Raw genomic sequence first — 139907 nt, forward strand, 5'->3', positions numbered from 1 at the left:
AAAAAGAAGGAAAAAGAAAAGTCCCTTATGGTTTTCCCTACTCACAAAGCATTCGACACTGGTGAATAGGTCCCCAACCTCAAAATTTACCTTGTATTAAAATTTCTACTGCTTGATTCCTCAAAGGCGGAGTCTTCACGATTTCTTCTTGACATCCTTAGTTTCTAGAAAGAGGAGGGTAGGTGTGCTGAGATAGTCAGTGCCTCTCTCTAAAGAGGAAATATTAATGAAATCTAGCCCCGTGAAAAATCCCAAAGCTTTCTGGAGAAGATGACTATTGACTGTCATTCTGACGGGTGCTTGGGAGTTCAGCTTTAGAATCCTTCCCCTGGTGTGGTTGTCCAGAGTTACTACAGCAATCGATCAACTCATCAGTGGAATTTACTGAGCGCTGTGTGCAGAGCATTATACTAAGCACTTGGGAGAGGACAATATTACAGAATTGGTAGATGTGTTCCCCACCCTCAGCGAGTTTACAGTCGAATAAAGGAAAGCTCCCTCCTAATAAGAATAATAATTATGGTATTTGTTAAGCGCTTACTATGTGCCAAGCACTGTTCTAAGCACTGGGGTAGATTCAAGGTAATCAGGTTGTCCCACGTGAGGCTTACAGTCTCAGTCCTCATTTTATAGATGGGGCAACCGAGACTCAGAGAAGTTAAGCAACCTGCAGACAGACAGCAGACAAGTGGCAGAGGCAGGATTGGAACCCACAACCTCTGACTCCCAAGTCTGTGCCCTTGCCACTGGCTGAGCTGCTTCTCTGCTGCTCCTACTTAAACTATGAGCCCCATGTGGGACAGGGACTGTACCCAAACTGATTATCCTGTGTCTACCTCCCTGCTCGGCACACTGTAAACTTTTAACAAGTACCATAAAATACAAAACCAAAATCCTTTTAAGAGTACTTTCCTACAGATCTGTAATTTATTTATTTCTATTAATGTCTGTCTCCCCCTCTGGAGTCTCAGCTTGTTGTGGGCAGGGAATGTGTCTGTTTACCACTTAGTATACAGTAATGTACACAGGAAGCGCTCAATAAATGATTGACTGAAGGAATGAAAGGGGAGGGCGTCTCACAAGAACATCCCTGCACTGGTCCGAATAGATGTAAAGTCTCAAGGTGAAAAAAGAACTTGGCTTATTTTTTTCTCGCTCTCTAATGTCTCAGTTCTGGGGCTCCATGGGAATGGGCTGGGAGGGAATACCAATTACATATTGACCTAGTACCCTCATATCACTTATGCTTGATTGACTGGGGACAGCCAGAAGCCTTACAGTGCCATGAGCCAAAGAAAAGGAGCCCTAGTGAGCTCTACAGGGTCATAGCTCTGCATCTATTTTGAATTCTCTAACAGCTTTGAGACCACTTCGAGGTCATTTACAATCTACTTTGTTTCTCTGGATCATTAATTATTGTCAAGTGTTTCCACGCCGGTACCTGATGTTGAGGTTTCATTTCTTCTGCAAACTCCTCTTTATTTCTGTGGTATGTAACATTTTCTATTTACGAGTTTGGCTTCTTCCTAGCCTGAACCTTGGTATGGGGAGCTCCACTTTTAATTATTTTAGCTTGCCTAATTATGTTTAGTGAGCAAAATGCAAAATAACCCAAATGCGGCTGATGAGGCTAAGTTGTTCAAATGAAAAAGAGAAAAACGGAAATGGCATTTCAAACTTAGCCAGGTTTCTCTGTGTTTACTGCTGGGGGATGGAGTGGGGGGGTTGGGAGAAAATTCTTTTTGCCTCCAGGTATTTCAAAACCAAAAATGCACTTACAGCAGCTGTGTACTTCTAGGCTGAGTGGGAGGGGAAGAGCGGCATTGGCATAAACCATAACTAATCAATAGCCTCAGGCTCATTTACATCTTTCCCACAGATGGAAGCTCACCAATGGAAGACCAAAGAAATGATTGCCAACCCAGGATTCCCCACAGTCCTCTGCACCTTTTATTTCGAAGACCAAAGCAATTCCAAACATCAGATTTGCTTTCGGTATTCCATGCAGATCATTCATACTAAATACATTGCATTAAAAGATGGGTAAGGTTCCTCTGGTCCCAAAAGTCTTCCAATTGTGCCATAAATTCAAGTATATGGAAAGCAGGCCTTTATTAAGAGAACGATAGCGTTTTGTTTCGTGTTTTTTCCTTTAATAATAAAACCCTGTTGCATATTCTCACAGCTGCTGAACCAGCAGGCAGATGCTGGAGACATTTTACGTCGTCGTTCTGTTTCAGTACAAATGAGACTCTTCTCCCTACCCAAACTCCATCAATGGCCATCGTGAAATGGCCAAGGCCCTGTCCTTTAAAGTCAGAGCAGCAGGTAGCCGATATTTCCATATTCCCATTTATCCACCCGAGCCCTGGACCGAGCACAGCTGACAGCCCTGGGCCATGTTTATGGCTATAAAATATACAGGTCTATCTACATATGTACATTAGATAGGATGTCCCCTTTGAAAAATTCCCCCTCTTAAAGCATTAAGTGGGAGCTGTTTTCAATGGGGCACGCAGATAAGGTGCCTCCAAAAAGCCCGAAGAACAGGCTCAAGTCTAGATTGTGATTTGAGGATATGGCTACCAAAATCACCACTGCCTTGACAGGTAGCAGAGGGGATGTCTCAGTACCACAAAAACACTACGCCTTGGGCTTCTGTAGTTGCCGGCAACCTCGCCAGTGATCTGGCCTCAGAGATCACTGGCTCCGCAAGGGAGAGAAGGGTCTTTCTGGTAGGTAAAAACTGATCCTCACACTCCAGGCCCCTCGCCCCCTTTGACCTGCAGAAAGGAACGGTTCCTCTCAGATTGGTCTGGAAAATGCCTTTCATTTTCCCCTGTTCCTCCTTCTTCCCTTCCCTGGAATGAATAGCAGCCCTGGGAGCTCATCTCTGTACACATGACAGCTTGGTCCTGCCATTCCAAAGTTGTCCCTTAGTGGAGATGGGTTGGAGAGCTCATCCGCTCACCCAAACCATTTAATGTGTGGCGAGTGGTGAAATAGCCATTCAACCAGGAATCCCCAAGAAAATTGTCTTCAGATGCTTACTATCTCCCCCTTCAAAGCTTTACTGAAGACACATCTCCTCCAAGAGGCTTTCCCTGACCAAGCCCTCTTTTCCTTTTCTTCCACTCCCTTCTGCCTCACCCTGACTTGCTCTCTTTATTCACCACCCCCCCCAATTCCCACAGCACTTATGTACTTATCCATAATTTATTTCTGTTAATATCTCCCTCCCTCTCTGTGTGGCGGGGAATGTGTCTGTTATATTGTTCTCTCCCAAGTGCTTAGTACAGAGCTCTGCATACAGTAAGCACTCAATAAATAAGATAGATTGTTGATACATGTCCTGTTTCTCCAACTGGTTCTCACCAGCCCACCAGGCCCGATGAGGGATGGAACGAGCGCTTAGTACTGTGTTTGGTACAGTGCTTGGCACATAGTAAGCACTTAGAAAATGCCATTATTATTATTATTACTGTCCGTGTGCTCTCCGCACACAGTAAGAGCTCAATAAATACCACTGATTGGTGGATTAGTCACCCTAACCGTTATTTCCTTTGGTCCATACTTGCGTCTGCCATCTTGCCAGTCTCACTCGGAGAAGCAAAGGAATGGTTTCTACAATGTCTCGAGGACACAAAGGGGTTTGAGCAAGAGCTTTCTACTGGTCAAACTAGGCCATGGCCCAGTGTTCCAAGAGTTAATTGCAAGTCCGGCAATTTTTTTTGATGGTATTTGTTAAGCAGTTACTATATGTCAAATACTATTCTAACCGTGAGGGTAGATAAAAAATAATACCTGTGGTATTTGTTAAGAACTTACTACATGCCAGACACTGTACTAAGCACTGGGGAGGGAATACAAGCAAATTGGGTTGGACACAGTCCTTATCGGGCTCACAATCTTAATACTCATTTTACAGAGAAGGTAACTGAGGCACAGAGAATAATAATAATGATTGTAGTATTTGTTAAGCGCTTACTATGTGCCAAGTTCTGTACTAAGTGCTGGGGTAGATACAAGTTAATTGGGTTAGATACAATCCCTGTTCCACATAGGGGTCCCGGTCTTAATCCCCATTTTACAGAAGAGGTAACTGAGGCACAGAGAAGTGAAGAGACTTAGCCAGGGTCACACAGCAGATGAGTGGAGGAGCCTGGATTAAAACCCAGGTCCCTCTGACTCCCAGACCTGTACTGTATCCCCTAGGCTATGCTGCAAAGTGACTTGCCCAAGATCACACAGAAGACAAGTGGTGGAGCCGGGATTAGAGCCCATGGACTTTCTGACCCCCAGGACCGTGTTCTATCGATTAGATCATGCTGTTTCTCTAAGTTAATTACGGTGGGCACAGTTCCTGTCCCACATGGGACTCACAATCTAACAAGGAGGGAGAACAGGAGAACTGTTGCTCAGAGAAGTCAAGCGACTTGCCCAAGGTCACACAGCAAACGTTTGGGCAGAGCCAGGATTAATAATAATGTTGGCATTTGTTAAGCGCTTACTATGTGCAGAGCACTGCTCTAAGCGCTGGGGTAGATACAGGGTAATAAGGTTGTCCCACGTGAGGCTCAGAGTTAATCTCCATTTGACAGATGAGGTAACTGAGGCACAGAGAAGTGAAGTGACTTCCCCACAGTCACACAGCTGACAAGTGGCAGAGCTGGGATTCAAACTCACGACCTCTGACTCCCAAGCCCGTGCTCTTTCCACTGAGTCACGCTGCTTCTCTAGAACCCAGACCCTCCGACTCCCAGGCCCCTGCTCTTTCCGCTATCCTTATCGAGGTTTTCCCACTCGAGTCATTCACCGTAGCTAAGGTGAGGTTCTCTCCCACAGATGCTGAGTGGATGGGAGAGGACCAGAGGGACTCTCTGGCTAGTGGGGGATGGAGAGGGGATGGTGAGAGGTGTCAACCTGGAGCACTGCTCATGGGTTCCCTCTGACCTCAGGATCAGTTTCTTCCTTGCTGCGGCCTGAAAACCGCACCCCTCCAAGCTCAGCACGGTGCAGACTTGGTTTATGAAGTTTTTAATGGAACAGCCCAAAAGTCCTCCTCCTTTGGGGAGGCATTATGGCAGGGTACACTTAGGAAAAAGCCTCATGGAATCATGGAAGGAGTGGAATGGTGATGGCATTGAATTTGGTCATTATTCTCAATGGTATATTAATAATAATAATAATAATAATGGCATTTGTTAAGTGCTTATTATGTGCCAGGTAGTGTATTAAGCACTGGGGTGAATACAAGTAATTCGGGTTGAACACAGTTTCAGTCCTATGTGGGGCTCACTGTCTCAATCCCCATTTTACACGAGGAAACTGAGGCACAGAGGAAGTTAAGTGATTTGCCCAAGGTAGCACAGCAGACAAGTGGTGGATCTGGGATTAGAACCCATGACCTTCTGACTTCCAGCACCGTGCCTTATGGACTACCCCAGGCTTCTCATAATTGAGCACTTACTATGTACAGAGCACTGTATTAAGCGCACGGGAGAGTACAGTATAACCGAGTTAGCGGACAGTGTTGCCTGCCTACAAGGAATTTACAGTCTAGAGGATTGTTATAGTTGACACTGGATCCACCCTTTGAGTCCGTGGACTCAAGAGCTGAATTCTTGCTAATCAGGGAGTTAGCTATAATCACAGTCAAAATAGAAGATATCTGTGATCCAAACAATTTCAGTGCCCCAGAACTCCTTTCTCCTTTCCTAATCAGAGACCAGTCATATATTTTTCCTTCCTCTCACGAAGCTTGATGATAACCCAGGATTTTCTTACTCTTTCTAGTCAAATAAGGATTTTCTCCCCCCTACCACCCCCCCACCCCTAACCATCCTCTCCCTAATCTGCTTTATCAAGTACAATCTCCGTTCTCAGCTCCTTCTCCGACTCTCATTAACTTCCTTCCTGACCAAAAGCCAGGCAGTGATGGCTGAAGAGACCTCAAAAAGGGTTTGGGGATCATTTTCTTTTTTCAGCTAAATCCAGGCCCCCACTATTTTTCTCAACAGACCTCAGTGTGGTGAAAATCCACAGCAGGAGGGAGCAGACAGCTATGATTTTTCTTATGTGCTACTGAGTTTTTTTTTTCTTAGACAAGAGAAATAGACAGCTAACTTGTGAAGCTAATGAAAAAACATTCCTAACCAGATTGGAGCCATCAGGTCCACTGCAGATCCTTGATTCTTTGTCAGCATCTCTTCAGAGTTATTTTAAGTGGGAAATGAAATCAACTTTCCAGGTCAAAGTCTTGTTTGGAAAAAAAACTCCACCCCCAGAGGCCATAATTTACCGCTGACTGCACGTGGGGAGAAAACGGCCAGGGGACTGGTTTTATGAACCTGCAGAGGCCGGCTTGTCGGCCGGGCCTCTCTGGCGTCTTCATTTCGGAGCAGAATTCAGCTGCGGTTCCCCCGCGGGGACGTTCGAAGAAGCATACGCTGGTGTCGGCATACCATCCGGCAACCATACTGATCCTTAATTGCTGTATAAATCCTGCTCATAAGAGGAAAATATTAATTAGAAGGAACCTGCCTTCGGCAGGAATTGCTGGCAATGTCAGGTGAAGCAGTGATGGATAAAATATGCACCACACCTGACGCTAGACTAGATAGCCCTACACTAGAAAAGAATTCCACCAGTTCTTCAGGGGTTGCCCAAAGCCTTCTGCCAGGTGGGCTAGTTGGTTTGTCAGTTGGGGGAGACAAGAGCAGACCGGGTTTTCCAATCTAATTTTCAGAAGGGCCCCAATTCCGGCTGGAAAGGGAATGGAAAGCCTTTGAGAAAATATTACTTTTCCCAAGATGGATTTTTCCTCTCCTCTCATTTCACTTTAATTTGGTGACTAGAACACAATGTTCTTGATGGACTCCAGAAGGGGAGGTGGGGGAATAGGGAATTTCTCTCCCAGCCCCTGGGGCTGAGGAAGCTGAGTAACATCTCCTGGAGGTGACTTAATTGGTTTCAAAGGGCAAGGCAAAGCAGGGAAGCAGCATGTCCAAGTGGATAGAGCACGGGCCTGGGAGTCAGAAGGTCCTGAGTTCTACTCCGGGCTCCACCCTTTGTCTGCTATGTGACCTTGGGCAAGTCACTTCATTTCTCTGCACCTCATCTGTAAAATGGGGATTACTCCAACGAGCTCCACCTAGGACATGGACTGGGTCCAACCTGATTAGCTTGTATCTACCCCAGTGCTTAAAACAGTGCCTGGCATATAGTAAGCATTTAACAAATACCATAAAAAAAGAGAGAGAGAGTATTGTCTGCAACAAAAAGGGCCCAGTCCTTGTGGATCAGCCCTTGAAGTAGCATGGACAGGGGTGAATTCCCTATTATGAAAACACCGGCTTTGGATTCTAGGTAGCCTCCACCCCTGCCCCTTGGCTTAATATCTAGGTTAGAAACAGGGTTTTCATGGTTGGGTGGAGAATACTGGAGTCCCTATTTCAGAGTTTTCTGTACTGTCTAAATCATCCTTGGGCATCCATAAGGAACTCCTGAAGAAAACTACTACGGCCCCAAAACAAGGGCAGCATGAGCTGCTATCCAAATCACAGACAATCAAACAAATTACATCTCTTTCTTGCTCTGATAGCTGGCAATTGTGGGGAGCCAAACTGCGGACCCCGATTCTGTGATTCATCAGTCTTCACGTGCCAGGGTAAAGGAGTCACGTCTCCGACGAGCTCCGACCAGTTCTCTCCAGGACCCCACCGGATCTTCTTTTATTTTAGCCAGTTTCTTTCCCCATCGTCAACAGGGAGTTTGTCGCAGAACAAGAGAAAGAATCCAGCCCCGAGACACAGGAGTTGGGGAGGAGGTGAAGTTCTGAGTCCGCTCTCAACAATGCTCCGCTTCCATGAAGCCCTCCTTCTCGTGGCCCGAGGGCTCCACCTCCGTGTACGTGGTGTGGTTGGTGTGATTGCGGAATTTCATGGCCGGCCAGTGGTGAGGTCTGCGCTGTAGGTCAAGACGCAGGGACAGAAGAGGCTACTTTATTATTATTATTACATTATAATTATTATTATTAGAGAAGCAGCATGGCGTGGTGGATAGAGCTCGAGCCTGGGGTTCTAATCCCGGCTCAGCCACTTGTCTGCTGTGGGACGTTGGACAAGTCACTTCACTTCTCTGTGCCTCAGTTACCTCATCTTCAGAATGGGGATTGAAACTGTGAGCCCCACGTGGGACAGGGACTAAGTCTAACACGATTTGCTTGTATCCACCCCACCATTTAGTACGATACTTGACACAAAGTAAGCACTTAATAAATACCACAACTATTATTATTATGATGTAAGAGTGATATTTGTTAAGTGCTTACTTCTTTTCAAGCATTGTACTAAACGGTGGGGTGAATAGAAGATAATCAAGTTCCACATGGATCTCAAAAATTTAAATAGGAAGGAGAACAGGTATTGAATCCCATTGTGCAGATGAGGGAACTGGCATAGAGAAGTGAAGTGATTTGCCCATGTTCACATAGCAGGTAAGTGGAGGATCCAGGATTAGGGCACTGGATCCCAGGCCCGTGCTCTTTCGACTAGGCCACATTGCTGCTCGTGAAAATCATTTCCATCTGTCTGAGTCCCCCCCATGAGAACGTAAGATTCTTGATGTTGGGGCAGTTGGGAAGCAGTGTGGTCTAGTGAGTAGAGCACAGCCCTGGGAGTCAGAAGACCTGTGCTGTAATCCCTGCTCCACCACTCATCTGCTGTGTGATCATGGGCAAGTCACTTCGCTGCGCTATGCCTCAGTTCCTTCATCTGTAAAATGGGGATTAAGACTGTGAACCTGATGTGGGACATGGACCGTGCCCAACCTGATTAGCCTGTGGCTACCCAGCGCTTAGTACAGTGCCTGGCACAAAGTAAGCGCTAACAAATACCATTAAAAAACAAATAAAAAGAGGAATGAACGTCTTGCTTCCACTGTACTCCTCCACGCACTTAGTTCCACTGTCAGTGAACCGCACTGACTGAGTTGAAAGAAAAAGAGTTAACTTAGGAAGCCAGAAAGCAATAACAAGATTCGTATCCAAATGTACTCACAACATCGCTTCTGCTGGCTGAAATGAATGTCAGGCACTAACAGAGTTCCTTAACCCTCTCCCTCAGGGGATCTGGATCAATCAGTCAGTCGGTCAATCGATCGCACTTATTGAGCGCTTACTATGTGCAGCACACCGTACTAAGCGCTTGGAGAGTACGATGCAACAATAAACAGATATTCCCTGCCCACAATGAGCTGAGTGTCTAAAGGGGGAGACAGATGGATCCTGATTTGAGTTGGAGCACGGAGGTTTAAGCTCACTGTGAGAGAGTAATGATCAGAGATCCCCTGGTGGGCTCTGTCTATCCTCTAGATGGTAAGCTCATTATAGGCAGGGAATGTGTCTGCTAATTCTGATGCACTGTACTCTCCCAAGTGCTTAGTACAGTGCTCTTCACATAGTAAGTGCATGGCCTAGTGAATAGAGCCCGGGCCTGAAAGTCACAAGGACTTGGCTCCTCCACTTGTCTGCTGTGTGACCTTGGATGAGTCACTTCACTTCTCAGTGACCTTATCTGTAAAACGGGGATTAAGATTTTGAGCTCCATGTTGGGCAGGGACTGTGTCCAACCTGATCATCTTGTATCTACCAAATTACCTTGTATCTACCCCAGCACTTAGAATAGTGCTTGTAACATAGTAAATACTTAATGAGTATCATCATTATTAATAAATACCATTGATTGACTGATTATCAGCCTAGACTGATCCTCACTGGGAGCTGGGAAGAATTTAAGGGAGGAAATTTAATCCTTCTGGGTGAATATCTCCGGTCTTGGGGAAGACCGAATGCAGGGAAGGGGTAGGAATTTTGGAAAGAAAGACCGATGGCAACCAGAAAAGTCAAGGAAGGCTTATATGACTGTCATTATAAGGACTCCTCAATCAATCGATCGATCAGTAATTTTAATTGAGTGCTTACTCTGTGCAGAGCACTGAACTATGAGCTTGTGAGACTATGATACAGTTGGTTAACACCATCTCTGCCCACAAGGAGCTTACACTCTAGAGAGGGAGACACGTAAGGGAATTACAGGTAGGGAAAGCAATCAAGTATAAGGATATATACATAACTGCTGTGGAGATGGGGCTTGTGCAGGGGTAATACCTAAGTGCATAGAGGTGGGAATAAGTGCATGGATGAAGGGAAACACCTAAGGAGGGAGTTAAAAGCTTAGCCAAGGAAGGGCCATGGATAGAGCCCGGGCCTGGAAGTCAGAAGGACCTGAGTTCCAATCCCACCTCCACCACTTGTCTGCTGTGTGACCTTCAGCAAGTCACTTCACTTCTCTGTGCCTCAGTTACCTCATCTGGAAAATAGGGATTAAGACTGTGAGGCCCATGTGAGACGTGGACTGTGTCCAACCTGATTAACTTGTGATCAGTGCTTAGCACACTGCCTGGCACTTAGAAAAGGGGAAGCAGCGTGGCTCAGTGGAAAGAGCATGGGTTTTGGAGTCAGGGCTCATGAGTTCGAATCCCAGCTCTGCCACTTGTCGGCTGTGTGACTGTGGGCAAGTCACTTAACTTCTCTGTGCCTCAGTTCCCTCATCTGTAAAATGGGGACTAAGACTGTGAGCCCCACGTGGGACAACCTGATTCCCCTATGTCTACCCCAGCGCTTAGAACAGTGCTCGGCACATAGTAAGCGCTTAACAAATACCAACATTATTATTATTATTATTAAAACGCTTAACAAATGCCATGGGAAAAAAAAAGGGGGCTTCTGCAGGAGTTATGATTTCAATAGGACTTCCAGTAGGACTCCTCTGAGCCTTGTAAAAATAAAGGACCATTTAATAAAAGAATGGCTTTGGGAGTCATGTGACTATAGTTAAATGGCCAGAGGCGTGTGTGTGTGTATGTGTGTGTGCTTTCACACACAAACCCTGGGTCAGTGCTAAACAGGAATGGAAAAGGGCCCCAGCGGGGGAATAAAGAAGGTTAAGTGGGGAGGAAGAGAGCCCTGAAGAACCAATTTCTCTAGCTCAAAATGAAGCTTCTTGACGTTGCAATTCGTACTCTGCTCTGATTCCTCAGAATGACCAAATTTGCATTTAAAATATTAGTCCCATCAACGGTCCCTCACGGACCAGAGAGCATCTGGCATTAAAGCCTGCCAATCTTAATATTCAAGTCCCGAAGGGGCAGGCAAAAAGGCTTCATTCTGGCTTTAAATGAGCTCAGCGCCTGGGAAGAGTGTGGGAGACTCGATACCTCGACGCCAGATGCCCCGGATGACTCACTTAGAAATGGAAGCAGCTTGGCCAAATGGATAGAGTCCTGGGTTTTCATCCTGGCTCCACCACTTACCTGTTGTGTGACCTTGGGCAAATCACTTCTCTGTGCCTCAGTTTCCTCATGCAAAATGGGGATTCAATAGCCATCTTCCCTTCCTAGTTAGAATGTGAGTCCAATGTGGGACAAGGACTGCGTCCACCTGATTAACTTGTATCTCCCTCAGCGTTTAGAACAGTGCTTGACCTATAGAACAAATACCAAACTCCCTAACCTGACCAAAGCAAAAAAACCCAAAAACCCGGCAGCCCAAGCGGTAAAATCTGGGCTCCCACCTTTTTTATTTAATGGTCTATGTTAAGCACTCTCTATGTGCCAGGCACTGTACTAAGCACTGGGGTAGATTCAAGCTAATCAGGTTGGACACTGTCCCTGTCCCACATGGGGCTCACGGTCTTAATCTCCATTTTACAGATGAGGTAACTGAAGCACAGAGAAGTGAAGTGACTTGCGCAAAGTCACACAGGAGACCAGTGGCAGAACCAGTATTAGAACCGAGGACCTCCTGACTCCATGGCCCATGATCTATCCACTCTGCCTCGAATCCTTCCCCACGCCCCTAACCGGGCTTGGGGGCGGGTGTTCCATCAGTAGGTTCTACTACTGATGGATCTGAGGTAAAGTCTGGCCAATGTGGCTTCCCAAAATGCCTGCTGTTAAAGGGGGTTAGGGGCACCTCCACCCAGAAGGATGGGAGAGTGGAGGCCGACCTCAGAGCCGGAGGTTGGACTCACCTCGATGAAAAACAAGGCGGCGTTGGAGGTGGGGTGGCCGTTGATGTAAATCCCCGCTAGGATGATGCCTGCGGTGAGGAGGACAGCCAGCACAATGCCGACGATTGTCCCCGCGGGCACCGGAGATCTCTTTGTCCTGGGAGGAAGGCTGTTCTGCAGTTCTATGGAGAAGGGGTGAAATATTCAAATCAATCGTATTTACTGAGTGCTTACTCTGTGCAAAGCACTGTACCACACGCTTCGTGAAATAGCTGAGCGGTCTCCTTTATCTCACCGCCATCCTACCTCTGGCCTGGAATGCCCTCCCTCCTCAAATCTGACTGATAATGACTCTTCCCACCTTCAAAGCCTTATTGAAGGCCCATCTCCTCCAAGAGGCCTTCCCTGACTTAGCCTTCTTTCCTCTTCTCCCACTCCTTTCTGCTTTGCCCTGACTTGCTCTCTTTATTCATCCCCCCTCCCAACCCCACAGCACTTACGTCCATATCTGTAATTTTATTTACTTATATTAATGCCTGTCTCCCCCTCTAGGCTATAAGCTCATTGTGGGTAGGGAATGTGTCTATTACATTGTTATATTCCACTCTCCCAAATATTTAGTACAGTGCTTTGCACACAGCAAGTGCTTAATAAATACAACTGACTGATTAGAGCCAGTCTGTGGTGACCAGGGCAAGATTCAGAGGGGGGCCAAGGTGCCCGGAGAGATGTAGGGGATAATAATAGTAACAATAGTAATTGTAAGTGCTTACTATGTGCCAATCACTGTTCTGAGCACTGGGGGAGATATGAGGTAATTAGGTTGGACGCAGTCCCTGTCTCTCAGGAAGTTCACTGCCTTAATCCTCATTTTACAGATGAGGTAACTGGGGCACTGAGACCTTAAGTGACTTACGCAAGGTCACAGAGCGGGCACGTGGAGGAGCCAGGATAAGAACCCAGGTCCTGCTGACTCCCAAGCCCAGCTCTTTCAACTATGCCATGCTGCTTCTGGTACTACTTGAATGCTTACTGTGTGCAGGGCACTGTACTAAGCATTTGGGAGAGTATGACAGGACTTGGGAGAGGATGGAAGTAGGGGAACGGAGAAGTCAAGAGTCATGTTTGGACTTGCATCTTCCTGAGAAATAAACGTATGTCCCCTAGGCAGGCACTAAATAAATCCCACTGGTTGATTCTAAGCACCCAGCAGAATGCCCTGCTCACCACATGTACCCGGGTCCAATCAATCAGTCAATAAGTGATATTGGGTGCTTACGGTGTGCCGAGCACCGTACTAAACACTTGAGAGACAGGGGAGAAGCAACATGGCCTATTGGATAGAGCACGAAGTTGGGAGTCAGAGAACGTGGGTTCTAATCCCAGCTCTGCCGCTCGTCTGTTGTCTGATCTTGGGCAAATCACTTCACTTCTCTGTGTCTCAGTTACCGCATCTGTAAACTGGGGATTAATATTGTGAGCCCCATGTGGGACAGGGACTGGGTCTGATTAGTTTGTGTCTACCCCAGAATTTAGTACAGTGCTGGGCATATAGTAAGCACTTAAAAAAATATCATAAAAAAGAGAATGTAATGCAATCCCCTCCAAGAGGTTTTCTCTAAATTCTCATTTCTTCTTCACCACTCCCTTCTGTCTTGCACTTGAACTTGGAATCACATCCTTTATTCACCCCTCCCTTTGCCCCGGAGCACTTATGTACATATCTGTAATTTCTTTTTATTAATGTCTGTCTCCCCCTCTGGACTGTAAATTTGTTGTGGACAGGCAACTCTGTTGCATTGTTCTCTCCCAAGCGCATAGCAGTGTTCATTCATTTATCTGATGACATTTATTAAGCACTTACTGTGTGCAGAGCACTGAACTAAGCGCTTGGAAAGTACAATTCGGCATCAGATAGAGACAATCCCTACCCAACTATGGGCTCCGCTGACCTGATTAATTATTTTCTAAAATGTCATTCTGCCCACATTGTGGGCAGGAATATATCTGTTGTTATATTGCACTCTCCCAAGCTTTTAGTACAGTGCTCTGCACACAGTAAGTGCTCAATAAATAAGACTGACTGAATGAATGAATCTCCCCAATCCTCTAAAACCTTCCACTGGATACCCATTCCTCACCACATCAATGCAGAAACTCCTAACATTTCGGTCAGCTTTAAGATACATAGAAGAAGCAGTGTGGCTCAGTGGAAAAGAGCACAGGCTTTGGAGTCAGAGGTCATGGGTTCAAACCCCGGCTCTGCCACTTGTCAGCTGTGTGACTTTGGGCAAGTCACTTCACTTCTCGGTGCCTCAGTTACCTCATCTGTAAAATGGGGATTAAGACTGTGAGCCCCACGTGGGACAACCTGATTCCCCTGTGTCTACCCCAGCGCTTAGAACAGTGCTTGGCACGTAGTAAGCGCTTAACAAATACCAACATTATACATAATCAACTCTTTCCCTCTTACTTATTCACTCTCTGCTCCCACTATACTGCAGCTTGCACTCTTCGCTCCTCTCAAGCTCACCTACTCACTGGGCTTTATTCTCTTCTCTCCCTCCATCAACTGCAAGTTTTTCACCCTGTCTGGAACTCCCTCCCCCTTCATTTTTAGCAGGTCACAGTCTCCTCCATCTTCAAAGCCCCATTGAAATCTCCTCATCTCCAGGAGGCCTTTTGTAATGATAATGGCATTATTTATTAAGTGCTTACTATGATCCAGGCCCTCTCTTCTGCTCAACAATACTTCTTCCTAATTCACGCCCATAACCACTGTCCCCACCAGCTGTTCCAGACATTTAATACCTTCCTACAACCTCCTGTTCCTTCACCCCTACCATCTCTTTCCCCTAATGATCTGGCTACATACTTCATCGACAAAACTGAAACCATCTGGGGTGATGTCCTTAAATTTTCCCCTGCTCCTCTCCTATCTCCCTCCCCTCCCACCCCACCCCCAACCCCCGCCACCTCTACCTCCCTCTTTGACTCTTCCTATATTCCTTTCAGTAACTCAAGAAGACAGCTCTTGCCTCCTCTTTAAATATATTCCATCTGTGCTTCTGACCCCATCCTTTCATACTTTTTTAAAACACTCACCCCTTTCCTTCTCTCCTCCTTAACTGCCATCTTCAACTGTTCACTTTGCCTTAGCTTCCTCCTGGCTGATTTCAAAAAATCCTCTTGACCCCACAGCTCCATCTAGTATCACCCCTTCACCCTCCTACCATTCCTCTCCAAACCTCTTGAGAGAATTGTTTACACTCAAAGTCTCCACTTCCTCTCCTCCAATTCTCTCCTTGATCTCCTCCAGTCTGGCTTCCGCCCCCTCACTCCACAGAAACAACTCTCTCTTAGGCAACCGGTGACCTTTTTCTCACCAAATCTGACGGCCTCTACTCTATTCTAATCCTCCTAGACCTCTCAGCTGCCTTTGACACTGAAGACCACCCCATTCTCCTTGAAATTTTATCTAACCTTGGCTTTAATAACATTGTCCTCCCCTGGTTTTCCTCTTGACTCTCTAATGGTTTCTCAGTTTATTTTGCTGGCTCCTCCTCTGCCTCCCACCCTCTGACAGTGAGAGGTCTCTCAAGGCTCAGTTCTGGGTCCCCTCCTATTCTTTATCTACAAACTCCTAAGGAGAACTCATTCACATTCAGGGCTTCAGCTACCATCTCTATGCAGCTAATAATAACAATAATGGTATTTGTTAAGCACTTACTATGTGTCAAGCACTATTCTTAAGCACTGGAGTAGATACAAGGTAATCAAGTTGTCCCACAAGGGGCTCACAGTCTTAATTCCCATTTTCCAGATGAAGTAAGGAGGCACAGAGAAGAAAAGTGACTTGCCCAAAGTCACACAGCAGACAAGTGGTGGAGCCGGGATTAGAACCCACACCCTCTGACTCCCAAGCCCGCTCTCTTGCCACTAGGCCATGCTGCTTCACATGATTCACAAATCTACATCTTCAGCCCTGACCTTTCTCCATCCCTGCAATCTCACATTTTCTCTTGCCTTCAGGACATCTCTACCTGGATGTTCCAATGACACCTCAAACTAGATGTGTCCAAAAAACTTCTCGTCTTCCCACCCAAACCTTGCCCTTCCCTTGTCTTTCCCAAAACCATAGACAATATACCACTCAATCAATCAGCAGTATTTACTGAGCACTTACTGCTTGCAGAGCACTGTACTAAGCACTTGGGAGAGTACAATATAATAATGTACTTTCCCTGTCTCACAAGCCCATAACCTTTGCTTCGTCCTCAACTCCTCTCTCTCATTTCACCCGGATATTCAACCTGTCACCAAATCCTGTCAGTTCTACCTTCACGACTGCTATAATCCATCCTTTCCTCTCCACCCAAACTGCTCCCACACTGAACCACACGCTTATCTTAGCTCACCTTTGACTACTGCATCTGCCTCCCTGCTGACTTCCCTGCCTCCCATCTCTCCCTACTCCAGTCTATACTTCACTCTGCTGCACGGATCATTTTTCTAAAAAAAACATTCCATCCACATCTCCCCACTCCTCAAGAATCTCCAGTAGCTGCCCATCCACCTCCACATCAAACATAAACTCCATACCATCGGCTTTAAAGCTCACCCCATCCTACCTCACCTCACTGCCCTCTTACTATAGCCCAGCACGCACACTTTGCTCCCCTAGCACCAGCTTACTCACCGTGCCCCGACTTCATCTATCTTGTTCCCGACCCCTTTCTCACATCCGCGCTCTGGCCTGGAACTCCTTCCCCCTCCATATATACCAGACCACCACTCTCCCCACCCTTATTAAGGTCACATCTCCTCCCAGAGGCCTTCTCTGATTAAGCCCTCTTTTCCCCGGCTCGTTCTCCCTTCTTCATCATCTAGAACTTAGGTCTGTGACCTGTGGATATTTGATATTTGCCCCACCCTCAACCCCACAGAGCTTCTGCAGAATATCTATAGCATATCTATCTTATGTACATATTTCTTTATATTAATGTGTGTCTTCCCCTCTAGACTCTAAGCTTATTATGGGCACGGAATGTGTCTGTTTACTGCTATTTTGTACTCTCTCAAGCACTTAGTACAGTGCTCTGTACACTGATTGTGCTCAATAAATACCATTGATTGATTGGTTGCTGGTTCAAGTGCACAACCAAGCAGGGGGGTCCTGGATTTCTTCCCGCTCTTCCCTTCAAATATTTTTATGGACAGCAACTTGGTTGGAAGAGGAGGGTTCCCCTCCCCTTCCAAAGAACCCAACGTACATCCTTCATTGATTTAAACACTAATGCTGATGAAAATCCATTAGCCATATGCCCAAGCCCCATGAGGTAACCTTAGCTCTCCTTACCTATAATCCCTCTACGGTCCTTTTAATTTCAGAGCTATGAATATTCAGTCATACGCAGGGGGCCAGGAGATGGAGCTTCTGATGAAGTTTATGGCAGAGATTAGCGACTAGACTAGGCCCCCTGTCAGGTCAGGGCCCTCAGGTCAGGCCGGATGGTTGTGAATGGTTATGTCAGATGACTTTTGTCTCAGTTTCAACAGTTCCAGTGCTTCACGCCAGCCCCACCTCACTAAGACTGCATCTCCATTGATCGAAGCTGGAGGTGCTTAGGGATGCATCTGGGAATTCAGAATCAGTATGGCCTAGTGGAAAGAGCACAGGCCTGGGACTCAGAGGACAGGACTTACGTACATATCCGTAATTTATTTATTTATATTGTCTGTCTCCCCCTCTAGACTGTAAGCTTGTTGTGGGCAGGGAATGTGTCTCCACAAGCGCTTAGTACAGTGCTCTGCACACAGTAAGTGCTCAATAAATACAATTGACTGACTAATCTCAGCTCTGCCACTTAATGATAATAATAATAATTATGGTATTTGTTAAGCGCTATGTGCCAAGCACTGCTCTAAGCACTGGGTTAGATGCAAGGTAATCAGATTGTCCCACCTGGGGCTGACAGTCTTAATCCCCATTTTACAGATGAGGTAACTGAGGCACAGAAAAATTATGTGACTTGTCCAAAGTCACACAGCTGACAAGTGGCAGAACCAGGATTACAACCCACGACTTCTGACTCCCAAGCTCAGGCTCTTTCCAGTAAATCATGCTGCTTCTCTTGCCTGCTGTATGACCTTGGGTGGTTACTTCACTTCTCTGTACCTCAGTACCTCATCTGAAAAATGGGGATTAAGCCTGTGAACCCCATGTGAGACTCTGTTTCCAACCTGATTATCTCCAGCATTTAGTGCCCGGCAGATAGTAAGCACTTGAAAAATATCAATTAAAAAAAATTAACCATCATTCCCTTTTGAGCTTCATGTTGACCCAAGTCGTCAAGTTGGGTTGTGCAGATACCAGCTAGCCTGAAATTTGCCAATGGGGCTTTTTCTAAGGAAGAAATCTGGAGGAAAGCCATGTGGCATGTCGTACTTACCATCTCCTCCTGTGTGCTGAGTCAACTTTGTGTCATCTTAAAGGAGATGAGAGAAGGAAGAGAGGGAGAGTTAGAGGGGTACCATTCCGTCAACGGCGGCATGGCCTGGGGAAAGGGTACAGGCCCAAAGGGAGACAAGAGACCCAAGTTCTAATTCCGGCTTCGCCACTTGCCTGCTGTGTGATCTTGGGCAAGTCATAACTTCTCCAACCCTCAGTTTCCTCATCGGTAAAATGGAGATTCAGTGTCTGTTTTTTTCCCCCTAAGACTGTGAGCCCCATGTGGGACAAGCACTTTGTCTGACCTGATTATCTTGTTTCTAGTGCATATTAAGTTTTAGGGGCAGGGAACATGTCTGTTAACTAGGTTGCATTGTACTCTCTAGACTGTGAGCTCGTTGTGAGCAGGGATGTGTTTGTTGTTGTACCGTACTCACCTAAGTGCTTAGAATAGTGCTTTGCACACAGTAAGCGCTCAGTAAATAAATTGAACAAATGAATATTCTCCCAAGGGCTTAGTACAGTGCTGTGCACAGAGTAAGCACTCAGTAAACACCACTGATTGATTGCTATTACATAAGAAGTGTTTAACAAATCCCACACATTGGAAGTGCCGATTTTCTTTGCCGCAGGGCCCTTTCTTCAGAACAATTTAAACTCCTAATGCTTCAAGGCACTCATCCAAGGCTTAATTCTGTCCAAATGACAAAAGAATGCCAAAAGAGGTGAGGAAAAAAATCCATTGGAAGTTCACATTGGCAGCTACTTATCTTCCCTGGTCCAGCTGAGAGGGACCTTTTTAATGCACCTTTCCATGTTCTCGAATGAATGCCTTGAGGCGATAGACAGTGAAATGAATTCTAGAAGGAACTCTGCTGTGAAAGAAAAGTCTGTCTCCAAAAACGCCCTCAAGCCATACATCCCTCAGTCCCAGCTTCACTGCAATAACCATCATCATTATGGTAAGCAGAAACCCCTTACCTTCTGCTTTAGAGCACTCAATCGCCTTGCTCCCTCCTATCTTACTTTCCTGATTTCCTACTACGATCCAGCCCACACAGTTCGCTCCTCTCATGCCAGCTTACTCACTGAAACTTGATTTTGTCTATCTTGCCGCCGACCTCTTGCCCACCTCCTACCTCCGGCCTGGAACGCCCTCCCTCTTCATATCCGACAGACGGTCCTTCTCCCCATCTTCAAAGCCGTATTAAAAGTACATCTCCTCCAAGAGGCCTTCCCTGACTAACCCTCCGTGGTGAGGCTATCGATGAAGAGGGATGATGCCGAAGTGGTGAGCTCTCCGTCGGAGGGGGTGGCGGAGCCATCGAGGGACGAGGCGTCGTGGTCTTCCCCGTGGAAATCCTCGCAGGTCCGGCCCTCCGACTGAAAACCAGGAAGCCAAATCCTTACATTTCTTCCGCCGGGCTTTAGAACGCTCTCCTTCTCCGGCCTGCATCCAAACCTTCCTGACTGCAATCTCCTTGTGGGCAGGGAATATGTCTGTTTATGGTTCTAGTGTACTCTCCCAAGTGCTTAGTACAGTGCTCTGCATAGAGTAAGTGCTCAATAACTGTGATTGATTGGATGAATAAATGAATGAATGACCAGTACCACATAATAATAGAGCTAGCGTGGCCTGGTGAGTAGAATACAGGCCTGGAGTCAGAAGGACCTAGGTTCTAATCCTAGCTCTGCCACTTGTCAGCTGTGTGACTTTGGGCAAGTCATTTAACTTCTCTGGGCCTCAGTTCCCTCATCTGTAAAAGGGGAATGAAGACTATGAGCCCACGTGGGACAACCTGATAACCTCATATCTACCCCAGTGCTTAGAACAGTGCTTGGCACATAGTAAGCACTTAACAAACAAATATCATCATCATCATTGTCTGCTGTGTGACCTTGGACAAGGGACTTCCCTTCTCTGGCCCTCAGTTCCCTCATCTGTAAAAAATGGGGATGAAAACTGTGAGCTCCTTGTGCGACATTGATTGTGTCCAACTGGATTAGTTTGTATCTACCCCAGGGCTTAGAACTGTGACTGGCACAAATACCGTAAAATAATAATGACAACAATATGAATACAGCTCAATAACAGCCCCTCCCAAGATGGGCCCTCAGACCAGGGGGATAGAAGAAGTAACCTCTAGACTGTGAGCTCAATATGGGCAGGGAATGTGTCTGTTTATTGTTATATTGTACTCTTCCCAGTGCTTTGTACAGTGCTCTGCACACGATAAGCGCTCAAAAAATACGATTGACTGACTGACTCTTCTTATCCAATTGAATCTAGTGGACTGAGGCCGGGGTAAGGTTCCAGCCTCGAGAGGTTAAGTAAACTCTTCCTGATTGCCACTTTTTGTTTGGTCAAGGACATGAAAATGACAAACCCGTCCATGTGTCATTCTAGATTTCCAAATACTCCTCCTCCTTCCGCATCAACCTACTTGGATTTTCTCCCTTCATTCACCCCATCCTCAGCCCCACAGTACTTACGTACACATCCATAATGTCTTTTCCCCCTCTTGACTGAGTTCACTGTGGGCAGGGAATATGTCTACCAACTTTATTATACTGTACTCTCCCAAGTGCTTAGTACAGTGCTCTGCGTAAAGTTGGCGCTCCACTTCCACATCAAACAGAAACTCCTTATCATCGGTTTTAAAGCCCTTGATCACCTTGCCCCCTCCTACCTCACCTTCCTGCTATCCTACAACAACCCAGCCTGCACACTTCACTTCTCTCATGTCAACCTACTCACTCTATCGTGATCTCATCTATTTCGCCGCTGACCTCTTGCCTCTGATCTGGAACGCCTTCCCTTTTCATATCTGACAGACAACTACTCTCCCCACCTTCAAAGCCTTATTGAAGGCACGTCTCCTCCAAGAGGCCTTCCCTGACCAAGCCCTCATTTCCTCTTTTCCCACTCCCTTCTTTGTCATCCAGCCCCACAGCATTTATGTACATATCCATAATTTACTGACTTAGATTAATGTCTATCTTAGATTAATGTCTAAGCTGGATGGGGGCAGGGAATGTACTCTCCCAAGCACTTAGTAGGGTGCCCTGCACACAGTAAGCACTCAGTAAATGATTGATTGATTGAATAAATACTGTTGATTGATGTGTCATTCTGAGATTTCCAAATGAGGGTACCTGACCAAATCCCAGACCAGTTTGGGAGGGAAGACAGGGGAGGGGAGAATTTCCACCTTGAAGAGGGAAATTTCCCTCCCGTCAAACCTCTTTTCCAACTATATCGTAACTCACATGGCCAGGGGAAATAATTTTTCATTCATTCATTCAATCAATCACATTTATTGAGAGGTTACTGTGTGCAGAGCTCTGTACTAAGTGCTTGGGAGAGTACAATAGAAGAGTAAACACATGCCCTGCCCACAATAAGCTTACAGTCTCTCTCTCACCTCTTGGGCACAGCCGTAGGTCAGCCACTCCTCACGATACCGGTCAAACCCACTGGAACATCTGTGGGACAGAAAACAAAGAAAAGAGAGGTTATCTGGGAGCGGATGAGTTCCCCGTTCATTACAACCGACGGGGTCGTAGACCAGTGTAAACCACAGTTCCGAATTCGGGGCTGCTTGAGGGTGGGGTGGCATGTGTTTTGGTCTAAGGGAAAGAAAAATCCAGAGTGGATTCAGCATTCAGCAACATCATTGAAAACTGAAGAGTTTCTCTATTTTGTTATGGTATCTGTTAATCAGTCAATCAATCAATCGAATTATCGAGTGCTTACTACATGTACAACATAGGAGTGTGGTGGTTGGGGTTTTTTTTTTTTGCAAACTTTAAAATTATAGGGCCACAGAGTTCCCGTTAAGCTGTCTTGTACTTGGGCAGAATTTCCTTCACTGGAAATTAAGCTCACATGAGGCTCAAAGTCTTTATCCCCACTTTAAAGTTGAGGGAACTGAGGAACAAAGAAATTACGTGACTTGCTCCAGGTCACATAGCAGACAAGTGGAGGAGCCGAGATTAGAACCCAGGTCCTTCTGACTCCCAAGTCCATGCTCTATCCACTAAACCTCACTGCTTCTCGAAGTGGAGACTTACAAAAAGATGTGTCATTAACAAATTTGTTCAAACTCCTCGACAGTTTGGGTTTTTTGTTTTTTTTAAGTGACCGGAAATTCAAAGATTGTAGGGTTTGGGGAAAAGCTCCATGGGGAGAGTCCTCTTAGAGAGGGTTTGGATTCTGCACAGCTGTGTTGGAAGAAGCCAGCCTCCGCTTCCTGTCGTGGGGGCGAGGGAAAGGGTAGGTTCTGCCCTCCTCCATGGAAACGCGGGAGGCGGGGCAGGCGAGAAAGAAAATGCTTTCAAAGGAATCATGTTCGAATTTCCGCCTTTGAGCCTCAGTGCCAGAGGAGCCCACGAAATCCATGTTTTTGTCCAACAACATCTGTGCGGGAACAGAAACCTAAAAGAATAAACAATAGGCCGAGAAAGTATCAGCCAGCTAACTCCGAGCCGCCGGCAGCAATAATAACAACCCAGATTTCTCTGATACAGCTGAAGCCACTGAGGAAATATTTCTTTTTAAGAAGCCTCTGCGGGCTGAAGGTCATCTTCTGCTCAGAGATGGCCCCTCGGATCTGACTTTGGGGGTGCGGAGATGGATCGCTTGGGGAAATCCCTCGCCCTGTCAACCGTAAGAACTGAAGGCGGACAGCAGAGTGGGGTGGCTCTCAGAGTCAGGAGGGCGGTTCGGATGCTGAGGGGGGTAGGCAGAGGAGGAGAAAAAGGGCCAAAGAAAAAGAGGGAGTCTGAAACGCGTTATATAAACCAGATGGTGGAAGGAGACAGTCTCTGAGAGAGCTTCCCACCACTCCAGTACTGTCTAATTCTGCCCTTGCACACCCCATCCCTCCTCAGGTAGAAAGACGGGATCCCTTTAAACACTGTTCTGAGGGCAGGGGGGACCTGAATTGTACTTTCCAAGAGTTTAGTACAGTGCTCTGCACACAGTAAGTGTTCAATAAATAATAATAATGTAATAATGTTGGTATTTGTTAAGCGCTTACTATGTGCCGAGCACTGTTCTAAGCACTGGGGTAGACACAGGGGAATCAGGTTGTCCCATGTGGGGCTCACAGTCTTCATCCCCGTTTTACAGATGAGGTAACTGAGGCACTGAGAAGTTAAGTGACTTGCCCAAGGTCACAGCTGACAAGCGGCAGAGCCGGGGTTCGAACCCATGACCTCTGACTCCAAAGCCCGTGCTCTTTCCAGTGAGCCACGATACGACAATGAATGAAGGAAGGAAAAGAAGAGGGGAACATAGGGTTTTGAGTGGGGCCTACTGGATCTAATAAAAATAACTGTGGCACTGTTAAGACTTATTGTGTGCCAAGAACATAGTACATGAGAAGCAGTGTAGCCTAGAGGATAGAGCAGGGGCCTGGGAGTGAGAAGGACCAGAATTGTAATCCTGGCTCCACCACTTGTCTGCTGTGTGACCTTGGGCAAGTCACTTCACTTTTCTGTGCCAGTTATCTCATCTGTAAAATGGGGTGAGGGACACGGACTGTAATTTGCTTGGATGTAGCCCACCACTTAGTACAGGACCTGGCATATAGTAAGAGCTTAACAAATGCCAATTTAAAAAAAAAAAGCACACCGTACTAAGCAATGGGGTTGATACAAGATAATCAGGTGGGACACGGTTCCTGTTGTACATGGGGCTCACAGCCTAAGTAGCAGTGAGAACAGATATTTAGTCCCCATTTTACACAGGAGTATACTGAGGGGCAGAGAAATGCATTGACTTGAACAAGATCATGCACGAGGCTGGTTGCAGAGAGGGGATTATTATCCAGGTCTCCTGACTCCCAAGCCCATGCCCTTTCCCCTAGGCCAGGAAAAAGTTATATTCGGGCACCTCCTCTAATTAAATTTCCCTGTAATTTCACTGTGCCGGACGCCAGCTGAAATACAGCCTGGACCTCGACAGGCCCCAGCCTGAATGGACTGGCCAATTTTACTCCAGATTGCGTTTGTCCCCCACAGCCTCACTAAACTTCCAGTTCTCTACCTGTCCCTTTCCTCCCTGTCGTTTCCGACCGAGACCGGGGATTAGGTAGGTCACTGACCTGGTGTCAAGGGAGAGCTGTGCTTTTATAAATCATCTCCTGCCACTTTGGTCAGAGATGCCATGAATCAACATCTGTTGACACTCCACTCCCTGCTGGAGAGTTCTCAAAGAACATCTAGTCTCTGCTTCTGCCTCCAGGCATGAGGAGAGCGCCTCGGGATAGAACAGGATCCCTTTGGCCCTGTGCTTTTCCTCCTAAATGTCTCATTTTCTTTGTTTAAACCTTTTCAATTCCCAAGAAAAGCAGAAATACCTGTAGTTTTCCTCCTTAACATTTCACTTTCTTTGTTAAAAACTTCTTGATTCCCAAGAGAAACGCAAACACCCGAATATCCTCCCATTTCCCAGGTCGACTGAGGACCATCAAGGCAATCACTCAAGGGGGATGAAAACAAAGGAATTCTGTCCTTTCACCCCTAGATGGACCGGGCCTTGTTAGCTGAGGAGACTGATGGTTACACGAGACAGTTTCTGTTTATGCACAAATGACTTGGAAAGGAGAAAGGAAATTCTACCCAAGTACATGATAGCTTAATGGGAACTCTGTTGCCCTATAATTTTAAAGTTTGTGAAAGAAAAAAACCAAAAACACTCCTAAAGTTTATATCACTTTCCAGTCTTGGGAATTTCGCTGTCTCAAGAGTAAATTTTTGTACTGCCCTTTATTTATCTCATTAAATTATTCGTCATGAGATCAGGGTTTGAGAGTCCCAGAACATGCAGTGAAAGATGGTGGTTTCTGTTCTAGGAATGAGTGCCGATGAAAAACTTTGACTCAAAATTTGAATCCCATCCAGGCGGCACTGTGGTTCAAAACATTTTGCAGCTTCTCTCAAGGGTTCCATTTGTCACTCGGAATTTCTCCTTTCCCCTCATGGAAAACCGAAGAAAAGCTAGTCAGAGATCACCCTGCAGTCAGTGGATTTAAGCAACTGGCTTGGTGGAAAGAGCAGGGATGAGGGTCCCCTAGCTCACTGTGTAACTCAGCCAAGTCTAGCACCTCTGGGCCTCAGTTTTCCCATCTGTAGATTGGGGAGAATGATCTTCCCTCCTCAAATCCGACAGATAATTACTCCCTCCTCTTCAAGCCATTTTGAAGGCACATCTCCTCCAAGAGGCCTTCCCTGACTGAACCCCCTTTCCTTTTCTCCTACTCCCTTCTGCGTCGCCCTGAACTGCTCCCTTTATTCATCTCCCAGCCCCATAGCACTTATACCCATATCTGTAATTTACATATTTATATTAATGTCTGTCTCCTCCCGCCCCCAGACTGTAAACTCACTGTGGGCAGGGAATCTGTCTGTTCATTGTTATATTGGACTCTCCCAAGTGCTTGGTATGGTGCTCTGCATACAATGAGCATTCAATAAATATCACTGAATGAATGAATGAGTGAGTCCTGTCTTTCCTTCCCTCACAGGGGAGTTGTGAGATGAGAGAGTCCAGCCCTGAGAGCTGGGATTATTCAATCAAGGGATTCTTGTTCTATAACAAGCATTGTTATAGTCTGCAGGAATGCTGGGGAGGTGGGGCTCTGAATTCTGTGCATTTTGAGAAGAGACTGTTTTTTGAAGCGGAATGAACGGTTGGTGTCTATTAAGAACTCTAAACTCGTTGTGGGCAGGAAATGTCACCGTTCGTTGTTGTGTTATACTTTCCCAAGTGCTTACTACAGTGCTCTGCACAGAGTAAGTGCTCAATAAATATGATTGAATGAATGAACGAAAAAAGAATTTCTGACCTCCAGAGATGCTTAGAGGGGCCCTTCCTCCTGCAGCGTTACCAAGCTGACCTCCTTCCTAACGCTTCTCCACAGGACAGCTGAGGCCCGGAAAGGACAGTGAGAAGCTGCTCCCAGCCAGATGGGAGAGGGAGTGTTAGGGGGACAGGGGGTGGAGGAGACCCAAAACAGAACTCACTTAATTTCCCACCCATCCCTCTCCTACCCACCAGTCGGTCAATTGTATTTATTGAGCGCTTACTGTGTGCAGAGAACTGTACTAAGCACTTGGGAGAGCAAGGTATAACAAAAGTCATATTCCGGGCCCAAAACAAGCTTACAGTCTACTACAATCTAAAGTGCAGACAATGCTGCAGACAATACCATCCTCGGCTCTGTCTCGCAAGCCCGCAACCAAGTCATCCTCGATTCATCTCATCCAATCTGCATATTCAGTCTATCACCAAATCCCATGGGTCCTACCTTCACCACATCGCTAAAATCTTTCCTTTCCTTCCAAACTGCTACCACATTGATCCGAGCACTTATCATATCCCTCCCTGACTACTGCCTCAGCCTCCCTGCTGACCTTCCAGCCTCCAGCCTCTCCTCACTCCAGTCCAAAATTTACTCTGCTGCCCGGATCATTCTTCTATAAAAACCATTCAGTCCACATCTCCCCGCTTCTCAAAAACCTCTGGTGGTTGCCCATCCGTCTCCGCATCAAATCGAAACTCCTTGTCATCGGCTTTAAGGCATTCAATCAACTCTCCCCCTCCTATTTAGCTCATTCGTCTCGCACAGCAACCCAGCCCGCACACTTCGCTCTCCTATCGCCATCTTAGGTACCGTACCTCCATCTTGTCTATCTCGGTGTCGACCCCTTGCCCGTGTCCTCCCTCTGGCCTGGAACTCCCTCCCCCTTAATATCCAACAGTCCACCATTCTCCCCATCTTCAAAGCCCTACTAAAATCACTTCTCCAAGAGGTCTTCTCTAACAAATCCTTAATTACCCCACCCCATCCATCCCCTCTTCTTTGTTGCCTATGGACTTGGGCCAAACCCCTCAAGTGCCTTAATACTCACTTCCCCACTGCAGTTATGTCCGTAACTTTGCATTCTGCCACTTCCTCGCTCTGTAATTTATTTTCCTGTCCCTCTCCCTCACTAGACTGAAAGCTCCTTAAGCAGAGGAATCGTGTCTACAAAACTCTATTGTTTTGTACTCTCCCAAGCACTTAATACAGTGCTCTTCATAGGAAGCAGCATGGCCTAGTGGATAGATCACGGGCCTGGGAGTCAGAAGGATGTGGGTTCTAATCCCGGCTCCGCCACTTGTCTGCTGGGTGACCTTGGGCAAGTCACTTTAACTTCTCTATGCCTCAGTTATTCAATCAAGGGATTCTTGTTCTACAACAAGCACTGTTATAGCCTGCAGGTATGCTGGGGAGGTGGGGCTCTGAATTCTGTGCACTTTGAGAAGAGACTGTTTCTTGAGGGGAATGAATGGTTGGTGTCTATTAAAAACTCTAAGCTTGTTGTGGGCAGGAAATGTCACCGTTCATTGTTGTGTTATACTTTCTGTAAAATGTAAAATGTGTAAAATGCAAATCACTTGTAAAATGGGGACTGTGAGCTCCACGTGGGTCAGGGACTGTGTCCAACCTGATGATCTTGTTTCTACACCAGTGCTTAGAACAGCGCTTAACAAATACCATCATTATTATTAGTATCCCAGTGCTTAGAACAGTGCTTGACACATAATAAGCGCTTAACAAATACCATCATTATTATAAACACTATTGTTTGTTTGATTGATTGACCCATGTGGACCCATTATTATAAACACTAATTTGACTGATAGACCCATGTGGACCGCCTCCCAGGAATGCCCCAGGCCCAGGGGAGGACGGGAGGACCTCCCACCCCCCACCCTGTGTCACCCATCCACACTACCTCTGAAGGACGTTACACCAGCTGCAGTTGAAGGTCAAGTCTGAGGAGACACAAACTTCGCAGCTCTGATGCTGAAGGCAGGCTGGAAGGCAAAAGACAGATACAGCAGCCTCCCGTGAGAGACGAGGGGTGTCTCTCACAACCAGATGCTTTTCCAGCAGCTGATCTCCCACATGTCCCCTCCTCTTTCCTGAAGAGACAGTCACTGAAACTTTTGATTGAGAAACAGCATAGCCTCGTGGAAAGAACCCAGGCCTGGGAGTCAGAGTCCCTGGGGTTCTAATCCCGGCCCTGCCGCTTGCCTGCTGCATGACCTTGAGCAAGTCACTTATCTTCTCGGTGCCTCAGTTTCTGCGTCAGTAAAACAGAGATTAGAAAAACTGTTTTCCCTCCTATTTAGTCTGTGAGCCCCATGTGGGGCACGGACCGTGACCCAAAGATGATTCTGTATCTACCCCAGGGCTCAAGCACAGTGTTTGACATGTAGTAAGTGCTTAACAAATGCCGCTATTATTATTAGTGAGTGCCGGGTGACAGGTTGCGTTGTGTCCGCAGACCCAGAGGGACCCATTAGGCTCGGGCTAGGAGAGCATGGGATTCAAGGTCAGAAGCCATGCCCAGCTTGATCCTCGAGATCAGAAGTCCCTCGTGGGCAGGAACGTCTACACCCACTCCACTCTATCGTCCTCTCCCAAACGTTGAGTACAGTGCTCTGCACACAGTAGGCACTCAATAAATACCATTGATGGATTGATTGACGATCATTATTACTTCACACTTAATTTTTACTGCACGTTATAAGATAAGAAGGTTGAGGTCTAAGGGCAAGGAGCCATACAATGGGATTCTCTTCCTAAAGGCATCACCTATAACATCAGTGTCACCATCATCAGCCACCACCATCCTTTAGACTGTAGTCTCTAGTCCCGCTCCAGACTGTAAACTCACTGTGGGCAGGGAATGTGTCGGTTTATTGTTACATTGTACTCTCCCAAGTGCTCAGTACAGTACTCTGCACACAGTAAGCACTCAATAAATACGATCGACTGACTGACTTTGTTTTGTGGTTCAGGGTCAGGCTCGGAGGGGCCATTTGGAGAGTTGTCAAGAGGGTACTGCACTCGAGGAGCTTTTGGTTCAAAACAGGCCAGAAAGATGGCGTGGCTCAGTGGAAAGAGCACGGGCTTGGGAGTCAGAGGTCATGGGTTCTACCCCGGCTCTGCCACTTGTCAGCTGTGTAACTGTGGGCAAGTCACTTAACTTCTCTGTGCCTCAGTTACCTCATCTGTAAAATGGGGATTACAACTGCGAGCCTCATGTGGGACAACCTGATTTCCCTGTATCTACCCCAGCGCTTAGAACAGTGCTCTGCACACAGTAAGTGCTTAACAAATATCAACATTATTTGATCTTTTTGAAGTAGAAAAAGAATGGATGGGCTTGTCTGCTGCTCCGTGTCACCCCTTCCTCAACCTCAGTTCAGTCAGAACTCTTAGCAACCAGAAACCTAAATATCTAACCAAGAGTCCCACCTTGACTCACTCTCCACTCCTTGGTCGGACAGTGCCTTAAGAAGGAACAAGAAGAACCTTTGGATGTCAGGTACCTTACCTTTATTTATGATGCACATTTTTCAGCGGCCCCTGCTGCCGTTTAAAAATACTCCTACAATTCCCCGAGGAGGAGGTTTAAGCATCCAGTTGCAGTGTCCCAGAAATGGAGTTTCAACGCAGTTTTATTTCTTCCTGTGCTTTTTATGTTTGAGGGGAGTTTGCTTGGCACTTGAATGTCCTTGAGATTAAATGAATATTTTTTTCTAAAGAGGTGTCTTCATTACCACAGCCAAGGAATAGGGGCAGAAATGCCTCTTTGAAGGGGCAGAATTTTTTTTTAAATGGTATTGGTTAAGTGCTTACTATGTGCCAGGCGCTGTACTAAGTACTGGGGTAGATAATAATAATAATAATGTTGGTATTTGTTAAGCGCTTACTATGTGCCGAGCACTGTTCTAAGCGCTGGGGTAGACACAGGGGAATCAGGTTGCCCCACGTGGGGCTCACAATCTTAATCCCCATTTTACAGATGAGGGAACTGAGGCACCGAGAAGTTAAGTGACTTGCCCAAAGTCACACAGCTGACAAGTGGCAGAGCCGGGGTTCAAACCCATGACCTCTGACTCCAAAGCCCGTGCTCTTTCCACTGAGCCACGCTGCTTCTCTAGATCCAAACTAACCAGGGTGGAAACAGTCCATGTCCCACATGGGGCTCACAGTGTTAATACCCAGTTTACAGATGAGGAAACTGAGGCTCAGAGAGGTTAAGTGACTTGCCTAAGGTCATTCAGAAGACAAGTAGTGGAGTCAGAATTAGAACCCAGGTCCTTCTGACTCCCAGGCCCTAGCTCTATCGATTAGGCCACGCTGCTTCTTCCATCAGGGCTTGGGAATGCTACTGGGTAGTGGTCACTGGACACGGCTAACCTTTCCTTCTAGAGAACTAAGAGCAGTTGTGGATTTTAGGTCATCGATTCATTGAGTGTGATGGTGGAATGCCCAGTGGGAATGTCCACTGGATTTCCAGGAGCTGGTGGGCCCTGGGCTACCTACTGCTTGTGCTGAGATGGATAGCCATAATTCAGTCAGGGACCTGCTGTGACGAAGGCCGGGGAGGGTGGATAACGAACTCGTTGTGGGCAGGGAATGTGTCTTGTTCATTGTTATACTGTACTCTCCCAAATGCTCTGCACAGAGTATGTGCTCAATAAATACGATTGAATTAATGAATAACGAGGGGATTCACACCCTGCTTGATTCACCTGCTGATCATATCCTTCCAGGAATCTAGAGGCCTATTTCTTGTAGGCTCAAGTGGCCACCCCACATCACCAGATTGGTGCCTTCCTTGTATGCTCTGCTCAGCTCCAGATGAAGCTTCAGGAGCTGCTTGGGGAACACACGGGGTAGGGGGTGCCCCAAGTCTGGAGAGCCACGGGCATCCGGCCTACTCACTTGGCAATGGTGTGAACTCCACGGCCGAAGTGCTCGTCACCTTGCTGGTGTCCAGCTCCACTCGATGGTACTCGTATATCGTCCTTCTGCGAGACTCTGAAACAGAAACGGGGTCCGTCAGACACCGCCTCCCTTAGCCCTGCTGAAAAACAATATCCCAGTTAGACAATATTGTTGGAGTCGGGCCTGGGAGTCAGAAGGACCTGGGTTCTAATCCTGGTTCTGCCACGTCTCTTTTGTGACCTTGGGCAAGTTACTTCACTTCTCTGGGCCTTAGTTACCTCAACAGTAAATTAGGGATTAAGATGGTGAGCCCGTGCTCTATACACTTCGCCATGCTGCTTCTCCGACACTGATGGGGACCAAAGGGCGGAACGGCCGTGGCCCTGTCACTCCATCTCAAAAGGATGCTGTCAGGGACTCCCGGCACTGTCTGTTGCTGTCCCAGGGTTTACCACAGTGTGCTGGGCGCTGTACAGGAGATGAAACAAGGATGGAACCATGGGAGCAGAGTGGCCTGGTGGAAAGCAAACAGGCCTGGGAACCAGGGGACCTGGATTCTAATCCCAACTCGGCTACTACGTCATTTTGGGCAAGTCATTTATCTTTTCAGTGCCTCAGTTTCCTCATCTGAGAATTAAACACTTGCTCTCCCCACCACTTAGTCTGAAAACCCCATGTGGAACAGGGACTGTATTAGAGAAGCAGTGTGGCCTAGTGGAAAGAACATGGGCCTGAGAGTCAGAGGTCCTGGGATCTAATCCTGGTTCTGCCAATTGTGTGACCGAGGGCAAGTCACTCAACTTCTCTGTGCCTCAGTTTCCTCAACTGTAAAATGGGATTCAATACCTGTCCACATGTCAATAGAAGGACCTGGGTTCTAATCTCAGCTCTGCCACTTCTCTGCTGTGCAACCTTGGGCAAGTCACTTCACTTCTCTGTGCCTCTGTTACCTCATCTATAAAATAGGGGCTAGGACAGTGATCCCTGTAATAATAATAATGATAGTATTAAGCGCTTACTACGTGCCAAGCACTGTTCTAAGCACTGGGGTAGATACAAGTAAATCAGGTTGTCCCACATGGGGCTCACAATCTTAATCCCTATTTTACAGATGAGGTTACTGAGGCACAGAGAAGTTAAGTGACTTGCCCAAAGCACACAGCTAAATGGCAGAGCCAGGATTAGAACCCACAACCTCTGATTCCCAAGCCTGGGCTTTTTCCACTAAGGCACCCTGCTTCCCCTTAGGACTAGGTAGGACTGGGACCAACCTGATTAATTTATATCTACCCCAGAGTTTAGTACAGTCCCTGGCATATAGTAAGTGCTTAACAAATAAAAAAATGTACATAAGTATTGTGGGGCAGGGATGAATATCAAAATCCTTAAGGGACATTCACTCATTCAATCGTATTTATTGAGCAGTTATTCTGTGCAGAGCACTGTACTAAACACTTGGAAAGTACAATTCAGCAACAGATAGAGACAATCCCGGGCTCACAGTCTCACAGCCAAATGCACAGTCAATGCCTAGGGGATTGATTGATTGATTGATAATCCTGCAGGGTCCCTCCTGTGCCCCTATGACTGTGAGAAAAGCTGCCCCATTTCTAAGCCTCAGTTTCCCCACCTACAAAAACAGGTCCATCCCCACCCATTTGCTCCTTAGAGTCCTGCAATAGCTAAAGGCCACTAAAGGGCAGCTCAGTGATCAAAAAAGAGACAAGGCTGAGAGCAGGAAATGGAGGCTGGGAATGAGAGTAGGAGGGAGGAGCGGAGTGATGGCCGGTTGGGGCTGGGGAGGGGAGGCGGGGAGAGAGAGATAGATAGAGAGAGATCTCCTCTTTTCCAACCCAGCACCTGCCATTCCTCTCCTCCTCTCACCTGCCTCAGGATCCTAACCACGGCTCTTAGGGAGAAGCCTCTGGCCAAGCAGGCCTTGTGAAGGGAGAGCTGGATTTCCATTTGTTTGGGCCCAGTAGATCCAATCCCATTCAGAAAAGCCAGTGGGAGAGGGAGGGGAGGAAGAGGGTGAGAGAGGGAGAAAGAAGGAGAAAAAGCAGAGAAGGAGAAAGAGGAGAGTGAGAGAGAGAGTGCAGTTTTGGGGGTGGGGGAGAGCAAGGAAGGAGGTGCTTCAGACCCCCTCCCTCCAACCCCCTACCTCAAAACCCCCAGGTGAGCAATGACAGCAGGTGGGAGGGGTTTGGAGATGCCAACAGGGTCACAGCTATAGCCTAGATTTGTCTTGGTAAACAACTGTAAATCAGTAATAAATTAAGCCCAGATGGCAAACTCCATAAATAACACATGGCAACAACCACTCCAGGCAGCCTCAGTGCTGACAGTTGGATTGCTCAATGGCAGCGCAAACATACACATGCACACACAGCATACACACCATACACCTGGCACTGACAAACACACACACACATACACACAGATCACTAGGAGATTTCCTAGACCTTCGAATGTGGGCCAGGGGCTTCCTCAGCTAGGGGAGAGGTTTTCCTCTCACCCAGCCCCTCCCCTGAAAATGCTTCCTTTTTGTTTAATGGTATTTGTTTAGGGCTTACTATGTGCCAGACAGTGTACTAAACTCTGGGGTAGATACAAGTTAATCCAGCTGGACATACTCCATTTCACAGTCTTAATCCCCATTTTACAGATGAGGAACTGAGGGACAGATAATGTTAGTGACTTGCCCAAGATCTCACACAGCAGACAAGGGACGGATCTGGGATTCGAAACCAGGTCCTTCTGACTCCCAGGCCCGTGCTCTATCCGCTAGACCACGCTGCTTCTCCTCTTGGCACTCTCTTTCATTTCCAAAAGTTTCCTGGTTCCCCACTGATGGAGCACTTTAACCTCAACCCACCACTCAACAGTTCCTCTTGTCTCTGTTCCTTAATCCAGCCCCTAACAGGTCATGCATTCATTCATTCAATCAATCATATTTATCGAGTGTTTACTGTGTGCAAGGCACTATACTAAGCTCTTGGGCGAGTGCACTGTAAGAGCAAACAGACACATTCCATGCCCGTTACAATAGCAAGAAGCAGTCAGTCTCCGGAAGACAAAGGAACAGTGTCTGGGAGTCAGAGGATAATTTGGAAATGTTTTCTTATGTCTGTTTTTTTGTTCGAATGTTTGCTTTTTATGGTATTTGTTCAGTACTTACTCTGTGGTTAATTAGGTCAGACACAGTCCCCATCTGAGTAGGAGGGAGAAGAGTTATTTCATCCCCATTTTACAGTTGAGGAAACTGACATATAGAGAACTTAAGTGACTTGCCCAAGGTCATACAGCAAGCAATCGGCAGAGACTGGATTAGAACCTAGATCCTCTAGACACAGTAAACTGCTGCTGCTATGGATGATAATGATCTGTAAGAGTATAGGACTCTTTCTGTTTGGGGAACTCAAGGAGTCAAAATGACTGGCTACCATTGGGGTCTTGTCTTACAACTCACAAATAATAATAATAATGCCAGTGGTTTTTAAGCAGTAACTATGATCCAAGCACTGTGCTAAGCGCTAGAGTGGATATAAGATCACCAGGTCCCACGTGGGACTCACAATCAAAGTAGGAGGGAGAACAGGGATCGAATCCCCTTTCTGCGGTTGAGGGAACAGTGGCACAGAGATGTTAAGTGACTTTCCCAGGGTCACGCAGAGGACGAGTGGTGGACCCGAGATTAATAATAAAAATAATAATTATGGTATTTGTTAAGCGCTTAACAAATGCCATCATTATTATTATTATTACAGTGTTTGGCACATGATAAATGCTTAACAAATCCCATAATTATTATTATCGTTACAGGGGGAGGTGAAGCCTGCGGTTGGAGGGGGATGGGGGAGACGCTCACCTGGCACCTCAGGAGACGGGTTGAGAATCATGAAGGCGTCGGAGAGGCCGGCTTTGACCGGGTGCTGGGTGGTGCTGATCTCCAGGACGGATATTGGGATCTGAAAGGGGAGCAGATAGGGAGGGAGGCCCCGCAGCAGAGAGTCTCACGGGCTGTGCACCCCGCACTGGTAATCTGGGGGGGCAGGGGAGGAGGGGAGGTGGCAGGTTAAGGCCCCGAAGGGCATGGTTCCCTGACGAGCCCGTGTTTTCTGCTCTCTGTCCTGCATCCACAGGGTTTAGTTTGCAATCAGAGAAAGCTCCGGGTCACCCCATCTCCAGGCCATCAGCTCCCCTACTTGACCCATCCAGTCCCTCCTAATGATAATACTAGAGAGAACCATGGTATTTATTCAGTGCTTCAGTGAGAAGCAGCATGGTGTAATGAGAAGTAGCATGCTGTAGTGGATAGGGCCCGATCCTAGGAGTCAGAAGGTCTTGGGTTCTAATCCCGGCTCCGCAACTAGTCTGCTGAGTAACTTTGGGCAAGTCGCTTTACTTCTCTGGACCTCAGTTACCTCATCTGTAAAAATTGGGGATTAAGAGTGTGAGGCCCAATCTGGGACAGGGACTGTGTCCAACCTGATTAATTTGTATCTACCCAAGTGCTTAAAATAGTGCTTGGCACATAATAAGAGCTTAATAAGTACTATAATGTTTATTATTACTATGTGCCAAGAACATTGCTGAGCACTGGGATAGACACAATATAATCAGTTCAGACAGAGCCCTCTACCTGGCCCACATGGGGTTCACGGACTAAGGGGGAGGAATGACAGATATTTTACAGAGGAGAAAACTGAGGTACAGAGAAGTTGAGTGACTTGCCCGAGCTCACCCAGGAGGCACGGGGTGTAGCCGGGCCTAGGACCTGGTCCCCTGACTGGCAGTCCTGTACTCTTTCCATTGGGCCACGCTACTTCTCTCAGCCTTCCTGCTTCTGCGTGACGCCCACCCTTCCTGCAGAGCCCAGTTCAAAGCCACCTCCTCCAGGAAGTCTTCCTGGATTCCACCCTCCCAGGCCACCAGCCCACCCCTTTTCTCTGCCTCCTTGCTCCAGCTCAACATGGCAGCATCCTAAGGGAGTCGGGCTGGGTGAGGGTTTTCTTCCTCTCCCCCTGGAAACCAGGCGCTACCTGAAGGCTGGACCTCCGATCTTCCCGAAGCTTCCCCTTGGGGGGCTGCTCTTGGAGATTTCGATTTCCACCTCTGCACCCACTGCACCCCATCAGCCCTTCTTCCCCAGTCACACCTGCCGGCTTCCCTCGGTGGCCCCTACTGTACCCCCCCAGGCTCCCCCCACCCCAGCTCAGGCCCCCGCGAAAGGACACGGGCTCTCACCTCTTTGTAGCCAAAGACAATCCTGCCATCACTGTGCAGGGCGGCCTGGAAGGTGAAGCTGCCAGCGTCCTCCTTCCCCTGCAGGAAGACCCGATCCCACTGCACCACAAACACCGTCCCTGTGCGGGGAGGGGAGGACCAGATGGTCCAGGTTCGAGCAGAAGACCCCAAGAGACCAGGAATCCCCAGCCCCAGGTGCTCTTACTGGGGAAGCTCCCAGTTCCCCTATGAATTTCTGGCTAATAATAATAATGGTGGTATTTGTTAAGCGCTTACTATGTACTAGGCACCGGGATAGATACATGATAATCAGGTTGGACACGGTCCCCATCCCACATAGGACTCACATTCTTAATTCTCATTTTCCAGATGAGGGGACTGATGCACAGAGAAGTGAAGTGACTTGCCTAAAGTCACACAGCAGACAAGTGGCGGAGGTTAGTCTTTCTGCCCCCACTCCCAACTGTACCCGACTCCTCAAGGAGGAGGGATAGTTTCGATTAATCAATCGATGGCATTTATTGAGCGCTTACTATGTGCAGAACACCGTACTAAATGCTTGGGAGAGAACAATACAAGACAGACACCCTCCCTATCCATAACGAGTTTACAATCTTCCAGGGGCCAAGAGAAATCAGAGAAAGACGTCTTTTGGCTCCAAGTGGGTCGAGACAGGAAACTGCTCTGGATGACCTCTGGCTTTCCAGCCTAGGTTTCATGGTTCCCTGAGAAGATGGTGGTGGTAGTAGGCATTACACTAAGCGCTGGGGTGGATACAAGCAAATCGGGTTGGACATAATCCCTGTTCCATGTGAGGTTCAGTCTCAATCCCCATTTTACAGAGGAGGTAACTGAGGTGCAGAGAAATGAAGTAACTTGCCCAAGGTCACACAAACGGAAGAGCTGAGATTAAAACTCATGACCTTCTGACTCCCAGGCCCAGGCTCTATCCGCTAAGCCATGCTGCTTCTCCCCGTCGTAGACCGGGGAAGCTTCCGGAAATCAGGAGAGAGAGATCAAAACATGGCAGGGTGAAGGCCTCCCTCCTGCCCTCACCTCCCCGCAAACTTCCGAGGGACAACTGACCCCCGAGGGCAGCAACGGGCCAGGAGTTGGGAGGCCATTTGGTGAGGGAGAGGGCAGGGTGTGGGGGAAAGGGTTGGGGGGAAGGGGTGCGGCTGGGGACGGGCCACTCACCGTTGTCAAAGTATTTGACGGTGGAGTTGCGGGAGTAGCTGGGGTTGAAGTTGGCCATCAAAGGCGCTACGTACTGCGTTGCCGTGAGCATCCGGTGAATCACGTCCCCCATGAAGATGAACCCTGCCGGGGCAGCAGTCAACCGATCACTCAATCACTGGCATCTATTGTTTTTCATGGCATTTGTTAAACTCTTACTATGTGCCAGGCACTGTACTAAGCCCTGGGGTGGACACAAGGTTAGACACAGTCTATTTCCCATCTGGGACTCCCAGACTTAATCCCCATTTTACAGGTGAGATAGCTGAGGCACAGAGACGTGACTTGCCCAAGGTCACACACGTGGTGGAGGTGGGATTGGAACCCAGGTCCTTTGCGTCCCAGGCCCGTGGCTCTATCCACAAGGCCACGCTGCTTCTGATTGAGCACTTACTGCGGGCAGACCACTGGACTAAACACTTAAGAGAGAACAATACAAGAGTTAGGAGACACATTCTCTGCCCACAGGGAGCTTAGGCTCTAGAGGAGGTTACAGGTCTAGAGGTAGATTCAAAATCATCAGGTTGGATGGAAACGCGGAAAGCTAAAGGTTGAAAGGCCCTCAAGAGGTCATCTGAGTCATCCCCCAGCCTCCAAGTAAATGAACTTCTAAACCATCGGGACCGAAGGGTGTCACCTCTCCTTAAAAAAGCCCAGAGCCGTGACTGAATTTCCTCAGCATCCAGAAAGTCTTTCCTCAGATCTCCCCCTATTCTCTCTTGCTGCAATGCTGGCCTCTTTCCTTTTATTCCTCAGTTTCTCTGTAGATTTGGAGGACAACTGGCCTACAGCCCATTGTATTCCTTACTTGGGGACATCATTAAGGCCCTCTCTTCTCCAAGCTAAACAGCCTCACGCCCTCTAACCTCCAGAATCATGAAGGGCGCAGAGATTCATGGATGGAAGGCCCAAGATGGGTTTTTACAAGGAAAAGTCAGGAGTGATTGAAGGCTTGTAGAGAATGGAATCTATTCATAACATCTGGGTCTGTGGCAGGCTATTAGGGGGAAAAAAACGCTGAGGGTTTGTTTTATGGTATTTACTGAGCGCTTATTATGTGTCAAACACTGTTCTTAGTGCTGGGGTAGATGCGAGTTTATCAGGTTGGATGCAGTCCATGTCTCTAGTGGGGCTAACAGGTGGATGACCCACCCCAGCCACGAGGGCAGACGTCCAAGAGAGCGGTCAGGACTTCACGGGTTCCCCCACGGGTTCCTCACTGGGTCCCAATGGTACCGTCAAAGATGGGAGCCTGTGTTGGAAGGGCCTCCAAGTGACCTCTCCCATGTGATTGTGCTCTGAGGGGCTTTCAGAGGGTTGGGAGTGGGGAATGAGGGATCTGGGGATGGGTGAGAGGGTTGGGAGAGGGGAATGAGGATCTGGGGATGGATCAGAGGGTTGGGGGTGGGAAATAAGGGACTGAGAATTAGTCAGAGGTTTGGGAGCAGGAAATGAGGTTCTGGGGGTGGGTCAGAGGGCTCTGTCCCCCTTCCTCCCAACTGCTGGGTCCTCTCTGTCCACCCGGGAGCCTCTCGGGCACCCCCTGGCCTGTGCCACCATCCCCACCCCACTGGAAGTCTCCCAGGGACCCCCCCAAATCCTAACCCTCTACAGCCCGGCCAGCTCCCGGCGCTTTGGAGATGCAGTCTCACCTCCAGTTGCTATGGTGATCTGCCGAAGATGATGGCCGTAGAACGGGAAGTCAAAGGACAGGACCACTCTCTACGGGGAGATGAGACACACGCGGGAGTCAGGGCCGGCGAAGCTCCGAGGACTCAGGGTGCAGGTCGGAGGGGCGGACAGGATGGGAGTCGGCAGGAAAAGGGGCCGAGAGGAGAGAACGAGGAAGTCTAGCCTCACTCCTCCTGCCCCGCTCATTCATTCAATAGTATTTATTGAGTGCTTACCGTCTGCAGAGCACTGTACTAAGCACTTGGGGAAGTGCCACATAACAATAAACAGTGACATTCCCTGCCCACAACGAGCTTACAGTCTAGAGTGGGGGGAGACAGACATCAATACAAATAAATAAAATGACAGATATGGACATAAATGCTGTGGGGCTGGGTGGGGGGAGAGCAGAGGGAGCAACTCAGGGCAATGCAGAAGGGAGAGGGAGATGCGGAAAAGTGGGGCTTAGTCTGGGAAGGCCTTCTGGAGGAGGTGCGCCTTCAATGAGGCTTTGAAGAGGGGGAGAGTCCACTGTCTGGTCCTCCCAGCCCTGCTCTGGGAGGACACTTGCAGCCCCCCGAGGAGTGGTCAGACAGGGGAGGGTGGTCTCCACCCGTGGGTGAGGAGGGGTGGTCTCACCGAAGCCTGGCGGTGGGTGTTGGACAGGATCCCATGCACTTTGACTTGGCTCCTGTTGGCGTCCGCGACGTCCACCCACAGTTCCTTGGCCCTGGCCTCGCCGGGCCCGTAAACTCGTGACACGTAGTAGCTGTGGTTGTCTTCCTGTCGGCGACACAAAGACGACAACGCCGTCAGGGAGCGATAGTGTGGAGGCGTCTAGAATCGGAACCAACCTGGTCCCTGTCACCTACCTCGACTGGAGTCTCCCAGGAGGAAATCATACTGATGAATTGGGCCAGCGAGAAGTTGTCTGGATAAAACACTGGCCTGGGACTCAGAAGAACCTGGGCTCTAATCCTGGCTCCACCACACGTCTGCTGCGTGGCCTTGGGCAAGTCACTTGGCTTCTCTGGGCTCACTTACCTCATCAGTAAAATGGGGATAAGAGTGTGAGCCCTGTGTGGGACAAGGACTGTGTCCAACCTGATTAACTTGAATCTACCCCAGAACTTAGAGAACAGTTGCTCGGCCCATAGTAAGTACTTAAGAAGTACCATAATAATACTTATTATTATCTGCTGTTGGACCTTGGGCGAGTCTCTTGGTTTCTGGGCCTCGGTTTCCTCAAGTGTAAAATGGGGATTAGTTCTGTGAGCCCCATGGGGGACATGGACTGCGTCCGGCCTGATTGGCTTGTGTCTACTCCAACACTCGGTAGAGTGCCTAGCATGTAGTAAGCGCTTAACAAAGATCAATAAACAATAATTACCATTGATCGACTGATTGCTCTGTACATAGTAAGTGCTCAATAAATAAGATTGATGGATTGGTTAATAAGGGTGGCACAATCCCAGGTCCTGGCATGACTGGGCAAACCCCTCCCAAGCTCTTAATAGTGTGCTCTGCACACAGTATGCGCTTAATAAATACGAATTGAATGAACGACGAATGAATCAATCAATCAATGGTACTTATTGAGCACTTCCTATGAGCATAGCGATCAATCGATGGTATTTATTGAGCACTTACTATATGCAGAGCATTCTACTAAGTACTTAGGAGAGTACATTACGGCAGAGTTAACAGAGACGCTCCCTGCCCACAACAAGCTTACAGTCTAGAGGGGGAGAGAGACAGTAATGGGAATAATCATTTATAATATATAACTTAAAGATATGTACATAAGCACTGCGGGGTTGGAGGTGGGGTGAATATCAAATGTCCAGAGGTCACTGATCCAAATGCAGAGAGGGAGAGGGAGCCAGGGAAAAGAAGGCTTAGTGAGGGAAGGCTTCTTGGAGGAGATGTGCCCATAATAAGGTTTTGAAGTTGGGGAGAGGGGTGGGTCTGGCTCATATGGAGAGGGAGGGAGTTCCAGGCCAGAGGGAGGATGTGGGAAAGGGGTTGGCAGTGAGAGAGATGAGATCGGGTCACGGTCGTGAGCTGGCACCAGAGGAGCAGAGTGTGCGGGCTGGGCTGGAAGAGGAGATGAGGCAGGGAAGCCCAACCCGCCCCAGGCCTTCGAGGAAGGCGGCTTTGCTGAGATCCAGGAAAGGGTGACTCAACCCATGGGGCCCCGGAGCTGCGGTGATGGGCAACACTAGCCCATCCAGAACAACCCCGAAGAGAACGCAGCAAGCTCTGCTGACGGGGAAATTCAGAAATGCTGAAGACACGGGCTCGGGGCCAAGAGCGAGAGAGGCTGCGAGAGGAGAGGAGAAGGAGAGGGAGAGAGAGAGGGAGAGGAAAGGAAAGGAAAGGAAAGGAAAGGAGGAGGGGAGGACAGAGCACAGGCCTGGGAGTCAGAAGGACCTGGCTTCTAATCCCAGCTCTGTCACTTGTCTGCTGTGTGACTTTGGGCAAGTCACTTCACTTCTCTGAGCCTCAGTTACCTCGGCTGCAAAATGAGGGTTAAGACTGTGAGCTCCATGTGGGCACAGGGACTGTGTCCATCCTGATTTGCTTGTATCCACCCCATCCCTTAGTACAGTGCCTGGCACAAAGTAAGTGCCTAACAAATGCCACAATTATTTTTATTCTTATCGTTATTACTTTCCCAAATCTCCTCCAGCTCTTCAATTTGGCACCTGGAACTTGAATCTGTGACCTTTGGGCATTTGACATTTGCCCCACCCTCAATCACACCACAGTTCTGTGCACATCTGGAAATTCTATATTTTTTATTATAAATTATTTATAATAATAATATATGTCTCTCCCCCTACACTGTAAGCTCACTGTGGGCAGGGAACGTGTCTGCCAACTCTGTTGTATTGTATCCCCCAAGTTCACTGTGGGGAGGGAATGTGTCTGTTATACTGTACTCTCACTAGCTCAGTATAGTGCTCTGCTTCCAGTAGGTGCTCAATAAATACGATTGATTGACTAACTGCTTTCCACGTAAATACCGTTGATGCCGATGATATTGATGATGACCAGGGAGCTCAAAGCCTAAGAGATTAGGGAAAAATCTTTCCTGTCGCCTAGCAGCTTCTGATGGCAACCTCATCTTAAAAGGAATTCGCCATTGACCTTGCTCTGCCAGACTGAAACCAAGGGAGGAAACCCTGGGGTTTTGGGGTTTTTTTTCACTTTTCTCATTTCCACTTCTGGCCCACTTCTCTCGCTTCCAGCCCTTTCCTCACCGGTTGGAGAAGAAAATGATCCAAGCTGGGTCCCACTGGGAAGCCCCTTCCCCCCGTCTCCCCCAATCCCCAGGCTCCCCTGCCCCTTCCCCAACTGGCCAACCTACCACGATCCGGGTCTCGTTGTCGGGCAGCGTGTCGATGGCCACGGTCCCGCCTACCAGGTCCTGGCTGATCCGGGGTCCGGCGGCCTCCGTGCCCCGGGCCGGGCTCTCCCGGACCCTCCTCTGACTCCGGCCCGGCACCGGCGGCCACTCACCGTCACCGTCCTGCCCTGGACGGGGGGCAATAGTGGTGCAGGAATCAGGGGCCGATCCCGCCGCCCGGCTGGGGGTGGAGGCCGGGACCAGGGGGGACGAGCGGGTCCTAGTTGAGGTGGTGGGGCGGGGGGACTGTTATTCTGATTCTCAGGGCACCCCCCGTCCATGGTGCCTCACGTCCTGCAGGTGCCCCCCATTTCTCAATCCTGACAATGACTCTCCCAGGCTTCAAAGCTCAACTGAAGGCCCATCTCCTCCAAGAGGCCTTCCCTGACTAAGCTCCCCTTTCCTCTTCTCCCACTCCTTTTTGTGTCACCCTGACTTCCTGACATCCTCCCTTAGTTCACCCCTCCTTCCAGCCCCCCAGCCCTTATGTCCGTATCTGTCATTTATTTATTTCTATTAATGTCTGTCTCCCCCCTCTAGACTGTAAGCTCACCCTGGGCAGGGAATGTGTATGTTTATTCTTGTATCGTATTCTCCCAAACGCTTAGTACAGTGTGGTGCACACAGTAAGTGCTCAATAAATACGACTGAATGAATGAATGAATCATGGGGTGTGGGGGCGTCCTGGTAGGCATCTCACCACCACCCTGCCCCCAAGCCCCTGCCCCCTTGCTCTAACCCCACTCCAGAGGAGATGGAGTGTCATCGAGCGGCTACCGGGGGCCTATGTCAGGCCCGGGGTGAGCAGGCCCCGGCTCCGGCCGCCCTCCTGTCCTCCCCCACTCCCTCTCTCCCTCCCATGGGGGCCGGCTTGTTTATGTTGGAGAACTGGCCCGGCTCACCCACTGACTAATGTGTTCCAGCCCAGAGCCTGGGGGCGGCATGTACAGAACACGCGGACAGCACACGGAATACATGGACGGCACACATGGGGTGGGGGGGCGGCATGTACGAAACATGCAGACAGCACACAGAACACATGGATGGTTCAATTGTATTTATTAAGCACTTACGCAGAACACTCTACGCTGTACTAAACGCTTGGGAGAGTACAATACAACAATAGATGACCCATATAGATAAGAGCATCGGCTTGGGAGTCGGAGGATCTGCGTTCTAACCCCGATTCCCCCAATTGTCTGTTGTGTGACCTTGGGCAAGTCACCTAACTTCTCTGTGCCTCGGTTACCTCATCTGTAAAATGAGGATTAGGTCTGTGAGCCCCACCTGGGGCAACCCGATTTCCTTGTATCTACCCCAGCACTTAGAACAGTGCTTGGAACATAGTAAGCGCTTAACAAATGCCATCATTATTATTATAGATACAGTGGATGGCACACATGGGGTGGGGGTGGCATGGACGGAACATGCGGACAGCACACAGAACACACGGATGGCACACAAGGAGTGGGGCGGCATGATTGAAGCACAAGCGCTTAGTACAGTGCTCTGCATACAGTAAGCGCTCAATAAATAGGCACACAATGAAAGGCACAGAAAGCACATGGGAAGCACACACGGAGCCTGGGGGGTGGCACACATGGAGCACACAGAGAGCACAGACTAGGCACGGACAGCATGAATGGATCATGGAGGCAAACCTCGGGCACACTTGGGGCACACGGATGGCACATATGGAGCCCATAAGAGCATAGGTGGAGTACACGGATGGTGCATGTCTGCAGCACGCACAGGCGGCAAGCACTGACTGACTCTTGTAGACCGGGGGTCGGCCGGGGAGTGGGTGCAAGGGGGAGGAAGGGTCCCTTCCCCCCGGATTCACTCACACCAGCTCCAGTCCCGCTCCGACCATTCTGGCCCTGGTGCCCTTCCCGGGAGCTGGTGACCCCAGTGCCCCGGGACCTGCTGGGGGAGATTCATTCATTCATATTTATTAAGCACTTACTGTGTGCAGAGCACTCCGTGCTTGGGAGAGTACAATAAAACAATAAAAAGTAAGATTCCCTGCCCACAACGAGTTCACGGTCTTCCGGGGCAGGGGGAGACAGATATCAATACAAATAAATAAAATGACAGATACGGACATTAGTATTGTGGGCCTGGGGGGCAGGGGAAGAGCAAAGGGAGCAAGTCAGGTCGTCGCAGAAGAGAGTGGGAGATGAGGAAAAGTGGGGCTTAGTCTGGGAAGGCCTCTTGGAGGAGATGGGCCTTCAGTAAGGCTTTGAAGGGGTGGAGAATAATTGTCTGGTGGATTTTAGGAGGGAGGGCGTTCCAGACCAGAGGCAGGACATGGGCCAGGCGTCGATGGTGAGACAAGTGAGATGGAGGCACAGTAAGAAGGTTAGCATTAGAGGAGTGAAGCATTCGGGCTACTTGTTTTGTTTTGCCGTCTCCCTTTTTTAGACTGTGAACCCACTGTTGGGCAGGGATTGTCTCTATCCGTTGCCGAATTGTACAGCCCAAGCGCTTAGTACAGTGCTCTGCACACAGTAAGAGCTCAATAAATACGATTGAATGAATGAGAGAAGCGAGCTGAGGGAAGAGGGGGCAAGGTGGTGGACTGTTTCAAAGCCAACGGTGAGGGGTTTTAGTTTGATACGGAGGTGGATGAGATTTCTGAGGTGAGGCGTGACGTGTCCTGAACGTTTGAGATGGAAATCAGCATGGATAGAGCCTGGGCCTGGGAGTCAGAAGGGCCTGGGTTCTAATCCTGACTCGGTCATTTGTCTGCTGGGTGACTTTGGGCAAATCACTTTGCTTCTCTGTGCCTCGGTTACCTCATCTATAAAACGGGGATTAAGACTACGAGCCCCAGTGAGACATGGACTGTGTCCAACCTGATTAGCTAGCATCTACCCCTGCGCTTAGTACAGTACTTGGCACAGAGCGAGAGTTCAAGAAACACCGCAAATTATTTTTATTAGTCTTAGTAACACTGGGTACACCTGGTGTCCCTGACTTTGCGGGATAAACCCACCTGCTACCTTCTCGCCCCCAGGGTTCGGAATCCCTTGCCCCCTCCCCCAGGTCCAGCCTGTTCTCTTCAGCACCCCTTGCCCCCCTGCATCCAGAGCCCCACGCCCCCTCCCCTAAGTCCTGCATCCTGCCTGCTCGGTTCAGCTCCCCCTGCCCCCCTGCATCCAGAGCCCCACGCCCCCTCCCCTAAGTCCTGCATCCTGCCTGCTCGGTTCAGCTCCCCCTGCCCCTTGCATCCCGAGCCCCGCGCCCCGTTCCCTAAGTCCGGCATCCTACCTTCCGTGCTCCGCGCCCCCTGCCCCTCTGCCCGGGCGGCGGCGGCCCGGCCCAGGGGTCCCAGCAGCAGCAGCAGCAGCAGCAGCAGGAGGAGGAGGTGGAGGAGGAGGAACCCCCCGCCCGGCGCCCACCGCATCCTCCGGCCCGACCCCGCAGCCCGGGGCCCGGACCCTCCCTCGCCCCAAACTTTCCCCGGGAGGGTCCCGGGCCGAGGCCAGGCGGAGACCTCGGCCGGAGGGGGAAAGGGGGAGAGGAGGAGGCGGCGGCGGCGGGTCGGACTGCGCGGAGGAGGCGGCACCATCGGTGGCCCGATCAGGAGGGCGGCCGGTCCTGCCGCTGGGCTGCTCCTGGCTGCTGCTGCTGCTGCTGCTGCTGCTCCTGGCTGCTGCTGCTGCTGCTGCTGCTGCTGCTGCTGCTGCTGCTGCAGGGCTGGTCCTGGTCGGTGCTGGGCTGGTCCTGCTGCTGGGCTGGTGCCGGGCTAGCCCTGGTTGGTGTTGGGCTGGTCCTGGTCCTGCTGCTGGTGGTGGTGCCGGTCGTGGTGCCGGTCCTGCAGCCGGTCCTGCAGCCGGTGCTGGTGGCGGCGGGTCGGGGTCGGGGTCGGGGTCGGTGTCGGTGTCGGTGTCGGTGCTGGGGCGGCGCGGGGCTTCCCGGGAAGCGGCGGCCCGAGCGGGGGCGCGCGCCCTCTGGTGGCCACAGGCCCCAACAGCCAGACGCCCCCGCCCGGGACGGGCCCGGCCTTCCACCGGCCACCATCCATCAGCAGCATCATCTCCTCTCCTCCTCCTCCCCTTCCTCCTCCTCCTCCCCCTCCTCCCTTCCTCCTCCTCCTCCTCCCCATCTCCTTCCCCCGCCTCCTCCTCCCCTTCCTCCTCCTCCTCCCCCTCCCCCTCATTCCCTTGCTCCTTCTCCTCCTCTCCGTCCTCCTCCTCCCCTCCTCTCCCTCATCCCCTTCCTTCTCCTCCTCCTCCCCCCTCCTCCTCCTCTTCCTCTCCTCCTGTCCCTCATCCCCTTCCTTCCCTTCCTCCTCCTCCTCCCCTCCTCCCCCTCATCCCCTTCTTTTCCCTTCTCCTCCTCATCCCCTTCCTCCTCCTCATCTCCTTCCTCCTCCTCCCCTCCTCCCCCTCCTCCCCTTCCTTTCCCTCCTTCTCCTCATCCCCTTCCTCCTCCTCATCCCCTTCCTCCTCCTCCCCTCCTCCCCCCATCCCCTTCCTTCTCCTCCTCCTCTTCATCCCCTTTCTCCTCCTTCTCCCCTTCCTCCTCCTCCTCCCTTCCTTCCTCCTCCTTCCCTTCCTCCTTCTCCTCTCCCTCCTTCTCCTCCACCCCCTCCTCCTCCTCTCCTTCCTCTTCCTCCTCCCCTCTTCCTCCTCATCCCCTTCCTCTTCCTCCTCCCCCCTTCCTCCTGCTCCTTCTCCTCCTCCCCTTTTTCTTTCTCCTTCTTCCCCTCCTCCTCCTCCTCCTCCTCCCCCTCTTCCTCCTCATCCCTCTCCTCCTTCCCCTCATCCTCCTCTCATTATTGTTGTAATTGTTACTATTGTTGTTTGTTATAATAAACATAGTAATAATCGTGGTATTTGGTAAGCACTTAATACGTGCAGGCACTATACATACTGTACTGATTCAAGCAAATCAGGTTGGACACAGTCCCTGTCCCACATGAGGCTCACACTCTCCATCCCCATTTTACAGATGAGGGAACTGAGGCACGGAAAAGTGAAGCGACTTGACCAAGGTCGCACAACAGATAAGTGGCGGAACCGGGATTAGAACCTCTGACTCCCAGGCCTGTGCTCTCTTCACTACTCCATGAGAAAATCAGGATGGGGAGCAACTTCAGGCATAAAATTGAGTAGTTCACTTTTAAACATGTTAATCAACCCTATTTATTGAACACTTACTTTTTGCAGGGCACTGTACTGAGTGTTTGGGAGATTACAGTACAACAGAGTTGGTAGATACGTTCCCTGCCCCCAAGGAGTTTACGGACTAGAAGGGGAGACAGACAGTAATAGAAATAAATAGCAGATATGGGCATAAGTGCCACGGGGCTGAGGGTGCTTAAACGGGACAGTCAAGAACATAGATGTGACCCAGGAGGGAGAGAGAGTAGAGGAAATTGGGCTTAGTCAAGAAGTCCTCTCGGAGGAGATATGATTTTAAAAAGGCCTTGAAGGTGGAGAGACTGGTGGTCTATCAGATGGAAAGGAGGAGGGAGTTCCAGGTTAGAGGCGGGATGAGGAAAAGAAGTCGGTGGTGAGATAGATGAGATCGAGGTACAGTGTAATTTGGCACTAGTGGAGCAAAGTCTATGGACTGGTTTGTGGTAGGAAATCGACAAGATAAGATAGGAGGGGATGAGCTGATTTAGTCCTTAGCTGATTGAGTTAAGTCTGGGGTGAAGCAGTGCGGTCTAAGTGAATAGAGCACGGGCTTGGGAGTCAGAAGGACCTGGGTTCTAATCCCGGTCTGCCACTAGTCTGCTGTGTGAACTTGGATGAGTGATGTCACTTCTCTTTGCCTCAGTGACCTCATCTGTAAAGTGGGGATGAAGACTGTCCACATGGGACAGGGATTGTGTCCAAATTGATTTGGCTGTATCCGTCTCAGCGCTTAATACAGTGCCTGGCACATAGTAAGCACTCAACAAATGCCATCGTATTATTATTATTATTATTATTGGATCAAAAGTCAGTATATGGAGTCCTTTCCCCCAGAAAGCTACAGCCTGAAACTTCGACAGGTCCGGGGGTTGGATAGACTTCTCTGCTGTGTGACCTTGGGCAAGTCACTTTACTTCTCTGCCTCAGTTACCTCATCTATAAAATGGGGATGGAGACCGTAAACCCCACGTGGGACAGGGACTGTGTCCAACCCGATTTCCTTGTACCTACCCCAGAGCTTAGTACAGTGTCTGTTACCTAGTAAGCGTTTAACAAATACCATCATTCTTCTTTATTATTATCCCTGACCACATGGGGCCAAAATTGGTTCCCAGGGGAGGGAAGAGGGAGAGTTAGGGGTGTTGGATGGACCGTGCTTAACCATGAGGGCCGGGGGGCCAGGAGACCACCCAGCACACGGCTCCAGGCTTCCTGAGGTGACCATTAGCCTCCTAGGCCGGACGGGCAGTGGAGCTGAGCTAGGGCGGCTCAGGGCCGAGGAAGACGTCCTATCGAAGCCCAGGCCAGAAGTCAAGGGGTGGTGGAGAGAAGGAAGAGGAGAAGGAGAGGGTATTCCTTGCCATTTTTTTCCTATGGTATTTGTTAAACGCTATCTGCGCTATATATTTGTACATATTTATTGCTTTATTTATTTTATTAATGATTATCTATGGTTCTATTTATCTATTTTAATGCTATTGATGCCCATTTGTTTTGTTTTGTTGTCTGTCTCCCGTTTCTAGGCTGTGAGCCCATTGTTGGGTAGGCATTGTCTCTATCTGTTGCTGAATTGTACTTCCCAAGCGCTTAATACAGTGCTCTGCACACAGTAAGCACTCAGTAAATATGATTGAATGAATGAATGAATGCCAGGCGGGGTACTAAGTTGGCGTAGTGTCTGCTTATTGTTATATCGTGCTCTTCCAAGCGTTTAGTAAAGTGCTCTGCACACACTAAGCACTCAGTAAATTCGACTGAAATGTTACATGGTACTCTCCCAAGTGTTTAGTACAGTGCTGTGCACACAGTGAGTGCTCAAAAAATACCACGGCAAGAATGAATGAATAAGATAATCCGGTTGGACACAGTCCCTGTCCCACAGAGCTTTAATCCCCATTTTACAGAAGAGGGAACTGAGGTACAGAGAAGTGAAGTGACTCACCCAAGTTCTCACGGCAGACTAGCGGCAAAGCCGAGATGAAAACCCAGGTCCTCTTGTCTCCCAGGCCCGGGCTCTTTCCATTAGGCCACGCTCGCCACCCCCAGTGCCCCTGATAATTGGCTCCTGCAATAAATCATCTTTTTTTTCAGGACAGGTTAAAAATAGCCCCGATTTCGGGGATCTAGTAGATGGCAGAAACCAGGTCAGGCTGTCGCCGCTCCACTTCCCTTCCTGGCCTACTTAGAGCCGTCGAGAAGGATCGGGGCGAGGGGCACCAGGACGGGAGGGAGGAGGGGAGAAGAGCAGGGCCAGGGACACCACGGAAAAAAGAGGATGGCCTTTCATTCTGGCTTTAGTTTAGGACTGAAAGAAAGGAGACCACAACTCTGTTGTCTTGTACTCTCCCCAGCGCTTAGTACAGTGCTCTGTACACAGTAGGCCCTCAATAAATACCACTGATTGATTGGGAGCACGCAAACTAAGACAAGCGTCTGTCATATCTGCAGGCCGGCTTGCCCAGCTTATTCTGGTAAAGTGTCCCAGCTCAGTCGACTGGAGCTGTAAATGTAATAAAAATGATAATAATAACTCTGGTATTTGTTAAGCATTTTAGTGATCAATAAGTACTGTTAATTGCTTGATAGGAAGAAGTAGGACTTGGAGAGAAGAAAACTTCATCTGATTTGGGATTTCAGAAGGTCTTTGAATATGGGAGATCTGTGGTCTGGCAGATTTGAAAGGGGAGAGAGAGTTCCCAGCAGGAAGAAGAAAGGGCTTGACCAGGACATAGTGGGAAAAGAAAGTGGATAGTAGCAGGAAGGAGAAAACTGATCGACTGCCTTAAAATCAATGGTGAGGAGTTTCTGTTTGAGCCAGAAAGGAAAATAATAATAATAATGATGATGGTATTTGCTAAGCAGTTAGTATGTGCCAGGCACTGTACTAAATGCTGGGATGGATACAAGCAAATCAAGTTGGAAACAGTCCCTGTCTCATGTGGGGCTCACAGTCTCAATCCTCATTTTCCAGATGAGGTAACTGAGGCCCAGAGAAGTGAAGTGACTTGACCAAGGTCACACAGCAGACAAGTGGCAGAGCTGGGATTAGAACCGCTGACCTTCTGACTCTCAAGCCTGTGCTCAATGAGGCAACCATTGGAGGTTTTTTGAGGAAGGGGAGACGTAACCAGAACAAGGTTGTAGAAACATGAACCCGGCAACAATAGGGACTGAAGAGCAGAGAGAGTGAAGTCAGAGAGACCAGTGAGTAGGCTGAAAAGCTAGTCAGGATATGACCAGTGTTAAGAGCAGTGCGGTGGCCATTTGGGGTAGAAGGGAAAGGGCAAACCTGGGAAAAACTGTGGCGGAAAAGCCAAAAATATTCCATCTAACGTGAGAGTCGAGTGAGGAATCCAAGAGGCCTTATCTCCTCCAAGAGGCCTTCCCTGACTAAGCTCTCCTTTCCTCTTCTCCCTTCTGCGTGGCTCTTCATTCATCCACCCCTTCCAGCCCCACAGCACCTAGATAAATATCTGTAATTTATTTATTTATATTAACATCCGCCTCTGCCTCTAGACAGTAAGCTTATAGAGGACAGGGAATGTGTCTATTTTTATACTGTATTCTTCCAAGCACTTAGTACAATGCTCTGCACACAGTAAGCATTCAATAAATATGACTGAATGAAGGAGTCAAGGATAAAACCGAGGTTGCCGGCTTTGGAAACAGGGTGGACGGTGATAGTGATGGGAAATTTAGGTGGAGGAGAAGATTTGGGAGAGACAACGAGGAGTTCAATATGGGACATTTTAAGCTTAAGGCGCTGGTCGGACATCCATGTGCTGATATCCTGGGCTCAAGAAGAAATCTGAGGTGGCAGAGTTGGTGGGAGGCCCAAGCTAGGCTAGTAGATTTGCACATCATGGGTGAAGAGATGGTGGTTGAAATCATGGTTGATTTCAAGGGGGTGTAGAAGTTCCCCAAAAGAGTGAATGACAAGTGAAAACTCACTGTGGGCAGGGAATGTGTCCATTCATTATTGTGTTATACTCCCCCAACCAGTACTCTGCACACAGTAAGTGCTCAATAAATAGAGAATGAATAAATGAGTGAGAAGGGGAGCCGGGAAGCCCCTGGAGAAAACACCCCCCCACACACCTATCTGCTGGGGGAGGGATGGGAGAGGAGCTGGGCAACATTTCCCTGCCCACCTCTAAACTGTAAGCTCATTGTGGGCAGGGAATGTGTCTGCTTATTGTTGTAGTCTCCCAAGCGCTTAGTACAGTACTCTGCATACAGTAAGTGCTTGATAAATACAAGTGAATAAATGAATGGATGGATGGGTGGCTGACTAAATGGCAAAGCAGCATGGCTCAGTGGAAAGAGAACGGGCTTGGAAGTCAGAGGAAGTGGGTTCTAATGCCACCTCCCCATTTGTCTGCTGTGTGATCTTGGGCCAGCCACTTAACTTCTCTGTGCCTTAGAGGAAGTGGGTTCTAATCCCAACTCCCCCACTTTCATTCATTCATTCAATCGTATTTACTGAGCTCTTACTATGTGCTGAGCACTGTACTAAGCGCTTGGAATGTACAATTCAGCAACAGATAGAGACAATCCCTGCCCAATGATGGGCTCACAATGTAAAGGGGGGAGACAGGCAGCAGAGCAAAAGAGAACTAAACAAAAACAAGACATCATCAAGATAAACAGAATCAAGGAGATACACACCTCATTAACAAAATAAATAGGGTAATAAATAAAATACACAAATGAGCACAGTGCTGAGGGTAGGGGAAGGGGGAAGAGCAGAGGGGGTGTGGAGGAAGCAGAGGGAGGGGGGCTCAGTCTGGGAAGCCCCACTTATCTGCTGTGTGACCTTGGGCCAGCCACCTAACTAAGAGAAGCAGCGTGGCTCAGTGGAGAGAGCTCGGGCTTGGGAGTCAGAGGTCATGGGTTTGAAACCCAGCTCTGCCACTTGTCAGCTGTGTGACTGTGGGCAAGTCACTTCACTTCTCGGTGCCTCAGTTCCCTCATCCGTAAAATGGGGATGAAGACTGTGAGCCTCACGTGGGACAACCTGATCACCCTGTATCTACCCCAGCGCTCAGAACAGTGCTCTGCACATAGTAAGCGCTTAACAAACACCAACATTATTATTATTCTCTGTGCCTCAGTGACCTCATCTGTAAAAGGGGGATTGAGACTGTGAGCTGTGGGACAGCCTGATGACCTTGTAACTCCTTAGAACAGCGCTTGGTACATAGGAAGCGCTTAACAAATACTATTATGATGATGATTATCACTATTATTAGTAACAAATACCATCATTATTAGAATGAATGAATGACAACTTGTCATCCTAAACAAAGCCGAACGCCCCCTGCCCTCTAGTGGCCTCCCCGCGGAAGTGCATCTCCCTGCTTTGATTTCCACGTGGCTAAAGGTCACTTTTGAGGCTCACCCCCTTCTCACCCCCATTTGGGGGGCGTCACCGGGGGTCACCCGAAAGAGAAAGGGGGGAAAGGGGAGGGGGGACCTTCTCCCTCTTCTCTTTCGACTTTCTCCCCCCTCCCAGTTCCCCCAGCCGTGCAGGGTCCCTCCCCAAACCCTGCAGAAACGCCCCAAATGGGTTGGTGGAGAGCTAAATTTGACCTGTTTTTATAAAAAAAAAAAACTGGGCAAATCCCATTCCCCGCAATCTCCTGAGAGACTAAAACGGTAGCGAGGGAGGGTGGCGGGGAGAGGAAATAATCTGCAAGGAAAGAGAAGATCTCCCCCCGCTCCAAAAAAAGAAGCCACCCTTCATCTGGAGGGGGTGGGGGAAGAGGTGGGTTATTGGAGAACAGAATTTTAAACGCAAAAAAAAAATTAGGGGGCAAATATCATTCCCCCCATCTCTGGAGAGACTAAAAGAGTAGTGCAGGAGGACGGCGGGAAGAGGACATAATCTGCGAGGAAAAAGAAGGGTCCTCCTTCCAAAAAAAGCACCCTTTTATCTGAAGGAGGTGGAAGAACGCTTGGGTTGGTGGACAGCAAAATCTTAAATGATTTTTAAAAAAAAGAAAATTAGGGGGCACCCGGATTTGAACCGGGGACCTCTTGATCTGCAGTCAAATGCTCTACCACTGAGCTATACCCCCGCCGCTGCGGCGCTCTTTCGAAGCCAAGCTACTTAATGACGTCGCTGCGACGAGGCGCTGCGTTCTGGTTTCTGTGCATGGAAGGACGGAGAGAAAAGTAAATATAGGGGTAATTTGTGGCATAGAGCTGTTTTCTGGGCAGCATCGGAACCGGCAGAGCTGGGCTCGAAAGCTGGGGAAGCTAGGATGGGGTTTGGGGGAGGGGTTAGCTGGGCAGGAGCCAGCAAAGCTGCAAAGGGCTGGGGTCTCTCCCTTGCAGGGTCACCTCCTTTCCCCTCGGCCCCTGCACGGACCTGCACCTGACCCCTTTCCCCCCAGCTCCCTTTCAAACGAGGGCGACCCCCGGCCTTCCTGTGCTGCTCAGACCCCGGGACATTGGGGCTTGCCTAAGCGAGGTAGGCTTTTCCAGGCCTTGCAGGGGTCTACCCTCCTGAGCCTGGGTGTAGACCCTCAAGGGTGGAAAGGGCAAGGGGGAGAAAGCAAAAAAGATCCCACAGGGGGCACCCGGATTTGAACCGGGGACCTCTTGATCTGCAGTCAAATGCTCTACCACTGAGCTATACCCCCTTCCCGAAAAAGCAGTTGGTCAAAGATTCTATGTTCTCTGGGAATGGGAGAGGCCCAATTTATACATCTCTTGGGTCAATATTTATTATCCCAGAGCTTCGGTTAGGAGGCGTCCCCTTTAAAGACAAGAGAGGAAGACCGGGAAAGTGAAGAGAGGGACACCTTATTCTATCCCTGACAAAAGCCAGTCCCAGAGAGGAACATTTGGTTGGCTTTGAATTCACATCTCCAACAGATAATTACTCTCCCAGGCTTCAAAGCCTTACTGATTGAAACTGGACTGTGTCCAACCTCATTTGTTTGTATCTACCCCACAGATTAGTACAGTCCTGGCCCATAGTAAACACTTACCAAATGCCATAGTGATTATAGAAGGCCCATCTCTTCCAAGAGGCCTTCCCTGACTAAGCCCTCCTTTCCTCTCTTCCTCTCTCTTGTGCATCCCCCTGACTTGCTCCCTTTATTCATCCCTGCCCTCCGAGCCCCATAGCACTTATATCCACATCTGTCCTTTATGTATTTATATTTATATCTGTCTCCCTCTCTAGACTGTAAGCTCGTTGTGGGCAGGGAACAGGTCAGTTTACTGTTATATTGCACTCTCCCAAACATTTAGTACAGTGCTGTGCACACCATAAGCACCCAATAAATACGACTGACTGACTCCAGGGAGCCTTGGCTTCAACGCTAACCTTGGTGGGTCTGTCTTCCTCCTCCCAAAGATCTCACAGTCCCCCTTCGGGTGGGGTCCTTCCCTTCACATTAGACCAAAAGCAGGGAACCATAGACTATAAACTTCCTGTGGGTAATAATAATAATAATAATTATGGTATTTGTTTAAGCGCTCACTGTGTTTCACCCTCATAGTAAGTGCCAAGCTGTTCTATGCATTGGGGTAGATACAAAGTAATCAGATTGTCCCACAAAGGCTCATAGTCTTAATCCCCATTTTAGAGATGAGGTAACTGAGGCACAGAGAAGTTAAGTGGCTTGCCCAAGGTCACAAAGCAGATGAGTGGGGCAGCCGGAATTAGAACCCACATCCTCTGATTCCCAAGCTCATGTCTATCATCTCGATTATATTGTATTCTCCCAAGCACCTAATACAGTGCTAGACAGTAAATGCTCAAAAACACAAGTGATTGTTGGGGAAAGCGCAAAAGCTGTTCTCCCCCGTGTACAGATGTGGAAATAATAATAATAATAACAATCATGATATTTGTTAAGCACTTCCTATGTGCCAGGAATGGTACTAAACACTGGCGTGGGTACACGCAAATCAAGTTGCACACAGTCCCTGTCCCATGTGGGGTTCACAGTCTCAACCCCCATTTTACAGGTGAAGTAACTGAGGGCCAGAGAAGCACGGTGACTTGCTCAAGGCCACACAACACACGAGTGGCGGAGCCAGGATTAGAACCCATGATCTTCTTACTCCTGAGTCTGTGCTCTATGCACTACACCATGCTGAGGGTGAGGGACTCGCCTAAGATCACGCGGCACGACCCAACCCAGCGCTAGAACTCGAGTCTCCGGAGTCTCCAACCCAGCTAAGGCTCGCCTCCAAACGGTGACAAAGACATAAAATGGAGAAAGGGTTCAACTGAGGGAACTCAGAGAAGGCAGGGGAGAGGGATGGGGTGTAGGTGACCGGGGGGTGAGGGAGGAAAGGTTGAGGGCAGGACAGAAGGGGTCACCAGGGTCTAACATGGCACTAGCTTGAGCCCAAAAAACATGAGAAACAGTGTAATCCAGTGGAAAGAGCCCGGGCTTGGAGACAGAGGACCCAGGTTCTCATAGCAGCTCCACCACTAGTTTGCTATGTGACCTTGGGCAAGTCACTTCACTTCTCTGTGCCTCAGTTATCCCATCTGTCAAATGAGGATTAAGACTGTGAGCCCTATGTGGACTGTGTCCAACCCGATTATCTTGCATCTATCCCATTGCTAAGTAGTCTGGCACAGAGTAAGCGGTTAACAAATACCATAGGAAAAAAAAAAAAACACGCTCAGCTGGGTCCCGTCTCCTGACACCCAGAGGGGAAAGTAAGCTGAAGCTACCCATGAGGCAGTAAGCTCCTTGGGAACAGGGATTGTCTCTTTCAACTAATAATAATAATTGTGGCATTTTTTAAGCACTTACTATGTTTCAGGCACTCTACTGAGTGCTGCGGTAGATACAAGATAATCAGGTTGGACACAGTCCCTGTCCCACATGGGGCTCACAGTCTTAATCCTCATTTTACAGATGAGAAAACTGAGGCCCAGAGAAGTGAAATGACTTGCCCAAGATCACATAGCAGACAAGTGGCGGAGCCAGAATTAGAACCTAGGTCCTCAACTCCAGAGCCCGTGCTCTTTCCAGTAGGTCACACTGCCTCTCAACTCTATTGTAGTCGTTCATTCATTCAATCGTATTTATTGAACGCTTACTTTGTGCAGAGCACTGCACTAACCGCTTGGAAAGTACAATTCGGCAACAGAGACAATCCCTACCCAACAACGGCTCACAGTCTACACAGTCTATTGTACTCTCCCAACTACTTGGTTCAGTGCTTTGCAGACAGTAAATGCGTGGTCAATATCACAAGTTGATGGACTAGCAAACTTCAAGGGTAAAGCAATAAGCGTCAGGGTGACCATTACAGTATGAATTATTCCTGGGAGCGGGAGCTTTTTTTTTTCCCCTTGAAAAGAGGTAGACCTGGACTTGAGCTAGCACTGGACCCTGCCAGAGGCAGAAGTTGGAAATTGCAAATGTGCCCATCCGGTTGGAAATCTGACCCACTCCACTCCTTATGCCCAGACCCCCAAGGCCTTCTCCAGCCACCTCCCCCCCAGCTGCCAGTCCCCTCCCCTGTTCAGAACTAACCAGGAGACCAGACCTTCTTTTGCCATACCGAGACCCCCATTTTCAGCCCCCTAGGCCCCCACACTAGAGCTGGGGTCTCAACCAAGCCAACCCTCCTCACGAGCCCAGCTACAGGTCCCCCAGAGAGAGCAGAGTGGGCAGAAAGGCAGGAGGAGACCGAGCCGGGGACAGCTGGGGGTGAGAGAGGAGAAATGGGGCGGGGAGACGGAACTGGCGGCCGACGGCGTTTATTGTTCCAATACAAAATTCCCGACGCGCTTTTAAAAAAATCTTCTTAAAAAAACCCAGACGGGCAGGCACTGCAGTGCCCGGGGGGACGGGGCGGGGTGGGGGAAAAAAACCTGAAATCGAAGCAGAAAACAGGCTACAGTCCAAAGCATTTGGGCCGGTCCAGGCAGGACGAACCACAGTCTCTGGGGTGGGGGCGTGGGGGCGCCTGGAGGTGTCAGAAGCCCTCAAATGATGCCTTTCCCTATCACCACCCCCAACCACTGCCAACTTCCTTTATCCAGCATGCTTTGATGGCCAACTCTCCAAGTAGGAGAAAGTGTCCGGTGTCCAGGATGGGGGCCAGAGATGCAGCCGTCTCCTCTCACCTCCTTCCGGACCTTGGGGTCCCAGCCCCTCCCAGTGCTGGACCAGTGACACCCCCACCCCCGCCACCAGCAGCTACCCTGGAGTCTCAGCTGCAGCGGAGGAAACTGGACCCCCCCAGGATCCTGGATCCCCTCTGGCTCTGTTCCCTGCAGGGGCAGGACCATCGCCTCTGCTGCCCCACTGTCCATTGAAGGCTCGGGGTCTCGGTCCCCCGTGAGTAGAAAAATAATAAATAGGCCTTTCCCTCGCAGCGTCCTTAGAAAAATAATGCCTCTCTCCTTTAGGCTTCGGCTCCCGGCATCCAGAGGTCAAGGGGCTGGGAGTCAGTTGGCAGTGGCATGGGATTTCATCCACTCGAGCCCAGCGGGGAGTCTGTGGGGAGAGAGGGCAGAGCTGAGATCACGGTAGGATCCTGGTGGATGGGCAGAGCCACCCCCCTCCCAGGGACAAGGGAGTAGGTGAGCTTCCGGCTGGCATCCACAAAGGTGGCGAAAGGGCAAGATGGGGCGGGCCCCTGAGTGCCGGCTGCCTCACCCAGCAGTTGTGGCGCTCTGTCACCCTCCTCCATGAACTTCGGGTGGACCCGGGGAGCGGGCAATGCCTTGCTACCCAGGTCCAGAGGGGGGCCTGTCGCTCTTCTAGCCGGGCCCCGGGTTCCCATCCGTCTTGTTGGACGGGGTGACTCAAGGAGGGTGGGGAAGGCAGAGACGGGCACTGCCCCAGAAGCCACGATGAGCCAACCTGTGCTGGCAGAAGCTCCCAACGCGAGCCTTCCAAATCCGACTTCGGGAGCCTCCACGCCCTTCCCGCCCACTGTCCCTGACTCTGAGGGCCCGGAAGGTGGGGTCGGGACCCCTATGGCCCTCCAGTTCGAGCTGGGTGGCCGGGGACTCCTGGACCACGAGTGGGTAGAGGATTACAGGGGTGGGGGAGCACGCACCCCTCCCCCGTGAGGGCACAGCAGCCCTGGATGTGCCAGGGGTGGTCCTTGATGGCGCTGAGGGTCAGGGTCTTCGAGATCTCCGATGTGGTCATCGAATCCTTCACGTCCTGTTTGTTGGCGAAGATGAGCACAGCGGCGTCCCGGAGGTCCTGTCCGCGGTGGGGGGGGGGGGGGACAACCACCCCTCCCCGAGTCAGACCGACTACCCCCATCTCCCCCCACTTCCCCCAAACCCCTTAAGCCCCGATCCTGCCATCGGTGGAGAGGGTAGCAGCACAGAAGCTCACTTCAGGGTCCAGGGATCCTTCAAGTCTCCCAAACTGACCATCCCCCAGACACGCTTCAAAGCTCTGGCCACCCACCCCAACCGCTGGTCCCCAGGGCCATGGAGGAAGTCCACAGTGAATCCCCCTCTCCCAGCACCCCCTCCTCCCCAAGAAACCTATTCGATGTAAGTTCGTTGTGAGCAGGGAATGTGTCTGTTTACTGTTATATTGTACCCTCCCCAAGCACCTACTACAGTGCTCTGCACACATTAAGTGCTCCGTAAATACAACTGAAGGAGCTGTTAATTGTTAGTGGGGGTTTGCATTCTACCTCATGAGCCAACATCCGGTAAAGCTCCTCTCGTGTCACCATAAGCCGCTCTCGGTCCGTGCTGTCTATCACCAGGATGACAAACTGGGAGGAGGAGGGGGAGAGAGGGTCAGGGACCTCGGTCTGCCACCTTCAGGGGGTGGAGAAGGTCTCTGTCAGTCAGCAGGGTGGGGAGAGTGCTAACTTCCTCCTCTGCCATCTGCTTCCCCGGGCAGCTCGGACACCCAGAGAGAGACCAGTCCAACTCAGCTCCACAGCCGGACCAGAAGTGAACCCGGGACTTTCCTCTAGGGAGGGGGTGCTGGTCTGCAGGGACAACTGTTATTATTACTATTATCAGTAATCATAATTTGCTAAGCATTTACTATTTGCTCAAACACTGAACTGAGCGACAAGGTAAATAGAAGCAGCACGGTCTAGGGGAAAGAGCCGGGAATTCTTAATTAGTGAGACAGGGAGCCCCACGTGGGACAGGGACTTTGTCCAACCCTATTTGCTTGTATCAACCCAGCACTTAGTACAGTGCCTGGCACATAATAAGCACTTAATACCACAATTATTAATATTGTTATTCTGAGAACCTGCCTGCTGGATGACTTTGGGCAAGTCACTTAACTTCTCTGGGCCTCAATACCTGTCTTCCCTCCCACTAGAAGCCTCATGTGGGATAAAGACTGTGTCTGGCCTGATTATCTTGTATCAACCCCAGCGCTTAGCGCAGTGGTTGGCACCATAGTAAACACTACACAAATATCATTATTATAATTATTATTATACAAGATAATCAGGCCAGACACAGTCCCTGATCCAAATGGGGCTCCCAATCTCAATCCCTATTTTACAGAGGAGGGAACTGAGGCCCAGAAAAGTGAAGTGACTTGCACAAGGCCACACAATAGACATGTGGCAGAGCCGGATTAGAACTCATGACCTCCTGACTCCCAGGCCCACGCCCTATCCACTATGTCATGCTGCTTCCCACGAGGGTGTCAGGGAGGTGATCCCAGACACTGGATTGGGGCTGGGGAGTGGGATCCAAACTGGGTTGGACTTCATGGAAGGCTAATCTAACCCCCTCCAGCTTCTAGCTTGCCCATCCCATGGGTCTTGAGCAATTGGGCTTGGGGCCAAGTGCCACCTTGACATCTTCTTGGATGACCTGTCCGGCTCTTCCCCTCTCCTCGGCTTAATTCTCCTTTTCCAAATCTGGGTGGAAAGAAGGGGCCAGTAATTTCATCCAGAGATATCCAGGTGAAATGCGGGAGTGCTGTGGGCCCAGTGTTGGGAGAAAGTGGAACTAGAGTGCAGTGAGAGGGAGAAGCAAGCACCAAGCAACTTCTCCACCCTGGGCCTAGCTGAGCTAGAATCCTGGACTGACCATCGCCCTGTAGGCAGCCTCCCCCACTCCCTGAAGGCCAGTCACAAGCTCTCTATTGCCAATAGCGATGCCAAGTGGAGCAGAGTGACCAGCCGACTGAGCTTGGACACCCCCAGGGTCAGGGCCCAGAGGACGGGGCAGAGTGACGCCTTGCCCAGACACACCTCAGTGTTGGAGTAGTAGGTATTCCACGTGGAGCGGAGGGTCTCTTGACCCCCAATGTCCCACATGAGAAAGTGCGTCTTCTGCAGGATGATCTCCTCCACGTTGCTGCCGATGGTCGGTGATGTGTGGACCACCTCATTCATCAGACTGAGAGGAACGAAGGCCCCCACTCAGGGCCCGGGACGTTCCCCCATCCCGGAACCCTCCACTCCCCACCGGGCTCTTCCCGATGCTTAGTACAGTGCTGTGCACACAGTAAGTGCTCAATAAATACAACTGAACAAATGAATGAATGACACCTGGCCCGGGCACCCTGGATCCTGGCCTAGGGCTCCGGGCCAGTCCTTCCCCTCCCCAACCCGTGGAGGGGGAGACGCTCACAACTGATAGAGAATGGTGGTCTTCCCCGCGTTGTCCAGCCCGACGATGATCACCTTGTGTTCTGAAGGGAGAGATGGACTGGGTCAGGCCAGGGCCCCTTTGCCCACGCCACCATCCTAACCCCTTTCCCCGCTCACCCACCAGGAACCCTGACACCCAAGCCACAGAGAGATTGCAGGGAGCCCGGAGTCTGTTCACCCACCCGGGACACCCCAAGAAGGCAGAGGGGGATGGGGATGCGGGGGAAGGTCATGGATTTGGTCCCTCACCAGGGTCCACCTCTGGGATAAGGAAGGAGTCCTCCTCTAGACTGTAAGCTCCTTGTGGGCACACGAGGAACGTGTCTGCCTAATTTCCAACTCCCTTCTGCACCGCCCTGATTTGCTTCCTTTATTCCCCCCTCCCTCAGGCCTACAGCAGTTACGTACATAGCTGTAATTTATTTATCGATATTCATGTCTGCCTCCCCCACTAGAATGCGAGCTCGTTGTGGGCAGGGAATGTGACAACCAGCTCTGTTGAATGGTACTCTCCCAAGCGCTTACACCGTCAGCGCTCAATAAATGCCACTGTTTACCAACTCTTCTACTGTACTCTCCCCAATGCTTAGCGCAGTACCCTGCACATAGTTAGCGTTTAATAAAAACCATTAAAGAGGAAGGAATGGGGTCGTTCAGAGATGTCCAGGCTACAAAGGAGCCGGGCCCAGCCGGAGAGAGGAGACCCACAGAGGGCCTGGCTGGTGGATGGGGTGGGGTGGAAAAAAAGGGGGAAGGGAGGGAGAGGGAGTCCAGGCAGCTGGACTCACAATCAGAGGAAACGGTCGCCTTCCCACCCGCTACACACATTCACACGCCACATTCACACGCCCACGTCCCTTCCCCCATCCCCACCATAAGACAATGGGCTTGCCCACTGCCCCAGCTGGGAAAGGGGCGACGGGAGGGCAAAGGGGAGAGGAAAAGGCCGACGGCAGGGCTCCCTCCACAGTCCCAAACTGATGGAGGGAGGACCCTCGGAGATGGAGCTACCCTTCCTTTCTTCCTCTCCCCTACCAGACTAAGACTAAGACCCCCTTTCCTAGACTAAGCCCCACTTTTCCTCAGCTTCCCCTCCTCTCCCACTCACTCCCTTTGCTCTAACCTTCCTCTCTGCCCCACAGCACTTGTGTATATATGTACAAATCTGTAATTCTATTTATTTGTATTAATGCCTGTTTACTTGTTTTGATGTATGTCCCCCTCCTCCTACAATGTGAGCCCGTTTTGGGCCGGGATTGTCTCTCTCTGTTGCTGAATTGTACTTTCCAAGCGCTTAGTACAGTGGTCTGCACACAGTAAGCACTCAATAAATACGAATGAATGAATGAATGAATGAATGAATGAATGAATGAATTCCTGTTGTGAGTTGGGAAGCAGTGAAGGAGAGAAGAGGAGAGGGGGCTGTCTCTGTTTACGGGATCAGTTCCCTTTCTCTTCCCTCCTCTTTGCTTCTACTTGCCCCACTCTTTCCCTCCTCCAGCCCACTCCCCTCTCCCCCGGCTCCCTAGGAGACTTTTAACCCCAGGACGCCCCCTCCCCCGGCTCCCTAGGACCCTTTTAACCCCAGGACGCCCCCTCCCCCCAACGCCGGCTTTCCAGACTTGAACTCTCCTCTCCCCCAGCCTTTCACTGTGGACCCTCCCCCCCGCGCCGGATCTCCCCCAGATCCCCCAGGAGACTTGAACTCCAGAACCCCCCGGCTCTCCAGCCCAGTCCCCTCTCCAGGAAACTTGAACTCCAAGACCCGCCCCGGCTCTCCAGCCACTCCAGGCTCCCCCGGCTTCCCAGCCCACTCCCCTCTCCCCCAGACTTTCACCTCAGGACCCCCGGCTTCCCAGCCCACTCCCCTCTCCCCCAGACTTTCCTCCAGGCCCTCCGGCTTCCCAGCCCACTCCCCTCTCCTACAGACTTTACTCCAAGACCCCCTGGCTCTCCAGCCCACTCCCCTCTTCCCCAGACTTTCCCTGCAGGGCCCCCCCGGCTTCCCAGCCCACTCCCCTCTCCCCCTGACTTTCCTCCAGGTCCCCCCGGCTCTCCAGCCCACTGCCCTCTCCCCCAGACTTTCCCTGCAGGCCCCACCCCCCCGGCTCTCCAGCCCACTGCCCTCTCCCCGAGACTTCTCCTACAGGCCCCCCCGATTCTCCAGCCGACTCCCCTCTCCCCCAGACTTTCCTCCAGGCCCCCCCGCCTACCCAGCCCACTCCCCTCTCTCCCAGACTTTCCTCCAGCGCCCCCGGCTTCCCAGCCCACTCCCCTCCCCTACAGACTTTACTCCAAGACGCCCTGGCTCTCCAGCCCACTCCCCTCTCCCCCAGACTCTCCCTGTAGGCCCCGCCGGCTTCCCAGCCCACTCCCCTCTCCCCCAGACTTTCCCTCCAGCCCCCCCGGCTTCCCAGCCCACTCCCCTCCCCTACAGACTTTACTCCAAGACCCCCTGGCTCTCCAGACCACTCCCCTCTCCCCCAGACTCTCCCTGTAGGCCCCGCCGGCTTCCCAGCCCACTCCCCTCTCCCCCAGACTTTCCCTCCAGCCCCTCCGGCTTCCCAGCCCACTCCCCTCCCCTACAGACTTTACTCCAAGACCCCCTGGCTCTCCAGACCACTCCCCTCTCCCCCAGACTCTCCCTGTAGGCCCCGCCGGCTTCCCAGCCCACTCCCCTCTCCTACAGACTTTACTCCAAGACCCCCTGGCTACCCAGCCCACTCCCCTCTCCCCCAGACTTTCCCTCCAGGACCCCCCCGGCTTCCCAGCCCACTCCCCTCTCCCCCAGACTTTCCCTCCAGGCCGCCCCGGCTACCCAGCCCACTCCCCTCTCCCTCAGACTTTCCTTCCAGGCCCCCCCGGCTTCCCAGCCCACTCCCGTCTCCTACAGACTACTCCAAGACCCCCGGCTCTCCAGCCCATTCCCCTCTCCCCCAGACTTTCCCTGCAGGCCCCCCCAGCTTCCCAGCCCACTCTCCTCGTCCCCAGACTTTTCCTGCAGTCCCCCCCGCCCCCCCGCCAGGTACCCAGCCCACTCCCCTCTCCCCCAGACTTTCCCTGCAGCTCCCCCGCAGCCCTGCTTCCCAGCCCACTCCCCCGCCCCGGCTCCCGGGCCTTGAAGTGGGGAGCCCGGTGGGGAGGGGGCGCGGGGTGGGGACGCCCCCTTACCCTGGTTTCCGAAGATGCTCATCAACTTGGCCACCAGCTGGCCCATGGCTCGGCCGGGGCCCGGGGCCCGGCCCAGACCGCTGAGCGCCGCCGCTCCGGCCCCCGGTCCCTGTCCCGGTCCCCGCCCCCGCCCCCGCCCCCGGGGGGAGGGAGGGAGGGAAGGAGGGAGGGAGGGAGGGGCTCGGCCTCTGACGTCACGGGCCGGGGAATCCCCTTCCCCACCGCTCCCTGCCCTGTCACCGGGTCACCGGCCCCGGGGGCCGTCGCCCGAAACTGCCCCTCCCCTGGTCCTCCCCGGGCCGCCCTCGGGAGGATGAGCGGGATGGTTTTTAATAGCTGCGCTATCTGATAAGCGCTTCCCACGGGCCGGGCCCCGTACTCGGCCCCGGCACGTATATACTCAAGGGGAGGGCTGGGGAGTCAGAGGTCATGGGTTCTAATCCCGACCCCGCCACTTGTCGGCTGTATCAGTCACTTCACTTCTCCGGGCCTCAGTGACCTCATCTGGAAAAGGGGGATGACGACTGGGAGCCCCCACGGGGGACAACCTCATCACCCTGTAACCCCCCCACAGCGCTTAGAACAGGGCTTGGCACATAGTAAACGCTTAAAAATGCCATCATCATTATTATTATTTTCTGCACCTCAGTGACCTCATCTGGAAAATGGGGATGAAGACTAGGAGCCCCACGGGGGACAATCTCATCACCTTGTATTCCCCGCCCACCCCCCCAGCACTTAGAACAGTGCTTGGCACATCGGAAGCGCTTACAAATGCCATCATCTTTATTAATATCATTCTCTGCGCCTCAGTGACCTCATCTGGAAAATGGGGATGAAGACTGGGAGCCCCACGGGGGACAACCTGCTGACCTTGTATCTCCCCCAGATCTTAGAACGGTGCTTGGCACATGGGAAGCACTTAACAAGTACCGTCATTATTATTATATAAACAAATCGGGTTGGACACAGTTCCTGTCCCACGTGGGGCTCGCAGTTTCAATCCCCGTTTTACAGATGACATAGCTGAGGCCCAGAGAAGTGAACTGACTACCCCAGGCCAAGAAGCAGACAAGTGGCGGAGCCGGGATGAGAACCCATGACCTTCTGACTCCCAGGCTCCTGCTGTATCGACTATGTTATGCTGCTTCTCATTGTTAAACTCTATGTGCCAGACACTGTTCTAAACGCTGGGGTAGATACAAGCTGATCAGGTCGGACACAGTCCCTGTCCCAGCTGGGGCTCACAGTCTTAATCCCCATTTTACAGATGAGAGAATTGAGGTCGCAGAAAAGTGAAATGACTTGCCCAAGGTCACACACTAAACAAGTGGTGGATCCGGGATTAAAACCCAGGTCCTTATTATTAACAATAATAGTGTTTGTTAAGTATTTACTATGTGCCAGGCACTCTTCTAAGCGCTGGGGTAGATACAAGCTAATCAGGTTGGAAACAGTCCCTGTCCCACATGGGGCTCACACGCTTAATTCCCCTTTTATAGATGAGGTAACTGAGGAACAGGAAAGTGAAATGACTTGGCCGAGGCCACACAGCAGACAAGTGGAGGAGGAGGGATTAGAACCCAGGTCCTTTTGACTCCCAAGAGCGGGTTCTAGCCACTAGACCACGCTGCCTCTCCATAAACTACGACCCACTCGATCTGCTTGTTTATTCCCTCTCCATTTCCTCTACCTTCCAGTTAGTCCTCTTCCAGCCTCTCAAACTAATTCATTCCCTGCCTTGCACACCCCCCGGCCTCCTCCAAGACCTCTGGCTCACAACCGGTCCAACCCACTGCCCGGAACTCCCTCCCCACCTTCAAATCCGACACCCCACCCCTCTCCCCTTTCTCAGAGCCCTCCGGAATTCCCATCTTTTCCCGGAGACCTTCGGGAATTAATCCCTAATCTCTCCTGTTTATGTCCCCCCTATTGCCACTTCAGGATAACACCACCAGACACTGGGAAAAATCCCACACACCTGATTAACTCCTATTACTAACTTGTATCTACTAAGACTGTGAGCCCCATGTGGGACGGACTGTATCCGACCTGATTATCTTCATTTATTCATTCGATCATATTTATTGAGCCCTTACTGTATGCAGAGCACTGTACTAAGCGCTTGGGAGACTGTAATATAACATTAAACAGACACATTCCCTGCCCACGCATCTACCCCAGCCCTTAGTACAGTACCTGGCACTTAGTGAGTGCTTAACAAATACCATAACAACTTCAGCACTTAGAATAGTGCTTGGCACATTGTAAGCACTTAAGAAGTAGCATAATTACTCACAACCTACAACTTCCTGTAGCACTTTTGTGCATATCCCACAAATCCTTTTACTTAAACACTAACACATGTACATAACCCCTCCCTGTTCCACTGAAAACCCCTTGAGGGCTTGATCCATTTTAATACAGTGCTCCACACAGGGTAGATACTCAATAACTACTCGATTGATTGATTGTTTGATCATCAGACTCTGCTGGCTGTCTCCAGCCTCTGGCATCCCTTGGAGTGGGGGGGAGGTGAATCCTAGAGGTTTTTTTCTTTCTCACTGCACATGAGACCCAACCCTTCACCATGGTAATAATAATAATAATAGTATTTGTGGGGAACAGCGTGGCAAAGTGGACAGAGCATGGGCCTGAGAGTCAGACGGCCATGGGTTCTAATCCTGACTCCATCACTGTCTGCTGTGTGACCTTGGGCAAATCATTTAACTTCTCCGTGCCTCAGTTACCTCATCTGTAAAAAATGGGGGTTAAGAGTGTGAGCCCAATGTGGGAGAGGGACTGTATCCAACCTGATTAACTTGTATCCACCCCAGTGCTTAGAACAGTGCTCGGCACACAGTAAGCACTGAACAAATACTATTACCGTTATTATTACTATGCACTTACTATGTGCCAAGCACCATTCTCAGCACTGAGGTAGATACAAGGTCATCAGGTTGGATGCACTTTCTGTCCCACGTGGGGCTCATAGTCTCAATCCCCATTTTACAGATGAGGTAACTGAGGCAAATCTGTGACCACAGTTTGAGGTCAAGATACCCTGGACCCTCAAGAGCCCAGAGTGGACTGAGGAGTGTTTCAGGGAAATGGAAGGTTGGAAGTTTTCAATTGGAAATCCCCCAGCATGGGACTTTGGGCCTGCTCCCAACGTCAGGAAGGAAAAGGGGAAAAGAAACTGGACTCAGATGGAGGTTGGGAGAGGAAGGGGCTGAGCATGAAGGGAGGAAGCTTAAACAGTTGCTGCAGTAGGAGGAACTGAGGCTAGGGGAAGGAGCATGGTGGAGTGGATAGAGCACAGGTTGGGCAGTCAGGAGGTCAAGGGTCCTAATTCTGGATCTGCCACATGACTGCTGTGTGGCCTTGGGCAAGTCACTTCACTTCTTTGTGCCTCAGTTACCTCATCTGTAAAATGAAGATTAAGACTGGAGCCATAAGCTGGACACGAACTGTGTCCAAACCGATTTGCTTGTTCCCTCATACCCCTGGCGCTTAGTACAGTGCCTGGGACCTAGCAAGTGCTTTCCAAATACCACAGTTATTATTATTATTATTTGACAGTGGGGTTCTTGCAGCTGGAAGAAGAAAGGACTAACTTGACCCTGTCTCTTTTTTTAACGGTATTTGTTAAGCACTTACTATATGCCAAGCACTCTTCTAAGCGCTGAGCACTCTCTCTGGGGCTTCTCCCACTCCCAATCTCCACCGTGATGGGAACCTGGACCCTGTGTGGAGGAAGGGGCAGAGGGGTCCCAAGAAACGGGACAATGATGGGAAGGAGGGCAACAAAGAAGGGAAACTGAAAGAACTGGGTATTTCCCCTGTCTGTTTCCGGGGCCCAGTTTAGGACCCGTTTGAAAGAGAATGCAGAAGTGAAAATCACACCATTTCAAAGCAAAGGTCAGTTCACTGTCCGATTGAGGGGTCCTGGTGGGCTGGGCCCCGCTGCAGATCGTCACTTAACTTCTTGGGCCTCAGTTACCTTTTCTGTAAAATGAGGATTAAGACTGAGCCCCCTAGAAGAGCGCTTGGCACATAGCAAGTGCTTAACAAGTGTTATTATCTCTCTGCAGCCCGGGTCCCTCTTGGAGGGGTGAGATGTCCTCCCCAGACCTCTTGATTTTAAATCCAAACTGCCTTTGGACCAGATCCTCCTTCTCTCCTCCTCCTCTTTCCCCCAATTTCCCACAGGAATCCCAGGAATGCCCAAATCTCTTTCAGCCCAGACCCAGAACGGAAATCTTCCCCGACTAGAGTTCCTCGAGGGGGTCAGCCCTGCCCCAAGGGCAGGCGGAGCATCTGGGCTGGAGGGGTGGGACCGAGGCAAGAAAATAATGTTAATAATAATTGATAATTATGGCATTTGTTAAGCGCTTACTATGAGCCAGGCACTGTTCTAAGTACTGGGGTGTGTACAAGCAAATAGAGTTGAAGGCAGTCCCTGCCCCACCTAGGGCTTACAGTCTTATTCTCCATTTTACAGATGAGGGAACTGAGGCCCAGAGAAGTGAAGTGACTTGCTCGAGGTCACATTGCAGATAAGTGGACGAGGGGGGATTAGAACCCAGGTCCGTCCGACTCCTAGGCCTGTTTTCTATCCATTAGGCCATGTTGCTTCTTTGAGAAAGGAAGGGGGAGAAGGAAATGGGCTGGGGGAGTCGTGATCTGAGCCCAAGCTCCTCTCCCCTCCCCCTGCCCTCTCAGGATCACCAAGGGCATTCCTTCCCTCAGGCGGAAACTCTTTGTGCCGAGCATTTGAGGTTTTTCAGGTTGGGAGCAAGAGACGTGGAAATCCATCCTGTTTTCATAAACCTTCAGAGAAGAGGAACTCCACCTTCCCCACCCTCCCACTTAGTTGAGAGGTCTTTTGTGAGTCTCACCTTAATCCCTACTGCTGCAGCTCGAGCCCATTTCTGTTTTGCCCATCTCCCTCCACCCCAAAGGTAAATCATTCCTTGCTTTAGGCTTAGGTTTCTTCGCCTCAATCCGGGGGTGCCAATTATCCTTGGCACGGCCTGAGGGTAGAGAAAGAAAAACCTCTGGCCGCCTTTCCGTTAACACTTCCTTGTATACTGATTCAGTGGGGAAGGTGAGAGCAGTGGTCAGAACAGGGTCTGGAGAGGGTTCATTCTTCCCTGACCCGGAGGCTGAGAAAAACAAAGTCTGGAGGGGGTCGCAGGCAGGTGTGTGGGGTGGGCAAGAAAAACGGTTGGCGCTTCTGGCCATCTGGGTGGAGCCCAGGGACCAGCTGTGCCCTCCTTGGCCACCTCCCCACCGAACCTAACATGTCCTCCCCCACTTCTCTGGTCATTTCCAACATTCATTCGACCCTCCGCTAGGCCAAATGTCCACCCCTGAGGGGTGATGTCACCACTCCCCTAGTTGGCATAAGCGGGAGTTGGGATTGGCGGGGATATAGGCCTGGCAGTGCCCCTTTCTGACCCCCCAGATACCCAGTTTAAATGGAGGCCCAGCTAAGGGTGACCTCCTCAGCGGGGAAGACAAAGAGGCACGGGTCCTTTAAGAAGCTGTGTCTGGTTTCTATGTCCCGAAGTAACACTGCAAGCAGGGTGGTGCAGAGGGCAGAGGAGAAGAGCCCTCCCTCCCCTCTATCCTCGAGGTTTGTGTTTTTCAACTGGTTTCTTTTCTTGGGCTCCTCTCCCTCTCAGGGGCGGTTTTCTGGGGAACCGGGCAATCGGAGAGTCGCATGCCAATCAGATGCGAAACAACATGCAAATGAGCAGCTTTTCATTCTGAGTCCACAGCGCTGGCACTTTCTGGTAAACAGCCTGGAGACCCGGGGGTCTTCTTCGCCTCGTGCCCTCGCTCCGGCCCACCGCGAGGAGAAGCGGACCGCGAGGGCCGGGCGGTGTCGGGTGTCTGTCGGAGGGGCTGGGGGTCAGGCCGGGGGGACGTGGAGGCGGGAGGGAGAGGCCGGTTGGCAGATTCCCTCCCGAAGGGGTCAGATGAGGCTTTTGCCCCCCCGGGGCAGTTCGGGTGTGTGGTGGGGACTGCGGGGGCATCGTTGGCACAGGAGGTGACGATTCGGGCGAGGCGGTGCCCGACCTTGAGGTGGGCACGGCCCGGACTCCGTTGGCACAAACGGCTCTCTCCCCCTAACCAGGGGCAGAGCGGCAGTACAGACCCCCCTCCAAACCCAGATAGAGCAACACCCCTGGTGCCCATGGGCGGTAGTGGGGGGGTGGGGGTACGCGGAGGGTCTCAAGGAGAAGCCCTGAGCCTGAGGGGCGGGTGAGTCTCGGGGACACCCAGAGAAGCAGCGGGCCGCCCCGCTCGGGAAAAGCCGGGGGAATCGTGGGGTACCCTTCTGGGAAAAGTGGGCACTTGCCACCACCCTGTGCCAGCCTGCCCCTGCCAACCTTTCTTCGGCGGGGGAAGGGGAGGATGCTCAAGTTTACTCAGCTCATGGTCCCCAGGCTAGAATGATGGGGCCAGGGCAGTTTTTTGGTTTCGAGCTGGGCGAGGAGGACACTCCAGCCCCCTGGCTGGAGGGGTTCCCCTCGCTCAGGGACATAGTGGTAACTGCAGGCGAAGCTTAATCTTGGTGGGGGTGGGGCGAGGCTGAGGTCCCGGGGGAGGGGGCCACAGAGAGATGGTTCCAAGAGCCCCCTTAGAGCGTAGGCACTGGGCAGAGCCCTCTGCAGCTGGTGAGGGAGAGGAGGGGAAAGGCAGAGGCTTATGAACCTCGTTCTCACCTCCCACTCTTAGCTCCCTCTGGCCCTGGGGGAGGCACGGGGCAGACAAGCCTGCCTTTAACTGGAGGACAGGAAACCTGGGGGCTGCTGGGGGAGAGTGGACCGTTCACCACCGCCCTTCTCCCTCCTCCTGCAGCGGTAGAGTGGGTGAGAGGAAGGTGCAGAAAAGGGTGGGGGGGAGTGGAGGTGGAGGCAGGCTGTCGACAGCTCTCCGAGGGCCTGCACTGAAGGGGTTAAGAATATTCAGCAGTCCTTGGCCCACTGTGGGGGTGGGTGGGTGGGGGGGCGTTTATGTGCACACGTATGGGAAAAATAACCCTGGCCCCGTTGGGGGGTAGGGGATGGGGAGGGGGAGGCAGTCCCTTGCAGAGGGAAGACTGCATCTCCCAGGGGGTCAACCTCCTAAAAGGAAGCCAAATCGGTCCTGTTGAGAGAGATGGGGTGGCCCCTGCAGAAGAGGGCAGTGTCCCTACAGGCCCAAAAGAGGAGCTTTACCCCCACCCGGTCCCCTCCCCCGACTAGCCCGGGGGGGGCCCCCCCACCCCGCCGGCCCTCAGCGGATGTAGACATCCCGGCTCCAGCCCTCCAGCTCGTTCTGGTTGTGGCCCAGGACGCCGCCGCCCTCCTCCGGGGAGTAGCGGGGCTTGGCCCGGCCCCTGGGTGCCCGGTTGCGGTTGTCGGGCGGCTGCTCCTCTTCCTCCTCCTCCTCCTCTTCCTCGTCCCCCCAGGAGCTGCGGCGGGCGGGAGCGGGGCTGCCCCGAGAAGGGGAGCCGGCCCCGGGCTCGGCCTCCTCGTAAGGATCCGTCTCCATGTCCATGTAGGAGTCACCGGGCTCCGTGTAGGCCGAGTCGCGGCTGGCCGGCGTCTCTGAGTCGAACGTGTCCTGGCGGGGCAGTCCCCGCAGGTTGCCCGCCCGACCCGGTGGGTGGCTGGGGCGCAGGCCCGGGTGCTGACCCGGATCCCCCGGGTAGTCGTGCAAGCTGGTGCGCTCACCCGGCCCCCGCGGCTGGGGCAGCTGGTAGGGTCCCTGGTTAGGAGGCGGCACCCGGCATGCAAGGGGGGGCGGGGAGGGAGGAGGGGAGGGATGGAGGATGGAGAGGAGAGGGTGGGGAGGGGATGGAGGGAGGAAGGGAGAAGATAGAGGGAGGATGGAAGGAGGAGGAGGACAGGGAGAGGACGGAGGGAGAAGATGGGAAAGGAGGGAGAGAAGGAGAGAGGATGGAGGGAGGAGAGGAAGAAGATGGAGGGAGAGGAGACAGGAAGAGGGGGAGGGAGGGAAAGAATGAGGAGGAGGGAAAGGAGAGGATGGAGAAAAAGGAGACGAGGAGGGAGTAAAGGTTGAGGGAGGGAGAGGATGGAAGAAGCAGGGGAGGGGGGAGAGGGAAGGGAGGGAGAGGAGACAGAGAGGAAGGGAGAGGATGGGAAGGAGAGGATGGAGGGAGGTGGGAGGGAGACAAGGAAGGAGGGGAGGAGGGAAAGGAGGAGGGGGAAGGAAAGAGGGAGGGGGAGAAGACAAAAGCAAGGCTAGGTTAGTCACACAGAGGCAAGAGCCAAATCCCAGCTAAGCCGTGTCCCTTCTAGCAGTCGTACTTACACCCCTAAAGGTCTTTGCCAGCAGAGCAGCCAGGCAGCCAGGACCCCCTCCACCCCCCTCCCCCAAACACACTCACACACATCCCTTGACCCAAGGATGGGGAGTGGGAGGTGGCAGGTGAGCTCATCCTACTTTGCCCTAACCTTTGGATTCCCTGGGAGCAGGGGCAGTTTTCGAGTTCGTGGGACCTCCGAGTGTTACCTTAGTTCTCTGTCCTGCTCCCTCATCTATAAAAAGCTGACAGCTCTTCTCTGTGGGCTGAGTAGCCACGCTCTGAGCCCACCCCTGCCTGCCCCTAGCTTTTGGAGTAAGCAGATGGCCAACGGAGTTAACAGCAGGCTTAGACCTTCCTATGGGCAGGGACATCCCTCTGCTTCGGTCACTTTTTGGACCGTCGCCTTTAAAGCACTTGCTCCCTCCTCCCTCTCCCTGCTGCTCTCCTACTACAACCCAGCCCACACACTTCGCTCTTCTAAAGCCAACTTACTCACGGTATCCCCATCTCATCTACCTCGCTGCCGACCTCTCGCCCACATCCTGCCTCTGGCCCGGAACGCCCACCCGCTTCATATCTGACAATTACTCTCTCCATCTTCAAAGCCTTATTGAAGCCTCATCTCCTCCAAGAGGCCTTCCCTGATTAAGTTCTCAATTCCTTTTCTCCCACTCCCTTCTGCCCTGATCTGCTCCCTTTATTCACTATTCCTGCCCCCAGCCCCACAATACTCATGCACATATCCATAATTTATTTATATTAATGTCTTTCTCCCCCTCCATACTGTAAGCTAATTGTGGGCCGGGAATGTACCAGTTATATTGTTATATTGCACTTTCCCAAGTGCTCAGAACAGTGCTCCGCATTCAATAAGCGCTCAATAAATATGACTGAGTCTCCCCCTTCACTCCACTGAAACTGCATTCTTCAAGGTTCGCAGGGACTTCCCTCTAACTAAATCTAAGAGTCTACTCTATCCTAATCCTTCTTGACCTCTCAGCTGCTTCTGACATGGTGGGCCACCCCCTTTTTCTTCGGTATTTGTTAATCGCTTATTACGTGCCAGGCATCGAACTAAGCCGTGGGTAGATACAAGCTAATCAAGTTGGACACAGTCCCTGTCCTACATGGGACTCACAGACTTAATCCCCATTTTCAAATGAGGAAACTGAGGCTCAGAGAATTTAACTGACTTGCCCCAGGTCACAGAGCAGACAAGTGGCGGAGCTGGGATTAGAACCCAGGTCCTTTTGAAGCCCAGGCCCGTCTCTATCCACTAGACCACGCCGCTTCTCCTGGCTCCTGGAAACACTAACTGGTTTCTCTAACACTGTCCACTCCTCATTTTCCTCTTTCCTCTCTGGTTGATCCTTCTTGGGTTTTTTTTTGCCAGCTCTTCCTTTCCTAACAGTGAGACTCCTTCAAGGCAATTCTGAATTCTCTTCTAGTCTCAATCTACACTCCCGTGGGGAGCTCATCATCACTCACGATTTCAACTACCAACTCTATGTGAATGATTTCCAAATAATAATAATAATTCTGGTATTTGTTAAGCGCTTACTGTGTGCCAGGCACTGTACTAAGCGCTGGTCCACCTCTCCAGTTCCAACCTCTCTCTCTGTAATCTCGCATCTCCTCCTGCCTCCACTACATCTCTACGTGGATCTTCTGCCAACACCTCAAGCTCAACATGTCCAAAACTGAACTCCTCATCTTCCCTCCCAAATCCTCTCCTCCACTTAACTTTCCCATTAATGATACCACCGTCCCCCCGTCTCTCAAGCCTGTATCCTTGACTCATTTCTCTCTTTCAACCCCCATATTCAGTCTGTCACCAAATCCTGTCAGTTCTTCACAGTATCTCCTGAATCTGTTCCTTCTTCCCCATCCAAACTGCCATCACTGTGGTCCAAGCACTCATCATATCCCGGCTTGGCTAGCGTACCGGCCTCTTTGCAAATGTCCCGCCTCCAGTCTCTCCCCTCTCAGGAACGTGCTTTATTATGCTACCTAGTTCTATCTGGTTCTCCTCCTATCTCTCTGGCCGCTCATTCTCAGTCTCTTTCACGGGCTCCTCCTCTGCCTCCCATCCCCTATGGGAGTCCCTCAAGGTTCAGTTCTGGGTCCCCTTCTATTCTCCATTTACGCCCACTCCCTTGGAGAACTCATCTGCTCCATGGCTTCAACTACCACCTCTAGGAGATGATTCCCAAATCTACATCTCCAGCTCTGATCTCTCTCCCTCTCTGCCATCCCACATTTCCTCCTGCCTTCAAGACATCTCTACTTGGGTGTCCTCCCGCCACTTCCAACTTAATATGTCTAAAACAGAACTTCTTACCTTCCCAACCAAACCCTGCCCTTCCCATGACTTTCCCATCACTGTAGACGGTACCACCATTTTTCCTGTCTCACAAGCCCCTAGCCTTGGCGTTATCCTCTCCCCTCTCTCTCATTCAACCCACATATTTAATCCTTCACTAAGTCCCTTCAGTTCACTGTGGGCAGAGAATGTGTCTGTTTATTGTTATAATGTATTCTCTCAAGCATGTAGTACAGTGCTCTGCACACAAAAGCGCTCAATAAATAAAATGGACTTATTGACTGACCTGAGTCATTTTTCCAAAACATCATTCTGCATTCGTCTCCCCACTCCTCAAAAACCTCCAATTGTTGTCCATTCCCCTAGCATCAAGCCGAAACTCCTGACCATTGGCTTTAAGACAATCAATCACACACTCAATCCCCAACTACTTATCCTCCCTTCTGTCCCACTAAACCCCAGCTCGCACCCTTCATTCCTCCCAAGCCAACCTACTCTCTGGCCCTCATTCTTGTCATTTTTATCACCGTCCTTTGGCTCACATCCTTCCTTCTACCCGAATTTCCTCCCCTTCGCATCCAGCCGATCCCTGCTCTCTCCATTCTCAAGGCTCATCTCCTCCAGAAGGTCTTCTTCGCTTGATTTCTCCTCTTCCCACCCTTTTCCCCCTTCTACTGCCACTTCAGGACTTCTCCATGACATCACCTAAGCACTTGGATTCTCACTCCCTGCCTGGTAGCACTGATGACATATCTTTATACTCTGCATCCTCGTGTCTGTAATTTATTTCAGTGTCTCTCTCCCCTGCTAAATTGTCAACTCCTTGAAGTCAGAAATCATGCCTAACTAGCTCTGTGGTATGCTCCAAAGCCCTCAGTGTAGTTCTCTCCACTGATTTATTATTATTAAGTGCCGTCTAGCCGTTTCCGATTCATAGCGACTCCATGGGTATATTTTCTCCAGAACGTCCTGTCCTCTGCCATAATCTGCAACCTTTCTAATGGTTCTTCCGTTATCGCTGGTAAATGCTCAATAAATACTTGACTGGAACTCCAGAGCTGGAAATAACGACATCAAATTGTGGACTCACATTCAGCTTATCATCATTATTGTTTGTTAAGCACTTCCTCTGTGCCAAGCACTGTCCCAAGCACTGGGGTAGATGCAAGTTAATCGGACTGGACACTGTCCCTGTGCCATACGCGGGGTCACAGTCTAACTTCTCTGCTACAGATAAAATCTAGAGGAGTGTGCAAAACTAAGCCAAAGGGAAACTCATCAACTCCATGTCTTTTAGCCTACACCAATACACTTTTAACAGACAGAAGCCATCCTCCTCAAGAGAGAGTTCTTTCAAATGAGCCAGATTTTTTGGCTCTTCATTTCCAAGGTTAAAGGAGTCTACCAGCTGGAGGACAGTGCTTTGGCAACCATAAACTCATTAACTTATAGCCACCCTTTCCACCCTTCTACAACATCCAACATGGCAGTGATGACTGCGTATTCTATAACAGTAGTTATGGGTTAATAGTTCATGAGGCCTTATCATTTTCAGGCGGTTTAAGTGTCTAGCTGATTAGTCCAAGGTTATTAATTAGTGAGGTGGGGGGGGGGATGGAGGGGTGATGGCATGCTGTGCGCAGGCTGTTGTCTCTGGCTGACTAGCCGGTGAGTATTTAGTGACATGAGATCCTAGTTAACTAATAAGGAGCAGAGAGGACTTTGTTAGTACTCTTATTCACAATCACATCATGCTGCTCATTCCCATTCCATGATTCATACAGGGAGCCAAAGGTTTCTTCAAGTGTTCTCCCTCAGACTCCCTTGCCCTGGCTCACCAAGCGAGTCAGGCTGTTAGTCTCCCTGGGTTTATCCCTGGTGGCGTGGGGGAGAAACTGAGCCACATAAGATATTTCCAGAGTGCTGGAATCCAGGCTACCATCCCCATGGAGCCAGGGCTGGGCAGAATTAGAGCACCATCCCAGGGTGCCCTGCCTGTGGGAATCACATCCACAAGGGTGCTCTTCAGCCCCAGGCAACAGAGTGCGGATTCTACCACGAGGCCTACTTGAGGTGAACTGTCGGGAAAACTGAGCATTGTTCCATGGTGGGGGAGGATTGTGGGAGAGGAGGGTGACGAGGAGGGAGGGAGGGAGGGAGGATGAGCTGGACTGCCTTATCCCGAGCTATTCCTGGCATGGGGCAGTCACTGCACCTGCTGCTAGGCCTGTGTGGACAAGGTCCCTCACTGGGTGGTGGGGGTTGGGCAAATCCTCCCAGGAGAAGTGACCAGGAGGAGGGTGGTGAGGGAAATAAGGGAGACACAAAGTGGGGACCCAGGGGTCCCATTTCCAGATGAGGGCATCCTTTGATCTCCAGAGAGCTGCTGGACCAGCCCCGAGACCGTGCCTGGGTGCCCAACTGCAGCGGCAGACAGGGCTTGGGGGAGAGGCTAGCTGGCCGGCAGGCGGAGGGATGGAGGAGCCCTCTCCTTGTGACCTCTCTGCATTCAGTGTCTGGGGGTATGGGGATGGGCACAGTAGGCAAGACTCAATGGAGGTGACGAGGCCCCCCAAGATGAGACAGACTGGGCCCATGGGGCACAGACTGTGGTTAAGAGGTAGGATCTCACTGGAAGGGGGGGGGGGGGTTTCTCAGACCAGCTGCCACCAGGCTCCACACCCCACCAGGTGCCCAGGCCAAGGCCGACAGACCGGTTCCAGAAAGGAGTCCTCGGAGACCTCCCCCGGGGGGTGCTCACTGTGCCAGGGAATGAGTCTGTTTATCTGTATATATACCCTCCCAACCGCTTAGTACAGTGCTCTGCACTTAGGAGGTGCTCAATAATACGATTGAATGAATGAGTTGGATCGAATAAATGATTTGGATTGAATGCATGAATGAATTGGATTGAATGAATGGGACTGAATGACTCTGGGTGGGGGGAAAATCCACGGATCAGGTTGGGGAAGGAACACAAAACCACACACTCTGACTGCCGCTCACACTTTTTTACAAAATAAAACTCTTCCCCCTCTTCCCCCCCCAGGTGCTCCTCGGCCCCAACCCCGCCCGCTACAGCGCATGCGCCCGCTCGGCCGGGGCCGCGCCGGGCGGGAGCGACTGCCGACCGCGCATGCTCCCCCTCGGGCGGGGCCGCGCCGGGCGGGAGCGACCCCGACCGCGCATGCTCCCGCTGGGGCGGGGCCGCGCCGGACGGGGAGCGGCGAGCTACGGCGCATGCTCCCGCTGGGGCGGGGCCGCGCCGGGCGGGAGCGGCACCGACGGCGCATGCTCCCAGTGGGGCGGGGCCGCGCCGGGCGGGAGCGGCGAGCTACAGCGCATGCTCCTGCTCGGGCGGGGCCGCGCCGGGCGGGGCCTGGTCGGGGGGCGCAGCCTGGGGCCCGGCCCAGAAGGTGAGGTTGCGCTTGAGGGAGGTGAGGACCTGTACCTGGAGGTTGGAGACGGGGGCGGGACTGGCGGCCAGGGCGGCCGTCGCCATGGTGCGGTTGAGGAGGGGATTGGGCGGGTTGCTGCTGGGCGGGTGCGTGGCCTTCCAGTAGGCTTCCAGGTACTCGGCCAGGTGCTCGCAGGCGTCCTCCAGCTGGTTCTCGTCGAGGATGATGTCAAACATTTCCTGCCAGGGGGAGGCCGGGGTTAGCCTGCCACTCAGAACCTTATTCGTATTATTCAGAATAATGATGGGGAGGCCAGGGCTTGCCCTCAAAACCTTAGTATTCATTCATTCATTCAACAGTATTTATTGAGCGCTTACTATGTGCAGAGCACTGTACTAAGCGCTTGGGATGAACAAGTCGGCAACAGATAGAGACGGTCCCTGCCGTTTGACGGGCTTACAGTCTAATCGGGGGAGACGGACAGACGAGAACAACGGCAGTAAATAGAGTCGAGTTAGTATTATTGATGATGATGATGGGGAGGCCAGGGTTAGCCTGGAACTCCCCTCCCCAGCTCACCCTCAAAACCTTATGATGATGATGATGATGATGGGGAGGCCAGGGTTAGCCTGGAACTTCCCTCCCCATTAATACTCCCCTCCCATTAATACTGCTATTAATTAGTAGTATTAATAATAATAATGATGGGGAGGCCAGGGTTAGCCTGGAACTCAAAGCCTTATTATTATTATTGATAATAATGATGGGGAGGCCAGGGTTGGCCTGGAACTCCCCTCCCCAACTCGCCCTCAAAACCTTATTATCATTATTATTGATAATAATGATGGGGAGGCCAGGGTTAGCCTGGAACTCCCCTCCCCATTAATACTCCTCTCCCATTAATTCTACTATTAATTAGTATTAATAATAATAATGATGGGGAGGCCAAGGTTAGCCTGGAACTCAAAGCCTTCTTCTTCTTATTATTACTGATAATAATGATGGGGAGGCCAGGGTTAGCCTGGAACTCCCCTCCCCAGCTCACCCTCAAAGCCTTATTTTTATGATGATGATGGTGAGGCCAGGGTTAGCCTGCAACTCCCCTCCCCAGCTCACCCTCAAAGGCTTATAATAATAATGATGGGGAGGCCAGGGTTAGCCTGGAACTGCTCTCCCCAGCTCACCCTCAAAGCCTTATTATTATTATTATTAATAATTATTAATAATAATAATAATGGCATTTGTTAAGCACTTACTATGTGCAAAGCACCGTTCTAAGCACGGGGGGATGCAAGGTCATCAGGTTGTCCCACGTGGGGCTCCCAGTCTTCATCCCCATTTGACAGAGGAGGTCACTGAGGCCCAGAGAAGTGAAGTGACTAGCCCAAAGTCACACAGCTGACAAGTGGGAGAGGGGAGATTTGAACCCATGACCTCTGACTCCCTAGCCCGGGATCTTTCCACTGAGCCACACTGCTTTTCTAATGAAGGAATGATTTAATAATAATAATGATGGTGTTTGTTAAGCGCTTACTATGTGCAGAACACAGTTCTAAGTACAGGGGGGATACAAGGTCATCAGATTGTCCCACGTGAGGCTCCCAGTCTTCATCTCATTTATTTATTGCTATTGTTCTTGTCTGTCCGTCTCCCCCGATTAGACTGTAAGCCCGTCAAAGGGCAGGGACGGTCTCTGTTACCGATCTGTACATTCCAAGTGCTTAGTGCAGTGCTCTGCACATAGTAAGCTCTCAATAAATACTATTGAATGAATTGATTGAATGAATGAATCCAAGAGGCTTTCCCTGATTAAGCTCTTTTCCCCCACTCACTCTCCCTTCTGGGTCCTCTATGCACTTGGTTCTGTACACTTTGGGCATTTGATATTCACCTCAATAACAATAATAATAATAGCTTTTGTTAAATGCTTACTAAGTGCCAGGCCCAGCACTAAGCACTGGGGTAGATACAAGCAAACTGGGTTGGACACAATCCTTGTCCCAATTGGGGGAGGTCACAGTCTCAACCCCCATTTTACAGATGAGGGAACTGAGGCCCAGAGAAGTGAAGTGATTTACCCAAGGTCACACGGCAGGCATGTGGCAGAGCTTGGATTAGAACCTCTGACCTTCTGACTCTCAGGCCCGTGCTCTATCTACTGAGTCACCCTGCTTCTCTGCACGTAGTAAGCACTCAATAAATACCACGGATGGATAGTAAGTGCTCAATATATACCGTTGATTGATTGAAGCAAAGGAAGAAAGGGGTGGGGCTGGGTGAGGTGCGGTCTCAGAAAGGGGAATAGTCCCTGGGGGGAGTGTTGGGTGGGACTCCTTGGGGGCAAAGATCCTGTCTATCAATTGTATTTTATTGTAAGTGGACTGCAAGAGTAAGTGCTCAGTAAGTACCACTGATTGATTGAGTCAAACTCAGGGGGAGGAGTCAGAGCAAGCCCCCAAATTAGGATAAAATAAAAAAGGAAGGCCCCAGGCAGGGGGGCTGGGGGCAAAAGAGATATCAGGGGGCAGGACTCAGGTACCCCAGAGGGGTGAGAAAACCCCCTTGACGGTCCCCTCTGTGCTCAGAAGCACAGTGAGCAGGTGCCCCCTTTCTCAACAGTCGTCAACTTTCCATGGGGGTGGGAAGGCAGAGAGGGTGGGGGAAGCCAGTAGGATGCGGCTTGGGAGGGACAGGAAGCTTCCTTGGGAATTTTCTTTTTTATGGTGTTTGTTAAGCACTTATTATTCACCAGGCACTGTGCTAAGCGCTGGGGCGGACACCAGATTGGACACAGTCCACATCCCACACGGGGCTCCCAGTCTTAGTTCCTGTTTTAAGGTAACTGAGGCCCAGAGAAGTGAAGCTACTCGCCCAAGGTCACACGGCAAACAAGCGGTGGAGGCAGGATTAGAACCCAGGTTCTTCTGACTCCCAGGCCCGGGCTCGAGCCACTAGGCCACGCTGCTTTTCTGTCAGTGTTTACTTAGCACTCCTGGATGCAGGACCCTGGATTGACAGTGCCTCAGCGCAGGGCTCTGGGCTTGGTGCTTGGGAGAGGGCAATAAAAGCGGAAAAACGAGAGAAAAGCAGAGAAGCAGCATGGCCTAGGTGGATGGCGCACGGACCTGGGAGTCAGAAGGACCTGGGTTCTAATCCCGGCTCCTCCATTTGTCTGCTGTGTGACCTTGGGCAAGTCGCTTCACTTCTCTGGGCCTCGGTAACCTCGACTGTAAAACGGGGATGAAGACTGTGAGCCCCACATGGGACGGGAACTGTTTCCAACCCTATTTTCTTGTGTTTACCCCTGCGCTTAGAACAGCGCCTAGCACACACTAAGCACTTGACACATGCCACGGTCATAATAATAGAATAATAAAACACAGTCCTTGTTTCTTCACCAGATCTTAGAACAGTGCTTGGCACTTAGTAAGCTGGGGCTGGGCTGTAGAAAGGGAGCCCGAGTCAGTATCGGGTCTGGATTTAGAAATGGGTCTTACTTGGCAACAAAACCGTCGGCTTTGAGGCGCTCAATCACTTTGCCCCCTCCTACTCACCTCGCCTCTACCCCAGAGCTTAGAAGAGTGCTTGGCACATAGTAAGCGCTTTACAAATACCACCACATCAGTCCCCGCCCTCCCGGTCGAAGCACGTGTCCTCGTGCCCTCCCCGGGCCCCCCCTCCCTGGCCCCGGCCCCTCACCGGCGGGCACTGCGCCAGCTTGTCGGATGCTACCATCTGGACGTTGAGGTGTTTGGCCTGAGACTTCCCTCGGGACTTCACGAGCCGCTGCAGTACCTGGGGACAGGAGAGGCAGAGACCCCCGGTGAGGGGCCGGGCTGTGGAAGGGGCGTCCCGGGCCAGCGCCGGGTCTGGACTTCGGAAGCGGAAGAACTCGGAAAGAGGCCTCGAGAGACCTTCGCCTCAAACAGAAAATCCTCACCGTCGGCTTTAAAGCACTTAACGCCCCGGCCCCCTCCTACTCGTCTCGCTTCTCTCCTACTACAACCCAGACCGCACACTGAGCTCCTCTAATGCCAACCTACTCGCTGTACCTCGATCTCGATCTCGCCGCCGACCTCTCGCCCACGGCCTGGAGCGCCCTCCCTCTTCACAGCCGACGGACGATCGGTCTCCCCGCCTTCTAGGCCTTATTGAAGGCACATCTCCTCCAAGGGGCCTTCCTTGACTAAACCGACTTTTCCCTTTCTCCCACCCCCTTCCGTGTGGTCCTTGCACTGGATTTGCACCCTTTATTCACTCTCCCGTAGCCCTCGTGTGGGCAGGGAGTGTGTCCGTTATAGGGTACTCTCCCAAGCGCTTAGTACAGTGCCCTGCACACAGTAAGCGCTAAATAAATACAATTGATTGATTAATCGACGGGTCTTTTCCTACAGCCCCCTGCCTCCAGGCACTCAAAACCTCCCAACAGAAGAAACCCTCTAAGGCACGCATAACCCTTAGAAAAGGCACGCATAACATAAGAGGAAATAAACTGGCCCCGGAGAAGGACGGATGGAGATTAGACGACAGGGAGACCCTGGGGTGGACGGGTGAGCGAGAGGGGCAGGGGAACCTCCTTCCGGTTAGATGGGAGCCAGCCCAGGACCCCCACCTTGGGGGAGGTGATTTTGATGTAGACGATGATGGGGGCCAAGGAGGTCTTGGTCAGCTGGGCCGGATGGTTGATGGTGTCGGCGTCCAAGGCCACGAGCTGCAGGGTCCGGGCCAGCTCGAAGATCCGCTCGATCTCACTCTGCACCTCGGCTGTGGGAGGGAAGGGCGAGAAGCAGGGAAAGATGGAGAGAACGTTGGGCCCCCCAGCTCCATCTCCCGGGCCGGTCAGTCCGGACCAAAGGCGGCAATGGAACATTTGGAGGAATCGAGTTTTGGTGGGTCTCCTGGGCACCCGTGGTTAGCGACCAACCATCCAGCATTCCACATTCTCCCCTCTCCATCCCTGACTCTCTCCCAGTGATCCAGCAAAAACCATCCAACATCTCTCACTCTCCCCTCTCCAACCCTAACTCTTTCTCCAGGAACTCAGCAGGGACCATTCATTACCCCCAACTCACCCCCTCCACCCCGGACTCTCCCCTAGTGACCCAAAACAGATCATCCAACTCCCCCCACTCTTTCCTCTCTATCCCTAATTCTCCACCTAGGAATTCTAGGAACTCCATCTAGGAACATTCAATCATATTTACTGAGCGATCACTGGGTGCAGGGCACTGTACTGAACACTTGGGAAAGTACAAGACAAAACGAGAACACGAGAAACAGAACGGCCTAGTGGCCTGCGAGTCAGAAGGACATGAGTTCTAATCCCGGCCCTGATACTTGTCTGCTGTGTGAACTTGGGCAGGCCACTTCACTTCTCTGACCCTCAGTTTCCTCATCTGTAAAATGGGGATCGAGACTGAGAGCCCGACGTGAGACAGGGACTAAGTCCAATCCAATTTGCTTGTTTCCCCCCTCCCTGCCAGTGCACAGTACAGTGCCTAGCCCATAGAAAGTGCTTAACAAATACCACAATTATTTTTATTATTAACTCAGCACGGAATCTCCCTTAAGTGACCCAGCATGGACCACCATATCTCAATCTCTGCCCATGACCCAACCCTGACCATCCAACACCTGTCTCTCCCTTATGTCCCCCACCATGGAACATCCCAAACTTCTAATTTCTCCTCACTCCATCTAAGGCTTTCCCTCAAGTGAACCAGCTGGGCCGCTCCAGCCCTCCCTCTTCATATCCGACAGATAATTATTCTCCCCCTCTTCAAAGCCTTAATAATAACAATAATAATAATTGTGGTATATGTTAAGTGCTTACTGTGTGCCAGGCACTGTACTAAGCGCTGGGGTGGATACGAGAAAATTGGACTGGAAACAATCCTGCCCCACGTGGAGCTCACAGTCTCAATCGTCATTTTACAGATGAGGTAACCGAGGCCCAGAGCAGTGAAGTGACTTGCCCAAGGTCACACAGCAGACGAGTGGCAGAGCCGGGATCGGAACCCATAACATTCAGATTCCCAGGGCCGTGCTCCATCCACCTCACCATGCTTCGCACATCGCCTCCAAGAGGCCTTCCCTGATTAAGTCCTCTTCTCCTTTTCTTCCACTCCCTCCCGTCCGTCATTCCCTGGCCCACTGGGCAGAGCAGGCAGAGGAGGGTCCCCTTACCCAGGCTGGAGCGAGTATTGGAGCGTTCGATGATGGTGTGTTTGCTGGGGTTGTTGAGGACGGAGCGCTTTGCCAAGGAGATGTCCGCCGTCACCCGGGTGATGGAGATCCTGGAAAGGTTACGGCAGGAGAGGTGAGGGCTGGCTAATAATAATAATAATGTTGGTATTTGTTAAGCGCTTACTAGGTGCCGAGCACTGTTCTAAGCGCTGGGGGAGATACAGGGTAATCAGGTTGTCCCACGTGGGGCTCACACACTTTTAATCCCTATTTTACAGATGAGGGAACTGAGGCACAGAGAAGTGAAGTGACTTGCCCCCAGTCACACAGCTGACAAGTGGCAGAACCGGGAGCCGAACTCATGACCTCTGACTCCGAAGCCCAGGCTCTTTCCACTGAGCCACGCTGCTAAGACCCCCCTGCCCTCCGCTGGCCTCAGTGGTACGACCCCCATGGAGCTCCCCTACATGACTTAGGGGATAGAGCCCGGGCCTGGGAATAAGAAGGATCTGGGTTCTAATTCTGACTTTGCCTCATGTCTGGGCAAGTCGCTTAACTTCTCTGGGCCTCAGTTCCCTCATCTGTAAAATGGGGAATAAGAGTGTGAGCCCCACGTGGGACAGAGACTGTGTCCAACCTGATTACTTTTATCTACCCCAGTGCTTAGAACAGTGCTTGGCATATAGTAAGATCTTAACAAGTACACTAATTATTATTACCTCCCTCCACACCCACGTCCCACCCCAATGGTCCACTAGCTGCTCTCCATGGCATTCGATTCAGGGATCCCGTTCCTCCCCAGAAGCAGCCCGCTGGGGGAGGGCACCGAGGCCCAGGAGGAAGTGGGAGGGATGTTTCCGGGGATCGGGCTAGGGTGGGGAGGACAGGAGCGGGAGTCTTCCGCCCCGTCCCTTCTTCGGGGTCTCACCTGCCGTCAAATCGGTGCTTGAGGAAGTCGAATAAAGCTTTCTGCATCATGTCTGTGACCTGCAGGAGGGAGACTGTGAGACTGGCTCAAGTTGAAGTAGGTGCCTGTAGGGGCCAGGACTTGGGACCCCCCTGGGAGAGCAGGGCTGTGGCCTGGGGGCTTCTATGGGGGTCTCTACAGCCTGGCTCCTGGAGGAGGGGTCTTTCTGCAGCCCCTGGATTCCCCCGGGGGGGGGGGGTCTGCAACCTGGGCCCCTCCAAGTGGGGAAGGTCCTTGGCAACCTGGGCCCCTCGGCGGGGATCTCTGAGAGGGGCCAGACTGGGGGCACTCACCTCATAGCCCTTGAGGGACGGTCCAACGAGGATTATGGGCCTCATGGAGGGCACCACGTCATACGGGGGGATATGCTCTGCCTGGGGGAGAAGGGGGGCCCCCCCGGGGGAGAGGTTAACCCCTTCTGACCCAGCCTGGCGCCCACCAGCTTCCCTCCCCGCCGCCCTCAAGCCCGGAGCGATGGCAGTGGGCGAAGGAAGGGCAAAGTCCAGGACAGGATCGGGTCGGGGAGAGTGCCAGCGGGGGGCGGTATCAGGAGGCCCCTCACCCCTGGGCTCTCGGGGAGGGGGCACACGGGCCGGGGCTGGAAAGACACAGAAAGCCAAACTACTCACCGACTTCTGCTTCTGTTTAGCTGGGTCCAGCGATTGCAGGGAGAGCCGGGGGGGTGGGGAGGCATGGGAAATGGGGGACGGGTGCGGGGCGGGCGGGCACCAGAGGGTTTGCAAGAGGGCAGGGAGGGGGCGGACGAGAAGAGATAACAGGGCATGCGTGTTAGTGACAGGTGTTTCGGAGAAGATGGGGAGAGTGAGAGGGGCCGGGCAGAGTGTGGGTCCAAGCAGGGACGGAGACCAGCCCCACAAGCACTGTCTGTCCCTCCCCTGCGTCAGGTGAGGAGGAAAGCTGGGCTCCCTCCGAGGTCACCCCAACCTGACAGTCCTCCGGGGACCCCTCCTGGCCTGGACCCTTGCCCCCGCCCCCTTCCATGACCCACCCCCTCCTCCTCCCGCCCCTCACCGAGGACCTTAGGGGAGAGGAGGGAGAGGTGGACACCAGGAGAATCTGGAATGTTCCACTCTCCCATTTCAATGGGGAAAGGAGTATCAGTGTATCCCTGGAATGTTCCACTTCCATGACAGGGGATATCAGTAGACCATCCCGTCTTCCTACAAGTGGGAGGGGCAGGGTGACAGCTGGAATGTTCCCTTGCCATAAGTCCCTGACGGGTGGCGGGGGTGAGAACAGCCTCTCCTCCACCCGAGTCCGGCCTTCAGGGAGTTGGGCAGGCCCGGCTGGTGGAGACCCCTCTCCCCAACTAATAACAACAATAATAATAACTGTGGTATTTGTTAAGCGCTTACTAGGTGCCGGGCACTGTACTAAGCGCTGGGGTGGATATAAGCAGGTTGGACACTGTCCTTGTCCCGCATGGGGCTCACAGTCTTAATCCCCATTTTTCAGATGCGGTCACTGAGGCACAGAGAAGTGAAGTGACTTGCCCAAGGCCACCCAGTAGACAAGGGGGAGAGCCTGGAGGAGACCCCCACGTATCCAACTCCCAGGGCGTCGTCCCTCCCCCAGGCCCTCCCTCCCCTCCTTTGCGACTCCTTGAGGCCTGAAGTCGGGATGGGGGGCTTCGGGGCCTAAGCGCTGCGGTTTACCTTCTTAAAGAAGGAGATGCGTTTGCCGTGGGCCGTGGGGGTGGTGACGCTGCTAACGCTAGGCTTGGGAGACCCCGGGTGGTCCGGGAGTTCGGCTTCCTCCTCCTCTAACTCAAGGGCCTCTAGGTCAAAGGCTAGGTTTGTCAGATCGTTACCTGGGCGGGCGGGCGGTCAGAGTGGCAGGCCCCACGGGAGGGACAGAAAACGGGGAGAGGAGGGGAGAAAGGAAAACAAAACAGAACACAAGAAAAAAAAAGAGAAGAGGCGAATGAAAGAACGGAAAAGGAAAAAAAAAAGGATGGTAGGGGCAGAGCGTGAGAGAGACGGAAGGAGCAAAGGTGGAGGTTGAGGAGGGGTGGGCAGTGCCAGCCCCAGTGGGCATCATCTGCTCCTGCCTGAGTCTTGGGGGCTCCTAGCCTGAGCAGGGAGGGGCAGCTGGAGAGGTGGGGGTGGGTGCCCGGGCAGTGGGACAGCCAGGTGGGCAAGGGGAGGGTGCTGGTGGAACAGAAAGGGGCAAGAGATAGGACCACACACTCCGCGGGCCCGCTCCATGCCCGTCTCTAGTGGGAGACCAAGAGAAAGGAAGAAGAAAGAGGGGGACGGGGAAAGGGGTGTCTTACCACTGACGGGTGGCGTGGGTCGGCGGGGGCCGGTCACCACGTCCCCCAGGCTGGAGCTGGAGTTGTCTCCCGATTTGCTGCAGGAGGAAGGAGGGCACGACACCGTCAGAAGGGGAAGGGCCTCCCTCCCTGGGCACCCTGCAGCGGGCACGAGCGATCAAGGAGGGCTCCGGAAGGGAGCCCCGGGCCAAGGCTGTGCACCTGGGGTCCACGAGGAATGGGGAGGGAGAGCCTGGACTGGGAGGATCAGTGGAGGAGGGGGCACGTTCCAGCGGCCAGGTGAGCGGGGTCCGATCCCCCTTCCCCCTCGCCACCGCCAGGCACCTGGAGCTGAGCCGGTTCTGCCTCATCTTCTGTTCCTGCAGCAGCCTCAGGCTGTCCAGCTTGACCGGGCTGGGGATGAAGCTGACCTCGCAGCCCTCTTTCACCAGCCGCCCGATCCACCAGTCATTGTTGTATTTCTGCCGGCAACAGAGGGGGAGGAAGCCCGGCAGGGGATGGCTGGACGTGCCCCGGGAGAGCGGTCTCCCCACCCCACCCTCAAGCCAGTTCCTCCAGGGCCCTCTGTATCCCCCAATCCCACACTGTCCCCGCCCGGAGGTGCCCCTCCCGGAAAAAAACGCTTAGAGCCTCCCCTGCTTCGATGCGTCCCCAGACCCCTCCCCTGGGGGCCTTTCCCCCAGAGAGCCCTCAAACCTCTCCCCCAAAGGTCCACCTCACCAGGGCCGCCCACCTCTTTGATGTGCAGGAAGTCCTTGGGCTCGAAGGCAATGGCCATGCCCTGCACGGGCATCTCATCCCCAGGCGATGGGTTGTACCCGACATTTGTCCGCACCGCGAACGCCACCGGTTTAGTCTAAGGAATGGGGTGGAGGGCACGGTATTACCCACCCACTCCACCCGGATGCCCCCAAACCTTGCACCAACGTTTCCTCCACACACACCCCCGGCCCCACCGGCTCCCTGCTTCATTCCTCCCCTCTGGCTCATTCCCCCGACCTGTGACCCCGTGACCTGAGACCCTGTCCCCGAATCCTGCCGAGCTCGCTGCCCACCTTGGCCTTCTCGAGCTGAGCCAGCGCCTGGCGCTCGGCCTCCTTCCGCAGGGCCTCCCTGTCCTCCTCCAGGGACACGTCCGAATCCGAGGGGCGACTGGTGTAGGACTCCGCCGAACCCTGGGTGGGGGCGAGAGGAGGGGGGAGGGACGGGCTCAGGGAAGTACCCCCAATCCCGCCCCCGTCAGAAGGACCGGGGCTCCGTGGGTACCCTCTTCCGGTCCCGCTGCTGCTCTCTGCTCTGCCCCTCGGCCCCTCCCTTTGGGGCCAGAGCAGAGGCCAGCCAGGACATTTTCCGAGCTGGGCCAGCCTAACCTGGCAGGACCCCTGGGCAGCAGGGGGAGGACAGGCCAGGGACCAGAGGCATTTCTGTGACTGTGCCATAAGAGCTCAGGCTCCTCGGGTTGAATGAAACTTCCAGACCCAATTTTTTTTTCTTATGGTATTTGTTAAGTGCTTATTATGCACCAGGCACTGTTTTAAGCACTGGGGTAGAGACAAGCTAATCAGGTCGGACACGGTTCCTATCCCACATGGGGCTCACAGTCTTAATCCCAATTTTACAGATGAGGTAGACGAGGCACAGGGCGGTGAAGTGACTTGCCCAGGGTCACACAGCAGACAAGTGGCAGAGCCAGGATTAGAACCTAGCTCCTTCTGATGACTCCCAGGCCCGGCTCTATCCATTAGGCCATGTTGTTTCCACTGCCCAGTGTGCCCATCCCCCTGTCTCCGAGCCTCGCACCCAACACCAGCAAACTGCTTTCTTCCTCCTGTCCCCCATCTCCAACGACAATAATAATAATGGCATTTGTTAAGCGCTTATTATGTACCAAGCACTGTAGATACAAGGTGGTCAGGTTGTCTTACGTGGGGCTCACAGTCTTAACCCCCATTTTACAGATAAGGTAACTGAGGGACAGAGAAGTTAAGTGACTCGCCCAAAGTCACACAGCTGACAAGTGGCAGAGCCGGAATTAGAACCCATGACCTCTGACTCCCAAGCCCGTGCTCTTTCCACTAAGCCACGCTGCTTCCTGGTTCCCTTATTCCAGGGTCTCCAGACCCCTACAGCCAGCTGTCTGCCCACCATCCCTCCTGCTGCAATTCCTGCCCCGGGGCTTTGCCACCCTAGCCCTTCTGGGTAGCATTTCTGAGCTCCTATTTCCCAGCAGTGGAAATCCATCTGCCCAACACCATCCTTCCAGTGCTCACTGGGCTGGAAGCTGGTGTGTACGTGGGTGGGTGGGGAGGGACCTGTTCCTCTAACCCCACCTGCCTCTCCGCCGAAGGGGCCGGTGCCGCGAGGGTTAAGGCCAAGCCAAGGAGCAGCTGTTCCTGGGCCTGAAGCGGGGGAGGCGAGAACTTGATCGGGTCTCAAGCAGCGGCTCAGGGGAGCGATGCCAAGCAGGCATCACCGCCGGCTCCCCTCTCAGTCCCTAACCGCTACGGGCGCTCCAACCGGCCGGCCAATCGGGAGGCAGGTCCCCCTGTCACCCCGTGCTCAGGACCTCCGGCTCCTTGCCCCTGGCAGAGGGGCACAATGGGCACCGGCCCCAGGCTGAATCTAAGAGAGAGGAGCTGTGGAGGGAGTGACTCCACTCCACCGGCTTGCCTCCCTGAGGCCCTTCCGGCCCGACCCCTCGGCCGAGACCGGCCAACTTGCATCGCTGATGCCGTGCTGGGGGCTGCCAGCCAACCGCAGCCAGCCAGGCCCCGGCTCCCGCTCTCCGCACCGCTGCAGCAGGCACTGGCGCTGGCAAGGAGGAATCCGGCTGTCGGAAGAGTCTGCTCCCAGTGGCAGAACCACCCTCTCCATCCCCCCTCCCGGCCCCTCCCGCCGAGCTTTCCTCCTGCCCGGCGGGCACAGACTCAGGGACCCGGGCCGGATGCCCGCCTCCCTCCTCTCCTCCGCACTCCCGGGTCGAGCTACGGGCTCGGGGCTGGCTTCTCCCTGCCGGGGTCCACGTGGGTTGGGGTCGGGCGGAGGGCAGAGGGGCCCGGGTTGGCTCGGGAGGCGGCCAGGCGCCGGCCCAACTCCGCCGGCACCGATACCAGGGTGGGTGGCACTGCCCGAACCGGCCTCAGGCTGGGGTGTATGCTCTGATCCTGCCAGAGTTGTGCCCGGTGCCCTGGGAGCCAAATCGGGGAGGGGGAAGTGCAAGGATGTCAGGACCGAGTGGGCTCCCAGCCTGGGTCCAGATGGGCACCACGTCACCTCCCCCGCCAATCCTACCTGCCCCCCCCCCGAAAACCGAGTGGGTTCCGGGGGAGGTGGGGGTTGGGGGGGAGGGTACCCCGTGTGACGTGTGTGCGAGCCACTCCGCGTAGAGCCTGGAGGGTGAGTGTAGGCGATCGGGTTTGTGTCTAGTAGCATTTGTTACCGTGTGTGCATACGTGGGAAGTGCGGCAGTGCCTCTGGATGAGGGTGGGTGTGTGGGGGTGTGTGGTGCGTGCGCTTGTGTCTGATGCCATCGAATGGACCCTTGTTTGTGTCAGCTTGACGATGGCAATACCCAGGAGGGCGCGGGTCCGGCCTGCATTCCTGGGTGTTGGAGAAGGCAGGACTGTGGGCAGCCTGACTCTATTGGTCCGGGACTCCCCAGCCGGTGGTTTTGGGGAAATTACGGAGAGCCCGGTCGGCGCTCTCCTGCATCATCGGGGCGTCTGGGATCTGGGGGCGAGGGAGGCAGCAGGCCCGGGGGGTGGGAAGCAGGCAGAGAGGGGACCGGAGAGTCTCCGGGACCACATGGACGAGAGAAGCCACTCCCCATCCTCCCTGCCCATAGCCGATAGAGCTGCCCAGCCTCCTCACGCCCACCACATCGGCCAGGGTGCAGGGGCACGGAGCACAAGGGAAGTGGTGGGCAAGCAACAGCTTCGGCCCTAGAAGGGAAGGGAGGACCGGGGGTGGCCTCTCGCCTACTGCTCCCCTTCTCGGACCGCTACCCGGCTAGGGTTTGGGAGAGACGGGGGTGCAGACTGAGACCCAGAGACAGTCAGGGAGAGATAGAGAAGGGAAGGAGAGACAGGCAAGATCAGGCAAAGAGACAGTGAGCAAAGGGAGGACCAGCGATGGGGTGAGGGGGATGAAGAACAGCGGCGAACCCCAGACCCGGACTCCTGAAGGGGCACAACCCCACCCCAACCCCCCACATTCCCCCGGCCAGTTCTCACCAGGACAGCCCGGCGGGTCCGGCTGGGCGACTCCATGCTGGCGCCCTCTGTGCCCAGGCCAGGGGCGGGTGGGGGCTGCCCAAGCTGCCCACTCCCGCCCGGGGGTCTCAGGTTACAGGCTGAGTTGCTACATTTGCAACCTGCCGGGGTATATTTAGCCCGAGGACATGGCTGCAGCCGAGGCTCACACCCCCTCGCCGCCCCCCCCCCCCCACCGGCGCCCCCATCCCAACCATCACCGGGGTCAGAGCCTGGAGGGAGCTGCAGATTGGGAGAGGGTGAGGGTAGGGGCGGTCCCAGGCCCTCCAATTAGATACCCCCACCTCCCGCTTCGGGCAGCTTCCGAAATCAGAATTGGTCCCCTCCCTTTCCACCCGAATGCCCTCCCACAGAGGCCGGAATGGGCCAGAAGAGCAGCAGGAGGGAAAGTGATTAGACCATAGGAAGGACTTCCAAGCGGTCCTGGGAGAGGGAAGAAGACCGAGTGACTTGGACAACTCCTTCCTTGGAAAGCTCGTGGCCTGGAAGAGGCCTCACCTACCCAGGCTCCATCAGGCTGGGCCGGACGGGATGATCTCTGACCTGGATTGGCCACCGGCCATTGCTACCCTCTTCTGGGCATATTCTGGGGGGGTGGGCCTTTCCCCTCCCTCTGGCCCTGCCCTCCCACAACCCACCCCCGACCACAATTACCTACAGTTCACCCCCTCTCCCTTCGTCAGTGCGGGCTCCCTCCCGCAGGCCCTCCCATCCCGGGTCCCTGTTTCCCCTCCACCCCCACCCCCCCCAGCAGCCTGCCCCGTGAGCGCCATCTATTCCGGGTACCCAGGCCATGGCGAGATGGAGGGTTGCTATGGCGACCACAGTGCCTCTCCATTCGACTGCGGTTGGCTGGCTGGCTGGCTGGAAGGGAGGGAGGGAGGTTTGGGGAAGCTGGGGGACGGGGGGAGGGGAGGAGAGTGAAACAGGCTTCCCCAGGAGACCGTCTGGTCTGAAGCTCTTCGACCCCTGACACCGCCTTCCAGTCTTCCAGCCCCCCCATTCCTCCCCAAGGAACAGTTTCCCTTCTCCTCAGAAGGATCCAGGAGGCGGTGGGCGGGAGGCATATCTGCCCCCTACCAGACCGGGGACATCGGCTGTCCATGTCCCTGACTCTTTCCAAGACCTCTCTTGCTGGGGGGATCCTAGTGATTTTCTTGGATTGGGAGGAGGGCAAAGTTGGGCTGGGAAGGGGCAGACAGGATCCATCACCTCCTACCTCAGCTCCCTCAGACCTCTCGACCCAATCCTGCCTCTCCAGAAAACAGCTCAGAAAACCTTTCCTCCCAGCAGCCCTCTCCCTCCCTCCCGGATCGGGCCCACACCTTCAGTCCCAGAGCCGGGCCATCGAGGTGGGGTTAGGGGGGTTGGGGTGGGAGGAGCAAGAACCAGAGCGTCCGTGAGTGGGGTATGTATCAGTGTAGGAAACGCATGTCAAGGAGGGTAAGCCTAGGGGTGGGTGGTTGTGGGCGTTGGGGTGTCAGAGCTGCTGGCGGAGGCAGGTGGGGGGCTGCTGTCGGGTATTGCCACGAATCTGGCTGTCAGAACACAGTATCTCGGGGTGCAGCTGGCAAGACGGACACCAGAGGGGGTGATGGGCATGCCAAGGGGTAGGTGCCGTGTTGTGGGGAACGGATTGTAACCCTGGGGCTAGCAGGTGGGGCAAATATTCCAGATTAAAGGTGGCCCAGCCACCCTGGCCTCTCCTCCCGACCCCAGTCCCTGTGCCTGGTCTCTTCGGGGCCGGCCCCTGGCTCACACTTACCTGACGCACGAAGCTGTTGGATGTGGTGTCCGATGAGGTGCTGCCGTCCGACCGTTTGAATCGCCCCTTCCTCTTGCTGTACTTGCCCTGGGGCACGGGGCAGGGGTGAGGGGGTGACATTAAAAGAAGCAGGGTCAGTGGGGGCAGATTCCCTCTTCCAACTTCATACTCCAGAGGCTGACGCAGAGGGTGGCCATTCCCCCTCTCCCTGGAATCCCTAAGACCTTGTGAGGTACCTCCCCTCTCTGTCCAACCTGACCGGGCAGGTGGTGTGGCCGGGATGGGGAACTTGTCTGCCAACTCTGTCGCATTTTACTGTCCCAAGCTCTTAGTACAGTGCTCTGCACAGAGTAAGGGCTCAGCAACCATGATGATGATGATGATGGAGAGGGGATGCCTCTGGCTCTCCAAAGGGTAGGGTGGGCTGAACTTTGGCCCAGTGGGGGAAGGATGTTGACTCAAAGTGAGGAAAGTGGAGCTGGGGGTGGGGGGTGGAGGGTGAGGTTAGGGGGTGGGAGCTGGGGAGGACTGGAGCAGCCTCACCAGAGCCAGAAGCTCGTTAGCCACAAAACTAATTAAGATGCTAAGCAGGCTGCAGCAGCGGCTGACTTTCCTCGAGTGAGGAGGGGGACCGGAGAAAGATGGGGGGCAGGAAAATTCCCCCCAAAGCCCTGGGAACCCTGTGCTGTACCCCCTCCCCGGGCCCCTGTAGAACAGTTTTTCCCAACCCCTCCCTTCCAATCACCCAAGGCAACAAGCCCGTTTTGCAGCTTCCCCCTGTCCAGGGGTACTGAGCCTGAGGCTCCTCCAGAAGAGGATGAAGGGGCTTGGGGGGGCACCCTCTCCCTCTTCTCTCCTGAGTCTCCTCCTCCCCTTCACTGGGCGGACCTCAAGGGGAATCTCGGGAAAGGGCAGGAAGGGATTGAGAGCAGGGAACAGGTTTGGGGGAAATGTTAGGGGGTTGGGGGGCTCTGCCGGCTTTCCACGCAGCAACAGGCGCTGCCAAATCTGTGAGGGGGAAAGGCAGAAAGTGAAACAGACCAACTGAACTTTTCCCGGAGGACAGGCTCTAGGAGGGAAGCTGAAAGAGTAAACAAACAAACAGACAAACCCGCCTCGGCCTCCAGAATTCAGTAGCCCAGCGCCATCTCCTACTAACCCTCCACCCAAGGCCTCCATCTTTGCCCCCTGCTCTGGCTAGCGGGGGATCAGGGGCTCTCAGACACCTGGAGAGCACTGGCCCAGGGGATGTCTGGTGGGCTCAATCCAGCCCAGGGAAGATGGAGCGCAGACAGGGAGGGGGGCTGCCAGGTCTCCTGAGGCCTGAGCAAATTAATCCCAGTCGTATGGTGGGGGGGAAGGGGGTCTGAGGCAATTGCCTGCCAAGGAGGGGGAACTGAGGGACACAGAGGACTTGAGTGGATCGTCTGCAGCCTGACTGAGGGGCTGTTCTCTGCCCCTTGAACGTGTGTCTGGGTGTGTGTGTATGAGGAGGGGAGGGAGGCTGGAGATCTGAGAACATCTCCCAACCTCATCTCCTGCCCCACTGTGGCCTTGGTTTCCGGCATGAAGCTGGCAATGCCTGCGCCTCAGAGAAGGCCCGGCTCCTCCCAAGCATTCCCATCCCCGAGCCTGTTTCCCCCTCCGGACACCATGAACCTCAGAGCAGCGGGGAGACCTCCCCCCTTTCATTTGCACAGTCATGGGGCGCTCCCCCCACCTCCACAACACCCCCTCATCCTGCCCAGGCTGGGCAGGGAGGTCTCCATCTGTCTCCCCACAACCGAGTGCTGCCAGCGGATGAAGAGAGATGACCGGCTGCCTCGGGCCCCCTACCAAGTCCTGAGTTAGTTCCCCCCTCTCCTCCTGGGGGTCCAACAGGCCTCTCTCCACCTCCTAACCCTTTCTGGGGGCACTCGACGGCGCTTAGCCCTCTTCGAGCAGTCGTCCCCCACCCCCTGCCCACCGCCCTCTCTCCTCCCGGGGGAACCGAGCCCCCGGCCCGGCCAGCGGGGAGTGACACCTTGGAGGGACAGAGGACAGCTGAGGCCCCAAGCCAGCTGCCACCCCAGCTCCGGGGGCCCAGGGTGGGGCTGGTGGGGGTGGGGAGGGGAAATGGGGATATTTTTAGGTCTGGCCGGGGCCCCCTCCTCCCGGCAAAATGCAACCACGTTCTCCGAGAGGGCACGTCCACTCTCGCCCCCAACCCGAGGTGGAAAGAAAATGGTTAATGACACCCACCCCCACCAGCTCCGGAGAGGATGAGGGGGAAGCAGAGGAAGGGGGCTGGTGGGGGGAATGGGGTAGGAGGATGAGAGCAGGTGGGGGGGAGGGGACCAAACCTCTAATCCCCCACCCTCACCCCCAGTGATCCGCAGCCTGGAGACTCTCCCTGGCAGTGCCCCCTTATGCCACGTCGCCCCAAGTTGGGGCACCCAGGGGTCCAGGATGCCCCCTCCCAGGAGGGTCGAGTCTCCGAGTCTCCCGTCTGGCCCTGCCCACGCTCATCTCCCCTTAGACCAGACTGGGGACAGACAGGCTGCCAACCTCTCGTTCCACCGATGGCATAATTTTCTACCGGGGGGGTGTTCAATGGACTTCCCAAACTTTGGGGGTATCACTGGAGGGAAAGGGGGGGTCCTGAACGTGGGATTGCGGGGTTGGCGGCCCTGGGACAGGGTTGACATTTGGGCATCATCAACCGGTGTCAGCCCCCGGGGCGTCAGCTGGCACCGCCCAAGACAGGGGCAGCCTCTGGACCAAGCCCCCCACCTCCATCCCGTCAGAGGGGCATCTCCCACTCCTCCTCCTTCCTCCCCCATCCGGCACCCCACGGCTCCCCCCATCTCCTTCCTCTCCTTCCCGGCAGGCAGGGTCCAGGCTTCGGTCCCCGACCCCCAGCTCCCCGACCCCCAGAGGGATAGGGATGGGGTCGTGGCGGGGAAGAAGACAGGGACTGGAGAAGAACCACTTCTCTAGGCCCACGGATCCAACCATCTTCACCTCCGCAGAGCGGCTCCATCAATCATTAACCCAGGGAAAAAGGGGAGGGGGGGTTTAACCCCTTCTCCACCAGGCTGTGCGCTGATCCCCCCCTTATTGTATTTTTTGGGGAGGGGGGGCCCAGGCTTCCTTCTCCCCGACACTCACCTGCGAACTAGGGTTGTCAAAAACGTCCATCTGGATCTCCTGGCTGGAAGGAAAAGGAGCCCGAGACATGCTGGCTTTCTGGACCATCGAGGTGGTCTTTCTCGTGCCCGACCCCCCCAGCCCGGCCTCGATTCACCTCCTTCTCCCCGCTGGTCCAGGAGGCGCCCAGCGCCCTGCCAGCCACCAAATGCCAACCCCCCACCCCCCCACCCCCCAAAAAACCCGCCCCCCGGTCCCTCCCCCAGATCCTCGCCCAGACAATGAGCAGCCGGAGGGGCTGGACACGCCTCTATCGGGGTTGGGGGAGGGGGGAAAGGGGGAGAGGGAGAGATACAGACAGAGAGAAAGAGAGAGAGAAAGAGAGAGAGAGAGAGGGAGAGGAGGGGTGGGTGATGGATGGGGGCACCTGCCAATCAGAAGCCTCCCTGGGAGCCGGCTGGAGGGGGGATGGAGGGAGGAGGGGCGGGGGGCGGGCGCTGCCTTGGAGACGGAGCCCGAGGGGGACCACGGAAACGGGGGGGAACAGGGGGAGTGGGGATGTAAGGACGTTGGGAAATTTTTCAGCTCCTGCTCCTGCTGGGCCTCTGGGCTCAGCTCCCAGTTGCCCAATGTCAGGTCCCGCTGACCACTCTCCCAGCCCCCCACCCCATTGCCCCTTCTGTGCCCCCTCCATCCTCCCTTCTCTTCCCCCTCCATCCCCCCCACCCGCCCCTCCCTCTGAATGCAGCCCTAATTAAAGTCTCCCTGGGACCCTCCCTGCATCTACTAATTTTATTTATTTGTATTGTCTGTTTCCCCCGCTCTAGACTTTAAGCCCCTTGTGGACAGGGAATGCCCCTGTTTATTGCTGTATTGCACTCTGCCAAGTGCTTAGTTCAGTGCTCCGCACACAGTAAGCGCTCAGTAAATATGACTGAATGAGTGGACTTTCTTTAGGTCTGTCTCTATCTCCGGTTGGGTCTATTTCCATCTCCTGGGTCTGCCTCTGTCTCTTTGGCTCTCTCCATTTTCCTGTGCCCATCTCTGTCTCCGTCTCTACATGTCCCTGGGTCCATCTTTGGCACTCCGTGTCTCCCCTTCTCCCTGTCTCTGACTCTGAGTCCATCTATGCCTTTCTGTTCCTACATCTTTAGCCCCATGTCTGCCTCTGCCTCTCTGAGTCTCTCCATCTTTCTGGGTCTTTTTTTTATGGTATTTGTTAAGCACTTTCTATGTGCCAGGCACTGTACTAAGCGCTGGGGTAAGCACAAGCTTATCAGGTTGGACACAGTTCAGTCCCACATGGGACTCACAGTCTTAATCCCCTTTACAGATGAGGTAACTGAGGCACAGAGAAGTGAAGCGACTCACCCAAGGTCACACAGCAGACAAGTGGCAGGCCAGGATTAGACTTCCTGACTCCCAAGCCTGGGCTCTATCCACTAGACCACACAGCCTCTCTGTTTCCATCTCTCTGTGTCTTTCCGTCTCCTTGTGCCTGTATCTTTCTCTGTGCATCTCTGTCTCTGCCGCCCTGTGCCTGTATCTTTCACCCTGGGTCTGTCTCTGTCTCTCTGCCTCTCCATCTCCCTGTGTCTATTTCCAACTCCCTGTGTTTCTCCACCTCCCTGTGTCTGTTTCCAACAGTCTGTGTTTCTCCATCTCCCTATGTCTGTCTCTATCTCTCTCTGGGTCAGTCTCTGTCTCCCTGTGACCCTTAGTCCCAGCCCAGTCCAGCCTCCTGGCCTAGATGGTTGGCTCCTTCACGGCAGTGGACTGGCAACTCCTCCCCACCCCACTACTAATGGGGCTTTAAGTGGACCATTAAGGGCAGAAGAGGAAGGGGAGGAAGACGGAGCCCAGGGGAGAAAGAGCGATAGAGAGATGTCGGGAAAGGTGGGAATACTTGACATCCAAATCTCAGCCAATCCTAAATTTCTTGACCTCCAGCAGCTTTGATGATGCGAACTTTGATTCTGGGCCCCGATCCCGGTACCAGAGTGGTAGTGATTCTAAATGCCTAGAGCTGGGCTAAATTACCGCCATCTTCACTCCCCACAGCCCCTCATTCCTTCACACTCCCATAAACACAATCTCATACAGCCCCCTCCCCCCATACACATACCCTAACGCTCACAACAACAACAACAACAACAACATCAGTAATAATAATAATAATAGTGGCATTTGTTAAGTACATGCTCTGTGCCTAGCGCTGTGGCAGATAATACAATAATCTGGCCAGACGCAGTCACTCTCCTACCTGGGGCTCACAGTCTTAAGGGGAGGAAGACTAGGTATTTAATCATGACATCCCTCCCTCTCGAAACACATAGCCACCGCCCCCAAAAATGCAACATCCTTACACACACACACATCATCACAGGCCACTTAAGCCGCTGACTGGAGAGCTTTGCTATGAGGGCAGGGGGTAGGGAGGAGCCAGAACTGGTCCAGAGGGGCAAGAGAGCAAGTGGAAGTAGCCTGGCATAGTTGATAGAGCACAGGCCTGGTAGTCAGAAAGTCAGGTTCTAATCCCGGCTCCGCCACGTGTCTGCTGTGAGATCTCGGGCCAGTCCTTCACTTCTCCGCGCCTCAGTTGCCTCATCTGTAAAATGAGACTGTGAGCTCCACGTGGAGCTCTCAGTACAATGCCCGGCACCTAGTAAGCGCTTAACAAATACCAAAATTATTAATGGAAATGAGATCAATCAAGCAAAGATATTTATTGAGCGTTTTCTAGGTGCAGAGCACTGTACTAAGCACTTGAGAGAGAATAATATAACAGAGTTACAAACGTGTTCCCCACCCACAAGGAGTTTCCAATTCACTATGCTCTTCCTTGGACTCCCTGGGGTGGGGTAAGGGGGGAGAGCTTGGGGCAAGGAGTCCCTGGAACAGATGACCCTCCAGCCATGGGGTCATGGTGAATAAGGTGTGGAATGGCCAGAGGCAGAGGGCCTGGGAGGGGAGTTCAGGCCTGGAGGTTAAGTGAGTGGGTTCCCGGGGGGGCTATGGGATGGAGGCTAGACTGTAGACTGTAAACTCCATATGGGGAGAGAATGCATCTGCTAATTCCACTGCAGTGTAATCAGCCAGTCAGTCCTATTTACTGAGCACTTACCATGTGCAGACCACTGTACTGAGCACTTGGAAGAGGACAATATCCTGGACATGTTCCGTGCCCACAACAAGCTTAAAGTCTAGAGGAGAGAGAGATTGATATGAATAAATTACTACCCCAAGCACTTAGTACAGTGCTCCGCACATAGTAAGCACTCAAGAAATAAGCACTGATTGATTCACTGATTGATTGGGATTTGAACAATCCCCAGACCCAGCCCTGCTTTGAGGAGGGAGGAAGAGAGAGTTCCTCTCTGTCCAGCCGACTCTAAATTATCCAAGGCCTGGCTGTTGTACTGTGAACAATCCAGTTCCCTGGTATTTCTTCTTCTCCTCCCTCCTATGGTGACTTGCTTCCTCTGTTCTTTCCCGCTCCCAGCCCCACAGTACTCATGTCCATATCTGTCATTTTATTTCTTTGTATTGATATCCGTCTCCTCCCATTCTAGACTATAAATTCACTGTAGGCAGGGAATGTACCTTTTATTGTTTTACTGTACTCTCCCAGGCACTTAGTACAATGAATTTATGGGCAGGGAATGTGCCTTTTATTGTTTCAGTGTACTCTCCCAAGCGCTTAATACAGTGCTCTGCACACAGTATGTACTAAAAAATATGATTGAATGAATGAATATTTCACTGCTCATGAGTCCCTCCAGGAGATAAAAGAGAAGAAGGAGAGATACAAAACACAAATCCTGTCTCCCTTTTTTTTAAATGATATTTGTTAAGCACTTACTCTGTGCAAGGCACTGTACTGAGTTCTGGAGTTGATATAAACTAATGAGATTGGACAAAATCCGTGTCTCAGGTGGGGTTTACAGTCTTCATCCTCATTTTACAGATGAGGTAGCCAAGGTACAGAGAAGTGAAGTGATTTGCCTAAGGCATAGCATACAAGGGGTGAAGCTGGAATTAGAACCCAGATCCTCTGACTCCCAGGCCTGTGCTCTATCCACTAGGCCACATGGGCTTCCTTCTTGGTAGATACGATTCCTGCCCACAAGGAGCTTAAAGTGACACACCATAAAATAAATAACAGATAGAGGAAAAAGAGTATGAGCCTAGGTGCACAAGTGCTGTGGGGTGGGGTGAGTATCAAAGTACTTAAAGCTTTCACAGCCAAGTGCAGAGGGGATGCCCAGGGGAGGGTGGGGAGGGGAAATTAAGGTTTAGTCAGGGAAGGACCACTGCCCATTGGTTTTAAAACCCTCAATCCCCTTGCCCCCGCTTACCTCACCTTGCTTCTCTCCTACTACAAGCTGGCCCGCACACTTCATTCCTCTAATGCTAACCTCATTGTGCTTCGATCTCATCTATCTCACCGCCGACCCCTCGCCACATCCGGTCTTGCTTGGAATGCCCTCCCTCCTCATATCTGATAATAATAATAATAATAATGTTGGTATTTGTTAAGCGCTTACTATGTGCCGAGCACTGTTCTAAGCGCTGGGGTAGCCACAGGGGAATGAGGTTGTCCCACGTGGGGCTCACAGTCTTAATCCCCATTTTACAGATGAGGTAACTGAGGCACCGAGAAGTTAAGTGACTTGCCCAAAGTCACACAGCTGACAAGTGGCCGAGCCGCAATTCGAACCCATGACCTCTGACTCCAAAGCCCGTGCTCTTTCTACTGAGCCACACTGCTTCTCAAAAGGGAGAGAGAGGGAGGGGAAGAGAGGGGGGAAAGGAAGAAGGAGAAAAAGGAGGGCAAGAGAGGGGGAAAAGGAAGAGGGAGAAAAAGGAGGGGAAGAGAGGGGAAAAGGTGGAGGGAGAGAGGGAGGGGAAGAGAGGGAAAGGAGGAGGGGAAGAGAGAGAAAAAAGGAAGAGGGTAAGAAGGAAAAAAGAAAGGGAGGAAGGGAGAGGAAGAGAGGAAAATGAAGGGGGGGGAAGGAGGACGGGGAAAGTCTGACAATGACTCTCCCCCACTTCAAAGCCTTATTGAAGGCCCATCTCCTCCAAGGAGTCTTCCCTGACTGACTCCTTTCCTCTTCTCCCGCTCCCTTCTGCGTCGTGCTGACTTGCTCCCTTTATTCATCCCCCCTCCCAGCCCCACAACACTTATGTCCATATCTGGCATTTATTTATTTATATTAAGGTCTGTCCACCCAAAACATTCAATGGGCAAGATGGCAGCAGCAGCATTTTTGAGTCTCACCAATGGACCATCCAAGCCTGGTCTCTTGTGCTTGGCACGGCACCAGGAGGCCTAGGTGAAACATGGGCGGCTTGGACAATATCTTACCAAGCCCCTTGAAGATTTATAGACTGTAAGCTACTTGAGAGCAAGAAGACTGTGTCCAACCCAATTTGCTCAAATAAAAATAATAATAATAATACTAATTGTGGTCTTCATTAAGTGCCTACTATGTGGCAGGCCCTGTACTAAGTGATTCAAGCAAATCAGGCTGGACACAGTCCCTGTCCTGCATGGGGCTCACAGTCTTAATTGCCATTTAACAAATGAGGTAACAAGCCCAGAGAAGTGAAGTGACTTCCCCAAGGCCACATAGCAGACAAGAGGCAGAGCCGGGTCAGAACCCATGACCTTCTGCCTCCCAGGCCTGTGCTCTAGCCACTACAACGAGTTGGTAGCGGACAAGCTTACAGTCTGGAGAAGAGACATTGAAATCTTTTAGAGTGAAGCAAAAATAACAAGAGTCAGAAGCATGAAAAACAAGAACCTCAACAGACCATGACTGCCTCCTGGCCCCGGAATCTGTCTCTGAGAGCGTTCATTCATTCATCCATTCAATCGTATTTATCGAGCGCTTTCTGTGTGCGGAGCACTGTACTAAGCACTTGGGAAGTGCAATTCAGCATCAAATAGAGACAATCCCTGCCCACAGCGGGCTCTCAGTCTAGAAGGGGGGAAACACATCAAAACAAGTAATCAGCTATCAGTAGCATCATTATAAATAAATAGAATTATAGCTATATACACAACATTAATAGAAATAGAATTATAATTATATGTACATATATATACAAGTGCTGTGGGGTGGGGAGTGGGGGTAGAGTGAAGGGAGGGGGTCGGGGTGATGGGGAGGGGAGGGGGAGCGGAGGAAAAGGGGGGCTTAGGCTGGGAAGGCCTCCTGGAGGAGGTGAGCTTTCAGTAGGGCTTTGAAGTGGGGAAGTGTGCCAGTTTGGTGGATTTGAGGAGGGAGGGCATTCCAGGCCAGAGTTAGGATGGGGGCCAGGGGTCGACGGCGGCACAGGAGAGATGGAGGCACCATCAGGATGCTTAGAGGATTTGTGTGCTGGTTGCCTTTCTGGTCCCCATCTCGGTGGTTGGGGCAGACTAACCAGCACCCTTTGCTCTCGGCTCAATAACTCAGCCTGGTTCATTGTACATTCCAAGCACTTAGTACAGTGCTCTGCACATAGTAAGTGCTCAATAAATACTATTGAATGAATCCAAAGCTAACTCATCCATTTCAGTCTCTAACTACCTGCTCAGTGTTCTGACACAAACCATCCAACGTCCTCTCCATCCCTGACTCTCCCCTTGTGATCTCTCTAATCCCCTCTGGGACCAGCTGATAGTGTCGGTTGTACAGTTTCCTGTGGGAACTGATTCCCTGCACTCACCCCTTACTGGAAGAAGATGTGTTCTTTTTTTTATCGACTGCTCTGAATCTGCCACACTTTCCCCCTAAAAAGCACCAGTGGTTGTCTCTTGCCCTCATAGGGAGAGATTTGGAGAAGAACAATTTGTCCTGCTTGCCCTACTGTTTCTGAATCTGCTAAATTTCATCCCTTCTCCTCCTAGCCCAAGTCATCCTAGGCTGAAAATCCCAACCCTTTCATTCTCTCTCAGATGAAAACTGCCCCATTCCCTCGATCATCTCTTTCGACCCTTTCTGCCCCCTCCTTCAGCTCTTTTGTATCTTTGCTGAGCTGCAAACCCAGAACAACCCTTGTGTTTTGGGGTGGAAGGTGGGGTGCTGGTGTCCAGGCTTCTTCCAGGGAGATCTGGGACTTTGATTTAATAATAATTGGGGAATTTGATAAGCGCTTACTATGTGCCAGGCACTGTTCTAAGCACTGGGGCGGATACAGCAAATTGCGTTGGACACAGTCCCTGTACAGGGACATGGGGTGCACAGTCTTAAGTCCCATTTTACACAGCAGGTAACTGAGGCACAGAGAAGTGAAGTCCTCACCCAGGGTCACAGCAGACGTATGGCAGGGGCAGGACTTCTGCCTCTCAGGCCCGTGCTTTTATCCCCTAGGCCACACTCCTTCTCTGGTTCTCTGGCCCCTTCCTGAGGGGCCCAGCTTTTGGGTTTTTGGTCTTTTGGTTGCCCCGTTCATTCAACTGATGCTCTCAGTGCAGATTCAAGAGGCACACTGGCATGCAGAGATGGGCAGAGATGGGCAGAGATGGGCAGAGGGAAACCAAGGACTGAAGAGGAGCTGATCGAGTGGAATGATCTCACTGGCAGAGTTGATCCAGGAAGGCTTTCTGAGGGTGGGGAAAATCCTTCAGCAGAGATTTGATGGTCTTGGTTTGACAGAGAGGAAATAGGGGAAGGGCATTCTAGGTTAGAGGACTAGGTCTGTGCAACCTTGGGTAAGTCACTTCATATCTCTGTGACTCAGTTACCTCATCTGTAAAATGGGGATTGAGACTGTGAGCCCCACGTGGGACTCGGGACTATGTCCAACCTGATTTGCTTATAATCACTTCAGCATTTAGTAAGGTGACTGGCACATAATAAGTGCTTAACAAATATTACAATTGTTTTTAGGTAAGGTGAGGGAGTTGGCAGGGAAGGGGACATGGCCAAGTAACTCTGAAGGCCCTGGCACCTGGAATAGAGGATAGAGTACGGGCCTGGGAGTCAGAGGACCTGGATTCTAATCCCGGCTCCTCCACGTCTGCTGTGTGACCTTAACTTCTCTGGGCTTCAGTTACCTCATCTATAAAATGGGGATTAAGAATGTGTGAGCACCATATTGGACAGGGACTGTGTCCAACCTGATTTACTAGTATCTACCCCAGCGTTTAGAACAGTGCTAGGTACAGAGTAAGAGCTTAACAGGTACCATAATAATAATAATAATAATGATATATATATATATTTTTTTTCTGGCCCTGTCATATATATATATATATATAACAGGGCCAGAAAAATCCCCACAGCCAGTATGGGCTGTGTCAGGTGAGAGGCTTCTGGAAAATCCCTTTACGTCCACCACACCACTCCAACTGACTGCGAGCCACAGAGCAGCTCGATCGGGTGGGATGGCGGTACAGAGAAACTTCTACTCCTCCAAGCCTCCTGCCCCTACTGCCAGTTGCCTTCACAGGACGTTCGTTCGTTCGTTCATTCATTCATTCATTCATTCATTCATTCATTCATTCATTCATTCATTCATTCATTCGTATTTACTGAGCATTTACTGTGTGCAAAGCACTGTACTAAGCGCTTGGGAGAGCACAATATAACAACAGACACATTCCTGCCCACAGCAAGGACATAGTCTAGAAGGGGAGACAGACATTAATATAAATAAATAATATAAAATAAATCTGGGCTGTCCTGGATCTAGACCTGCATCCATGCAGTGGACCAGTTTGGAGAGGAGACTAGAGCCCTGGCCAGGTGTGTGCCTGGCACATTGTAAGTGCTAAACAAATATCATCATTATGTGTGGGTGTGCAGGGGAACTTGAACACGGATAGAAAGGACTAGGGCTGTTGAGGGATGGGAGGGCCTAGTCCCACAGAATCCCCATCTTCCTTTGCTGCCCTCTTCCCTGACTAAAATCAGCCCAGCAGTACCTGGGTGGGAGATGTGTCCTGAAAGTAGGGGATTATTTAAGGGTTGGGGCGTTTGTAATTGGGGGTCCTCTGCGGGGGTGCGGAGGGGTCTTTTCAGCTTGGGTCTTGCTTAGTTGGGGACTCTCTAGAGGCTCTGCTCGCCCTCCCCATCACCCTCACTCTCTCCCTCTGCTCTACCCCACCCCCAGCACTTGTGTGTATATAAGTACATATTTATAATTCTATTTATTTTTATTAATGATGGGTATATATCTATAATTCTATTTATTTATATTGATGCAATTGATGCCTGTTATTTGTTTTGATGTCTGTCTCCCCACTTCTAGACTGTGAGCCTGTTGTGGGCAGGGATCGTCTCTATTTGCTGCTGAATTGTACTTTCCAAGCACCTAGTACAGACCTCTGCACAGAGTAAGCGCTCAATAAATACGATTGAATGATTCCTTGGGGTGGGGTGTCTCTCCGCAGTCCAAGGGTTCTTTTGGTCTGATCATCTCCCCCCACTCAAATCTCCAAGAGACCTTTCCCTAACTAAGCCCTCATTTCCTCTTCTCCCACTCCCTTCTGCGTCACTCTTACACTAGGATTTGCACCCTTCATTCACCCCTACCACAGCCCCGTAGCATTTATTTTCACACCCATAATTTTATTTATTTATATAAATTTCCATCTCCCTCTCTAGTCTGTAGGCGCCTTGTGTGGACAGGGAATGTGTCTACCAACTTTGCTACACAGTACTCTTCCAGGCACTTAGTACAGTGCTTTGCACACAGTAAGTGCTCATTAAATGCAATTGATTGAATGATTGATAGATCTGGGAAAACCCCTGATCTCTATTCTGATATCAGAGTTAATTCCTTGATACCTGTTTACTTGTACTGATGTCCTGTTGCCTGTTGACTTGTACTGATGTCCGTCATCCTGCTGTAGCTCGTTGTGGGCAGGGATGGTCTCTCTTTATTGCTGAAGCGTGCTTTCCCAAACGCTTAGCGCACGGCTATGCACACAGTAAGCGGAGAAGGAGCGCGGTTTAGTGGAAAGAGCATGGGCTTGGGAGTCAGAGGTCGTGGGTCCTAATCCCGGCTCTGCCACTTATCAACTGTTTGACTTGGGCCAGTCACTTCCCTATGTCTCAGTGACCTCATCTGTAAAATGGGGATTAAGACTGTGAGCCCCAATTGGGACAACCTGACTATAATAATAATAATAATGATGGCATTTGTTAAGCACTTACTATGTGCAAAGCACTGTTTGTATGCACTGGGGGAGGTATACAAGATGATCAGGTTGTTCCATGTGGGGCTCATAGTTTTAATCCCCATTTTACAGATGAGGTCACTGAGGCCCAGAGAAGTGAAGTGACTGGCCCAAAGTCACCCAACTGACAAGCGGCAGAGCCGGGATTAGAACCCGTGACCTCTGACTCCCATTCATTCATTCAATCGTATTTATTGAGCGCTTATTGTGTGCAAAGCACTGTACTACGCGCTTGGAAAGTACAATTTGGCAACAGATAGAGATAATCCCTACCCAACGTTGGGTTTACAGTCTAGAAGGGGGAGACAGGCAACCCAGGCTCTTTCCACTGAGCCACGACCCCAGCAATTAGAACAGTGCTTGGCACATAGTAAGCGCTTAACAAATACCATTATTATTATTATTATTAATAATAAATACGATGGAATTGAATGAATGAAAGGCTTCCTAGGCCGAAGGAGCGCCCTCTGTCGTCTCCACCGCGTCAGCGCACCAAAAAAACCCCTTTCTTCCCCTCCCTCTCAGTGACCACGTGACCCACCGCCCTTAATCTGCGCAGGCGCCGACGGGCCGTGGATTGTACCATTTTCCCCCGAGGGAAGGGTGTATTTTTCCCCCTTTTGGGGTCAGAACTGGAGTCCGCGTCCCCTTCGGGTGATATTCTGGGGGTATCTGAGTTGGAAAAGGTATCTCGGAGGGGTTGGGGGGCGGGGGGCGTTGCGGGCGAGGGTCGGGGGGCGAGGCTCGGGGTGGGCTCTCCCCCGCGCTGCTAATGGGAGAGGCCGGGCCGGGGCCTGTTCTCTCTTTTCCGCGCTGGCGCCATGAGGTGAGGGCCCGGGGGGCGGCCAGGACTGGGGGACACCCCGCTTCTGGGGGTTCTGGCAGGGTTGGGGGGGCTGCAAGGAGACGAGGGGGTTGACCCCCAAAGATGGGGGGTGACGGGGGATGTCGGAGAGGGGCCGAAGTGAGGACTAGTTGGGCCTTGGCCCCGTTGCCCTCTTTAGTTTGGGGCAACATCCGGGGACTTGGGGTCTGGTCACCTTGCCCTGCCCCTGTGGCTCCATCCGGGGACTTGGAGGGGCAGGGCCCTGCCCGGGGGAGGACCTGGGTTCCAATTCCGACCCCCTCCCCAAGTGGCTGCATTCCCTCATCTGTAAAATGGACACTGAGACTGGGGTTAATGATAATGTTGGTATTTGTTAAGCGCTCACTATGTGCAGAGCACTGCTCTAAGCGCTGGGGGAGATACAGGGTCATCAGGAGAAGCAGGGTGGCCTAGCAGAAAGAGCCCGGGCGGGGGAGTCAGAGGTCATGGGTTCAAATCCCAGCTCTGCCACTTGTCAGCTGGGTGACTGTGGGCAAGTCACTTCACTGGGCCTCGGTGACCTCATCTGTAAAATGGGGATTAAGACTGAGCCTCATGCGGGACAACTTGATTACCCTGTGTCTACCCCAGCGCGTAGAACAGTGCTCGGCACATAGTAAGCGCTGAAGTACCGACATTATTGTCAGGTTATTCCACATGAGGCTCACGGTCTTCATCCCCATTTTACAAAAGAGGGAACAGAGGTACAGTGAAGTGACTTGCCCACAGTCACCCAGCTGACAAGTGGCAGAGCCGGGATTCGAACCCGTGACCTCTGACTCCCAAGCCCGGGCTCTTTCCACTAAGCCACGCTGCCGAATTGTACATTGCAAGCGCTTAGTACAGTGCTCTGCCCACAGTAAATACTGTTGAATTAGAGAAGCAGTATGGCTCATTGCATGGGCTGGGGAGTCAGAGGTCTTGGGTTCAAATCATGATCTGCCACTTGTCTGCTGTGTGACTTTGGGCTAGTCACTTCTCTGGGCCTCAGTTCCCTCAACTGTAAAATGGGGATTGACTGTGAGCCCCACGTGGGACAAGCTGATCGCCTTTGTCCCCTCCCCAGTGCTTAAAACAGTGCTTTGTACATAGTAAGTGCTTAACAAATACCATCACTATTATTATTGAATGAGTGACTGTGAGCCCATGTGGGACAGGGACTGGGTCCAACCTCATTAACCTGGACCTAGCCTAGCACTTGGCACATAGGAAGCGCTTAATAAGTACCCTCTATTATTAAGATTGAGCCCCAGGTGGGACAGGGACGATGCCCAGCCTGATTATCTTCGGTGTATCCTGCGCGTTTAGGGCAGTGTTGGCATGTAGTAAGCGCTTAATATGATTGTTACTGTTATTGCTTCCGCCGCCCCCAGCATGCTTCGACTGCAGAAGAGGCTCGCCTCCAGCGTCCTGCGCTGTGGGAAGAAGAAAGTCTGGCTGGACCCCAATGAGACCAATGAGATCGCCAATGCTAACTCCCGTGAGTCCCACGGCGGGCGAGGGCAAACGTGGGGACCCCTGCAGACGCCTGGGCTGGGGGGAGATGGTGGGAGGAGGCCTGGACCCTCTTCCTTGCAACCAAATCCTCTAGACTGTGCGCCCGTTGTGGGCAGGAATGTGTCTGTTTGTCCAACAGCGAGCGCCTAGTACAGTGCTTGGCACACAGTAAGCACTGTAAATACGATCGAAGAAGCCTCGTCGATGCCGGTCGGTTCAGAGATTCGCAGCTGTTGGCCAGAGAGAAACAGGCTTATGTCCCCCCCCAGGTCAGCAGATCCGCAAACTGATCAAAGATGGCCTGATCATCCGCAAGCCCGTGACCGTCCACTCCCGGGCCCGCTGCCGCAAGAACACCTTGGCCCGCCGGAAGGGCCGGCACATGGGCATCGGTAAGATTCCTTACCCTCCCTGTGGCTGTGAAACAGGCTGGGTGGCTAACAGCTGTGGCTCTGCCTTGAACATGCCATGTGACTCAGTGAAATTGCTTGGCCTCTCTGGGCCTGTTGTAAAATGAAGGGAGTAGTGTCCCGTGACTGGAAGCATTTTGGGCAGGGACTGTCTCTACCAACTCTGTTACATTGTACCATGCTCTATACACAGTTAATGCTAAAATACAACTGATTGATTCTAGTAAGGAGAAAAGAACTTAAACTCTGAGCACTCTGTTAAATGCTTAGGAAAGGGCTCAGCAGAGGAAGAAAAACCATGATTCTTATCCTCAATTATGGTGTCTAAGTATAGTTAAATACTGCTCTGCCAAGCACTAAGTGCCCGGGAAGAATCAAGATAATCATACCAGACAGTCCTAGCCTTGGGGCCCCCTGTCAGAGAAGGTGAACAGGTCTCTTATTGTCAATTTCAGGCGAGGAAAGAATGGATGTGTAAATGGGGAAAATGAGTATTCTTTTGTGAGGTATGAGCTACGATTGAGCCAGCGATGTGCCTGCCATCCGTCTAACTCCTCTTTTGTTTCACCCGTGGGCTTGTGCTAGGTAAGAGAAAGGGTACTGCCAATGCCCGCATGCCTGAAAAAGTGACCTGGATGCGGAGGATGAGGATTCTGCGCCGACTGCTCCGCAGATACCGGGAGTCCAAGAAGATCGACCGCCACATGTGAGTCTTCCCGGCACGCAGGTGTGGAGTCTCTGGGGAAGGGCAGGGCAGCTTCTGGTTGAGGTGTGGAAGATCAAGTGTACATATAGTCTGTGCCGCCCAGCGGAACACATGAGGCCATAGCATGTAGCCTGCGACCACCAGCACGTCCCAAATGTCGCGGGGAGGAGCTGAGGCTTGAGCTGTGTCGGGAAGAAGACCTCACTCTTAATGGGGTTGTGATTGTCTTTTTAATCCTGCCTCTGAGCTGCCCTTTGCTCTCCCTACCCAGGTACCACAGCCTGTACCTCAAAGTCAAAGGCAACGTGTTCAAGAACAAGCGTATCCTCATGGAGCACATCCACAAGCTGAAGGCAGACAAAGCCCGTAAGAAGCTCCTGGCGTAAGTAACCTTTCTTAGTGGGGAGGGGTCGGGCACAGGGTGACACTATCCCATTGTGATCGATTATTTGGAGCACTGGATGGGAACATCACGTCTCACTGCTTATGCTCTTTTTCTCCCCCCTGCAGTGACCAGGCCGAGGCCCGGAGGTCCAAGACCAAGGAGGCTCGCAAGCGTCGCGAAGAGCGCCTCCAAGCCAAGAAAGAAGAGATCATCAAGACTCTGTCCAAGGAGGAGGAGGCCAAGAAATAACTGCCCTCTGGTCACCCCTGTACATAGTGCTGTCCGTAAAGGCGATCCGAGGTCAATAAAAAAAAGGCTCAACCAAGCTGGTGTCCTGCTTGCATGTTGTGGCTCCCGAGCCAGGCTGGGCATCTGGACTAAAGGGGTGAGGTCACCAAGGGGCAGATCCGGGCCTGAGCTGGGGGGGGGGGTTATAGTGGCCGTGCTCACTGTCATCATAGTCTGCTAGCAAGAAAGGGCCACCAGCTTACTAGTGAGGTCTTACACCATGCCCTGCTTCCAGGACCAATCTTCTCAAGCAGAGCACACCTCACCCCCACCTTCCACCACACACACAGCTGTTTGACCTCGGGGTGATCACTTTTCTGTGCTTCAATCACCTCAACTATAAAATGAAGGATTACGACTGTGAGCCCATGGGGATCAGGGACTGTCCAACCTGATTACCTTTGCTTGGCTCATAGTAAGGGCTTAGCAAATTCCATTACTATTAAGCGCTTACTATGTCCAGAGCCCTACCAAGCACTTGGGAAGGTATGATAGCATGGTGCCTGGCACAAACTTTCACTTTCCCTGCCTCTGGCTTCCTGCGCAGAAGAGGAGAGAGGAAGGCTGGAGGCGTTGCCATTGCTGAGGGATTGGGATGACTGGAAGTGCCCACAGCTCCCTGTTAGTAATTGTTCATGCCCTTCTACTCTGTTCTGGTTTAGTGGGTGGCCATGCTATGGTGGCTTTGGGTAGGATTCATCTCCATTCCCACGAGTAGCCAGGCCCATTCAAAGGCTCATCTCCCTACACAAAAACGGACACAGACCTGGGACTCAAAAGGACCTGGGTTCTAATTCTTTAATTTTTTTAAGTCAACTTTTTTGTGCCTCAGTTTCCTCTATAAAATGGAGATAATATACCAGTTCTCCCTAAAGTGAGCCTGATGTGACTTGATTATCATGTATCTACCCCAGTACTTTATACAGTGCTTGGCACCTAGTCAGTACTTAAGTATTACCATTATTATAATCAGCTGAGCAGTTAGCAGCATCAAGAGCTTCATATCCTTGGATTTTCCATCCTAAAAGTATACTGAAGAAATAGCAGTAGAAAGATCTAGATTTGGGGGCGGTGCAAAAAGCAAGAGTGACAGCATGGGCCTGGGAGTCAGAAGGACCTGGGTTCTAATCCCTACTCTGCCGCTTGCATGCTGTGTGACCTTGGGCAAGTTACTTCATTTCCCTGTGCCTCAGTTCCCTCATCTGTAAAATGAGGGTTACAACTGTGGGATGTAGACTGTGTCCAACCTGATTAGCTTCTATCTATCCCAGCATTTAGAACAGTGCTTGACACATAGCGTTTAAATACCATCATTATTGGTATTTTGAGTGCTTATTGTAAACACTTGGGAGAGTACAATCCGAGAGTTGGTAGATATATTTCCTGATGACATGGGGCTTACAATCTACCCTTCTGTAGCTAATGCATGTTGTGAAGACAAAAATGAGAAGTGATATGTAAGTACTTTGGAAAATAAAATTAATAGAAATTCAAGATACGATCTGCACCCTTTAAACTTCTTCATGACCCAGGGATTCGGTTCCAAAATCAAGGACTATGGAGATGAGAACACTAATTTTCTGTGAAGGCCTGTATGTTTTCCAGAAGAAATGGCTATTAATACAACAAGGGGCAGGGTGGTCTAGTGGTTAGAACCTGGGCCTGGGAGTGAGAGAACCTGAGTTCTAATCTCTGTTCTGCCACTCGTCTGCTGTTTGACCTTGGGCAAGTCGATTCACTTCTCTCTGCCCATTACCTCATCTATAAATGGGGCATGGTTACAGTCCAACCTGATTAGCGTGTATCTACCTCAGTGTTCAGTACAGTCCCTGACACCTAATAAGTGCTTAAATACCATTTAACACCCACCTTACATTCAATATAAAATAAGTAGCTGTGGCCTATCAGAGCACAGGCCTGGGAGTCAGGAGACTGGTTTTACTCCCTTCTCTGCCATTTGCTGGCTAAATGACTTTGGGCAAGTCATTTGCCTTTTTCTTGCCTGTTTCCTCATCTGAAAACTCCAGCTGAACACGTCTAAAACAACTCCCTCCCAAATGCTCCCCTTCCCGACTTTCCTATCACTGTAGGCAACACTACCATCCCTGCCTCACAAGCCCATAACCCTGGTATTATCCTGGACTCTCCATCATTCATTCAATCGTATTTATTGTATGCTTACTGTATGCAAAGCACTGTACTAAGCACTTAGACTAAGACTGGGAACCCCATGGGAGGCATGAAGTGTGTCCAAGCTGATTAGCCTATATTCATTCATTCAATAGTATTTATTGAGCCCTTACTATGTGCAGAGCACTGTACTAAGCACTTGGAATGTACAATTTGGCAACAGATGGAGACAACCCCTGCCCAATGATGGTCTCTCAGTCTAAACGGGGAAGACAGACAGCAAAGCAAAACAAAAAGACATTATCAAGATAAATAGAATCAAGGGGATGTACACCTCATTAACAAAATAAATAGGGTAATAAATATATACAAATGAGCACAGTGCTGGGGGAGGGGCATTTAATACAGCGTTTCGCACATGGTAAGCACTTAAATATCATCAGAAAGACTCCCAGATATTGTCAGTAGCCAAATCCTGTAGTTCTACTTTTATAACATCTCCAAAATCCACCCTGGCCTCTCCATCCAAACCACCAGCATGCTGGAGCAATAGTAGGTCTTTAAGCACTGGGATAGACCCAAGCTAATCAGGTTGGACCCAGTCCCTGTCCCATGTGGGGCCCACAGTCTTAATCCCCATTTTACAGATGAGGTAACTGAGGCCCAGAGAAAGGAAGTGATTTACCCAAGGCCACACAGCAGACGAATGGCAGAGTGGGGATTAGAACCCAAGTCCTTCTGTCTCCCAGGCCTGTGCTCTACCCACTAGGCCATGTTGTGTCTCTATCATTTGTCACAATCCCTCTCGACTGCAGCATCAAGCCGCTCTCTGTCCTCAGTTTCTGCTTCCCGCCCAGATCACTTTTCTAAAACCAATTATAACAATAATGTTGGTATTCGTTAAGCGCTTACGATGTGCAGAGCACTGTTCTAAGCGCTGGGGTAGATACAGGGTAATCAGGTTGTCCCACGTGGGGCTCACAGTCTTCATCCCCATTTGACAGATGAGGGAACTGAGGCACAGAGAAGTTAAGTGACTTGCCCACAGTCACACAGCTGACAGGTGGCAGATCCGGGATTAGAACCCATGACCTCTGACTCCCAAGCCCGGGCTCTTTCCAGTGAGCCATGCTGCTTCTCTAGTTCTTCTCAACATCTCAGCTTCTCAGTAGTTCTATAAACAGCTCCAAACCTCCCACGGCTGCCCATCCAGTGTCCACGTCAAGCAAAAAAACTCACCATCCACTTTAATAATAATAATAATAATGTTGGTATTTGTTAAGCGCTTACTATGTGCCGAGCACTGTTCCAAGCGCTGGGGTAGACATAGGGGAATCAGGTTGTCCCACGTGGGGCTCACAGTCTTCATCCCCATTTTACAGATGAGGGAACTGAGGCACAGAGAAGTTAAGTGACTTGCCCACAGTCACACAGCCGACAAGTGGCAGAGCTGGGATTCGAACTCATGAGCCCTGACTCCAAAGCCCATGCTCTTTCCACTGAGCCACGCTGCTTCTCCAATAATAACTGTAGTATTTGTTGGGCGCTTACTCTGTGCCAGACACTGTACTAAGCGCTGGGGGGGGAAACAAACACTCACCTGGGCCGGAGTCAGAGGGGCGAAGCCGGATTTGCCGCCTGTGGCCAGGAGATGGCGCTGCTTCCTCACCCGCCATGACCATGTTTTCTTCTGCCCAGGCCCAGTTGGGGGGCAGTGCCACCCTCGGGCATCTGCCCTCCTTTCTGCTATTTATTAAGCGCTTACTAGGTGCCAGACACTGTACTAAGCTCTTGGGTAGACCCAAGCCACTCAGGCTTATCCCATAAAGAGAGAGAGCAGCATGGCTCAGTGGAAAGAGCCCGGGCTTGGGAGTCAGAGGTCGTGGGTTCTAATCCCGGCTCTGCCACTGATCAGCTGGGTGACTTTGGGCAAGTCCCTTCACTTCTCTGTGCCTCAGTTACCTCATCTGAAAAATGGGGATGAAGACTGTGAGCCCTATGTGGGACAATCTGATTATCTTGTATCTCCCCCAGTGCTTAGAACAGTGCTTGGCACATAGTAAGCGCTGAACAAATACCAAAATTATTATTATTGGGAGTCAGAGGTCATGAGTTCGAATCTCGGCTCTGCCACTTGTCAGCTGTGTGACTCTGGGCAAGTCACTTAACTTCTCTGTGCCTCAGTTACCTCATCTGTAAAATGGGGATTAACTGTGAGCCTCCCCCAGCGCTTAGAACAGTGCTCAGCACATAGTAAGCGCTTCACAAATACCAACATTATAAAGGGCTCACGCTTTTAATCCCCCTTTTACAGATGACAGAAGACAGAATAATAACAAAAATAACTGGGGCATTTGGTACTATGTACCAAACACCATTCTAAGCACTGAGGTAAATACAAGATACAATCCGTATCAGATATCAGACACAATCCCTGACCCCCACAGAGTTTAACGTCTTCATCCCATTTTATAGATGAACTAGATGAGTCACAAAGTAAGTGATTTGCCTGAGGTCACCCAGCTGACATCTGGTAGAGCTGGGATTAGAACCCACCTCCTCTGACTTCCAGGTGTGTGCTCTTTCCACTAGTCCGCATTGCTCCTCTAAATATATATGGTACTTAAGTGCTCATTTTGTGCCAGGCACTGTACTAAGTGCTGGGGTGTATTCAAGTTAAATGATCTGCCAAAGCCGTGCGGCAGACACACGGAGGAGCCGGGATTAGAATCTTTACCCTTTTCCTCTCCTGCCTTCACCAGCAGGATCCTCCCAGGGAACAATAATAATAAAAACTGTGGTATTTGTTAAGCACTTACTGTGTGCCACTGGGGGGAATACAAGCAAATCAGAGTCACGGTCTTAATCTCCATTTTACAGATGAGGTAAAGGGAATAATAATAAGAATAATAATTATGGCATTTGTTAAGTGCTTACTATGTGCCGAACACTGTTCTAAGCACCCGGGTAGGTACAAGGTAATCAGATTGGCCCACGTGGAGCTTGCAATCTTAATCCCTATTTTACAGATGAGGTAGCTGAAGCACAGAGAAGTGAAGTGACTCGCATAAGGTCACAGAGCAGTCAAGTGGCAGAGCCGGGATTAGAACCGCTGACCTTCTGACTCCCAGGCCTGTGGGCATACTAGGGGTCCATTCCCCTACCCCTGAGGGGCTTCAAGTTAGATGAAGGAGGGGTAGAGGGGGTAGAAGGGGGGTCAGGCCCTCCTCTAGCTGCCTCGTGCCTGGACCCCCCCCTCAGCCCCCCGCAAGTCCGAGCCCTGTGGGCGACTGTGACTCAGCTTCTTCTCGTTGTCGGATCCAGGCGGAAGGAGGGGGCGGAACAGAGCTGCGGCTGGCAGCCTTCTCACCTGACCCAGCTGAGCCCGGGCAGCTCGTCGGCTGCGTGGGCACCGACCGGCGAGGCGCCCAGCCCCGACTCTCTCCCCATCTCTTAGGGCGTGATGTCTCCACTCTGGGTCTCTGGCTCTCCACCCCGGCTCAGGGTTAGAGTCGGGGGCAGGGGCAGTGAGGAAGGCCCGGACCTGGAGTTTAGACACTGTCTGCTCCCCTGGCCTCTCCTCCCCAGTGCCAAACTGGTCCCAGTTTGGTTCAGCGGGGAGGGGTGCGGGAACGGCCCAGGGGCTAGAGCCGACTGTCGGCCCATCTCATAATAGTAATTGTGGTATTTGTTAAGCACTTACCTGGCGCCAGGCACTGTAGTAAGAATTGGAGCAGATGTAAGCAAATCAGGTGGGACACAGCCCTCTGCGGGTCTCACGGTCTCAATCCTCATTTCACAGATGAGGTAACTGAAGCCCAGAAAAGTGAAGTCATTTGCCCAACATCACACAGCAGACAATTGGCAATGGGATTAGAACCCATGACCTTCTGACTCCCAGGCCCAGACTCTATGCACTCTGCCAAGCTGCTCCTCGGTCTGCTGTTCCCTCTCTGCTTTCCCTCCCCGGTCCTGGCCCGCATCTCCCGAGAGTTTCTCTTGAGTCATGTGTCTCAGCTGGGTCTCTGTGCGGGTTTCTAAATCTCTGCCTCTGTTTCTCTGTGGCCGTGTATACGTCGCCATGGCCCTGGTTCTCCTTTGCCGCCCCTGCAGCCCCTGGTTGGAGGCAGAGCAGAGATGTCCGGCCAGAACCCTGACCTCTATCCCTGACCGGACCGGAGCCTTCCTAATAATAATAATACTAATAATGGTATTTCTTAAGTGCTTACTATGTGCCAGGCACTGTTCTAAGCCCTGGGGTAGATACAAGGCAACCAGGAGAGACACAGTCCCTGTCCCACATGGAGCTCACAGTCTTAATCCCTATTTTATAGATGAGAGAACTGAGGCCCAGAGAAGTGAAGTGACTTGCCCAAAGTCACACAGCAGACAAGTGGTGGAGGTGGGATTAGAACCCAGGTCCTTTTGACTCCCAGTCCCATGTTTGATCCACTAGGTCACACTGCTTCTTACTTGGGCACAGGCCGAGGGAATGGGGACCGGGCGCTGCGGTGCCCAAAGTTGTAGGGGAGGGTCAAGGGGAACCATCCTCTAGGCTGGAGCCAACTCGTGTGGGTAGGGAATGTGTCTCTTTATTATCATAGCGTACTCTCCCAAGCGCTTATTAAAGCACTCTCCACCCAGTAAGCGCTCAATAAATACAAAATATTTATTTAGAGAAGCAGCGTGGCTTAGCAGAAAGAGCGTGGGCTTGGGAGTCGGAGGACATGGGTTCCAATCCCTGCTCCGCCACTCGTCTGCTGTGTGACCTTGGGCAAGCCACTTAACACTTCTCTGTTCCTCAGTGACCTCATCTGTAAAATGGAGATTAAGAGTGTGAGCCCTACAAGGAACAACTTGATTACCTTGTGTCTCCCCCAGTGCTTAAAACAGTGCTTGGCACCTAATAAGCACTTAACAAATACTAGAATTTCTATGATTGAATGAATGAATGAAAGGGACCCCTGGATGGGAGGAGAGGAGTGGTCCTAGCCACCTGGCAGCTGAGAAGTGTCCCCAGCATCTCTGGCGTCACCCCGGTCCTGCCCCTCCCCGTCTCTGCTCGAAATAGCTCTGCAGACGTGGGAGCGATGACGCGGCCGGGCGCAGAGGGGGAGACACAGCGAGCCTGTTGGAGTGGGTGGGCAGGGGCGGGTATAAAGGGGGCTCCCTTCCCTTCCCCCCAACAGCAAGCCGGGCTCTAGCTGACGGGCAGGATCCGCTTCTTTGCTGACTGAGTCATCTCCATGCCAATGCTGCTTCTGCCGCCTTCCTTGTCCCCCGGGGCCAGGGAAGGACGGAGGATGGAGCTGGTGCCCCCTTCCCCCCACCCGGGCACGGGGCACCCCACCCCGCAGCATGGCATAGTGAGAATCCGCATGGCCTAGTGGTTAGAGCACGGGCTTGGGAGTCAAAGGACACGAGTTCTAATCTCAGCTCCGCCACTCGTCTGCTGCGTGACCTTGCAGTTCGGTGAACTGCGTCAGTTCACTTTTCTGGGCCTCAGTTACCTCATCTGTAAAATAAGGATTGAAACTTAAAATAGAACCCGATTTGCTAGTATCTACCCCAGCACTTTGTACAGTGCCTGGAACGTAGTAAGCACTTAACTAATGCCATTGTTATTATTATTATTATTGCATGTGAGCCCCACGGGGGAAGGATGATAGAGATCACATGCCTATAGATGCCCACCCTTTGCCCAAGTTCAGAAAGCAGGGTGAGGTCTCCCCTCTGGCTGGGTAGGCTCAGTTGGCATCTCCCTGACACTCATTGGCTCTGAGTTCCTCCTGGCACCATGTGCCCACCGTGCCTGAGAGGCCCACAGGTGTCCCAGCTAATTGGGCTTAATGAATCATTAAATTAACAAGACAGCAGGGCTGCGTTGAATCCAATCTCCCCAGTCCCACCCCAAAAGCCTTCACCATGACCCTCAAGATGGGATCTCTGAAGCCGGGCCCAGTCGCTTCCACATAATAACAGGGGTATTTGTGAAGCGGTTACTATGTGCCAGGCACTGTTCCAAGCACAAACTAATCAGGTTGGACACAGTGTCCCACTCTGGGCTAACAGTTTGAATCCCCATTTCACAGTTGAGGAAAATGAGGGGCAGAGAAGTGAAGTGACTTGCCCAAGGTCACACAGCAGACAAGTGGCAGAGCCGGGACTGGAACCGGGCTCCTTCTGACACCCGGGCCTGCGCTCTATCCATTAGGCCACGCCGCTTCATTCATAAATTTTTTCAGTCGTATTTATTGAGTGCTTACCTTGCGCTTATATAGCCCCATCCAGCCTCTGCCCCCTTTTCACTCTGTGGACTCACCCCCTCCACTCTCCCAGTACCCCTGCCCCTCTCCCCCATATACCACCCGATCCCTGCCCCTCTACCCCCAAAGCTAGAGTCAAAAAGAACCAAACTCAGATAGGGAAACGTTTAATCTGGAGGTGTTGGGAAGGGGCCTGAAGGTGCCCAAGGGGGTGGTGGGCCCCGGCCCCGTCATGCAGCCTCTATGTACAGTGGGCATTGCGCCCGCCCCGGGGGGTATTGCTGGGGCAGTCGCATGGCAGCAAACAGGGCAGAGAGGTCTGACTTCCCCCTCCACTAAGGGAGTGGGGGAGGGGTCAGTGGCTTGGAGCTGTGCTCTGTGGGAGCAGCCATACCCGGAGGTGGCTTAGGCTGGCGTGATGCAGGGCGTGGCCAAAGGGGCAGGGTGTGGGCATTGACTTCAAAGGGCCTAGGGTGGAGATGGCACGCGTCCACCGGATGTGATCTGGAAGGGACCATTTTTAAGTCCCCCAATCTCATGGACCATTCCCCTCGAGACTCATGGGGGTGGCTTTAATTAGGGCCGACGCCTTCCCCGTGCCCTGTCTCCCAACTTCATCACTTTCCACCAGGGGGGTTGGGTGTGGAGGGGGTGGGGGGGGATTGTAGCCAGAAAATTGGCTCCAGAAAGAGCGCCAAAGTCTCCTTCCTGCCTGACAGACCCTCAGAGGTGCCATTCCTGGGGACATGCCCAGTGGGCCCAGGGCCATTCCCCCGCCAACCTGAAACGATGCTCCTTGGACGGTGAGTGCTTTCTCCCACTCCTTCGCCGGCCTGTCAGAGAGAATTTCTCATCCTGGGGGAGGCATCTTGACTCAGTGACCATCCCCAAGACGGTCACCGTGACGGTGGCCGTGACCATTTCCGTGACGGTTTCCATGACCTTCTCCTTGACCATCGCCTTTCTGACCACGCCGTGCTCCTTGTAACGGGGTGGTTCCGGATTGTCCCAGCGGGACGCCCGGCGGCTTCTGATGCGGTTCTGCCAGTGGCGGTATTGGGGCCGACCCTCTGGACCCCCGGCTGTCGCCGTTCACATCCTGCTCGTAGGAAGACCTCTCCTAACTGCAGAGGGCTGATTCTGGTCCCGACTCCAGTCGCTGTGGAGTAATCGACGCCGAGGTCCCCCAGGGATTAAAGGCCTATTTTTTTTTTTGTATGTTTCTCCTCCTCGTTGTAATGGAATTGTTTTGGCGGAGAAGTGGTTGTTCCAACGAAGGAACGGTGTCCTAATCGTCAGAGGCTTGTTCTCGTTGTGGCCCTGGGCTGGTATAGACGGACGATCGCCCTGGGGTCTTTGCGGGGGAGATTTCTGACTGGGAGCTGGTGGGGGGGTTGGCCGCTCTGACTGGGACCCCTCCCCTCAACAGGAGGGCAGCCTCCGTTTTCAAGTATGGGGAGAGACCCCCCCCCCTCAACCCACAACAGATGATTCCTGAGAATTAGTGACTGAGAGGAAGGGGCCGGCTGGGAGAGCCAGGGCAGAGGGGACCCATGAGGGAGGAGTGTTGAGTGGCTGAGGGGAACCATCTTGTTCTTCCCCTCCCTCCCCAGGGCCTTCTCCCAGGCCGCCAGTGAAAATAAACACACACACACATACACACACACCCGCAAACGCACACGCAGATGGCTTGTGGTGGAGGTGGGGGCGAGGGCCAGACGTGCGAGGGTGATTTCGGTGGTGGCAGTGGTGCAGGGGTGCGGAGCCGGGCAAGCCGTGGTGAGATTCAGCGTTCGGCTCCCGCCGCCGTGAAGTCTCCACTCAGCTCAGCAGCAGGCATGGAGGGGGACGGGGAGGGCCTCGTTGGCACGGGGTGAGAGGGCAATCCGAACCATCTATGGGACCCCCGACCCGCTTTTACCCACCCTGAGAAACAGAAGCTACAGTGCCAGGCTCAGGGTCCCCAGCCCAGGGGAACAGGGGGAAACGGAGCACCCGGCCGGAGCTCCGGGAAGGGGTCACGGGGGGCTGTCCCTTGCTCCCCTACCCCTCGTCCCCGCCCCCGGGCCCACTCTCAGATCTCGGCCAGGACGTCGGTGGGCACCAGCCCGCGTTTCTTCCCGCTGGTGACGCGGATGAAGCCGTCGGCATCTTTGCCCTTGCCTGCGCCCACGCAGATCTGGGTGGAGATGGGGGGAGGGGTGTCAGGGGAGGGTGTCCGCTGGTGGGCACAGCACCCATTTTGCCAGGGGCCTGGTGGGGGTGACTGCCCACTTAGGGCGGGCCTGGCCTGACCCTCCTGGCCGCCGGCCCGCTTCCTGGAGTCAGTGAGGTCTTCCCAATCTGGGATCATTCCGGCCATCCCGCTATTCCCAAGCAGGTTGACCCTGTCCCCAACCTACTGGCTAGAGCACGGGCCTTGGAGCCAGAAGGATCAGGGTTCTAATCCCAGCTCTGCCACATGTCTGCTGTGTGACCTTTCCTTTCACTTCTCTGGGCCTCAGTTACCTCATCTGTAAAATGGGGATTGAGACTGTGAGACCCATATGGGACAGGGACTGTGTCCAACCTGATTAGCTTGAGTCTACCCCAGTGCTTAGAACAGTGCTTGGTACATACCTTAGTGACACTTAAAAAGCACCATAATTATTAAGGAAGGAGCATGACCTAGTGGAAAGAGCCCGGGCTTGGGAGTCAGAGGACGTGAGTTCTAATCCCGGCTCCACCACTTGTCTGCTGTGTGACCTTGGGCAAGTCACTTCACTTTTCTGGGCCTCAGGGACCTCATTTGTAAAATAGGGATTAAGAATGTGAGCCCCATATGGGACAGGCATATGTCCAAACTGATTACCTTGTATCTATCCCAGTGCTTAAAATAATGCTTGGCACATAGTAAACCCTTAACAAATACCATAATAATAATCTCCCAGGCTGCACAATCCCCTGCCTCCCCAAAGAAGTCTTCTGACCCCACCAGGATGGAAGTCCTTCCTACTGTCTAACCTCCATCTCTACTGCTGCAGTCTTATTCAACAGCCTGACCCTCACTTCCCACGCCTACAGAATCCACCCTGGCCCCCAGACTTCTTCAAGAAGGTTGCGGAGAAGCCCTCTGGATTTTTGGGGGATTACTGGAAGTCTGGGCAGCGTGGCTCACTGGAAAGAGCCCGGGCTTGGAAGTCAGAGGTCATGGGTTCGAATCCCAGCTCTGCCACTTGTCAGCTGTGTGACTGCAGGCAAGTCACTTCACCTCTCTGTGCCTCAGTTATCTCATCTGTAAAATGGGGATTAACTGTGAGCCTCACATGGGACAACCTGATTACCCTGTATCTACCCCAGCGCTTAGAACAGTGCTCTGCACATAGTAAGCGCTTAACAAGTACCAACATTATTAACCGGGTCCCTGACTCTGAATGCTCAGAGCGTGCCTGAGTTCCTGGGGTTGGGAGAGTGGGGTGGGGAGGGGACGGGGAGGGGGCGAGGGGCAGAGGGTGCCCACCTGGCTCTCCTTGAGGCTCATGTGTCCCTGCTCCTTGTTGCCAGGGTACGGCTGGCAGCAGCGCCACACGGTCTCCCCGGGTCGGACCCGCTGCACGAAGTTCGCCGGGAAGAAGCCGACCCGGTCGCCGATCTTGCCCTGCCAACGGCGGGGAGGGGGCCGGAGGTGGGGTCACCTGTGCCCACTCTCTCCTCAGCAGCCCCACAGGCCAGGGAATCCTGATACGGAGGCTGGCACCTCAAGGGCCCGAGAAGGACACCGGTGGAGGGGGGCAAGTTCGGTGCTCGGCCCAAGCAGAGCTCTGCCCGCCTGGAGCTGGGAATGAGCAGGCAGCAAGGAAGTCTGTGCCCAGAATGGCACAGTGGTGTCATTGTAAAGGTGGCACCCAGAACACATCAATGGGGTCTACCCTTGAACCCTGCTTCTGCTGCTTAGGCTGAGGATCACAGTGAGCAGGGGGTGCCCTGGGGCATGGGGCTGAGGGTACCGTGTGTGCCATCCCTGCCCCCTCCACAGAGTCCTAGACCTTGCCCTGCCCTGGCCCTTCCTCCACTCACCTTCCACCAGTCTTCGTTGGAATCATCCACCAGTAAGATCCGGTCTCCCGGCCTGCACGCAAGGAAAGAACGGGATGTGGTGGGGTCTGAGGTACAGCAGAAGGGCACCCTCCCCTCCAGGAACGGCCTGCCCTCCCAACCCCCACCACAAGGACTCTGGGGTCAGTACCCTTCAAATGTCTTATGGTGCCCTGGGGTGGTCTTGCCCACTGATACCCCCCAAGAGCATGGGCTTGAGAGTCAGGGGTCGTGGGTTCTAATCCCAGCTCCGCCACTTGTCTGCTGTGTGATCTTGGGCAATCGCTTCACTTCTCTGGACCTCAATTACTTCATTTGTAAAATGGGGATTAAGACTGTGAACCCCAGGTGGGACAACCTGATTACCTTTTTTCTACCCCTGTGCTTAGTACAGTGCTTGGACCATAGTAAGTGCTTAACAACTACCTTAATTATTATTATTATGATTATCTGGGCAGAAAGGAGCTCAGGGTTGGAGAGGGCAGTGCCCAGACCCCCCAGAACTTACTGCAGAGCCAAGTCGTTGTGCTCCTGAGGGAGGAACTTGTAGAGGGCGACGTAAGAATACATGGGCACTCCCTCCTTCTGCAGGGGGCCACGGGAGAGCTGGCATGGGTAAGACAGATGGGTGTAGGAGTCAGAGGCGGGCACTGGACGGGGGAGGGAGCCACAGGCCTCCCCCTACCCGCCACCCCTGTCCGATGGGCTCTCTCTCCCACTCTGGGCACCAGTGATGCCCACCCTCAGTGCCCTCACACCGACTCACCTGCTGCCCTGGGTTCTTCTCTTCTGGGCCCGAAGTTTCACTCTCTGTAGTGGGCTGGAAGACTGGGAGAGGGTGAGAGCAGGAATGAGAAGCTTATGCCTTGGAGAGAGTCTGCGGTCTCCCCTCACCCCCCCCCCTTTGCTCTCCGCTACTCACCGTTGTCAGCGGGACCCTCCTCGGAGCTCCGGATGCTGCTCTCCCCGTCCTCTGCCAACTCGTCTCTTTCACTCTGGGGACCGAGACCCCCAAGGGAAAAGATAGAACAGAATTTCTCCCCCTCTAGACTGTAAACTCATCGTGGGCAGGGAATGTGCCTGCCACACTGTACTCGTTCCAGCGCTTAGTACAGTACTCTGCACACAGTAAGCACTTAATAAATACGATTGACTGAGCAAACTTCACCCACTGCTTTGTGCCCAAACCCCTTGCCCCTCAATTCCATCCCCCTGCCTCTCTGCCCCTCTCCCTCAGCACCCCCTACTCCTCACCCCGGGTTCTCTTGACCCTTTCCCTCAGCCCCCCGCCCCTCTTTCTCAACCCCTCTCCTTGGTCTCCCTGTTCATCTCTCCCACTCCCCCCGCCCCTCTCCCCAATCCACCCTACCCTCTCCCCAATCCCCCTGCCCTCTCCCCACAAGGCACAGGGCTGTACCAGGCTCCTGGTGGGCGACTCAGAGGCGCTGCTGAAGCTGGAACGGTTCATCAGGGCCAGGGAGGTGCCGTAGCGCAGCGTCTCATATATGGGATCGACCTTCCCGCTGGCACCTGCAGAGATGCCACCTTCACAGCTCTAGCATCGTCCTCGGTCCCCAGCCGGCTGCCCCAGTCCTGCCTTTCTTACTCCTGGGGCCAGCACCCCCAGGGCAGGAGTGGAGAGGTGCCAGGGTGCCAGGGGGCCAATGCCAGTGCTCGTCAGGGGATTAGAATAATAGTAATAATAATAATTGTGGCATTTGTTAAGTCCTTAATATGTGAAAAGCACTGTAGTGAATACAAACAAATCAGGTTGGGCACAGTCCCTGTCTCACATGGGGCTCACAATCCCCATTTTACAGAAGAGGGAGCTGAGGTCCAGAGAACTGAAGTGACTCCCCCAAGGCCACGCAGCAGATAAGTGGTAGAGCCGAGATTAGAAATCATGACCTTCTGATTCCCAGGCCCCGTGCTCTATCCATTATACCACGCTGCTTCCCTTAAGAGATTCCCAAGAGATTGCCGCCCAACAACTTGGGAGACTGAGGCAACCCTCCCCTCTGGGGCCCTCAGAGGGCAAGGCAGGGGTACTCACCTGTGGGTGGAGACTCCCGGATGCAGGCGGGCGGAGGCTCGTGGATCAGGAGCGGGGAGCTGAAGTTGCGGCGGAAGGAGGAAGACTGGAGGGAGCAGAGATGGGCATCAGGGCCCATGTGGCTGGCAGACAAGCGGAAACAGCCTCTCCATCTCTCCCTCCCCCCACCCACGGCAGGGCCAGCTGGCGATAATAATGGCCACAGCGATGGTATTTAATAAGCACCCTCCAATAAGCCCTGGCTAGCTTCCAGATAATCCGATTGGATACATTCCCCATCCTGGTCTGTGGGAGCAGTGAGAGCATTATACAGAGGAGCAAAGCGGGGCCCAGAGAGGTCCCATGATTTGCCCAAGGTCACACAGCGGGCCGGTAGCGGAGCTGGGAGTGGAATCCAGGTCTCCCGGCTCCCCGTCCCGGCCTCTTTTCAGTAGACCGTGCTGCCTCCCGACCCCATCCCTCGACAGGCAAACCTCCGAGCTGTGGCTGCTACACAGCTGTTGTATTGCACTTTCCCAAGGGCTTAGTACATTACTCTGTACCGGTTAAGTGCTCAATAAATACGATTGAATGAATGAACGAATGATCGGCCCCAGCCAGAAGCGGCGCCCTTAGGATGCCCCCTGGATAGGGGCCCACTCACCGTCTTGCCCGGGCATTGCTGATGAGAGATCTCTTCCGAACACCAGAGGTGGACACTGACCTTGCATAGTTTACAGCGAAGACCCTGCTTGGAGTTTCCTGTGGAAAAGCGGGGAGGGACGAGTGGGGGGCACCAGTGAGAGCCCCCCCAACCCCTAGGCCGGGCAGGAGTGGGATGGAGGTGCGGCAATGGGGCTGGGGGTCCTGCGGTGGGCTCTCGTCAGTGCCGGACGTAGATCCGTGTTGGGCCCCCTTGTACCCTCTGGTCATAATTATAATAACTACAATACTTGTAAAGCACAGACCATGTGCAAAGCACGATTCTAAGCACTGGGGAAGATACCAGTTAATCAGGTTGGACACAGTCCCCGTCCTACATGGGGTTCACACTTTAAAAATCCCATTTTTTACAGATGAGGGAACCGAGGCCCAGAGAAGTGAAGTGGCTGGCCCAAGGTCTCGCACAACAGACATAGGGCAGAGCGGGGATTAAAGCCCATGACCTTCTGACTTCTGTACTCTATCCACCACTCCATGCTGCTTCTCTGCCTAAGTGGTCTGTGCCCTCCCCGACCCCGCTGTGCCCTCCCCGGGGGCACCTGGTTCTTACCTACGATGAGCTGGTGGCACAGCTGACAGGGGCTGGCCCTCTTGAAGACGTACTCCTGGAAGCCGTGCGTCCGCATGGGCTTGAGGGGGGCCAGGGGCCGTTGGGAGGAGCTGGGGGAGCGGGTAGGAGCGGACAGGGCCTCCTCGGCAGGGGGCACCGGCGAGGGCGGGGGCAGCGGGGTGGGAGGGGTCAGCAGGACCTCGGTGGGCACCTTGAGGTCGCTGTTGGAGCGTAGGAAGAAATTCTCGACGCTCTTGCTGCGGAGCAGAGTCTTGAGGGACAGCGAGCGCTTGAACCTCTGGAGCTGGGGGACGGAGGAGGGGCGAGAAAAGTTGGGGGGCAGAGAGGATGCCATGAAGCCCCCTCCGGGAGACTGGCGGGAGGCAGGATATCTCCAGAGAGCACACCTGCTTGCCGACTGGCACGGTGTCCAGTGACGTCTGTTTATTGTTATTTTGTCCTCTCCCAAACGATTAGTAGCGTGCTCTGCCCACAGCAAGTGCTCAATAAATACAAATAACTATGTGACTGAGTAGAGCCCCTGGGTCTCTCATGCCAGGGGCCCGAGAAGTGGGATTTGGGGGTTCCGGAGAACTCAGATTCCTCTCCCCAGATAAGCTCCGAGGAGGGAGGGAGAGGCCGGGCTGTTGCTGGGGGAGCAAAAAGCAGATGCCCTGATCCTTCCTTCCCTCCTTTCTTCCCTCCACCTTCAGCTGGGTCCGATTTTCTCCTCTGGGGCAATGGAGAGGAGGGTGTGTATTCTGGATCAGAGGTGAGGAGAGGGCATTCATTCCTTCATTCATTCAATCGTACCTATTAAGTGCTTACTGTGCGCAGAGCACTGTACAAAGCGCTTGGGAAAGTACAATACAATAATAAACAGTGACATTCCCTGCCCACAGTGAGCTCGCAGTATACAGGGGAGTAATTATTATGGTATCTGTTAAGCACAGAGGCACTTACTAAACGCTAGGGTGGATAAAAGCCAATCAGATTGGACGCAGTCCCTCTCCCGCATAGGGTTCACAGTCTTAATTCCCACTTTACAGATGAGGTAACCGAGGCACAGAGGAAGTGAAATCACTGCCCAACCCCACAGAGCAGACAAGTGGATGAGTCGGGGTGTATGTGTGTGGGGCGGGGGGCGGAGGGAGGGGAGGGTTGTGTGTGTGTGCCGTTATGGGCGGGGAGCATGTCTGCTAATCCTAATGCACTGTACTCCCCCAAGTGCTCAGTACAATGCTCGGCACATAGTAAGCGTTCAGTAGATACTATTGGTTGATTGCCTCTGACAATCAGTTGCAAGACAATAAGTGCTCGAAAAATATGATTGGTTGACTAAGGCAGACAGGTCCTAGCTGGCTTCGCCCCTGCCCCTTGCCAGGGCAGTGCTGTGCCAAGTTGTCATATCTCTGGGGCTCCAGGGGCATGGGGCCGGGGCAGATACCAGTCCAGGCAGAGGGAGAGGCCAAGGCCCCAGGCCCCTCCAGCCCTTTCCAGTTGGTAGAGACGGGCCAGGCAGAGGGTGGTCCCTCAGTCGCCAACCTCGTGGTCCCACCCTGCCAAGCGAGGTGCCAGCCGTCAACCAGGCCGCTTCAGGAGCAGGGCCGCAAACGGGAAGGAGAGGGATGGCTGGGGGATGGCGGGGGCTGGGGGGGGGGGGGGGCATCTAACTTGCTTAGGGCTGCCAACTGCAAAACCAGGCCCTGGAGGGATGTGGGCATGCCCGTTGTGGCATTTCCCAGCCCCGCCAGCTGCTGCCTGCTTCCCGGATGGCAGATCCGGGGCTGGACCAGGACCAGGACCAAGGCTGGGGGGCCCAAGGACCCACTTCCCCCTGCTCACATCCTGCTGAGTTCCACAGACTCCCTCCTGTGGCTTCTGGTTGGCAACTGGAGGACACACACAGAGCACACAAACGCACACAAACATCACATCGCATCAGACATGCACATACGCACACAGAAGCACGCACTTAGACGCACAAACATGCACCACATTCACACAATCACAAACATGCACGCACGTCGAGAGGCCCAGCTTGGACTCCCTGCTCCGCCACTGGGCCGCAGTGTGACTGTGGAGAAGTTACTTAGCCTCTCTGGTCCCCCCAGTTTCCTGCTCTTTCTAATGGGGAAAAGATCCCTGCTCTCCCACCCGCCGAGACTGGGAGCTCCTTCTGTGGGTCAGGCACTGTTCCTGTCTGGATTATCCTGTACCTCCCCAACCCCACCCCGAAGAGCTTAACACAGTCCACCTCAACACTTAGCATAGAGTGAGCGCTTAGTAAACAGCATTAGTATTAGCAGAGGGGCGCTTGCAGGGGGAAGAGGAAGGCAGAAACGATGAGCTCGTGGTGGGCACGAAATGTGTCTGTTTATTGTTGAATTGTACTCTCCCAAGCGCTTAGTACAGTGCTCTGCACACAGTAAGCTCTCCATAAATGCGATTGAATAAATACGAGTGAACGAAAGAATGAAATGTCTTCTCTAATCAAGTTTCCCGGCCACCTGCCCCAGGACAGTTTCCTAAACAAAACGTCCCCATGGAGCTGGCACGGTGGAGCCCTCTGGCACCAGTCTGGCACCTGGAGGGGGCAGAACAGGACTCAGCATCCCTGCCAGCTGGGCGCCGTGCCCGCCTGCTCCAGAAATCCCTGGCTCAGCTGCCGGCCACGGCTCCTTGTACGAGTCCCTCCCTCGGGCCCTTTGCCCTCTCCCCTTCTTCCCCACACAATCTGGAAAGAACAGGAGGGCAGGACCCAGCAATGCCCACCAGGCTGCTCGCTTCAGGCCCTGGCAGTGTCCATCTCGGTTTCCCCAGAGAGAGGGGGGAAGAATTGTTCTGATCGGCCAGCTGGCAAAACCCTACCCTGGATCTGAAGTTTCCTCCCCTGGCAGGTCCACCCAGCCCTGGCTCCTCCGAGCCTCTCTCCCGGCCCTTCCTGCCTGGCCCTGGCTACTGGGTCATCGACTTCAGCATCGTCCAACCAGCTCAGCTCTATCCCCTCTCTAGACAGCTGCTGTAGCTGCTTGTCGTTACTCCAAAAATAATAATATAATAATAATGGTACTTGTTAAGCGCTTACTATGTGCCAAGCTCTGTTCTAAGCACTGGGGTAGGTGCCAATTAATCAGGCTGGACATGGTCCCTGTCCCACAGGGGGCTCAGAGTACTCGTGCCCATTTTACAGTTGAGGTAACTGAGGGACAGAGAAGGAAAGCGACTCGCCCGGGTTCACAGAGCAGAGAAGTGGCAAAGCCAGGATTAGAATCCAGGTCCTTCTGACTCCCAGGCCTGTGCTCTATCCACTGAGCCACACTGCTTCTCATGCTGCTAGAGCTGCTGTTGCTTTTGCGGCTGCTGCCGCAGCCCCCACTTCTACTTCTGCTAATAATAATAATTACGGCATTTGTTAAGCGCTCACTACGTGGCAGGCACTGTTCTAAGCACTAGGGTGGATACAAACAGATGGTTGGACACGGTCCCTGGGCCACGTGGGGCTCACAGTCTCAATCCCCCTTTTCCAGAGGAGGGAACCGAGGCCCCGAGAAGGGAAGCCACTTGCCCCAGGTCACACAGCAGATGAGTGGCGGAGGCGGGATTAGAACCCATGACCTTCCGCCTCCCAGGCCCGAGCTCTATCCACTAGGCCGCGCTGCTTCTGCTGTCGTGTTTGCGGCTGCCGTCGGGGTGCAGCAGCTGGGGGTTGAGTGGGCGGCACAGCAGCGGCCCCGGAGATGGCTGACTCAGGCATCGGCTCGGGCTCAGAGCACCCCCAACCCACCCGCTCTGAGAGCTGGGTGAGGGGTGACCACTTTCAAGCCACCTGGGTGGTGGGGGGCTAAGGGGGGACCCCTAGGATGGAGCTCAGCAGAGGCCGCCGCAGCTTCCGTCGCTATAGACGAAGCCTCGCCTCCGGGCTAGGTGGGGGCAGAAGAGGGGAGCATGGGTCTGGCAGGCAGAAGGCACCTGTCTGCCGTGTGACCTTGGGTGAGTCACTTCATTTCTCTGGGACTCAGTTACCTCATCTGGAAAATGGGGATTGAGACTGTAAGCCCCATATGGGACAGGGACTGTGTCCAGCTCGATCTGTCTGTATCCACCCTCGTGCTTAGTTCAGTGTCTGGCACATAATAAGTGCTTAACAAATACCATCGGCATCGCCCCAGTATCATCTCCAGAAGAAGAATAGGTACTGGAGCCCTGGTGCCTATCCTGGTGCCCTCCCAGGCACCAGCCCAGTTGCCTCTGCTGTGCCCACCCTAACCCTGGGGACCTCAAATGCTCGTTCATCCCTGGGACCTCTGCCCTCACTGCCGCTCTCCCCTGGGGTCAGACAGATGGACACTAAGCTAGGCACTGGGATCCTTCCCTGCTAATAATCATGACAATAATCACGGTATTTGTTAAGCACTTACCATGTGCCAAGCACTGTTCTAAATGCCGGGGAAGACACAAGGTAATCAGATTGTCCCACGCGGGGCTCACAGTCTTAATCCCCATTTTACAGATGAGGTTACTGAGGCATAGGGAAGTTAAATGGCTTGCCTAAGGTCACACAGCAGACAAGCTTTGGAGCCGGGATTAGAACCCAGGTCCTCCGACTCCCAAGCCCTGGCTCTTGCCACTAAGCCACGCTGCTTCTCTAAGCAACCGAGCAACCTAAGCAACCTGGGCTGGTGGTTATGAAAGGTCAGACCTCGGTGGGCCGAAGGGGAGGGCAGTAGAACCTGTGCTGGTAATAATTCTAATAACCATCATGATATTTGTTAAGCACTTTCTATGTGCCAAGGACTGTACTAAGCACTGGGGTAGATACAAGACAATTAGGTGGGACACCGTCCCTGTCCCACCTGGGGCTCACAGACTAAGTAGGAGGGAGAACAGGTATTGGATCCCCACTTTACAGATGAGGTAACTGAGGCACAGAGAAGTGAAGTGACTTGCCCAAGGACTCAAAGCAGGCAAGCGGCAGGCAGAGCTGGGATTAGAAGCGTGGTTTAGTGGCAAGAGCCCGGGCTTGGGAGTCAGAGGACGTGGATTCTAATTCCGGCTCCGCCGCTTGCCTGCCGTGTGACCTCGGGCAAGTCACTTCACTTCTCTGTGCCTCAGTTACCTCATCTGTAAAATGGGGGTAAAACTGTGAGCCCCACCTGGGACAACCTGATTACCCTTATCTACCCCAGCGTTTAGGACAGTGCTTGGCACATCGTAAGCGCTTAACAAATTCCATCGTTATTATTATTAGAACCCAGATCTTCTGACACTTTCCAGCAGGGGCTCTTTCCACTAAGCCATACTGTTTCTGGGGAGAGAGGCCAGGGCAGAGGGGCGAAGGGGGGGAGCAGGGAGGATGGCCAGGAGTAGGAGTGAAAACTGAGTCTGTTCTACTAACCCCCTCCTTCTCCCCTCCCCATCCCCTCCTCCCTTTTCCCCTGCCCTCCTCTCCCGCACCCCCTTTCTCTCCTCCGCCTCCCTTCTCTCCCCAGTTCCCCCCAACCGCCCCCATTTCTCTCTCCTCCGCCTTCCTCCCCTCCATCTCCTTCTCCTCCACCCCGTCCCCTCCGTCGTCCCCCCTTCTCTCCACCCTCCTCCCTTCAGCCCATCTCCTCAGCTCTGCTGAGGCGGCTGGCTGGCGGAATGCTGAGGTGGCATCCTCACCGCAGCCTGAGCGCCCTCCGTCTCCTCTCCCCTCCCCCTGCCACCAGCTCCTAAGGTAACTCCACTCGTGGCGCCTGGCACCTGGCACCTCGGCCCCTCCGCCCTGCCCAGCACCCTGGGTGCCCAACCCGGAAAGTCTCCGCCTCCTCATCCACACTCCCCGGTCCCTTCACCAAACCACGGAGGGCTTCACCCTCCTTGGGTAGAGGCCGAGGGTGGCGGAGGGCAAGGTTGGACTGAATCCTGACGGCACAGCCTGTATATGGTGGGGGGTTCCAGTGGGCAGCCCCCTCCCCCCAACCCGCTCCCCCGGCTTGGAGAGTGAGGAAGAAATGGGCTCCCGGGGCCCTCGACCTTGACTTAACCTTTGCTCCGTGGAGTTTGGGGTTGGTTTGAGAGGATGGGGATGGTCCGGGCCACGACCGTGTTGGGGGCTGGAGTCGGGGGCACCAGTCCCATCTCCCGGGGGGCGGTTTAAAGTTCTCACCCTCCCACCCACCCCTGCGGCCTCTCATCTCCATGACCTCCAACCCTACAGGCTCTCCAACCCTCCCCGTCCAGATCTTTTGTAGCCCCACAAACCCTCCCCAGCCCCGGAGGGACCCCTGGAAGGGAGGGTGGGGTTGGGGCCGGGCAGGGCCCACGTCCCGGGCAGCAGGGGGGCAGCTTCGGCCGCTCCCATCCACCCCCGCACTCCCGGCTTCCTGCGGCGTACGTAGGCCCGAGCGCAGCCACAGGGGAGTAGGAGGGCCACCCCTGGCCCCCTCTTCCTCTCTATTCCTCTACTAGCCAGGAGAAACACCACTCTTTCTGACTAGTTGGCCACCACTTCTACCGGCTGAGAGTGTCCTGGGGCTGAGGACCCAGGGGGGCTGATTCTCCGCCCCCGGTCAGTACGGACAGGCCCGGGGTTCCCAGAGACTCAGCTAGGCGGGCCAAATTTCCCCCCAGACCTAAAACCCCCACCCTCTGGCCTGTCCTGAACAGGCCCTGCAAACCCAAGCAGTCTCCGAGGGCTGCGGCCCGGAGCAAAAGCCACACACGCGTGCACACACACACGCACAGGCACGGGGGGTGGGGGCTCGAGGGGACAGAGACAGTGACCGGGAGGGACAGACGGAGCCCGGCCTGAGAGCTAGAGGGAAGGAGCCGGACGGGCAGAGACGCAACACAGGCTGTAAACGCCGGCCGAGAAGTGGGGGGACCACCGAGGGGCAGGGAGTGAGGGGTGCAAGGAGAGACGCGAGTCAAACTCACACGTACACAAACACACACACACACACACAAACATCCGCAGAAAAGCGAACATACTCGCACATACACGCACAAAACACACACACGCACGCACATCTCTCATTTCTCCCCACTCCGCAACGAGTCGCTCCAACAAAGGAGAACGGTGACAACCTCCATCCCTACACGCTCTAACACACAGACACCCCCACCCCCACACAAACACACACACACCCAGGGGGGACCCTCCGGGCCGGTGGGGGGCGGGGGCCGCCTTGCCCTCTCCCCCCCGCCCCCTCTCCGAGGATGATCCCAGCTCACGCTGGACAGCGCCTTAATGCGCGTGTACATGTGTGCACGCTCATGTGTATATGTGCGTGGGGGTGTGCGTACACGCGTGCCCTCGCTCGCACAGCGTGCAGAGAAGAGTTTCTGCCAAGCCCTTCGATTGCGACACGGCCAACGGGTCGGGACAGCGCGGGGAGAAAGGGGCCGGGGTCACGGGGTCGAAGGGGGGCAGGGGGAGGCGGGACGCGGGGAAATAAAGGCCCACCCCCCACCCAGCCCCCCACCCCCATCCACCCCCCATCCCCCGGCCCAGCGGGAGGGTGGGGGCGGGGGGCGCGACCCCGAAGTTACCTTGGTCTCCTGGAGGGTGGGGAGGGTCCCGGGGATGGGGTGGACGACCCCCGTGTCCTCGGACTCCTTCTCCTTCTCGTGCTTTTCCGTCATGCTGCCCGCAGCCGCAACCCGCAAAGGGGGGGCTCAGCACTCCCGGAACCCTGGAATCCCTTTCCCCCCGCACACCCTAGGGACCCTCCACTCCCTCCCCAGGATCCCCTTCCCCTCCCAAAAGCCCCCTCCCAACCCACCAACGCTGCAGGTCCGGGGCAATAAGGCGAAAGAAGGAAATGAATGAGCAATTAGGGGAGAGGGGAAGGAGGAGGAGATTGGACCTCCCGCCCCCCGAACCTCGCCCCCAGATAGAGACGACCCCCCTCCCCCAAATTGGGAGGTGGGGAGAGAGGGGCGCTGGCAGGTCCCGCGGGGCTCTCGGGCGGGACCGGCCGTCTGCCGGGGACCGGACTCCCGGACGCCTTGGTCCTGGCCGTCCCCGCTCCGGCTCTCGCCGCCCAACTTTGATTTAGGGGGTCGCCCGGCTCCGCCCCCCTTTCCCACCCCCTTCCCCCCCAGCCTCCCTTAATTTAAGCAAATCAGGCCCGTCCCCCCCATTGGCTGCCGAGCCTGCCGCGGGGCGGAGCTTGCGGGGAAAGGTAAGCGGGGAGGGGGCCGGAATTATCATTTTTTTAATTCATTCCTCCAATCGTATTTATTGAGCATTTACGTGTGCAGAGCACGGGACTGAGGGCTTGGAAGGTACGACTCAGAAACAGACAGAGGCAATCCCCGCCCAACGACGGGCTCGCGGTCTCAAGGAATAACGGTCTTTGTTAATAGAAGGTGATCAGGTTGCCCCAAGTGGGGCTCACGGTCTTCATCCCCATTTTACAGGTGAGGGAACTGAGGGCCAGAGAAGTGAAGCGACTTGCCCAAAGTCACCCCGCTGACAAGTGGCGGAGCCGGGATTAGAACCCACGACCTCCGACTCCCAAGCCCCGTCTCTTTCCACTGAGCCATGGTGCTTCTCCAATAATGGCATTTGCTAATGCTGATAGTATTTGGTTAAGCGCTTACCATGTGCCAAGCGCTATTCACTCATTCATTCAATCGTATTTATTGAGCGCTGACTATGTGCAGAGCACTGTACTAAGCGCTTGGAATGTACAATTCGGCAACAGATAGAGACAATCCCTGCCCGATGATGGGCTCACAGTTCTAAGCACTGAGGTCGATAGAAGGTGATCAGGTGGTCCCACGTGGGGCTCACAGTGTTAATCCCCATTTTCCAGATGAGGGAACTGAGGTACAGTCAAGTGAGTTGTCCAAAGTCACACAGTCGACAAGGGGCGGAGGCAGGATTCGAACTCAAGTCCCCCGACTCCCAAGCCCGTTTTCTTGCCACTAGGCCATGCTGGAACCCCGGCTGGGGCGGTGGGCGGTGGGTGATAGGATGAAGGAGAGAAGGGGTCCGGTGCCCGGGAGGCCCGTGGAGCCGTCGGAGTGGGCCTCCCGGATATTGGGTGGGGTTGGGGGGGGCTGTCCACCGCTGGATCTGGGGGCCAGTGGGCTGGGTGGCCCTCATCCGGCTGCCCAACCTCTCTGCACCTCAGTTTCCCTTTTCTGTCCCTTTCCGTATCCTGACCGGAGAGGGAGAAGTCTCAATCTTTGAGTTCCAGAGAGGGGGAAAAGAAAAGTCAGAGAAGCATTGTGACTTAGTGGAAAGAGCACCAGTTTGGGAGTCAGAGGACATGAGTTCTAATCCTTACTCTGCCACTTGCCAGCTGTGTGACCTTGGGCAAGCCGCTTAGCTTCTCTGTGCCTTAGTTACCTCACCTGGAAAATGGGCATTAAGACTGTGAGCCCCACGTGGGTCAACCTGATTACCTCGTATCTACCCCAATGCTTAGAACAGTACTTGGCACATCGTAAGCATTGATCAAATACCATAATTATTATTAATTATTAAATACGCTTCAAATGCCCTCTCTCTCCCTTCCTCCCTCCGTCTGTCCCCTCTTTGGATCCGGTCTGCCCTCCAGATAACCTCCCCTCCCGAAAGAACGCCTTCCCCCCGAAAAGAGCTCCCACCTTCCCAAGGTGCCACTGTCCTTCTTCCTGAGGTGCCTGGGGAGGGGCCTCTGCGGTTTTCTTCCTTGATCCTGTCCCAGGGCTCATCCTCCTGTCTCCCCCTGCCTCCCCCGGGCCAGGCGATGGGGGACTCGGCAGTTACCAGGTCTCGAATCACCAGGTCTCGAATTCCTGCTTCTTCCCCAGCTTCGTTGACTCCTGGCTATGGGAAAGGTTCCAGGCTGCTCCTGGGGGTGTGGCAAGGTGGCAGTGGGGTTTGGGGGAGCCTAGGAGGTGGGAATGGGGGAGACCCTCCTCCCCCACCCACAGATTCTCACCCCATTCCGTGCTGCCTCTCCCGCTCCTCCTTATCTCCACTGCCCCATCTCCCTGGTGACCTCATCATCCCCCTCCTGCCCTGTTTCCTGCCTCAACCTGGAGATTTATTGGCAAACAGGGAACTGGGACAAGGATGGAGGCTCGAGGATGCCAGGGATGAGAGCCAGATCTTTACCCATCAGCAGACTCACTTCCCCCTCTTCCCCCTTCTTGTTCTGCTTTGCCCCTGGAGTGGGGGAGGGACTGGGCTGGCAGGGACATGGGTTCCGAGGTCTCCTCACCAGGCTGCCCTTCCCCCAGCCCTGTGGACAGAGGGTCTTCCCACCGCTGTCATTACTCTAACCCACCCCTCCTTTAACTCCCAGAACCAAAACCAAGACCAGGAGAGAAATGGTCTGAAACTGTAACAGGAGAGAGTTGGGGGTTTTTTTGTTTTTGTTTGGCTTTTGTTTTGTATTTGTCCAGTGCTTACTATGTGCCAGGCGCTTGACTAGGTACTGGGGTAGATACAAGGCAATCGGGTTGGGCTCAGTCCCTATATCCTACTTAGGGCTCCCAGTCTTAATCCCCCTTTTACAGATGAGGTATCTGAGGACAGAGAAGTGAAGTGACTTGTCCAAGGTCACGCAGCAGACAGGTGACAGAGTCTGGATTAGAACCCAGATCCTCCGACTCCCAGGTCTGTGCTTTTCCCCAAGGCCACACCGTTTTTCATAAACATAAAGAACTCCCTGGCAGGCAGGGGGAGTCGAAGGAGGGTCACGTGACCGAGGTGGGTATGGGTCTCCATTCCAGAAAATCTTTGGTTATGTAAGATCGGTCCTTGAATCCTCTGAGCCTGGAGGTAGGGAACTAGACTAGACGATCTCGAGACAGGCCTAGGCCGGCTCCGTTTCCTCCACGTATCTGACTGTTTTATTCCATGAGGCTTTTCTGCCCTGGACCAGCCCACAGCCCAGCCTCCCTCCAGCCTCATCTCTACCCTAAGGGGAGAGGAGGGAGGGGGCCTGGGGAGGCTGGACCCAGGAAAGAGAAGGTTGAGGGAGGAGGAGGGAGAGCTCCAACTCTGGAGTATTAACCAACCAATTAAACAATCAAATTTATTGAGCGCTTATTGTGTGCGGAGCACTGTACTAAGCACTTGGAGAGTACGGTACAATAGAGTTAGTAGACATGATCCTTATTGAGGGTACGCCTCCTCCAAGAGGTCTTCCCAGACTAAGTCCCCATCTCCTTTCCTCTTCTCCCACTCCCTTTTGCATCACCCTGACCTGCTCCTTTTTTTCTTTCCCCCCCCAGCCCACACCACTTACGTCCATATCTGTCATGAATTTGTTTGTTTTGAGGTCTGTCTCCTCTCTTCTAGACTGTAAGCTCCTTGAGGGCAGAAATATGGCTGTTAATTGTTGGGTCGTAATCTCCCAAAGGCTTAGTCCAGTGCTCTGCACACAATAAGCGCTCACTAAATACGATCGAATGAATGAATGAATGATCCCTGCCCTCATGAAGTTTTCATTCTAGTGGAGAGGAAAGAGACTAGGGCCAAGGAGCTTAGATGGGAGAGGGAAGCTGCTTCTAGATCCTTCCGAGAAGGATGGGAGAGTCAGATCCTGAGGGGGCTTTCTGAGAAGAGACCCTTGTCTAGCTGGGAAGGATTCGGGGCCTGCCGGAGGCAGGGGAGGACAGGAGATGGACTTTGATTCCGCACATCACAGATTAGCAACTTCAGCAGCCTCAGGGATAAATGAATTAATTATGGGATTTATTAAGCGCTTACTACGTGCAAGGCACTGTACCGAGCGCTAGGGTGGATGCAAGCAAATAAGGTGGGACGCGATCCCTTATCCCACGTGGGGCTCACAGTCTCAATCTCCATTTTACAGATGAGGTCACTGAATCACAGGGAAGTTAAGTGACTTGCTCAAGGTCACACAGCAGACGAGTGGCAGAGCCGGGATCAGAACCCATGATCTTCTGATTCGCAGGCCCGTGTTCTATCCACCGTGCCAGGCTGGGATCATTCCCCGGTCAATCACTTGTATTTATTGCGCACTTTCATGCATTCATTCATCCGATCATTCATTCAAACTGAGCACTTACTGATTGCAGAGCATTGACTTCATGAAGAGCACTGTACTAAGCACTTGGGAGCGTATACTGCACCTGAACACATTCCTTTCTTTCAGTGCCCTCTGCGCTCTTTTCCAGGTATCTGTTAAACTCTTACTACGTGTCAAGCACTCTTCTAAATTCTGAAGTAGATACAAGTTAATGGGGTCGGACACGGTCCTTGTCTTACCCGGGGCTCACGGTGCTCCCTGTTTCTGCTCTCTCCTTGGAGCCCCCGTCCTCGCCCCCCAACTCCTGGTGCTCCTGTTTCCCCCTTGCAGTGCTCCTGGCCCTCTCTGCTGGTGCCA

At 52.8% G+C, this 139907-nt stretch overlaps 5 protein-coding genes and 2 non-coding genes across 10 annotated transcripts; 1 reads left to right on the plus strand and 6 right to left on the minus strand.

Moving 5' to 3' along the window:
* Positions 1-7525: 7525 nt before the first annotated feature.
* Positions 7526-46930, minus strand: PLXDC1 (plexin domain containing 1). Its single transcript, XM_029075245.1, has 15 exons — positions 46645-46930; positions 46162-46197; positions 42850-43016; positions 40116-40259; positions 39458-39527; positions 37767-37889; positions 36570-36688; positions 35191-35290; positions 31320-31415; positions 28312-28393; positions 21948-22008; positions 19770-19905; positions 18524-18559; positions 12093-12253; positions 7526-7968 (listed from the first exon to the last, which is right to left on the minus strand). Exons 1-15 carry the CDS (start codon positions 46928-46930, stop codon positions 7849-7851), a joined length of 1737 nt encoding a protein of 578 aa, XP_028931078.1. The 3' UTR covers positions 7526-7848.
* A 7116-nt stretch (positions 46931-54046) lies between these two features.
* On the minus strand, positions 54047-54118 carry TRNAC-GCA. The gene has a single exon. It is a non-coding gene; the product is annotated as a tRNA-Cys (tRNA).
* Positions 54119-54613: 495 nt separating this feature from the next.
* On the minus strand, positions 54614-54685 carry TRNAC-GCA. The gene has a single exon. It is a non-coding gene; the product is annotated as a tRNA-Cys (tRNA).
* Positions 54686-57767: 3082 nt separating this feature from the next.
* ARL5C (ADP ribosylation factor like GTPase 5C) lies at positions 57768-64918 on the minus strand. 2 transcript variants are annotated; one of them, XM_029074588.1, is made up of 6 exons: positions 64809-64918; positions 61618-61678; positions 61236-61383; positions 59694-59777; positions 59094-59203; positions 57768-58525 (listed from the first exon to the last, which is right to left on the minus strand). In XM_029074588.1, the coding sequence occupies exons 1-6, from the start codon at positions 64852-64854 to the stop codon at positions 58477-58479; spliced, it is 498 nt and encodes a 165-aa protein (XP_028930421.1). In that variant the 5' UTR covers positions 64855-64918; the 3' UTR covers positions 57768-58476. The 2 variants fall into 2 exon arrangements, with proteins under 2 accessions (XP_028930421.1, XP_028930420.1); XM_029074587.1 differs by having other exon boundaries at positions 59094-59245.
* Positions 64919-70556: 5638 nt separating this feature from the next.
* On the minus strand, positions 70557-97675 carry CACNB1 (calcium voltage-gated channel auxiliary subunit beta 1). 2 transcript variants are annotated; one of them, XM_029076021.2, is made up of 14 exons: positions 97491-97675; positions 94341-94427; positions 89360-89479; positions 89038-89160; positions 88629-88765; positions 88305-88381; positions 86638-86657; positions 86302-86382; positions 85970-86028; positions 85042-85151; positions 83468-83619; positions 82555-82650; positions 78909-79094; positions 70557-72572 (listed from the first exon to the last, which is right to left on the minus strand). In XM_029076021.2, the coding sequence occupies exons 1-14, from the start codon at positions 97575-97577 to the stop codon at positions 72099-72101; spliced, it is 1809 nt and encodes a 602-aa protein (XP_028931854.1). In that variant the 5' UTR covers positions 97578-97675; the 3' UTR covers positions 70557-72098. The 2 variants fall into 2 exon arrangements, with proteins under 2 accessions (XP_028931854.1, XP_028931855.1); XM_029076022.2 differs by lacking the exon at positions 86302-86382.
* Positions 97676-108222: 10547 nt separating this feature from the next.
* RPL19 (ribosomal protein L19) lies at positions 108223-111828 on the plus strand. Of its 2 annotated transcripts, none has more exons than XM_003429339.3 (6): positions 108223-108326; positions 109879-109985; positions 110272-110394; positions 110998-111118; positions 111390-111500; positions 111629-111806. In XM_003429339.3, exons 2-6 carry the CDS (start codon positions 109880-109882, stop codon positions 111750-111752), a joined length of 585 nt encoding a protein of 194 aa, XP_003429387.1. In that variant the 5' UTR covers positions 108223-108326; position 109879; the 3' UTR covers positions 111753-111806. The 2 variants fall into 2 exon arrangements, with proteins under 2 accessions (XP_003429387.1, XP_001510969.1); XM_001510919.4 differs by lacking the exon at positions 108223-108326 and adding an exon at positions 108457-108466 and having other exon boundaries at positions 111629-111828.
* An 8510-nt stretch (positions 111829-120338) lies between these two features.
* STAC2 (SH3 and cysteine rich domain 2) lies at positions 120339-135605 on the minus strand. Its single transcript, XM_029074534.1, has 11 exons — positions 135103-135605; positions 127567-127870; positions 126958-127055; positions 126315-126399; positions 125679-125791; positions 125184-125256; positions 125028-125089; positions 124770-124867; positions 124244-124295; positions 123687-123824; positions 120339-122366 (listed from the first exon to the last, which is right to left on the minus strand). Exons 1-11 carry the CDS (start codon positions 135193-135195, stop codon positions 122262-122264), a joined length of 1221 nt encoding a protein of 406 aa, XP_028930367.1. The 5' UTR covers positions 135196-135605; the 3' UTR covers positions 120339-122261.
* Positions 135606-139907: the final 4302 nt, after the last annotated feature.

This window comes from Ornithorhynchus anatinus, chromosome 11, assembly GCF_004115215.2.
Source record: "Ornithorhynchus anatinus isolate Pmale09 chromosome 11, mOrnAna1.pri.v4, whole genome shotgun sequence".
In the NCBI taxonomy this organism is placed as follows: Eukaryota; Metazoa; Chordata; class Mammalia; order Monotremata; family Ornithorhynchidae; genus Ornithorhynchus; species Ornithorhynchus anatinus.

Coding starts and splice junctions, on each gene's coding strand:
- CACNB1 (XM_029076021.2), bottom strand. CDS start 97,577: ATGGTCCAGAAAGCCAGCATGTCTCGGGCTCCTTTTCCTTCCAGCCAG. Junction 94,428..97,490: donor TTGACAACCCTAGTTCGCAG/GTGAGTGTCGGG, acceptor CCCGTGCCCCAG/GGCAAGTACAGCAAGAGGAA. Junction 79,095..82,554: donor AGCTGGCGCAGTGCCCGCCG/GTGAGGGGCCGG, acceptor TCCCCCTGGCAG/GAAATGTTTGACATCATCCT.
- RPL19 (XM_001510919.4), top strand. Junction 111,119..111,389: donor AAGAAGATCGACCGCCACAT/GTGAGTCTTCCC, acceptor CTCCCTACCCAG/GTACCACAGCCTGTACCTCA. Junction 111,501..111,628: donor GCCCGTAAGAAGCTCCTGGC/GTAAGTAACCTT, acceptor TCCCCCCTGCAG/TGACCAGGCCGAGGCCCGGA.
- PLXDC1 (XM_029075245.1), bottom strand. CDS start 46,930: ATGATGCTGCTGATGGATGGTGGCCGGTGGAAGGCCGGGCCCGTCCCG. Junction 35,291..36,569: donor TTGTCTTTGGCTACAAAGAG/GTGAGAGCCCGT, acceptor CTCCCCTTTCAG/ATCCCAATATCCGTCCTGGA. Junction 19,906..21,947: donor CCTACGGCTGTGCCCAAGAG/GTGAGAGAGAGA, acceptor CCTGGTTTTCAG/TCGGAGGGCCGGACCTGCGA.
- STAC2 (XM_029074534.1), bottom strand. CDS start 135,195: ATGACGGAAAAGCACGAGAAGGAGAAGGAGTCCGAGGACACGGGGGTC. Junction 124,868..125,027: donor AGAAGAACCCAGGGCAGCAG/GTGAGTCGGTGT, acceptor TACCCATGCCAG/CTCTCCCGTGGCCCCCTGCA. Junction 124,296..124,769: donor CACAACGACTTGGCTCTGCA/GTAAGTTCTGGG, acceptor CCTTGCGTGCAG/GCCGGGAGACCGGATCTTAC.
- ARL5C (XM_029074587.1), bottom strand. CDS start 64,854: ATGGGCCAGCTGGTGGCCAAGTTGATGAGCATCTTCGGAAACCAGG. Junction 61,679..64,808: donor GAGCATCTTCGGAAACCAGG/GTAAGGGGGCGT, acceptor CTCTCCCTTCAG/AACACAAGGTGATCATCGTC. Junction 61,384..61,617: donor ACCACCATTCTCTATCAGTT/GTGAGCGTCTCC, acceptor CGTTCCTCTCAG/TCTGATGAATGAGGTGGTCC.